We start from the raw sequence: 137398 nt of genomic DNA, 5'->3' as shown, positions 1-137398 counted from the left end.
ACACCCTCACAAGAGCAGTGAGGGGCTTGTCCAAGAGTGTTTTCACATTACAACCCGGGTTTCCCTGGGCAGAAATGTAAAATCCAGCTGTGCCACAACTTGGGTACAGGCCATGGTGACATGAATTGATGCGTTTTCATCAGCAGAGATACCAGATTTCTGAAAGGCATCCCTGTATTTGTGCACTGACCCCACAATAAACGTGTCTGTGTGTTGCTCACAATTGCCCTTTCATGCTTAAGACCCATTTCTCACGAGCGGTTCGCTGCTCACTTGCCCAGTTTTGCTCACCTTGCTCATTTTTCCTCCACATAACTCTTTCTCCTGCGATTATGTGATTGCAGATATTCCCTCCCTTAACACCCCACTGAGTTCCAAATGTGTGCTGAGGGGATGGCTGACATTTAATGTGGACACAAGTTAATTGTGTAAAGTTCTCAGATTCAGTGTGCCATCATTGTGCGGGTGTTACAATCTGGTATGAGAAAACTAGCAGGGGAAACAGAATAGTATAGGGACCAAATACAATGTCCTGGTTCACCTGCAAATACAGATGTATCACTAATGGCTAGTAGTAACAGGCCAATAGTGTTTTATACTTTCCGCTCATGGGTGGGAGCATGACTTATCCAGTATTAAATTATAGGAGTTACACAAGTCATCACTCTTGGATATAGTTTTGGCATCACATATGCAAGATATTTTCTATTAAGTTAATAACGATTTAATAATAAGGATGTAAATCTTTCAAACTTTCAAATGTAATCTAATAAGGAATGAGAACGTACATCTGCTGCATGTGACTGGCATGGGTCCTGTGTTCATAACCTCACAATGAAGCATTAATTATACCAAAATATTAGCAATTTGAAACAATGCTCTCTACATATTTGTATACAATAGTCTATCTACAATGAATGAATGAATAATTATAGTCTGGGCACGGAGGTCTTGAGGCAAAATACCAGGGTTGGTTAACAAGTGTGTGTAACAAAAAAAACATGGGAATCATTTCAAACCAGGAAAGGAGGCACAGTAAAATGCGTAACTTGTCCCTACAATCTCCAAAGCGTGGAATGGGTCAAATATGAGATGAAATATGAGATAAAAGAGGGTGTATGAGGGAGCATCTCTGACAAAGCTTTCCCCAATTCCCTAAACAATGATGCTGGACTGATCCCTGATGTCCTCCTCCAAACACTCTTTCTCCACAGGTCTCAACACTCCCTTCTCCACTGTCCAAACGCAGGCCTCTGTCTGTCCCAGTCATAGAGACAGAGTAATATTTAAGAATGTAATCTCATTTCACAAATGCCTTCCACACATTAGGGATGCAGGCAAACCTGGCCCATCCAGCAGCTCTCAGAAACCCCAGCAGCATTTGGAGAGCTTTGTCTGAGGGGGTGGGGTATTAAACACTGTGTAACTGGAGCCATGAAGCCCATCTGCAGACAGCCTGCACTGAGAGAGATATCCACCCACGTATTGCAATGTACAATGGGGCATTATTGCACTGACGATATGCTCTCCACGGAGCAATGCAAAGCCACATCCTTCTCTTCAATAAATAATTTCACACGTGAGGGTATGATCAAAAGACAAATGATGTCAGGAAAAAAAAAAAAGAACAGTGCGTCACCTCCACCAATTGTTAAAAACATGTCTCAGCAATATTAGTGCACAAAACCTGTCTAGTTATTTAGATTCAGTGTTAAAAACCTTTTCATATATCAGTAAAATATACAGAGGTTCACATCAGGAAGAGATGGAACTGGATGCTTTTGAGATCTATACAAAACAATATTTTTTGTGTTTGGCATCACTAAGGCTTTTAATGGATCTCAACTCTGCAAAAAGAAACATTAAAGTAAAATTTTCTTAGGCTTGATTTCAGTCTCTCCCCAAGAGACTCAGCCTTGCTATCTGGTCTTTTTCAATGCTAAATGTGCTTGCCAGACAGAGGAGAACACTTCCATGCACTCAGCATGGCGACATGTGGTACATGCTGATCAAATTTAGCCCCAGACAAATGAATGACAATACAAATCATATTACCGGCGGCGCTGCAGTGCATGGCATGGATTTGCGTGAAAGCAGATAAAGTGGTATTAATCCACAGATCCTCTTCTCACCTACATTAACGGCGCCCGGGTCCTCTTTTGCAGAGAGTGGCTCCCTCACTGGTGGGCGCTTATGGAAATCAAACTCTTCATTCAGGCAAATGAAGGCACCTGTGAGCTCTACCATCTCCAGGCAGTTTCAAAACATCAGCATGTTCAGAGAAGAACGGAAGATGGCATGATTGGCTAACAGCAGCATGGAGCATTAGAACAGCCTCCCCTATTGGTTGTAATATTCTTGTGAGCAAATTTCTTTTATTTCTTACTGAGGAGGCAACATATAGAAGAGGGACATCTTATAATTTCAGGCAGCTTTATTGTTTAAAGAGGAGTGCAATCCAGACTTGAAAAATATTTATGACTGCATGTTCATTAATTAACCATCTGGAATATCATCATTTTATATGTTATCGTCAGTAATAAATACAGATATTGCAAGTAAAGATGCATTTAATTTTCCAGAGCATTTACTTATAATACATAGCTCTATTCCACACACTGCAGCAGATTCCCCCAGCAGACAAAAATACAGCAGAGCTAAAGTAAATATTTACCCCTCGACACTTGATGGGATCATGTCAGCCCGTGCCAATGAAGCCATAATGACTTGCTGCAGAGAGAAATGTTATCACTCAATTACAAAATCCCAGGCAGCGTCATTCGTCATGTGATGAGCTGAACTTGCCGAGGACCTCTTGTCCCCCGGTGTGGATTTTTTGGTGGGAGCCGAAACTGGCGCTAGGAGCTATGAGGCCGGAGGTGTGCGGGGGACTTCCTGTCTCGGCCCGCTCCGCAGCACCCACGGCCACTCACTCAGTGATTCGCCACAGGCTCCGCCCACAGTCCTCGCCGTTCAGCTCTCGCGCCCTCTAGGGCTCTGTTCTCCACCAAAAGTCCTCAAACGGGGGAATGCACAGGAGGACCGTTCCATAGAAGCACATGCCGGTGGTCCACAGGAAAAATAAAAAAATGCCCCCCACACAGAGAGAGGGAGGAAGGTCACATCCCGGGACACCCCCCGATGGCAAAAGATGCTAGGAGTCTGGGGATTGGCTAATGCTCTCCAGCAGTAGTTGGCAAGTCTAGAACCACCGGATCCATCTACCTCACCAGTGTGAGTTCTACCATTGCCAAACACCGCAAGGGAGCAGACAGTTTGTCCGCAAACCTCCAAACAACCTAGCCTCCAGGGAAAGGCCAGCAAAGAAAATACGCCTCACTCCTGACGGAATTGCTAAAATGTGAAGCACATGGAAAAAGTGTAAATCAATATATTAAACATAAAAACAATATACACAGCTGGGAAAGAAGAATGGTGGCAAACGGGATAAGTCTGACTTTTTAATTTGGTGCAGCTGTATTCAATTATGCTTAATCATTTGTTCAATCTCTTGTCCCAGGCCCCACTGAACCATTAATTACTCAGTCAATAAAGGTGAATATAATTAGCTCAGATGAACAGAACTAACTCAGATGCACCCTTACTTATATATATACACATTTTTTTAGTCAAAAAAAAAAAACATTTCCAACATCTGATATTTGCACAAAGAACTGCAAGCTAATGCTTAAGCAATATCAAAATTAAATCAGTATCTAATTAACTCTTTATCATTAATTATCTCAATATAATGTAACTGAGAAACAGTATTACAGAATATGCAGACCATACTTTCATTCGAACACAACTGAACAACCGCAATGAGATGGAGGGAAAAACATTTTAGATGCTCTCTCAACAACCTAAAATGGATGACTGCTTGAGCCATAAAGATGCAAGCATTTGCTCTTGAAAGCAAAGAGCACAGCAGACAGATGTCACGCTGTCTCCTTTTCCTGTCTGGAGTACGTACAATTGCACAGACCTCACCTGTCTGGCTGTCAAGGTTAAGTACAAAAATAAGTGTAAAGGACTGTCCTCTCTCGCTGTCATCCAAGATGGGATGTTTTCTTGAAATCTAACAATGTGCCACCCGGGCGTTTTTTACAGGGTCATACATTCATCACTTTCACTTTCCACAATGGAGTCTGGTTACACCAGACAGAGCTCCAAAAATAGAAAATGACCTATGCAGCAAATGAAGGAGGTAAGAGAGGATGAGAAGACCAATCAGGTTGACCCTCTATCGTCTGCATGGTTTATAAATGTGTAGCAAAATAAAGGTGATTGATTATACACTTAGAGGGGAATGAGACAGGCTGAAAGCTTGTTGATGAGCGCTGAAAAATCTGCAGTTCCTGAACCAGTTTATAAACTGATAAGGACTCGCTGCTCACTTCAGCAACATCACTCTGACTCCTTGCTATCATTTAAAGTTGCAGCTCTCTGTGCTGTATCAGAGAATGCAGGTACAGTTTGATCCTTTTACTAGATCTCCCGGTTATGGAAAAAAGTAAGATTTCAGCACACATGCATGTTTTCATATTTCCTTTTGCACATTACATGCTAAATTACTTAATGTCAGTCTTCACAAAACACTGCACTTGTTTATGAATGCTTTACGAATGAGTTATGCTATGCTGTTATGTATGGTCTATGAAGTTACACTACAATATAAAGAATGACTGCCACCACATTATATCTTTCATACAAATAGTGATAATGCAGGGCCCTTACATGAGGCAAAGGGGCAAAGTGCCATTCTTCTACTATGAAAACAATGCACCAAATGGTTATTTCTCTACAGCAAGACTTTCTCTCAATTTAAATCAAACTAAGAAACATGCCTCCAGGAGGATTCACTGCCAGTCTGTCCCCATTGGACATGCAGAGATTTACACTGTTTTTAAAAACTCCCATTCAAAGTCAGAAAAACTCATTTATGGATGAATGCATTCAAAAAGTTGAAGACCTTTGGCTAATTAAGAATCATCTCATTGACTGTGGCTTTGGCAGCAAGAAGTGTACACACAACAAGCCACACTGCAAAAGATGAGTGTCTGTTCTACACGCCCAATTATGTGTCAATATTGGCAAGTTACTCAGTGGCTGGCTGTGGATATCCAAATGTGTGAGAGTGTAAGTCCACCATATCTAGAGGATGCCTGACCTTCAGCACGATTATCCTCTTAGTGCCTATGAAGTTTTCCAATGGCCATGTAATTCCCCAATACAAGCAACGCCAGGCAAACATTAGCACTGTGGTGGAGCAAAGGGTTACAAAACACTATAGATGACCAATGACCGCTGCACATCTGTCTTTTCCTATATTGGCACTACACATAATTGCTCAACGGATATATACAGAAGCAAAAATGTGCTAGTGCCAAAATGGGCAAAGAAGAAAGGGTGAGGCATCCAAAATCAAGCACAGCAGAGCTGTTAGGACACAGCTAGTGCAGGTAAACAAACAGAGGTGGCTTTCTGAGAACCCAGGAACCCAGCGTTATAGGACATTCTCCTTCATAAGAAGCTACTGTACGTTAGTGAAGTCACATGCACACGTTGAAGAGAGGAGAGAGAGAAGGAGAGAAAGAGAGAGAGAGAGAGAGAGAAATGGAACGGGCATCTCCATGTGGTTCTTTCTCTGCTCTGTTTATGGCCCTATGGTAATTCACTGATGGTGTGCTTTCACAGTGAATTCTACCAGTGCCATACACAGAACAGGAGTCGTTATCACCCCAGACAGCCTATTCAGCACAGTCAGACCCCGCAGGAAAAGAAAGAGGAAAAAAAAAAAAAAGCGGACAGGGACGGCACTGCGGCAGGAAGACAGAGAGAGAGAGAGCGCATCTCGATTTGTTACGTTTCCATCTGACACCGGTGACGCAGCTCAGAGGAGAGAGGTGCAGAGCAAGAGACCACTGTTGAGAAGGAGAGGAGAATCAATGGGAGGAAAGCTTTGAAATGTGTGAGTGACGGTAAGTTGACGTCCCCCCCACACAAGTAGGGCCATGTTCTGTTAACAGCTACCCTACAACTGCAGAGAAAATCTCGTCACTTCACTCTGCCGTGATTGAGGAGTGCATTGTTTATCAGCCACATAACACCCATTTGCACTAACTGCTCTTCCAATATGATAGTTTTCTTTGTCTTCCCTTTGGGTTCTGTAATAAAATCAAAGACGTGTTGTATGTCACAATCTGTTTTGCACCAATGACACTGACATCCTTCACATAATTTACATTCGGTAGTTTTATTAGAATCATTTCCATCATTTTGGGAAGCTAACAATGGGTGGTCATTACTTCTTTTTTGTACTCCTCGTTTCCCCAAATCAGCCCGTCGTTAGCCCTTAGCTCAAAGTGACGTCTCATTCAGATGTCACTCTGATTGCTTGGCAGATGAACTACATGTTATGCTTATTTTTTCTATGAAGAGGTATTGTGCTTCCACCCTTAACAAAATGTCATCTTTTGAATGACATGTTCTTTCAGAGTGGTTACAACAGGAAACCATTTTGTCTCTCACAAAAGGCCACCAGAACCACAAATAGAGGCAGACGCACCACATTACAATGCTAACCTGGGGGTAGTAGACTAAAGGGCCACAAGTCAAAAGTCATTCATTATTTCACACTGGCCATTTTCTACTGTGAACTATAGCAACACTGGCTCTTGTATACAGTCTGTTAAGACATACCCCCAAGCCTTTCAGGACTTACTACTGAGGTCCACTATGTGATCAACCTACAGCAAGGATGCTTAATTCCTACTCAGAAGGGCTGGGTCCTGCTTACCTTTAAATAAGCAACTATTTTATACATGAAGTCCAAGGTGGGCTGAATTCCAGTCCAGGTAATGGCTTCAGTTAAAGATTTGTGAGCAAAGGTATAATGACATCCAGTACACTCTGTGGTTCTCATTGTCTGGAATTGCCAGCCCCTGATCAAGCTAAAATGGAGGACGCTGATATTCAGGTACTGGTATCTTTCCTGAGATTCTATAGAGATTTGACACGTGCTCCAGCGTTCCCCTGTACGGCCTCAATTGTGACAGGTGAGGCTGGAAATAACAAGATAACTGAAAAACCCGAAGTCGATGACCGTGCCCCTCCAGACACTCTTCCCACCTGCTTTAAAGACACTGACGTTGGCCAGACGTGTCCTTAGTTTGACGTTTTAATCACCCCTTGATCAAATTACCCATTGTTATTTTGACACGTTCGTTTCTTATAAAGGCTACAAGGGGAGGGAGGTAGCTGTACTATCCTGAGGGTTTAGCCCTCCTTAGAACTGACTGTTCTCCAGCAGCCAAGATTTTCTTCATTTAATCCTCTCAGATTAAAGAATCGTCCTGGACGAACAGCACATAAGAGAAAGTTTCCCTCCATGAAGACAAAAACCTCGTCATCAGCCACGTCATCCTCCGACATACCGGCCATCACGCTCAGACCCGTCCCCCAGACAATCTGACTTCATTCACCGGAGAACATGGGGCACTGATCCAAAACGTCTGGCCCACCCTCCACGCAACCAGCCAGGCACTTGTAAACAATCTAATGATGCCACTGAGGAGGCAATGTAAACCTCTAGATAAATAATTCAGGATTTATGGAAAGTTCCAGCATAAGGCCCTGAATTTCAATATAAACTACAGACAGAATAAATACCAACAGTCACTCTAATTCTCCTAAAGCTGAAGAAATAAATACTAATAGCCTAGAAGAAGAATTACCATCCACACATGAGATGCTCTCTTCCCCAATGAGCTCAAGGTGCCCTTCAGCTGTATTTGGAGGCTGAATGTCTGAGCACCATTCTCTTCATCATCTTTATGGTAAACCTGATGCCCAAGACTGCAGTTCCTCCTCTTCTAAGATCAGAGATGACTGCTTCTTTTTGAACAGCAATGTAATTGGTTGTTTATTGACAACAAGCTGTCAGCTGTCAGGTGCTCCTAGAAGCACAGCGGCTGACAGCCTTACAGAGATGACCTGTTAGGAGTATATGGGGGTGAAGGGCACAGCGTGGCTGGAACAAGGACCTCGAATGGAATGTCCATCTCATGTTTTGGCTCCAGCGGGCCATGCTGTAGCACCAGCTACGTCAGCAGGAGGTCACTTCCTGGGCATACATGACTAGAGCCATACCCGAGAAAACAATCTCTCATTTCCTTTCACTGCGGCTAAAACTACACCTGAATCTCTATCTCACGCGGGCACACACAAGCAGAAACGTACATTCTTTCTGCGCATCCCCATCAGACAGCCATAGATTGTTTTTTTCCGCATTGCATTTGCAGCTTAATCTTTATTCTGCCATCTGCTCTCGGGTGTGCAGCAGCAGCAGCCTGTGTCGCTGCCCAGCCCAGCCCCTCCCTGGCAGACTGCAGGCAGCCATTAGCTCCGTCACCCTCGGCCCCGCAGCGGACTGAGCCCAGATTGATTCCAGCTCTGAAATGATGTTCTAAGTGATTTTTTAGATGGCCAAATGGCTCCCAGAGCAGGACTCATATTGCCATTTCCTGGAGAAATCAATACCACTAAAAAGCCAAGCAGAGAAGCCCACCATCAAGTCAAATTGTACCTCGTCCTTTTTTCCTCGGTGAAAGAGCAACAACTTCTTCACTGACAAAATTTCAGTATATGCATAGTTAAAAACAACTGAAAAGTGTCAAATCCCCCCCCCCAAAAAAAAAACGTTATGAATATACGTCCCTTCTAATTAATCCATCACGCCTATTCTGAACATCTGGATAAATATTCACAAACAAACAATGTAACTGCAGAAGGTTCAATAAACCTGTAAGAACATTAAAGCAACAGTTTTAATGCTGTTTAATGCTATTTTAAGTGCATTTAAATGCGGTCAATCACGCATATAGAGGCAGGACTTTCAATTTGTACATAAAGATACCCAACAAGCCCAACAGTATCTGAAAGAGAAATTTCTACAATGATTATATTACACATTAACAACAGTTTGGCGAACAAAACCGACAAAATGAATAGCCTATTCTCTGTGCAGATACAAGCGGATGGTGTCTGATATGGCAACGTATGGTAAGTCCTTTTCAAAGCGTGCTGAAATTATAATAATTATAAAGCTGTTGAAAATAATCTTTAAAGTTCGTAGATATTTGTCTAAGTTCAAAAAACGACATAAACATAGGTCTACAATAAAAATTTGAAATGAAAACTGGTGCCTGTTGGAATCTGTCCTAATAGGCTATGTATATATTCACGGTCAGGGGGATTGAGAAATTAATTAAACGCTGAACACAATTATTTCTGACATCATATCTGGACAAAGTATATTCCGACGACACTGTATGTTACAAGACATGTCTGTATGTCCTTACAGAGACGACAATGCAAATTTGAAGGAATCACAAAAAGAACCTAAGGTTTCCTTTCATGTTTAACATTTTTAAATATTTTAGTGTGATCTATTTCCCCGTGTCCACCATCTCTGAGAATGTACGAAGGTCTTGCGTGTCGAGACAGAAGTGGTCCGCTCTGGTCCCACATCTTTGAATTATCCTCAATGACAGTGGCAAAGCCCCTTCGGTTAATCGCATTTGTCCATGATTATGGAGTCTACACTCCTCCAACTTGAGTTATTTTAGGAACGATTTGGAAACACGAGCCTTCGGTCTCGCTCTAGATAAGGGCGCTGTAGGGTTCAAAAAGGTAATGCACATATATGCAAGGCCGAGATGATATTATCAGCTTTAATTCACACAGATATTAAAGATACTGAATGTAGCATTTGTACATATCAATACAAAAACACGCAAAATAGAATGCAATGTCAGAATGGAACAGGCAATTATTTTCAATAAAATCGTCAGGAAAAGTCCCTTTCCGTGGTTATACATGAATGAAGACGACTATACAAACCAAAGGACGAATTTAGATTAATATACCGAATTTAAATTTTCTTGGGGCAACCTTTCATAATCTACATAAATCTTAACCATAAAATGTTACAGAATTCATATTCGTTTCCTGTGAATATAACCCCAAATTTCCTAGTTCCCTTGAGATGTCCTTTTGTGATAACATTAAATAAAAGGTTAAAATGGACAAATGCTGGTCAAATATTTATGATCACTCAGTATACGATATATTTGAGTATACGAATATTAACGTAATAAAATCAAGCCGATAAAGAAATGGCGACTAAATAACTCTACCTGTACGTAATATAAGTCGTCGAATTACATCTTTCAAAGATCCTTCAGTCCATAAAACAATAAAGGTTACATAGTTACGGAAAAAAATGTGCAACTTCACGACGTTACCATAGGCAGACGTTATTACAAAAATTAGTTTGCTCTTTTTTGGTTAGAAGAGATTGCAACTAAATAGATTGGATTTTAATCTCTCAGCCTTGACAATATTCGAGAGTAAATTAAAACATTATTGTTGACATTACACATTATTTACAAGTTTCCAAAAGACTCTGAATTGTACCATTCTTTACCTCTGTCAATTTCAGCCCTCATGATGATAAACCGAGATACAACCTGTTAAGGGAATTTAACTGCATTTGGCTACGCACTGTACGTGTTTTGAATTTGTATAACGACCACTCGTTTACCGACGGCTGTCTCAAGAGGCTGTTTGCCCATTGTATATTATTACTGAAAAAAAATCTTACCTGCTCAAGGTGCTTTGAACCGCCAGGGCAAATGATTTGATAACGAAACGACTGACTACACGCAATAATAATTTAAGTAACGTATATTCAGAAATGATCCGTTCAAAAAACTTAAGTCAAAGCACACACTGTATTCATAATGGAGCAGCGAAACACTGTCCCTTAACGAGCGCTAAAACAGACTATGGCCTGCACAGTTCCGCATGCTTCTTCGCGTCTGAATGATCCAACCTCCTCTGTCTACGAAGAGCGCAGGTACAAAAAAATAACGAATTAAGTAGGTGCACAAAACCAACCACAAATCACCCCACATTCTCATAAAACAAATGCTGATCACGCCTCAGTCAGTTAATAAAACATAACTCTGGAATTCAGTAGTGCAAAGTGGAAATTTTCAAAGAAACAAAGAAAATCCAGCTTGCCCTGCTAACTTCCTGGGTATCGAATGACACTTTTCGCGCACTGATTGTGTACCCCCCTTTGCTCACTCCCTGCTTCTCTCTCCTGCTGCCGCATTTGCCTTTACCTGCGGAATGGTTCAATGTGAGCCGCGGAGGTCGCAACCAGGTGCTAGGCACCATGATAGAAGATGCCCCCGATTTCCCTCTCTCCCCTCATGGACAAACGGTTCTCCTTCTGCCAGCAAGCAGCTCTGCCTGTTTGGGTTGCGAAGGCAGGGATTTTCCAATGGAAAGATAATTAGTTTGTAAGCATCTTACCCCAGTGGCGAAAGAATAATCCAGCCCTCTTCTGTCTCTCGCATTTTGCAATGTCACTGGCTCAGGTGCTTTTGTGAGGTGGAGCTCGTAGGAGGCAGGGTCACCTTAAGAGCCCTGGCTCCCGGCTCCAGGCCGATTGATGGCTAAACAGACAGCTGGCAGCAGATTGGTTGCTCTTCGGATAAATTGATTTCACGCCGCAACTTTTGGTCCAGCCCTTTCGTGGCTCAATTGAGCAAGATGTGTCCACGTATCGTCATATCGCCGGGTTTTTTGTAGGCGTTTACGAAACGTTTTCTGAAAATTCCCTAGATTTAGATATGCACCTATATTTTTAAAATAGCGGGGTTGTGCCATGCTATATACTGTACTACAGTATTGTTATGTGAATGTTTTTTTATCCTGTGAGAATTTATGCTTAAGTTAGTTATGTACCAAGAGGAACATTAGCGTATATGCCAGACAAATCTTTTTTAAATTGTGATTTCCAACATACTACTACTACTACTACTACTACTACTACTACTAATAATAATAATAAGGAATATTCATCAATGTATATAAACAAGTTAGAAAATATTAACATAAATTTATATCAGTGTTGTTGTCACAACAAAATTATTACGTATATTGTGTTTAAAACATTGATGGAAATTGATGGAAAAATAATTGTGATTTGCCAGTGAAACTCAAAAATATTGTAACAGTCTGTTGTATTTTCTTCTTGCATATAACTGCTCTAATCATATTAAACATTTTACAGCCAACAATCCAAGTGTTACCACGATGCTTCGGCTCACCCTTTATCCGTCACTTCTTTACAAAAGGAAACCCTTAGTCTACATGTAGTGTCTGAAGGAGCGCTAGACAGGTGTTTACCTGCAGCGTGAGCAGACAAAGAGGCACTGTTTGCACCGAAAGACGACGGGGAAAGGGAGGGGAAACAGGCGCGCACGTTACACAAAGCCAGACGTGCTCAAAAGGGAGAAAAACAGCAGTGCTTCTAGTTTAATCTGAAGCAGTAATTCCAGCTGTATATGTTCGTAAATTTTGGAAATCACGTAGATTTTAATTAATGGGGAAAACGGTTCTTGTAATGCTGAAAAAGGGGGAAAAAATCAAAGCACTAGATCTTAATTTAAGGGGGAATTTGGTGTCCTTAAACATGTACAAATAAGACCATATTTCTTCCTCAACAAACTGGCAACATTATCAACCCACTACACTGCCTTGATTTGACCAAAATTATATCTAAGCACAGGAGAGTCACAGTCGTTTAATTAAAGAAATATTCAATGGAAAATAAAGCTTGTTATATTATAAATACCTATTATAATCTAGAATGGCGGTGTGGTGGTGATGATAGACTGCCTGATAATTCGAAAGGGGGGATGTATCAAAAAGCGTCCTGCTAAAAACATGGATGAAAAACGTGAGCACATTTAGGCAGTGAGTGATTATATCCTAATTTAAAAATCTTTCACAAATTAGTCAAAGCGGCATACAATGCTAACACTATGAGTATTACAAACAGTAGTAGTCGTAGTAGTAGCCGAAGCAATAATAATAATAATAAAATAATAATAATAATAATAATAATAATAATAATAATAAAATATACAGCTGTGTTAACAAGAATTAATACGATTCGTAGGAACAAAAGATTCACTCCCCACCCCGCCCCCATGGTTGGATTAGATTTTTGTAGGGCTGACATACTGTTGAGTCTGCAGTTCTTGTGCAGGATCAAATGTCCGTATCCAGATGGTCAGTAATGAACTAGCTTTACATTACTACATTGCACGTATGTGAGGGCCTGGATTTGACGATACGCGTGCTACTCATATATTTTTACGCTTGCCGTCAGGTAACATTCACTGTAACACACTGTCTAAAGACATCACAATTTACAGATGTGTATAGGAGCCAACAAACTTTTTGTTAGTTTTAAAGACCTACAGGCACATTAACTTTTGAATTTTGTCACGTAGGCCTACAATCAAGGCTCTCGGTTGCATTCTGGAGCCGAAATACACTTAATTTCCTCGTAGTGCTGGGGGTAGAACGTCGTCATAACCGTTAAGCTAAATCAGCGACACTGTCAACTTGCACAAAAGTTGCGTATAGTTAGAACATTTTGCTGTCAGATATCAATCATCCATGCACACACAAACTGCGAACATGTTAGAATTTAACGCATTCAAGGCGTTCAGCATTGCACCTTAACAGAAACCTCACCGTCAACACTCTTACAACCTGGGAACCATGAGTTGCAGTTTCCTCCTGTCTTGGCAGCACTCCTCGAAGAAGACGTCACTCATTCCACCTCGCTCAATCGCCCAGCGTCAAAGCATCAAACAAAACTAGCCGTAGAAAGGCTGAGCGAGGCGGACTTCAACATGGGCCGAAAGCGCACGGGAGAAATTCACTTCACAGCGAACCATGTCTAACATTCAATGGTCGTGCATTGCAAATATATGCAGGTATGAGCTACCCAGACTCCTCTCTGCTAGTTAACGTGAATCCATTTACCTGCTGTTGATAATTAGACAGACACCTTTGTGGAAAAGGACCCCATCTTTTCAAGTGATCCGAGCGCTGTTTGTCTGGGGGATCTGGTTACCCCCTTTTCAAACGAAGTGGTTACAGTGAAATCCATCCACGGGGAGTCATTGTTTCTGTTGTACATTTTAAAACAGGAGCAGCCAGCAATAAACCCGAGCCTCTCGTGCCTTCTCAAAGCTACCCAAATGGCCTCTGCCTGATTAACTTCTGGAAAAGTTGAAATCCTAGTAGTGCGTGCTGTCTGAATGAGGCAGAGGCGCAGGCCGAGAAAATCTTATGAATATTTAAAATATTCATTAAGTTCTGCCCGTCGTGTACGGGTGCAGATGACGTTTTGGTTTAGCTTTTCGTAAGAGGTTTCAGGTGTAACATAAGCACATCGGTGGCACGACGTCTCTTGTTCGAACGTTAGGTGATATGCCCCCACTGAACAAAGGGTGTCAACAGATGTAGCTGGAAACCATTGCATTAATAATAGGTTACCTGCGCATTTCAAAATTCGCCATAAGAAAAATCTGTCCTGGACAGACTCAATTCGAATAGCATTTTATTTATTTGTTTGTTAGTAACTACACTACACTAAACCTGCTGATGCCCTACCGCGCTGCTGTGACGCACGTTATGATAAACGTATTTCGCCGTCGACGCGTTCTTTTGTCGTCGCCGCACATGCTCAGATTCAATAGGCCTATGCTCATGAACTCCAACCCAGCTAAAATGTGACCTTACACCTCACCCCGTCTGGAGCTACAACTTCTTAGAAAGTGACGGGATACACAGCCTACGAGAAATTGGGGCCGGATGGTGGGGGTGGCGGCTTGAACCACCCAAATGTGGATATGGCGATGCCAAGAATGCGTGGTAAATAAAGTGATCCTTAGGTCAGTCAGTGTTCTAAGAACTGGCCCTTTACATAAACTAGACTTGTTCTCTTGTATAACCTGAGAGCCTGAAAGTAGCCTAAACCCTTCCTTGAAAGAAAAAAAAAAGTCATTATTAATCAAATCCTATGCACATTGTCCTTATCTCTGGGACAAAATTCAACATGTAGACATATTCAACATACAGACCAATAATACACAGGCACACACACACACATATATATATGTGTGTGTGTGTGTGATTCAGAATCACTTATGATCTCTTTTTAGGCTGGCTGAGTGGTTTCTTGTGCAGACATGGTGTGCTCTATATCCATTTTATGGAAATGACCACTTTACATTGATACAAATGCCGACATGCCGCAGAGTCTTGAGTTAGGACAAGTATATAGTAGGATCTGTCATCAAATGAGGGAGAGCTGAATGAATGGGTCCGATGACCATAATATGAGGCTTACTGTTCTTGTTCTGTTTATTCCCTGTCATTCTTGAATTGGCATGCACCATATGGAAAACGTACAATGTACTGGAATAAGTATATTCCATAACATAAATATATTATAAGAATATTTTACTTATTCCCATCACAAATTACAGATGTGTATATATACACATAGCGCACAACTACTAACTACATTTTGTTTGTTAGTTTTAAAGACCTACAGGCACATTAACTTTTGAATTTTGTCACGTACAATCAAGGCTCTCGGTTGCATTCTGGAGCCGAAATACACTTAATTTCCTCGTAATGCTGGGGGTAGGACGTCGTCATAACCGTTAGGATAAATCAACGACACTTGATATTCAATAACATAAATATATCATATGAATATTTTACTTATTCCCATATTTAAGTTAATCTTCTTTCATCACATTTTCCGTTATGATTTCTAGCCCATGCTGAGAACCTGAACCCCCACTTTTAACATTATCTGTGGGAACACAGCACTTAACTCACAACAGTCTAATTTTGAACGGCGACTCCAGGAATCCATCGCGTCATAAAGTGGGGACCGCACATATTCAGGTCGGTGTTTTCCCTTTAATTCGAAGTGAAAGGCGAATAATGGTCTACCAGGAATAGCATCGAAAAGAATGTTAGATAAGAAACTGAATAGATTTTTTTAGCAAGAATATATTGTATTACACAGGAATACGTAGGAATAAGAAAAAGTAATCAAACATAAAGGACCAAACATCATATGATCTAAATCCTTGTTTTACAAATGTGGGGAAGTTTTCCATTTTCCCATCGTGAATATACATAATCATTACATAACCTTTATTTGATTTTATATGTGAATGCATTCCTTTCGTTCTTCGGTTAAAATATTCCTTTGTGTGTGTGTTTAAATTAAGAGAAATGACTGGGTGATCAGATTCCACTGTAATTAAGGCAAAATAGAATACAGTGAATTTGAGAGGACGCGCTCAACATATGTAAAGTACAAACGAAAATCCTCATCCCCGTGTTCCCACAGATTACACCCGCGAGAGTAACCAATCGACGCACAGTTGATTGTATTTCTTTAGATTAATGTGTGACTGATTTCTCTTTCTCATAGATTTTAGTGAATAGGGGATTACCGTCATTTCTGTCATGCGGCGCTGTTTGCGCTGAAATCGGAAGGTCTAAAACATAAAGCCGAATGGCCGCAGATTAGACAGAATAGAATTAACCCCTGTGGGTGGGCAGGGATGCAAACGAGAAATACACTGTAAACACGAATCATGAAACATTTTGGATATCGAATATTTGGCACCGTTGAGCCATATTCCTGGATGAGGATAACCTGAGGTATAATTGCAATGGTGGTGATTATAGAGAATGAACATAATTCTGGTTATGTTCATTAATTAATCGAGGGATTAATTAATGTACTATACAGCATTAACCATTGATATCAAAACATAAGGTGTGGATTTGTTGTGGAAATTCCATTGATATGTATTAGATTTAAACTTTTTACCATCCTTGGGTGAAATAGTCCCAAATCTTTAACTGTGAAATAATTACTTACGACCTACGATTTGTTTTAGCAGAAAGGATTCTCTGTTGCCTATTTGTAAGGCAAAAGAGAACCCACACATTTAAAGGTTGATTCTGTTTTCACATGGTGTTTAGTGGTGTTTAATGACCTTTGGTGACAGCAGCCTGGATTGGTCATTTGATTCCATAATTGTGATGTTACGGGAAATTGTTTGTCAATATGTTCAAACATCGCAATGTTTCCTTATAATAACCACAGCCCTTTAAACGTACATTTGCCGAATTACCATTTCCGGGGTTAGGAGCTGTCCAAGGTACACCATTTACCGATCACTGCGCAAAAGCAAAAAGTAACTTTTGTTTTAAATCAAATTAAATGTAGTTTCTGTTTCTTCTTTCTGAAACTATTAGGCGACTGTAAAGATAGATTTGTATACAATAACCTAATTCAATTTTAGCAACGAACGAACAAGAGTATAATTGCTCTGTTGAAAAGTAAGTGAGAGTTGGCTTTGTGTGGCGTACCAGTTTTCAATTTAAATTCCAATTTAGAATCTTTAAAAATAGAAAATGCATTTATTACACGAGTCTATAGTGTGGCATGTATTAGTTCAATTAGTTTGAAAGTCAGTATGATTTTTTTTTATTCTGTTAAATATGTTTCCTTGTGATCGCTACGTGCAAGTTTGAGTTACACATTTGCTGTGAGTGTTGTAAAATGTAGCACAGGAGTTGGGAACGCGCACACCACGCAACGTGTTACGATGCAGTAGCCTTTGATACCAACAAAAATCAGTGGAAAACGTTGAATTACACGTCCTCGTTGTTCGCTCGGTCCTTCCACCGTGCAAACTATACCTCCAAACTGGGCCGGGTGTTTTCGCCGGGATCGGATGCTGACGATGATGCAATATTGATGCAGGCGGATTAGAAGGTTGCGCTACTGATGGGAATTAAGCAGGGCCAGTAATCCATCAGCGCGCCTCATCTCCGCGCTACCGCGCCGTCTGAAGCGGAACCCTCCCTTTCACATTGCAGGACAAAGCAGTGCAAAGCTGGACGTCTAATATTTCCGAGTACATGTAACCAAATTCAAAATGTTTCCGACATGATGCAGTGTTTATGGTATTCTTTATACGTGTTCATACATGATGTGCAAAGTTAAATTTGTATACCCAATATATTTTATTTTTCAATTAAAATAAATTAAAAAAATAAATAGCGTTAAAAAAATAAATAGCGTTTCCGTTGAGTAGCCTATATTCCGTGCCACAGGTACAAGAAAATGAATAAAATTAAATTAAACACACACACACAAACACACACACACGCACAAAATGAAAGTCCTGGAATATCAAGTCGATGCCATTAAACGCTGGACCCAGAGTATAGCCATTTCAATGTGCAGATGGTTGAGGGACAGCCTCACATGTCCGCAGCTCGGTTGTGAAAGCCGGGGACATTTCCTCATTTTGACAAATATATGTTTCTGGTTTTGTCTGCATAAACGCATGGTAGTTATAGTTAGCGCGAATAATTACTCAAAATTGCTTTTGTTTTCAAATCTGCTTTTGTACTTAAGTAATGTTTCTGTCCCTTATTTAGACTTTTTCGATTTTCATGCTTTGCGACATAACGTTGAGCATATAATTTCACTCATTCTTTTCTTTCATTACAGCCACTGCTGAACTAGAGCTGTTGTGTAAGGGAAGAACAAATACAGCAACACTTAGTTATTCACGGTTAAATACCAAAGGCAATGCAGAAGGAGCATCTCATGGACATGTTTCATGCCAAGACCTCTGCATCTTGTGCATAACCAAATGCTGAAACCGGAGGAGTTCTGTTAAACATAAAAAAACCCAAACGTCACCTATATTTGTTTTATTCTTGGCATGTTTTAAAGCCCCTCATTTACCTACCGTTCTCAGCGGGGCTGTTCATGGAGTGTGGCTCCCTGTGGCCCACGACCCCTTTCAAACAATAGAGATGGGTTCTTCCATTTCTCAAGGGAAGCCACATGTAGGAAGGACCTGCGTTTAAGAGAGCCTCCATTTCAAAAACAAAATGCCTCCAGCAAGGGCAGGATTAGCTATAAAACAACATGTAAACTTGTGTACCTTGCTTGAGCTTGGGGCCTCTGAACATCCTCTAAGGAAGGCACTTTGTCTTAGAACCCCATTACAAGACACTTAAAATAATGTATAGACATAATAAGAAGCCTTATCAACAGAAAAGGGTGATTAAATAGGTCATAAATAAGGTGTAAAGCTGGATTGCAGATGGGAAGACAGCAGAGGATATGTGTTTAGAGGAGATGGTAAAGATGTAAAAAACCTTTTTTACTCATATTGACAGTTGTATCTTTTATGCTACACCCCAATATGAAATCCTATTATTTTTGTAACCACAATTTTAGATGTTTCTGGTTATAATTGCTTGTTAAGGAGTTTACAGATTATCGGTAAAGTTAAATGATGTGCTGTTCCTCAAAATAAATTAGTTTCGGAACTTAAAACAGTTTTGTCACTAATGTTCAAAGGAACCGCCCTGTATCGTTGACAGGTTTATAGTGCAATCAACTGCTCCATGTATCATCTGTGAAGAGTGGAGCCTGTTAATGACTAAAGGCTTGTGACAAGTGACAAGAGGAACGTATGCCAGCCATTGCCATAGGTACGCTGCTTTCCTTCATGGCCTGATGTATTATATACTCCATTATGATATGAGCTTGTCCTTCTGCCCATTTCATAAATATACTGTCACTGCCACGAAATGACTGGAAGAGACACTTTTGGGAAGTGAAGATTACAGGAGCATTAGATGTTCTTTTGCAAGTATAGACAGGAAGGAAGAATTTCATTCAGTGAAAATAAAATGGCACATTGATAGAGACTGTGCCCTTTTTAATCGGAGGGTCATCCATTAATAAAGGCCACGGATCGCTCTGCATCGGCTCTCCTCTGTGCCTGTGAAACGGAGCTGGGAACTGGACTCGCTGCCACCCAGTCAAGCAATTACCCTGAAACAAAGAGCGGGGAGCTAGTGTATCACATGGGATGGTGTTTCATTGGCGGGGCCTGAAGTCCCAGCCCGTCTCCTGGCAAGCACATTTACTGGAGATTGGACGCCTGCATGGAAAAAAATGTTTCAAGAAGAAAGAGGCATCTCTAAAGAATTTCAATGACATGCGCATTGTCGTTTTTCCTAAATACAGCTGAGGCCCTCGTGGACTTGTTCTGACCTCATTGGGACCTGACTGGCTCCCTTAATCTGAGAAGTGTATCCTTTTGCAATATTTCACCTGGCCTTTCAAGATGTGCTGTCACTAACCATTAGAGACGTTAACCCTGTCAGTGAGGTATAGCTCCATCAACGGGGTAGGTGATGACATAGCACTGCTCTGTCCCTTTGGTTTTAGTGGGAATGTAGGGTTCAGGATTTTTCCACACAACCCAGCTGGCCTGAGTTGCAGAGCACAAACAAACTTCCACGCACTTAACGAAATTAAAACTTAGATTATTAATGTCTAAAACTTTTTTTTTTATGGAACAGACATAAATCACCTTGTCAAAAGAAGAGATACAGTGCACTAATGGTCTAGAAATAAAATGTAGCAATAAGTAAACGTAATTAATACCGAACAGTATGGTAATGGCTGTTATAATAGGAAGGTCTAATGGAAGAGGCAAAAATGGAAACTACTGAAATACTCATGTAAAAACATCCACATAAGATTGTGGCCACGCTGCACATTATAAATGTTTTTCATCCACCAGAATGATGATATTAACTCTTCCTGAAAGCAAATCATGATGCAGCATTTCCAGAAGTTCCTGAGATAAGAAAAGCCGAACAAAAGCTCTCAGTGGCGTTTCAAGCGGTTTTATCTACTCGGTACACCCACTGGGACAGGTCACGTGTCCACCGAGCGCTGTCTTGTCCAATCAGACAGGCCGTCCGTAGATTGACATTACATCATCAGGCCTGCAACCTCAGTGCTACCCACCTGACTGGCGCACTGCGGATAGATTGGCCCTAAATATTTCATTGAGGAGATCGGGTTTCCGTAACCCTGCAGGTCAGACCCTCAGACAGGCTGCTCCCTCCCCCTATTCCCTGGGCCTCTGGGCCAGGGAAGAGTGCGCCAGCTCCGGCTGCTGCCGCTGGGCCAGGAGCCTGGGGAAAGTTCTGGGTGTGTGCTGCTGTGATCCCGGGCCTGAGAGGCAGACAAAAGCGCGGCGGACTGCGCTCTCAGGCCCACCCCGTCAGCCGCACTGCAGAGAGTCCCTCCCCCACCAGCCCAGACAATCAGCGCCATTCTACTGGCTCCTCGGCGGAACAGCGCTGCACTGTGTGTGAAAGCCAACACCGGCTCGCAGGAGAGGCAGGGGGCACGAAGTACACCGCCGCACCTCTTCCTGTTCCTCTCCCGATGACTGACAGGGGTTCCATCCCGTCTCAGTCGTTTTACAGCTGGGAGCTTAAGTTCCAGCGCCGAGAAATGAATGAGAGAGCAAGAAGCACTTGAATGTATGTGCCTTTCTAATGTGGCTATATATGGCAATTTGCTTTTCAAATGATGGAGTCTTGTCTGCATCTGACCTGCTTCTAACCCTAGAACAGAACTAGAGTGAAACTTTTCTGGTACTACTTACCCCACACTGCTTTTGTTTTTGCATGAATGAACAGGGTTACATGCAAAATGTATGTCTGCATGCAAGCCTACGACAGCTGGAGAGAGACCTGATCCCTGTGCTTTTCATATACCTGTTTTTGAAAGAGCGTAACTATAACAAAACTGCAATGAATGATGGTGGCTGATCGAGTGTGATATTATCTGGGGTTGATCAATACTCTGTGGGCCCAGGTATAGCTGACATAGACCCATGGCAAGTCAGTGCCAATGTGGTTTTGAATTGGTTCTCAGTAACCCCAGCTTTGACCTTTGAGTAAAAATGTGATTTTCTCCAGGGAAACAAAGCATAGCAGTAAATTCCTGCTCCTGGGATTGAAATTAATTCTGAGTCAGAGAGGGCTGCCAGAGAAAAAAGATGGTTATCACTGGGCGGTGCACATTTGCAAGAAGAGAGCAGTTTCAGTGTAAAATTACTGAAATGCCTGAACTATCATTTCATTAATTTTCAGGTTTTACCGCTCCATTCATGCTTCTGCTTAAGAACAAACCCTGCAGGATTGGGATCCATCAGAGACATCACCCACACCCACACCAACCACATGCACACACAAAAGCCTGTAGGTAGGAGATTGCACACAAACGATGACCTGAGGTCTTCAACGGGTCACACTGAGTGACACTCTGGCATTGCCACTAAAATTTCCTTTAGAACCCACTTCTAAAAACCCCATAAAAGGAAAATACGCATTACATGCTGTAATTCCATACATCTCTGCCTCAGGAAACAAAAACAGGAACAGCACAAATTCATTTGTTATAAAACATTTTAGGGGAAGAGATTAAATTCCCTTATGTCACAGAAAAAAAATATATTTTTAGTTTCTGATGCGTTGAATGCTGCTGACATGAAATAGACTTAACCAAAACTGGAGCAGCTATACTCTAGCTCCCTCTTCTGGACAACATTGGAATTTCGAAAGCTCTTGATCTTCAGCTTGTGTCAAGTCAGCTCTAAGGACCTTACAAACACGGTCTGTTCCTTAAAATACTTTCGTAATGCGAGTGCTTTTCAATCCTGATGCATACAGTAGAATAATTAATAAATTATTCGCTAGACACATTTAACTGCAGACTTTAATACATTCGACCAACTTCAGGATTTTCCCATGGAATGCAACCACCATGGAAGAACTGTAGGAAGAACTCAGGTCTATGTAAAGTAACCAGTGTACAGTATATGGGACTGAAATCACCTTCTGGGAGAGACTGTCAGAGGACTCAAGTTTAAACGGGGATCATCTTAATTTCATAATGACAAGTGTTCATTTTTCTTTTCTTCTGCTGAGCTGCCCTCTAGTGGACAAAGTACTAGTACTTGCACCAATAGCTTGGTGAAATGGTTCAAGGTAGTTTGTGAACGGTTTGGCAATGCTGAACTCACGAAACAGTGCAAATGCACCAGCACAACAACATGAACCAGATGAAGATTTTATCGTTATAACCTCTGAGCATAAGCAAACCAAGATAAGAAAACCACTGTTTTATATTTATTGTCTTTTGCTTTTCATCACAGAAACCGGCATTCTGAGAACTTCCCACTGTCCAAAAAACCCACACCTGACTTCATGATTTGTACACATTTAATGCTTTTATTAAAAAAGAAGTTATTACAGTTTATTTGTACACAACTATTTAAGAGGTTATAATCCTATAGATAGAGGGCATTTGTCATTTGTGACTCGCATGCCCACTACATAATCACAATGCAAGAAAATGGGAGGAGAACTGAAAAAAAAAAGTATAAGAGACAGGGAAGAGAGGGAGGACGCGAGAATTAGCTAGACTCAGGACGGATCGAAACACCCCTTTTGACTCTTCAAGTAATCACACACTATGTACCAAACAAGAGTTGCTATCAAAACAACGACCACTTTCCCCATGCTGCACTTGGCCCTGATGGCGTGCAGGCGGCTTTCGCGGTCAAGAAGCAAACGAACAGGACAGAAAGGTGAAGGCAGCTCCGCCCCGGCCTCACCCCACATCGGACGCGAACGCGGTGAAGCCACGAACTGAGGGGGGCGCCAGAGCTGCTGCCGGAAGACGGTTTCTCTTCCCGATGCCAAAAGAGACAGAAACAACCAGCCACTGGGCTGAACTGTACAGTGCTGTGCATGTGTATGTGTGGGTGTGCATATATGTGTGTGTGTGTGTGTGTGCGTGTGTGTGTGGGGGAGGTGTTTTAATAGAGAGGTCACAGTTATTGTTGCACTCACCCCCTTGTAATACTTGGTGGACAGTAGCCATGTCAAACGTGTGTGTAAAACTGGGTCAACACCCTGATAGCAAACAGTCTCATTTACTTTTGTGGGGGATAAACAAAAATCCTGGAACAGCGTAATTTTCAGATTTTGAATTTCTTTATTAAAGTTACAAGGGAAGCACATGTATTTAAATTTCCTCCAGAATTTTTGGATGTGTGGTAGTTTAGTCCTTGACATGAGGGTTAAAAACAAACAAAAAAAGAAAAGGTTATAAATATCCCTCCAGTCGATTTTGGTTAGAAAAAAAAGGGGAGTGGAACAACGAAAAAAAAAAACACAAAATAAAACTGCTGACTTCATTTCGCTGATGGCCTAGACAGATTGTCCCACGTTGCTGTTGCTGTGTGCTGCCCAATGTTTACCATAGCAACAGAGCGCGGTTGAGAAGAGGCCGTTTTTTTCGTGGCCTGGTTCTGAGGGACACTGATGCTTCAGGTTGAAAACTACACCCACAGCCTGACAGCCCAGCACTTAATCGCCCCTTCTCAGGTTCCGAAATGAAACTCCGCTTCCCTGCGTAGCCATACGTGCCTCTAAATCCTGAACACAAGAGTGTTACAGCACGTTTTCGATTCTTTTAACTCATTTGACTGGCATACAATACTGCATAACTTTGAGGAAATAAAAACATAAAACCTGCCGAAATACTTAAAAAAAAAAAAAGTAATAATTCAAGCGTACTCTCCTCGTGTGGTGCAATATGGAACCGCGGATAACCTGTAAATGACAGTGGGGTCTGTTAGTGATCCGGTTTTAAAAAGCCCCTCTTCCTACCATGACTAAACAGACAGCTTCAGGGGGAAGTTTCAACCGATGGAAACCGGCTGACTGAAGAAAATTAAACAAAAGAGCAAGCAACATTATTCAGCTCTGTGTGCTCCATTTTTCAGGTGTTAAGCATGGGAAACCCAGGACCTGCCATTCAGCGGCGTGCAACAACAGGTTGACCTCTATCAGATCTAAATCAAGACCAGCCTGGAGTATCTACTCGCCTTTAATGATCGGGCCTTGGACAATACTGGGGGGAAAAAAAAAATCCAATCCTTTATCCCAGTGTGGCATTGATCTCATTGTACAGGTTCAACTTACAGCCTTTGCATGTGCACAAATACAATCTTACACACCTTGTGTTTATGCTATATTTCCAGTACAATTCTCTGTTAATCTATGTCCGAAAATAAAAAGCACTCTTTGTAGGCTGAAATCAAACATCAAGCTGACCTGCACAAGTCTGCTGAATTTGCATAAAGGGACAAGCAGGGATGTATAGATCTTTGGAATATCTTCTTAAACCACAGAATAGACTAACTTAAATCAAATATATTTTTTAAATTTCCTTTACAGGACATTAGCTCAAACAAGCTATTTCTATAAGTAATAAAACCATACATTTTTTTATTGAATTCACCACCCAGCAAACTAACTATCCCTACATAAGTCAAACACCTATTTATATAGTTTAGCACAAGCGATAGGCAAGTTGAGAAGTTCAACAAGTTAACAAGGACCTGCAAAGTTCCCCCCCGCAATTCCCACCTTCTAGTGAAGAGCAACCAAGTAAACCATTAAGCTTTACATAAGCAACTCTAGCCTCCAAACAGAAGCCACACAAGCTGGGTTTTTTCATTTTTATATCATATTAGCTCAACAAAGCCCTACACGACTTCACTTCTGTATCATGCCACAATGTACAAAAGGATGTTCTGAAGAAAGAAAAAGCCATTTTCCGAAAACTGACAGGGATTAAAAAAAAAAACTGAGGAGGTGGGGAGGGGGTTGTGGGTCAGGGGTAGGGACAGGCAGACTTCAGATTTCTACTCGTTTCAGTTCGGCGAAACATTAAAAAATAAAACTTTTTTTTTGTGCTTTATGGATAGCAGCGGGCGTGGCGTCCGTCCCCTCAGTGGGCTCTTTCCATGACGTCTTCGTTAAAGGGAAAAATTACGCGAGGCGCGTTCATGCGGGGGTGGCACTGCCCACCCTGCTCGCCATGTGACTCGTCCAGCGGTGGCTGAAGTAACAATAGAGTGGTCGGAGCGCTCGAACGCCGCGCGTGCGGAGGGAGGACCCTCCCTCGCTCGCTCGTTTTGCCTCAGAGAGACCTACGCCTTCGTCCCCCGCGGCGTAGCTAACGGCCCACCGAGCTCAGCAGTGAAAAAGTGAAATGCTCGCAGGAACCTTATCCAAAATATTTTGATGGCAACGTCTGTGTGCCATTTTATAGCAGGTATATCAGGTATACTACACTGACACTACTGTCTGTGGTGACAACATGTTTATAAAACTACTTCAATGAAGATGGTCTGTGATGAACATACTGGCCGCTACAGATTCGGAAACATTTTTGTTTTATGGAGGGGTTGATGGTTGCTTCTATTGATGTTTCCATGACCGTGTGTGGTTTGTAAGGCTCAAAGAAAAGTAGCTGACCCCATGCGCGTCGGTGAACGCACAAGGGAAAACATGGCAGCTTCCCAATCCCACGTGAAGGAAGGCGAAAACGTCGGTGTCAGAAAACGGTTCTCAAAGCTGCATTTCCCGTTTTTTTCTCCATAGCATTTAAAAAAAAAAAAAAAAAAAAAAGACAACCTCTGAGCGAATAAATTCAACACCAAAACAGCCACTAAACGACAGGAAAAAAATTTTGCAGAGTGCAAGGTAATAACGTGCAGCAAATCTGCCAAAACAGTGTTTTACATATCCAATCAACTTTTAACACTTTCTATAAAATAAAGAAAAAAAAATATTTGGAAAAAAAGGGGGGGGGGGGTCATAGCCATGATGTGACTACCAAGAACATCCTAGTGTTTCTTCGGTGCATTGGTCACAAAGAGAAGGGACGTGCTCCCCTTGGCCTTGCCAGCAGAAGCCTCCATTTTGTTCTAGAGGTTTAGTCACACGTGAGTAAGGTAGACCAGGGGACAGTGATCACATGCATTCGAGCTAATGCAGCTACCAAAGTGGAATGTGGGAATGCTATGCGCCTCGGGTAGAGAAATGAACATGAAGAGATGAAGAACATCTAAGAGGGTGAGATATACACCAACGCTATATCCATAAAAATCCTTGTTTAGTAATAAAAAAGAAAATTGCCTTGTTTAAATATGAATATTATAAGTCTGCTTCTCATGGTTAGGAAATCACATAGTCTCTGTGGTTAAGGGCGCCTCGTTTCACTACAACTCCATATCCTGTGCCTCGTCTTCCGAAAAATCCGACATGGAGCTCTCTGACGAGGAGTCCCCGGCGCCCTCCTCCTGCTCCTTCAGGGCCTCCTCTGTTGCATATTTCTGGATATACTCTGCGGGGGGGAGAGGAGGACATGCAGTCAGGCAGAGGCCCACACGGCAGCTGCACCGGGAACAGTTGCACCTGTTTCATAAGACACAGTGCATGCGCACACACACACTCACACACTCACACACACTCACACATACACTCTCACTCACTCACTCACACACACTCACACTCACACACACTCACACATACACTCTCACTCACTCACACACACACACACACACACACACACACACACACACACACAGACACACACAGACACACACAGACAAACACAGACAAACACAGACAAACACAGACACCCTCACACACACTCAGACAAACACAGACACACACCCTCACCCTCACACACACTCAGACAAACACAGACACACACCCTCACCCTCACCCTCACACTCACCCTCACCCTCACCCTCACACTCACACTCACCCTCACCCTCACCCTCACCCTCACACTCACACTCACACTCACACTCACACTCACACTCACACTCACACTCACACTCACACTCACACTCACACTCACACTCACACTCACACTCACACAGCTCAGATTATGTGTCAGCATAGGAGACGGATGCAGACATATGACTGAGGAAATAACACGGCACAGAAGCAGAGAAGCACAGGCTCAGCAATGGAGTACAGAGTTAGAAGAGACTTATTCCGCCTCACTCTGTGCTCTACTATACATCAGCTGAGGTCACAACATCAACATCAATGTTCAGTATTGCTCATGAATATGTACTTTCAAAAGTGGCTTTTGTGTAACTATGATACGACAGTACACTATGATACAACACCCAAATTAAAAAAATCCCTTACAACGACCAAAACCTTTGGGACAGAACCCATATAAACTGCTCTACTTACAGGAATCTATAATGAGAATCATCACAGAAACATGACTTCGCTGTGTCAAATTGTTTTCCGAGCAGTTAGAGATCAGATATTAAGTAAATCACTAGCTACTCCAAGTCTCACCTTTAATTTTCTGTTTATACTCCTCTGGTCGATGGAGATACATGGCTGCCGCGTCCCCGTTCAGGGGGTCTATGGGATTGGGGTACGCAAGCAGCTGAGGCAGGAACGATTCAAAAATATTGGTAAGATCTGCCATGGAAACAGGACAAAACATCCATTCAGTATCACAAAGCTAAAACAAATGCTATATGTTTCACTTCCTGTAAAAGATTGAGATTTAAGGAGAAAGAAACAGAATCTAATCCAAACCCTGCCTGTAGGCCTCAGGTTCTTTTCCTAGGCCTTGCACACAGTGATAAGCCTGGCTTCAGACAGCGCAGTACTACAGCTTTCTGCTGGGTGTCGCTGTTGAGCACATGCAGCCGATCCTACATTTCAGACAATAGAACTGCCATTCTTAATGGCAGAAAAGGCACTAATAACAGAGTCCAAGTAAATGTGCATCCTTCTGTCAGTTATGCGGTTGATGATTAATTTGCTAGACTGAGTCAATGGTACACAGATTTTTTTTTAACAACTCATTTACTGCCCATTCTACTCACATGTAGCTACATTTTCCAAAATGTAAAGTCTGATTTGCAACACACATTCTGCAAATAAACAATGTTTTTTTTCTGAGGGGGTGGGGGGTGGGGGGCAGGGTTCAGTATCCTCAGACATGTTCATCAGTAAACCAAAAATTGGGAAAACATTAATTCCACACTTTAGAGGTTTATACTGTCGTATGGTAACTACAAATTATAGGACAAATAAAAATAAAGAACTCGGGCAATGTCTGGTTTTACTCATGCAAAGACACACTCAAGTCACTGACCCAACAATGTAACCTAGCTCAAATTGTGAACGTGACATGATACAGGCCAAGAAAGGAAAGGGGGAGGAATAGACAGTACATGGCTCTCCATCACAGGGCCCAGGCAGCTGAGAGCTATAAATCATTACTGACCCGGCCCTGTGTCAAGGAAAACAAGGCTGTTTTCTGACCTTGATCACTCAAGGAATTACCTTGTTAGCGTTTGCAGAAAAGTAAGAGGATTAGATGCTCTGCCGGCACCGAGGGCCAGGAAAGCGCCACTCTCGTTCAGAACCGATCAGGCCCCGGTGCTGGGTCCACTGCCACCACCCCCGCCCCCCCCCCCCCCCCACCCCCCCCCCCACCGTCACAAGACCCCCTTGGTCAAATCAACCCAACTCACCGTACAGCGCCGTCCATGTCTGGTTGATTACATCTAGACACACGGTTCCCGACCTGGAAGGAAAGAGAGTGGGCCAGTGAGAGGAGCTCCCCCTGCACAGGCCAGAGCCTGCTCCTGTTCCAGAGCCCCTGCCCTCTCAATCTCATAGCTTTGAACCAATGAGGATTAAAGCCACAGAGCGATTCCACAGCGAAAACCTTATAAAGCCTCATCTGAGTGCTGAGCAAAACACTGCAGTATTTACAAACAGAGTTCACGCCTACAGGTGCATTTGGCACTCCGATGGCTTAGCATTACAGAACCTCCTACACTGGTTAGGAGAACACAGGAATAGATTTAGGGTCCTCAGGTACCATTCCCTTATCCTCAGATGGATTACGCAGAGCAAAGGCATCCTTGTTTACAGGCATGAAATGTGGTGATGATTCAAATGGTGCATTCAGACGCTGGAAAATATACACAGGATTTGCTAAACATAAGGACATTCCTTCTAATCATTTCTGAGGACAGCCGGCTGTCAATCAACTGAAACCTGGATGAAAAGTCAGTACATGGCTGATGCTTTTAACAATAAAAATGTAAACTTACGCTTCATCAATGTTCGGATGAAAAATTTTATTCATGAATCCTGAAAGAGATTTAAAACAAGGGTCATCATTACCCGATGTACAGTACACGCAACGATTGAAGGGTTTCAAGGTTTATTCAACTGTAAACAAGTAAAACAGTAAACAATTCCCTTTTGATAGAAATGAAACATTTAAGTTATTGCTTTATTTTCATTGATGGTTTCAATAATACACTGAAGGACTGACAACTGGAAAAATATGCAATTACAAAAAACTGACCAGCAACAACCTTTGTGACACTGCTGTCGTTATTCCTAACATTTGGGCACACGAAACAGGACTTCATTCCCTCCCACGACCGAGAGACTCTGGTAACAGGTGTTCCACGTCCACGCCCCCACCACTCAACCCCCGGCTTGTTCTTGAATTAGTTCACATGAACTAAGGGCCAGATTAAAGGAGCACTTTGACCTGCCCTCTAAGCAGATATTACAGGCCTCGTACAGAGGGCTTCAGTCCCGGCCTTTTCGAGTAGCACTGTACCAGGACACCTACACAAAATCGCCCTTGCTGTTGCAGGTTCATCAATGCGGGGTAGGCCAAAGGTTGCACTTAATCCCTACCCCTGCCTGAGGATTACTGACTTCAATGAGGGCTTGCTGAATTTATAATAACACTGTACTCCCACATGCATGGCCCACATATCAACTCTGAATGCCTTTCAAGATTACCGCTCACAACAGGCCGCATGAAGCATTGTCAAGTGTAAATGACTGTGGAGCGTGTACATTTTTTCAACCACACATACACACACAAAAAAACCATGAATCCATGCCAGTACCTATAGATGGAGATTTGAAAGGGTATTTGTCCGGTAGATCTACTCGCACCTTCCACACGCCCCCTTCATAGGGTGCTACAAAGACAAAAAGAGACAGGTGTGACAGGCTGACTGACAGGTGGCTGAAAGGCAGGTGGAGAGAGGAGAGAACATGGCGGAGGTATGGGCTGACTGAATGCTGCATTCTCCCAGGAGAGCCCGGCCCAGCACAGCGATTTTCTTTATCAGCACAGCTTAAACTGGTGATTGAAGCTGTAACAGTCCTGCACACAACATACTCTTTTGGTATTACAGTAGAACCAGTCATCCATAAGAGTCCATTGTGAGTGTTCTCACAAACATGCTGTTTACATAACTGTTCTATTTCTATTACTAATTCTACTATGAAACAAAATATCGATGGAGTATTCTACCCCTTTTTTGGAGTCTGCCAATTTGGAAAACTGTCTACTTCAGAGTATTTTAATCAGAATTATTAACATGGCCTTGGACCGCATTTTTTAAATGTTCAAGTAAGCTGACCTATAATGGAATATACAGACTGGTACATCTATACATGTACCGAGAGAATCACCCCCCATATGATTCACTACTATGACCAAAAATTTGTAATCACTGAGTAACCTGTGGGGAAAAAAATGTGTTAGCAACAAAGCATGAGTGTATTTTTTGTTGTTGCTTAACATGTAAATACTGACGTCGGTTTGGAAAAATGTGGTAGAAATGCTTCCTTTTCGTGGCTATAATTAGATCATTTTCAGCATCTGTTAAGGAAAAACAGCTTGAGTGCCATTTCCTTCGGCTGGACAGGCCGCGCTCCTCCTGAAGGCCGCGGAGTCTCGCCCCGCCCTGAACCACACCGCCCCGCGCGGCAGGGAGACGGCTGGGAGAGTGCTCACCTGTGCCGCTGCTCAGAGGCAGAGCTAGCGTATCAGACCCAAGCACGTTTAAAAGTGGGAATCAGCTCGCTAACGAGTGATCCTTATTCAAACCGGTGTGGCCCGACGCTTGCGGAAAGCATCGAAAAGAGGTCAAGGAGAAGCTCCCTGCCTCCCCCTGCAGCCACCCCGCGTTCTGCGCGGCCATCAGACTTCGCGTTTTGCGCGGTATGAATGGGGAAAGGAGAGGGAACACAAAAGCTGGCGGGTGGGCGGCATTTCCAAAAATAAAGAGCAGAACTAATTGTCTCCTTTTGTGTGTGGCTGATGAGCCAGCTGCCAGATTTAAGACAATTAACACAGTCATTTATGCTTTCATGTCCTGCCGCGCTCCAAGGCAGGCCGCTTTGTAACCCTCTGCGGAGAGGGACGTTAGCGGGATCAATGCGGAGGAGAAAGGGACGAGACAAAAGCGGCACTTACTTCCTTGTGGTCCATAAAACTTCACTACAAATTCGTTGAGTCCGCTCAGGATCGTGACTTCATGTTTGCTTTCGATACTGAGCAGGGGGTTAAGGACACTGCTTCTCGTCTGGGTTTGTTTGCTTCCATTTCACACACCGAAACTGGACGCAAACTGAGGAATTCCAGGAAAACATGTTAAAATCTACCGTCATCTGCCAGGCGCACTCCTTCGAATCACATGCTTTGCTGTTTGAAGGCATTACAATAACAGTTCGGCTGATTGTGTGAGGTTGGCGTTTTTTGAGAGACCGCATCAGTCAATAATGTTAAAAGGAACTGGCGGTACCAAGTCACATGAGCAGCACACATGAATGAGGGCAAGTCCTCAGTCGGATTGTAAACAAACGAAACATAACTCAACCCCATTTACCCCGTGGCAGAATGCCAGCACATTTCACACTGCACTAGAGCATCGTGGTCTATGTTACCCTCCTTCTCAGTCCGAGAGGTAGCAGCTGGTATGAGATACTGCTTCTCAGAGCACCTCAGAGCCTTTAAGCATTTACTGAAATTCTACAAGACAGGACTCATTCTTCAATCCATATTTTCTTCATCAGTGGCAACTAATCATAATTCAAAAGCTACCAGACCTTTCCAGAGGGTTACAGGTTAAAACAAGATGACAGTGCCAGATTCACTTACACTCCACTCTTCAGCCTTGCCAGAATGAAGGCAGCACCACCAGTCACCTTTACTTCATTTAGGCCACTAACCAGCTGACCCTTTCAGTTTACCAACTTAGGATAAGTACTTTCCATTAGGTCTGTCTGTTCACAGAGGGGAACTCCACGAGGGACAGAGAGGAGAACTCCACTGGCAGAGGAGGAGTCCAATCAATATCACAGATTAGCCCCAGAGGATCAGGACTGACCTTTAATCAATCAGTGGGTCTGTAAAGCCATGTCAGTGCAAATCATTAGCTTCATTTTACTCACATGTGAACACGAACACACACACACACACACACACACACACACACAAACATACGTTTATTTTCTTAGTACATTACTAAAAACCGCCATGAGCTGGTCCAGGGTTTGTGACTGTAGTTTGACCAAGTCCATCCAAAACAGAGAATAACAGACCAATTCAAAAGCAAGTGCGGGAGGCAGCTGTGTCTCTTCAGAGGTAAGTAACCCTAGATGGACAGCATACTTATGAACTGACTAATCATCAGTGTAGTGGCCCCTGGCTTTTCAGCTGTATATTGTACAAACCAGCACTCAACATACACAGGGAAAAAAAACAAAGACCAGCAATTTTTACCTATGTATTTTGATTTCTGTGCAAAAAAGCAAGCACAGATGCTTGCATTAGCTACAGCACTAAGGGTGAACACAAGCCATTTCTTCTGCAGTGATGATTCTCCTGTTTCTCCTGTACATCTACAAGAAATGAACTGACTCAGTAAAATGTGTGATCCAACATACTAGCAATAAACAACGTTTTGGCTTGAGACGTGTGAAATCTGTGACCCTGCTATAGTCAGATGGCTAAATCACTCCAACTCATTTTGGATCCAAGCATCTTCTGTGCTTATAATTAGGGCTGTGCACTTCTATTAATCTGATATTCACACATTCTCTGGCTCCCAACATCAAAAATGCAAATAACTGAAACCCTGTTTTTTATAGCTTGGAATATAAGCTGTGTGAATATGCAATATAAGCCTGTGTGATCGCTGCTGTCCCAGAAAAAAAAACAGCTTTGTAAAACACGAAGAGTTTTACACAGCACAATATGACGGAAAATGTTGGCTTGGCTGTGTGCTGGTGGTAAAAAGTGAGCTTCCTCTATCCAGCTGGACCAGCTCAATCATCTGTATATCCAAGAACTGATGATATTCTTGCGTTATCTGGGGACCAGATCTTGACAAATAGAGGCCCTTTAGCATCAACAGGGAGAAGACGGCATCTATCTGAAGAGGACACTGGCAGAGCTTCACATGTGTTGTGCATTAGCACACAGGAATCTAATAACAGCAACTGTGCAGTGCACTGGCAATAATAATCTGTTTGCTGAATAGGCTTGATAGCCTTGCTGTGCAAGTACACTAGTACACAGAACATCACACCAAAACGACGAAAATCAAATTCCGGATTCACAATATTTCCAGCAATTTCAAAACTGTGCACTCGTCGATTCTTAACCAAACAAAGTGCAAATGCACGAGGGCGCACTAAGAGCTCTACACGACGTCGATATTACGACTGCATCTTACGTAGATCAAAAATTACAACATGCTGAAGTAGGTATGGACAGGGATAAAAATCACAAAAATGCTATTTCCATTAACCACATCTCAATTAGTTAGGCTACAGTCTAAATCAGATATTGTGCATATGTTAGAATCCCCACATTCCTAAATGTATGTGCCAACTTTCAATGAAATCTGAGAGGGTTTTGCCAGTCACACAGAATGACCCAGATATAAAACTATTTTTTGTTAATAAACAAGTATTAAAATACTGATCCAAGCAATACATTAATGGACTCATGGCCATTTGCTGGATCTGACTCCTAGTTGTGAAACCTGGAAATGGGAGTCTCGGGTTTATTCTGGTTCACAGGGCTGGCAGTGCCAGGGCCGTGTGTGCGAAGCTGCTTTCAGAAGAGACAGAAGTGAGAGCCGGGTTGGGAAAAGGCCCTCGCTGTTGGTAAGGGGTCTGTAGCTGATCAGAATTCCAGCAGGCGGGCGACAGGGGAGACTCTCATTCATTCAGGCCCGGTCTTATTTGCATTTCCAGGGCCTAGGAAGCCAAAGTGCAGTCCCCGCTGGTATCAAAAGCACCCGACCACTGCTCGCTCGGGCTCCAGGCCAACACATCAAAAGATCAGATTCCCGGGGCCGTACCCCGCCCCCCCCCCCCAACCCCTCTTTCTGAAAGGCTGACGACCACCAGCGTGACCTGCAACTGTTAGCCTATCATTAGCCATGGCTGTCAAGCTGTCATTTCTCCCTCCGCTGAGAGAAATGTAAAGATCCACAGTGAGACACGACATGCTGGGTAAATGGAAACGGCAGAACCCTAATATTGCCACTCTCGCTCCACCACAGATGAAGGATGAAAGAGCTTATTTGGGGGAGCACTTTTGCACATCCAGCAGTGATGCTGGATATCAGCTGAGATTAAAATGAGAATTCACTATGGCTGCTGCTACTTTCCTTCTCTGACTGGCATCAAGGCCCTGGATTTACACTTCACAAAATAAAGGGACTCCCACTAACTTCTTCAGGGACATAGTTATCTGACTCGTAAAAGACCTGAATACAGCGTTAAGATATTCAACAATGCCAGCATGTCAGAAAGAGGGAAAAAAACCAAAACAAAGAATACTTTTATAATGACAGATTCAGACTGGATGAAAAGAAACTGCTTCAGATAGGACTGGTTTAGAAAGCAGCAGTTATAATGATATGCCTATTTAAGGATGAACACCGCTTGCTTGTTTGTTTTACTCCCGGGCTGAAAATATTGTAGGATTGCAGGCTTTTTCACTCTGTACTTGTTGGAGACATCTGGTATGTGAGATTATGCACTTCCCATGAGAACCTTGTAATCTGCTGTGTTCCTTTGCATCTCAGATTTACAGGCTAAATGTTATGCCTTCTAATGCTTGAGATTCAAGTTGTTTATCCATAATTAGACAGCAGTACATTCCTACACACATATACTTTAAGCGGAGTATTCATTTTAAACCTAAAAAGTTGAAAAGCATGCATTATTCCAGCGAAATCTGTACAAAATATCCCAACAATGCAGAATGAGAGAGCAATGGTGCTTACTGACAAACCACAGCAGCTGGCATTTAGTGAAAGGATCTTCAGGGCAGTGGCAGTTCCTTTCAAAGGGTTAAAATGAAACTGGAGATTATTTTTAGCTACCGAGACCCGGCAGCACCAGTTTAAGCAAGAACTACACACAGGAAGCACAGTGCTCATTGGTTGCTCTCTTTCAAAAGTCTGGATCTGTGTCTGATAACTTTTTTGACAGTTGTCACGCTGAACTCCACCTCAGATTTGAATATCACTATCGGCAATAATTAACAGTCTGGATGTATTGTGAAACTCTCCCTACCAACCATTCCCCACAGCAAAAGACGTTAATGTCAAAAGGTGAACTAATGCAAAGGGAGCTTGAAAACAAAAACAAACTGTAACTTGTGGAAGGCAGACACAAGTAATTCTAGTAAGTAGACAGCTAACATGAAACCTGAACTCTGCCACACTCCTGACCTCCTGACTGTGGCCAAAATCGACGGTGCTTCCAGACATGCGTGTCTAATGCTTGATATTTCACGTCTTAAAACCACCCTGGGAGAATGACAGGGGGGAAAGCCACTCTGAAGACGAGTGTTCTAGCGTTTACCGTGTGGAATTAACCGAGCCCGGCAGGCACACGGACGCTCTGCACACCACGCCTGCTGTTTTTACAGCTTTCACTTCCAGTGGCCCCACCGACCCACCAACCCCCAAGCCGCATCCGCCCCATACCCCCCCCAGCCAACCAGCCCTGATATTTCCATCAGCCGGCCTATGCGTTTACCTCCGCCTTCACCCACCACAACAGCAACATCTAAGATAGCACCTTAATGTTTGCGGGCTGAAGATCTGTTTGTTATTTTCCTTCAGCTTGCACTTGTTGTAGATGTGAAGAAATGTTAGACTGGAACAGAAATCAGAGCACACGCCTATGTGCTGGTGGCCAAGAATTGATATGGCATGTGCATGTTAAATTTCAGTATTTACCAATTCACTATGTTCCTCTGAAATTTTGAATGTGTATGTCCCAAGGTATTTAAATTGTCCTGCAGCTCAACGTCGAAGTGTTCTTTTCACTGCTGTTTTCATTTAGAAATGTTGTTTTTATTCTCATATTGGTTCTTGTATTTAGAAATGTTTTTTTATTCTCATATTGGTTCTTATATTTAATGGTATAGGAATTTTATGAATGTTCTAACTACATAAAAAAAAAACTGGATGATGGAATAAAAGAATGTTCCGGTAGGTTTGAAATGGCTCCCAGCACTCTGTCCACTGAATCACGCAGGGTGATTTGACTGGAGATGTGGTGAATTTCACACTCACACACTAGGACCACACTGTGGCCATCCGCTAATCAATTCAAGCCAGAGGGCTTTGGCATTAGTCATGACGTAAGGACAGCTTTATGGTCAGATGCACTGTTTTTATTGAGATTTCACAGGAGAGAGTACACGTAGCCTTCCTGCACTGCACATAAACACATGTCAAATGACACTGGTTTCCCCAGTACCCATCAGGGGGGGACAGCAGGTCTTGTGAGCAAGCTGGCTCTTAGGCGTGCCTTATAAAATGCCAACTGTTTTACTGACTGACACAAGAAAGCCCTGTGGAGACTGTAAAAGCCGGTTAGTGGAAGAGCCATGTGGAGAAACATGGGGAGAGGCCCCAGTTAAAGCCCTAGCTATTTGTAAGAGAACAATGCACTTTTTCCACAGCCAACCGCCGTGCTAAGGCCAGCGCTTCACTTCAGTCCAAGGCCTATGGAATGAGATCAGTCAGAATGCAGACTTCACCGAAGAAGAAATGCCCAAGACTCTGACCCACTGTCCCCTCTTAAGAGGGAGATTTGCCTGTACTACCAATGCGCAGTGCGGTGCTCACCCATCACGCCACAATAATCGGCCCACATCCCCCATCATGGATTTGTATGGATCAAGTTATAATCTACACAGGACCGTCAGCTCAAGATCCACTTACACATGCACACTGATCTGCAAGGGCAGACCTTATCAATCGACAATAAGACATGAACTTCATCGTGATATAATGGTAGGAAAAGGCTTAGGGGGTCAGTGTCTTCTTGAGCGCTCAAATGGGTCGATTATGCCGAGAGTGTTGCGATATTTAACGTCGTACTGAAACTAGTTGCGTGGCTATTTACAGGACTTCATGGAGTCGCTATTCTGTGGCCTGAAGGCTGTCTATTGAACTAATACAGCTGCCCCTCTCAAACCCTAGCAAACACACCTTCAGCTAGAAGTAGAAAGAAATTGGTTCACTTTCAAAAATGTAAATCTGTTAAGTTATAGCACAAAAACGCCTTCCAACTTTAGGAAGGAGCTGTGGGAAAGTATAGCCCGGAGAAGACCGGACTGGCACGCAATGCGCGGGCTGGGCTGACTGGAGAGAAACCAGAGGAATTCAAGCGCCTCGCCATGGAAACCTCTCACACAAAGGACCAGACGACAAAACCAACAGTTTCTCGACATTTCATCATCTCACTAGCACTAATCGCCTTCCTCACCCTTGCGTTTCAAGCTGCTATTCTTATGTGTCAAAGCACAAAAAAAAAAAAAAAAAAATTACACACACATCTCCATCGCCAAATCAGATCCAACCATTTTACAGCGTAAGAAGATGTCAGTAAAGAGAGATGTGAACATTAAGAGATTAATATGATATATTGTACAGAGGCACATGGATCTGAGAACGAGGTAAATCAAAGTGAAATGTATTCACTCTGGCTCATCTCAGTGTGGGATAACACACTACAGACTGCATCATCTACAATACAATGGTACTTCCAATCACACTCTCTGCTTTCACACTGCTGCAGTTTGGTCTCTTAATAGTATGAGCTTATACACTTTGACATGTTTTTCTTGGGTAAACCGATTACGCCGAGTATCACAATCTGACTGAGGCATAACTGGGTCTCGTGATTACCCTCGATGATGTGAGGGGTCGGTCTCTGTGTGTGCCTCCGCCATCACAGTGCCGCAAGGTTGCCTTACAGCACACACCGATTCCCGCTTCCTCACATCCCTGTGACACCCAGCGCAGGAGCGTCACCACCGCTGGAAACGCTGGCACCGGGGTCTCTCTCTCTCACACACACACACACACACCTACACACACACACACGCACGCATGCACGCACACACACGCACAGGAGGGGAACAAAGTCGTCTTCCTCAGCAGCACAATGCAGCTTAATCGCTCCTCTTATGTCACAGGGCAAATATTTACCTGCCAGCAGCAGGGTAGAAAGGACCTGATCCTGCTTATCTCATTACAAACTGATTACCTGTAAGAGATTTCAGGTACAGCGTCTCTTCCTCACAGCAGTCTGTCCTGGCAGGCCCACTCAGTTTGTGGGTGAACTCAAATATTACACAAAAGTGCGAGAGCACGAAACTAAGGCACACAACTGATTCGGACTTCTCCTTCAAGGAAAGGACAATGAAAGGACACATACGGAACTCCTGCTTACTTCCTCAAACTTCTAAAATTGAACATGTATACATATATTCATCTGAAGACACTCACAGAGTGTCACGCAGACTGTCACCACAACTTACTTCAGCCCCTGTGAAGTCAAAGGACTTGTGGAAGAAAGGCAGGAAGTGAGACTGTCTTCAGTTTTTGGTTGTGGGGGGGGGGGGGGGGGGGGGGTGCATGTTTCCACTGCAGGCTCAAAGCACAAAGCCACTCAGCAGATGCTGCTACAAAGTATTACAGCTCTGCCACAATGAACATGCTTCATCTACTTGTTTTGCATGCAACGTCAAGCTTGTGCCTACTGACTAATGGCGGCTTAATGCATAGACCTTTGTGTTCATCATTTCCCTGTTCTTGCTGTTAAAAAATAACAACACTGAAACCCTTCTTCGGGTAACTTAACTGAAGAATCTTTTGGGGGTGAAACATTTATTTTCGTGCTAGCTGCCACAGCGCGGCCATATTGAAGACTGAGGATAGTCACTCTGTTGTATGAGCCATCATCTCCCCTGTTAACAGGTTCTGTGAGCACACAAGCACGGCTCTCTATTACCTCAGCCACAACAGGGAAAAAAAAAAGATGACAATGTTGTTCGCTCTGTTAAAACAGCCATTTTAATCTCCACATCCGACAGAGTCTTTACCGAGAACTCAGCACCGTGCCACCCAGGCTTGCGTTACCTCAACACTGAACAGCATCCGCAAAGGGCCGCAGCAGCGGCACCCGTAACACTGCAAACGTTCAAACAGCAGCCACCGTGCAAGACAGCACGACTAAATATAAGCGGCCTTTCCCCTCCACAGCAAACGCCACCCTGCGTATGTACTGCCGCCCCTGCGACCACACTTCCACCATAACTGTCCTCCACGCTCCCATTTACAGGCCAATAATTTACGCGCTTATTTGACCGGGAGCACACTGTAACGCATTACTGACCGCGGTGGAGTGTGCTGAGGAGGGGGGGGGTTATACGAGTCCTAGATTCACGAAACACACACACGCTCACGCCCGAGCACCGCGGCTCCGCAGGTCAGGCCGGCCGCAGAAGGAATACGGGAGCTGACCGCGCTATTGTGCTCCTTACTTACAGGGCCTTAAGGGTTTTAGCCCGTGTTTACCCGGAGGATTTACAGCCAGAGTACATTCCTGCATGCAATTAAGATGCACTCATGCAGCATGTCCCGTATCACCTGTGACAGGGCTTTGTTCTGTGTGCGGAGCAGAATGGGCCGTGTGTGACCTGACTCCGACCGCAGACGCGGTCTCTTTGCATCGCGTGCGCGGAGTACGTATTACACGCTACACTGCCATTTCAAAAAAAACGTGGAAAACTACTGCCTTTCACGTATAATTTTAGCAACCATAATACTTAGCAAAACTAGCAATAAACAACACTAAGCAAATAATCACGCAATAATGGGCATACTTGAGCACTGTATGCAAGAATACCGTACAATGACAGAATGAGAAAAAGACCTTTTTCTTAGAGGAAAAATTTTAAGAAGAATCTCACTTTGTTATAAGTAGGTAGGTATTTACTTAGAGACCTTTTGGCATTACAATCTGCACAAACTCCTGATAAACAGCACAGGGCTCAAAGCATGCAACAAGCTCTGTCCTTAGAGTGCCCAGGTCTGTTGTGGTACAATAAAAATGATTAGTGGTTTACCTTACAACGCTAATCTACACGTTTATCCAATTACTGCCTGAAATTAATTTTTTTTTTTCTGGAAAAAGCCTGTAAGTAACCTAACCTCATTAAGGTGTTTATAGCCCTTGTAGCCTGGTAAATACTTGTATCTATGCCTAACCACATATAATGATTTTCTCTCTGAGCTGCCATAAAAACCTTTTCCAATGGAGCCTCAAACAGTGTAAAAAATACAAAAATACAGCCACCTGACCTCATTTTGCCTATAGTTTAAAGATTTTTTGTATATATTTTTTTTTAATCAGAAGACATTTAAATGGCAAGAATTGCTGAACACGATCAGGCTCAGACTTACTTGCATCTAATTATCTATCCATGGTAGCATGCATTTGATTTTTTCCCATACTGACAAAGCAAAGCGAAGTTCTATTCTAAATAATGCGTGACAGTGTTTATGTAATATACCCTCTCAATTCACCTTACTCACTGGAATGGCTACACAAAGGTTTTCTCTTTATCTAGAGGGCCGCTGCTGAGAACTGAATGTGTGCAGACTGGAACCGGAGCTGGGGAAGTGGGGAGACTCCCTCCTTCACCAGCTGTTTGGCATTCTGTCTCCTCCCCCAGCCTCAGGCCAGACGTGTCCGGACTGACCTCTCCCTGCTCTGCACTGCCCCCCCCCCCCCCCCCCCCCCATTCTGAGACACATGGAGAAGGGGGGGGGGAGCGCCTGGAGGAAATGGCCACATTCTAAATTATGTACAGCGCGGGAACGCTCACGTCCCGACCTTCCACAGCACCAGACTTTGGCTCAGCATCAAAACCCAGTCCAGTCCCCCCACGGGACCAATTGCTAAAAGGGCCTTTGCAGGAAGATACGAGAAGATCTCGGTAATAAAATATACAACTTCACATGCAGTGCTCACTCAGAGGGCTTGGAAGACAGCAACTATATGCTAACACTTCACTGCTTTCTCTACAAAAGAGGCCTTGTTGCCAATTTGCCAGCAGTCTTTCGGTTCCATTCAGACTACACAATGCAGGATACAGAACTTGATGAGTCAACGTGAAAGAAACATAACAGTAAACATTTGAAATTCACTGAAAGAATTTTGACACAATGTACAAAAGACACATGATTAACAGCTACCATTCTACAAACACCACAAATCACTACAATGAAAAGACTGACACTAAAGTGGGATGTGATCATTCATAGATTAAAACCATGTAACTATGTAGCAGTACATGCTTGTATGTAAAGTGAAAGACAGAACATCACATCAATTCTGACATGCCTGTGTCAGCTGCAATTTCTGGAACATAGATGATGTCCATGTTCATTAGAATATTCCTCATCCGCAACACGAGACTTTCGGTTTAATCACAAGAAGGCGAATGACTTTATTACTGCCGGATTAATGTGATAATGCAACACTTTTCATACTCAAGAGAATCCGGTCAATAAAAATTGAGTTTGGCTGGGTCAGAGCTGCTCGGCTGGCCTTGCTGTCTTTGGGCGTAGAGTGCACAGTGCAGTGAGAGCATTCTCCTGCCAACAGGTCCAGATTTATGCAGATCTGTATCTTACTAAATTTATTTGTCACTGATGTGGGGTCTCCTGATCTCATCAAATTTTCCACTCCCCGGGATTAAGAATCCTTGAGCAGGAATGTTGTGAAGGCATAAAACATTTTAATAATCGCGAAATGCGCTTTGAAGGAGCTGTGTCCCTCTGTGCACCGTGACACTTTCACCTCGGTTAAAAACATTCCACCGCTGATACTGTATTTATAGTGCAGATCTGTTTAATTTGCTCCGTTCTGGAGGTCCTTGGGCATCTGTCCTTTTCTGTTCTCGTCCAACATCAACTGAGGTCTGTTTTTCCTGAAGGGACCTTTTGATCTGTTGAGTGAAACTATATTTCATTATTTCCCAGCCTCCTTAGACTAATCCCTCATACTTATCCCTGCTGTTCCAGCTCTCCTTCTGGACGGTGGCTGAACAAGCAGCGAGACCAAAGCGACACGGCTGCTCCATTCCTCTAAAACCTCCACCTGCTTTACATATCAACAGATGTCAGACCCAGGGTCAAAAGCATTTAAATGGAAATGGAAATGACTTCCTCTCTTCCAAAACTAAGGCCCCAACAAACAACAGGTTGCTCAGGTCACCTGTGGTAAAGTTCCTTGAAATTTGTGATAAGCATTAAGCACATTAGGGGAAAGCAAGGGCAGGTCAGTGCTGTCAGCCCTGGCCACAATGTATATTGATAGCTGTGCCACACCAATAATCCTCCCCTGCACACTTCCTAGAACTCCACCAAAAGAGACCTCCAAAGAGGTCTTTTCAACATTCCGTGTCACAGGTTACCCAAAACACAAAAACATACAAAAAAAAAAGAAAAAAAAGATGCCCAAAGAAGCCATACAACAAAAATCTATATATGGACACTCTCTAACACTCATTCACTTACACTGACCTTTGAAACCTGAGGAAAAATGCAGGCAAAGGCAAGGCACTGTATACAATGCATTGAGAAACTGGAACCAATAGTCTCCATGCTCTGCAACCTGAATCCTGCCCTTAATCAGATAGTTCTTTCCATCTCCTGCTGACAAGTCCCCATTTCAGTGGTAAGCTCTGCAGGAGTTCACCGGCCTGCACTCACACAAGGACCTGCCACTTCCCTCATACCAGCCCAGAAACAGCCTGCAACACCTGTTCCAGTTCTGGGAAATAGCAGGCAAACTTGCTTTTCATACTGTATGAGGGACGACTGTGGAATCATTGAAGTATGGGTGGACACATGCCAAATGATTTCTGAAACCAGCAAGTCATGGATTGAGCCACCAGTTGTGGGTGTGACACTGGCTCTCATGTGTACTGCCAAGCTAGTGATTGTCTCTCTATTTTGAAAAGGATCTATTAACTATCGTAACTGCATTTAACATGTTAGCAATTTCAGTTATCTGTATCTTTTCAATTTACAATAAACTGGAGCATCGCTACATCCTGACTATTTTTCGGAATGAAGTTTGGCGGCTGCAAAGTTTAAGATAGAAAACACCTAAATGGCTGAATCATAAGTAAAATGCTGCCACACTGGATTTTCCTGATGGCATCCCATCTACAACAGAAAACCTAAAATAAATTACAATATCAGAATAACTTGGGGTAGGCTACTGGTTGCAGGTAACATAATTAGCTACTTATCTGTAAATTGTCCAAGCTAGCTACGCAAGGTGTACGGATTTCAGCCATCGAATAGCCTACTACTGCGTAGGCCAGCTAACTAGCTAGCTAATGTTTCTAAGCTATATTCGTTATGGTTCATTAGCAAGAGCGCGCATTGAATGAAGTGAACTCTAAAATACAAAAATGTTTAGCCGATACATTTGACAAATGTTTTATAGGTCTATATTACATGGAACGAAAAAATAACGTTATTAACCGGTAATAGAGATTTCAGAATAACGTTTCGGTTCTGGAACAATAAATACAATAGCGTTTCTGTTTCTGTTCCTCATAAAATAATGTTCGTTTTCTTTCCTCGAACCGGTTCAAAGCTCTGGTTTCTAGCAAGCCACCCAGCAATTTATTTCCACCTATCTTGCTTCCCTTGTCTGTTGTGGTACAGTGTAAAGCTGCAGGTCTCTGCAGAAACATGTGCTTTTTTTTTTGCTGTGGCTCCGCTGGCTCCTCCTGTCTTTGTCTCAGTGTTCACCTCTTGCCGCCACTGCCTTTCTCTTCCTCCGCAGCTCCCACTCCTCCTTGTTAACATGGTTCAACAGGAAAACAGCCTGCCCGAGGTTGCATCTGAGGCCACCATGCCACTGATAATTCTGTCAAGATCCAGTGATCTTTATGGCGTGCGGACTGGCTGATATGACTGGGACAGCGAGCGGGATGAGCCATCCAGACGATTTAAAGATCAGTGAATGCGCACAGTGTGACACTTTGAAAACACAATCTCAAACGGCTGCAGCTGGAGCATAATGTTGCTGAACAGGTATTTTTTCCATGTTCGTAGTCCTTCTTGCAATCTCAGCCTGTGATACATGTATCAAACAGTGTAGATGCTCGCACGAGAAAGTGCTTGTAAGCAGCAGACACAATACAAAACCTATAGTGTTATATCAAGCCGCCATTTCAGGGTAAGCCTGCCGAGTTTCAACGAAAAAAGCAGTAAAATAGCAACAGCTACTACTGGGGCTAAAGCTATACTGTGTGATCCAAGCCGAACGCATGCAGTTACTGCAGCGCTGGATAACCACATTGCTTCGACTCCGCAGAGCCACCGCTGAGAATATTGCAGGTTGGCTGCAACTCTAACAGGGCCCACCCTGGGGGGCCTCCCTCGACACCCGCATCCTTCCCCCACCTTCTCCGCTGCGCCCTGCAGGTGAACAGACCCACGTTCTCTACCAAAGACACAGCACCGAGGACCCGATGGCAAACTCCTGGCAGGCGGCTCCGGTGGGTAGCGCGTGTGTAACCGTCTACCACTGTGCTTCGTAGATATGCTGCTCTTAAAGGTAATTGCTAGGGACTAAGTGCAATGCAATTAATGCTATACACTTAGCAATGCTAAGTGTTTTTCAAAGTGTGTTTCAGTTTTTCATCTGAAAACTAATTTACCATGTTACTAGTTGTTTTGTAACTAACTGCATTACTGTTGCATCAGCGCCATTCATTTCACATATCTTGCCATAGCAGCCTAGGAAAATACACAAAAGACAGAAGAGGTTACTCTTAAAAATTACCTACAATATGAATTTAAAAATTATGTCAGTTTGAATAGAAAACAAAAGACGAAAGTACTGGCCAACTTTCATGAAAATCTGAGAGGGTCATATCAAAGTCTGTCCCATTTCACAAGGAATAACTTGTGACACTCAAGAGAGAGGGAGATTAAATGTTCCTCTTACTGTGTAGCTTTTATTGTTCTGCACTGTTATGAATGAAGCTCACATTTTATTAAAAAGAGAAGGAAGTCCCTTGAATTTTGAGGGAATTATCAGGTTTTTCTAATACCCTGCAATTACCCCAATTCATTTTCAGCACTCAATGGAGCCCTGGAAAATTCCCCTGCATAATCCACAATGCAACCATATAATGGCCTGAAACAGCATTTCAAACCATTCTGACACTGAACCCTGCTACCGAGGCATGAAATAACAACAGCCCTAACATTATCTGAACAGTGAAAGGAACTTCAAGTCCATCTGTTTTTCAGAGGGAAATCAGCCATGCGTGCTGGAAGCCACAATGTTACTGAACTGCTGTGGAGGCCTTACAACACATGGCCTTAAAGAGTCTGGCCCAAAGAGCACCGTCCAGTAATTTAACTTTGCCCCCTCTAACATACTGCTTACCCCCAACGAGGGGTTAGAAGTAAAGACAAGGGGATGATTTCCGTAAAGTAGGTAAACATAAATGAGAATCTTTCATGGGGCTTTTTTCGTATGTGGGAAAGGCTTTGGATAGAATCCTGAGGATCAGTTTTCACGGACGCAAGTTCAGCGTAACATAGAAACGCCAGAGCAGAAGAGGACAAACAGAGAATACACAGCCAGTTCTGAGAACTGCGCCCAGAACCTTCCCACTGGTGTCATGGCAGCCCCTCTCTTCCAGAGCCCGACGGAGAGAGGGGGCTTATGGGATAGCCTTTCAATACGCTGGCGATCTGGTTATTTCAGTCCGAACAAAAAGGAATGCGCCTCTCGCTGCTGACATGAATTGACACGGCGGTGGGAGGTGTCAGGCGACCGGCAGAATGGGAGGTCAGGCAGTGCGGGGACACAAAGCCGCGCTGATGCGGGGTGTGATGTCAGATGAGGCCGCTGCGCTACGGTGCGCGGCGTGGGACAGAAAGGCCTGGCGCTGGTATTCTTGGCAGGCTCTGCCCTGGCTTGGACCGCGGGGCACTCTAATGAGTGGAGAACACCCTGGGGTCCGCGTGATGAGCCTATGATAAAAACAGCCCTCCGAGTAACTGGCCTCAGCCACTCGGCTCACACGCAGTGTCTAAACTTGACACCTCATTCCGCTTCGGATATCACACCGACAGAATTAAAGCCCGCCGTAGCCATATCCAGATCAAAAGGGGCATTTATTACTGACGGCTGAATCAATTCCCCAACCTTTTAAGGGAGAAGATAACAGAGGGTGAAGACAATCAACTGAAGGGTAAAACAGTGGAAATATAATCACGACCTTGAGTGCCTGTCAACATTACAATGCACTAGTCTTTCAAAGGCAGCTCTCTAAACTAATCCACAAGCGATGTCTGGCACCTGATTAGATCCATCTCCATGTGTCAACACACAAAAAAAACAGGTACAGAACAATTTGCTGCATGAAGAACAGTCCCCTATAGCAGAGGGAAAGCTGCCCCCAGACCTGGACTGTTGCTAGAGCATGACAAACCTTGGGGCTGATAGCTGCTGGAATTATGATAGATTCTGGGATGCAAGAAGCATGCCATTTTCAGCAGAAAAGCTGTACAAAATGGCACACTTTTACCGGTTTTGCCTCCTGTGGGACTTACAGAAAGACATGCTTCAGTACACTGGCTTCCGTGCCCTTACAGAGTTTCTCATGTGAATAGAAGCTATCTTCAGCTGCTCCTAAACCAGTGATGGCCAGGCAGGAGGTGTTTCAAGGATATCTTTGCTTCAATCAAAGAGCTATTCCATGTATGACAGTTCTTTTCATGCATCTGACCCTTGGATTGTACACAAGTGTCAAATGATTCTGTTCTCAGAGGATTTGTGGAAAAAATATATATTTTTTTGTGGTTACTTTCCCTTTGAGTTAATAATCCTATACCAGTGCTTTGGCTCTTTTGAACTGCAAATTAACTCTGTTGTGTGCCCCCGTTGTCAAAACACACAAGACTATGAAAATAAATATGACAGAAACAAATCTCATTTCAAAAGATGAAAACTACATACATCCTTGAAGGACGATGGGATTTTTGTTGTTTATTCAGCAAGCGGGAGGAGCAAGAGGATTTTCCCTTTTCTTAACAGTCATTAATGATATGATCGGGGGGGTCAACTCTGCTTTAAAACAGACTTCTGCGTGCTTTCATGTGCACAATCAGTGCTCCACTCCCTAGTGCTCACAGTTCAACACTCAAGGCAGGGAGTGAATAAAGAGCACATTCATCCCAAGGCAGACCTGCTTTCTATAAAACTTAAAAAAGAGGGCTTTAACATAATGCAAACCTCCGCACACTGCATGCAATGAGACCCCTCTCCCACTTTAGGCTTATTGAGCTATCCCTGGACTGAAACGTTTCAGGAAGAGCCATGGTCTCACCACACAAGGGATACAGGATCACGTGAAAGAGGAGAACTGGTTGTTCAACAATGACTTGTCAACTATTTGAGCACAGCTGTAATTTTGGCAATGCGATTCTCTGCATTTTATCAAATTTGCCCACCAAAAGAGTAACACCACAAATGACTGAACAAGACATTTTTAACCAAAATGTAAGATTCCCACTGACACCGAAATTCTCAGAGTTAACCTTGCTTTCAATTCAAGGCATGAACAAGACAAATGCTATCAGTTTTATATTTTTCTATGAACCACAAAGCAAGAGGCATTGACTTGCCTTCCTACTCATGAAGCAGTAGTGGAAAACATAAATAAATTTTTGACTACAATAAAACTTTATTGAATCCACTGTCAAATAATCATAAATGACCAAACAATATTTACAAACTTATGAACAAAATTCACATCTATTGTTATGAAGTAAGTCTTCATAATACTCATATGCAAATGTGTCAGAAGCAAATCTTTCTTAAAATATGAATAATGAGTAAATATTCCACAGTTCACAGCACCTCATCATTTTACTGCTCTGACCTATCCTCTACAATGCACCACAATGAAGAAACACCTGGGAATGTCAACCGCAGGTCACCATGTCTTTCCCTGGCTTAGAATGAGCTTAAGCCATTGTTCCACACAGAGGTCATCTTGACATTCATTACATGCATTCCCCTTGAACATATTCCATAAATCACCTTTCTTCTGCTCACAGCCAATTACATGTAGCTCTCAGTATCACCTCACCAGAGGAGCAGTGTCTAAAGTTGAGTATGAGTATGAGTTTCCAGTTACAGTGAAAAGTAGAGTTCTGGAGCACAGGGAAGAGAGCTCCCAGCTCAGGCGCGTGCGCGCGCACGCACACACACACACACACACACACACAGACACATGCAAGCATACACGTGATCAATGAGGAGGTATTCTAAAAACCTGCTTCCAGACATCACTGACAATAGAAACTCAGGGAATTACAGCTGACTGGAGCATCTCTGCAAGCACAAATGGCAAAAGGGATTTACTAGTTTTCAGCACCATGCCACAGCTATCATGGCCTTAGCACAATATCCCAGAGTGAGAGCTGAAACAGTGCTGTAGCTAGCAAAGGACTCAATTATACCCCACCCTAGAGAGAGGACACAAAAAATACATGATTCTGCAGTGAAAGGGTTCTTGAAGTTGGATGACTTATCTCTGTGTGTGTTTCTTTCATCAGAGATACCTGAGATGTTCAGGAGCCGATGGCAAGACAATGCAATATTTCTCAATCTCCTGGAACACTTCATTTCACATCAACAGAAATACTCATGCGGACATAAACATACTCATAAGGAAATCAAAAAGATTACTGTAATTCAGAAATGACATTAACTACTAAAATGTTTGTGAGAGAAAAAGATGAATAACGACCAAGTATTGACCCATATTTACTAGATAATAAATATTTAACGAACAATAAAATGTTAAATCTTAAAATTTAAAACTATAAACATTAAGATTGTAACCACAAAATGAGAGCCGCTTTCAACTCTCAAAAGTAAAGTCTAAATCCTTATTACAAGTACAACGTAATGTAGTGAAGTGTCCATTGTGAACCCATTTTTACAAACGCGTATTTATACAAACACCTACCATTACTTTTTGTACTTAACAGATCGCAAACTAACTCTGTACATCAAATGGGCTACAGTTTATAGTTCAATAAAGCTAACCGTCGACACCCCATTAGCTGCATATATATGCATGTTTTATTGTCGCTCCATCAGCTGTTCGTTTAGTCCCACCCTCTACCAGTTTCCGGGTAGTAACAGAGTGGCCAATCGTTAAGCTAGTTCTCACTGCAAGAAGACAAAAACAAAACAACTTGTTATGAACCTTGCAGAGAAGTTAAGTAACTGGGTTAAACTTTTTTTTGTACTGATGTCTGCAATAAACAACACGTTGACAGACTGTACAACCTAAATTATCGATGTCATTTAAGAAATAACATGGGGTCCGGTTTGCGGTCGATTGTTCTAGCTCAAGAAGTTGGCTATTCCAAGACTTGCAGTCATTACAACATACTCTGAGAACATTTGGCTAAGTGCGGAAGTTTCTGAATGGCCAGAGAAACAACGCGACAGGTAGCCTACAGATCAGCATCTGTGGAAATCCTCGAGTGGTCGTCAGCCCTATAATGAAAGGGACACCGAGTTCCTGCTCATTATCAAAAATAAACCTCAGTGGTTACGTTAACGTTCGCTATCTTTACTGTCATCGCACATCTGGCTACAAGGAATCTTCACAGCGAATTTATAAATCCAAATAAGAAAGATGATCATGTACTGCATGCTATGATTACGAAAATGGCTTACAATACACTGTAAAACAGGTTTATGAAATGCTTTGACTATTTAATTCCAAAACAAATTATATTTGACACATTGCATCAAATGGGCTAGCTACACAGAAATGTAACTTAAAGCAGCACTTCAGCACATGAAGAAGTTGTCTAGATAGACTAAATTAACTGGCCACATAAAGTACCAGCTATTATAGACAAGAGTTAGCTAGCGAGCTACACGTATTTCTGCAATGGAACACATAGAGATATTCATGGCCTGGTGGTTACAGGGCTGAAAATCAATGCTGTAAACGGTGTTACACAGACAACCCCACACCAGAAAAACAACTTCAGAAAGTTGGCTGTTTCAAACCATACTTTGTCCTCAAGAGAAAGATGAAAGGGTAGTCAACAAACCAAAACGGTATTGTGATTTGCATAACTGTGTGACACCCTGTAGGCCTTTTAACAAATCAAAAAATAACCTAGTTAGCTGGTCACCTCGTGTCGAACCGTATTGTGAGCAACGACTCGTTGTAGTTAGTATTTCTCATTATTGATTATTAGAAAATAAAACATTGGGTTATTGTAAACTCGCATCATTTCTTCACCTGAATTGGCACAAATGTACTGTTGTCGTAATCTTAGCAGCAAAATGTTAGCTAATGTAGCTACCAAAACAAACACTGATATTTCGTCTTAACATTAGCTAGCTTAGACAGTTAAAATAAAACATGCCTTACACAGCAATACAAACCCTACATAAAGGCAACGAACTGTTTTAGGGAGCAGCAAACAAGATCTCAGATCTCATGTAAGATGTCCTAACGTCAGTAAGGCTTAAATTAAATGTTTTATTTGTGACTGTAACCAGCCAAATAAACGATATTGTGTACAGTCAACAGTTGAAATGTTCAAAATACGGCCCGCAGCTAGCCAGCAATTACGCGCCGTGGTTTTATCGGAAATAAATATTACAAGTTAGCCAGTAAGCTAGTTTTCTTCACCAAGTGAGTAACCAGATATTGCCGTTACCTTGCCCTTTTCCTAAACAGCTAGGTAACTAGTTACCTTAATAAGAACATAGTGGTTATCTAGCTAGGTCGCTGTCGAGCTAACTGCTAGCTGTATCCAAAATGGTATGTCCACATCGCTCTTTGATTCATAGCTAGCTAGCTATTCAGCTGTAGTTTATTTATTTAATTATTCCACCATTAACAATGTAGCTAGCTAACATCAGCTAGTTAGCCTTGCTTGTAATGTTCCAAATCGCTAAAATAAACATGACTGAAACACACAGCTTGCTAGCTTTGCGACATGCTACAAAAAATGAAGTTAATTGTTACTACAAACTAAAGGTGGCAAGCTATGGTTAAAGCACTTATCGACAACGGCTTAATGTGTTGCAACAATACCTGTAATATCCTGTCTCGCTAGCTAGCAGGCTATCCAGCAAACAAATGTCTGACAAAAGCTTTCGCTTGAAGACATTTGACGTTTTCCCACATAACAGTGATTTAGCGAGGAAGCTTGTTAGCTGGTAAACGATAATAGCTAGCTATACATCTGTCAGCAAAGCAATGTGGGGAACCACTGGCGATCATGAAAACAGCATTTTCACAGTTTTGTCATAAAAACCTAATCATCAGCCTCACTGACGTTGTTATTTACTCAAACAGCACATTCAGAACAAATAAATACCATACAACGATTACAAATGTTGGAAACATTATTTAAAAACAACTGTCATTGCTATTTGTTGTATAACACGACAAGATCTTTTCTTCTGTTTCTGTTGTTGTTTATGTTCTAAAAAGGATACAGTTTCACCACGTCGGTATCCATTCGCCTTTTACCCGGACTTGGAGACGACATTTTTATATTCCTCTGCAGAATAACAATGCAATAATCTCCTCTGTCGATCGCTCGAACACTTGACTTTTATACTACTTGGTATTTTTCATTGGCCTGCACAAATTGCAGACTATATTGACTCTTTCCACGTCCCCCACTTTCTCTCCGCTGAAATTTCTCTCTATTTCGGTAGCAACCCCCTGTCTCTCTCTCTCCCTCTCTCTGTGTCCTGAAGCTTCTATCCCTCCGCCGAATACGTCATATTTCATCGACACCGCTGAGAGGAGGGTTTACGCGTCAAAACAAATCGCATGCTTTGAATTGTAGTCTGAATACGTTTTAGCGTTGTTCTGTTTCGAACATAGGTTTTGAACATGGTGATATATTTCGATGACTATCTAACCACAGGAAAGTCCCACTCCTCTCGTCAGACAGGATTACAGGAATTTTATTGATGAGTGCTCAACAAAGCCAGCATTTTGACAAAAAATTATTTAAAAATTTAGTTCTTTCCAGCGCGAGAACTGAATATTATGCGTCAACGTAATTGTTATTCTTTGTTTATTCAAATGTATATTCCATGGGCATTTTACCTAATCAATAAAAAAAGAACAGGGAAAAACAAAAATTGAATTTGAAATAGTAAAATACAACAGAAAACACCACTTTGACACTGAATTGTTATTTTTTTTTAAAGTGATGTTAACATTTTACTATATTGTCCTTCAGATCATCAAAATCTTGCACTATCAGTAAAAACACTCGCTGAAAGGAAGACAGCTCAATATTGCTGGCTATGTGTGACAACCAAGGCAAAACAGCTGAACATCGTTCTTGGTAAAGTTAGTGTTTCTTGAATATGGTTTATTCAGTAACAATTCTATTTGTGTTGTTCAACATATCACTGAAAGTCTGCTAATCGTCCTTCAATGAATTCATGTCTATGGGTCTCCTCTACAAAACAAGAAGCTCACTTAGACAAATAAAAACTAACAAAAAACCACACACACACACTCAGTAACTTGCAGTTTGCTGAATAAAGTGTTTGGGGTTTTTGAAAGGAATATCTAAGGGAATCCAGGTACACATTCATCACACCTTTCCAGAGAAGTCTCATGTGTCACAGTGCAAAGGTCTGGTCCCAGTCAGTCACATGGTAGGTATTAAAGTCTGTCCCACATGAACTGCTCACTCTGCCACCTCATCCACCATGTTGGCTTTTGTTCTGTAATTATCCTACATCATCACTGACTGATGAATATTAAATCACCTCTAGTAGTCTTCATATAAATCTTTGTATGGAATTTACACACAAGATGAAGCCCAGCTTAAAGTAGAAACAGAATCCCTGCTGATTGAGTGAGTAGTGCTGGTTACATCTGAATGGCCTAATTTCACAGTCGTGAAGAGCTGTGTGATGCAAACAACGCAAAGATTTCCACCGGTTATATTATAAAGATAATCATTTTGTGAACAAAAATAATTCCAAATGAAGTGTACTACAACAATCTGAAATACAATTCATGGAATATACCAAATGATTAAAATCTGAAAGCATCTGTCAGATATGCTTCAAACATTTTTAACTGATTAAAGTACAGATTCTAAACAAACAAAAGCTCTAAGCAGAAGTACTGATTAATCCCGTGAACGTGTTACAGTGCCAACTATACCAAGTGTGTGCAAACTTCACCACAATCTTTGAAAACATATGATTAGATAAGCATTGAGCACGCTGTATTAACATACCTTTGAATTAGGTTTATTGCATTGTCTGTTTTGAAGAAAAAAAGAGAATATGATGCAACATTTAAAAGACAAGCTTGTTCTAACAGGAATTGAACACTGTTTACAAATTTAGTTCTTTAGCAACGGCATGCCGTGTGTGTACTGTTAATCAAAATGTGTTGCGTTTTAGTTACTTAAGCCAATCATTTGGCTTTATTTACTTAGCTAATCATCATCTTTGGTGTACTAATAAAAATCTTTCAAATCTTTCATTGTACAATCAGTCACTGGGCACCAATTGTTTTAGGCAAAATGTACTTTGCACTGAAAACACAAACTCAACCCTTGCCTCACAATTACTCAGCTTTTATCTTTGAAACCCATTGTTGTGATCAAACAAATTAGTTTTAAAAATCAACACCACTGAGTGAAAAACCTTTAATTGTGTAATAGCACAGACGAAAGGGAATGGTATATATTTGATAATATTCAACTATTGCAATTAAGATTATAAAAATTCATCTCAACTTTTGGGAAATCAAGCAAACTAGTAAATAGATGCTGCTGGTTCCTCAGCCAGGAGAAACACTGTGTGCTTTTGCACTGAGTGATTCACCTGTAAGTCTACCCTGTGTTAACAGCCAAAAGATACTATGGGGATATCAACACAGAACTTAAACACAGAACTGACTTACTTTCATTTTTTAATATTTTCTCTTCAAACATCATCAGCTATGTCTTTACATTTGTCATGTTTCCATTGCTTTCAGTTGTATATGTTTGCAGATATGAAATAAACCCCCATGGTCTAGTCAAAGCTCAGCAAATTCTTTTTCATTCCCAAAAGCTTGGCACTTGCATCTTTTGGATGTCATCTTTCTTGTTTCATGTCTTTTCATTTTTTCTAAGGTTCTACGGGAAATGGGAAGAGTTTGCAGAATACCACTGTTTTTTTGTTGACAATGTTACTTAATGCTTATTTTTCATTGGTTGTTGGCAGTCTCTTACTAAAACAAATCACTTCAGAAAAAGATTTAAGCATCCTTGACATCCATGATCATGTAAGCTGGGTGAGTGAACAGGAATGTTGGGGGCCTTCCACAGTGACTACATCTTTCTCCTTTTCAGTCTCAGTACAGTGTGTTGTGCGTTGTTCGATATCCCCAGCGTAGCAGAGCTGAAGTGAGTAGCTTGTGTGAGCCCTGCGTAAAACCTTAGGTAGCGGGTAGCAGGTACCCGAGCGGTTGCAGCGGTTAAGTCACTCCCTGAGACCTGGTTAACTAGAGTTGTTGCCGACAGGCTAGGGGCAATTTGCCTTTAGCTCAACTGGCAGCGACGCTGGCCGTGAGGGGTTGGCAGGGAGCAGTGAGAACCCCGGTGTGAAACTCGCTCGCTCGCTGACGCCGTAACGTCTAATCGAACACAACGCAAGATCCCATCAGTAACACCAGTCAGCCAACAGGGCCTCTCACTTTATCATTCTCTTCTGCTGCTCAGACGTGCACATTCAGCACACCTTTCACCGCTCACCACCCCCACCTCTCCGGCCTGCTCGGCACTTAGGAAGGTCATAGTCTCTGCAGAGGCTTAAACACTGACTGCTATTGCCCTAATGCATCATTCTGTGACATTACACATGTACCAGACTGCACCAGTCCGACTAGTGGCAGGGGGATAGGGCCAGAAAGGCATGCTCAAGCGCTCTTCTTTTCTCCCCTCAAGACCGCTCAAGGCACCCTCCGAGAACCTATTACACGACCTTCATTCACTGGTTTCTGCCGGGGAGTTTGCAGTTAGATGCACAGGTTTGTATGAATTGCTCACCATCATCCCCACTGAGGAGAGCAAGCTGAGTCGACAGGTAACCTTTAGTTAGATCCCCAGTAAGACACCCAGCTAAAAACAGTGGGATCTTTTCAGCGTTGGAATCCGGACTGTGAGTGCTCTAGTTAGTAAGTAAGCTTGGTTAACTCACCTGGCACCCCCAAGCATAGCGATAGCCTGAAGGCCACTGAAGCAGTTTGGTGGAATGTGATATCTTGACTTCCCTCCTGTCTCTGAAGGGAGACAGGACAGAAGCTTGTTGCTGGGCAGACCCCAAACTGCCTTCATCAGTAGCCCACAGGAAACAGCCTCTCTTTCTCTGGCAGACATGGAAGGGCAAGCCACATGGCCGCTCGCTGCGCAGGCCATGCACTGAACGCATTCCTGCATTTAGAGATGAGAGATAGCTAGAGGATCTCTCCTCCCTCACTGTCACATTGAAGCAAAGAAGAAAAACAGCCCGATGAAGGCTTGTAGCCATGAGCAACAAGATACAGTACAGAATGGCTTATAAAAGGGAATGTTTTTACTTAAACTATAAGCTCTATCATAGCCACACTCACACATAAATATCTCTGTACATCCACATTTGCTGTCAAGGTCATCTTAAAGAAATGGATGCTGTAATTAGCCTGTTTGTATGTTCTTCCCTTTCAAGAACTGCAATTTTATACAGTGCTTTTTTGGTAAGAGGATGAAACACTCATTTACACCACTGATCTCCTAATGATAGTGTCCAACGATAGGCTAATTAGTCTTACGAGGCCGTATATATTTTATACGTCTCTGTGATTGCTTTCCTGTGTCTAGTACGGCCTGTCTCCTCAGTGTGTAAGAGATCCTGAGGCTTACTGCTCGTCAGTCTACTACTCAGTCATTCGTCACCCTCTCCACAGTCCCCTGACCAGACTAACCTGATTCTGACAGTCAGGAGCACAGTAGGCGCTATCTAATTTATAAATGTAATTACACAACATGGCCGTCCGGCAGGTCCCTGAAAGGAAACACACCGCTGCCACTGTGATGAATAGTTTACAGCCTGACCTTGAGTAATCTGCAACACTGAGCCGCCTGGAGTTGGGGACACTGCGGATGTCCTTACATGCAACCCTCTTTCTCCGACCAAAATCCCTTGCCTTTGAAGACCCCTGTAAAATCATGAGTAACATCTTAAAAAATATTTTAACACGCAAGATAGAACATTTATGCTTTTTTTCTTCAGAAATGACAGATGTCTAATCTGTGATTTTTATACACACACACCAAACAGGTGAGATAAAGATCTGTGCAGCAACTGTGCAAATATTTAATTTCATGCTCGATTATGTCAAAGAAATTATACTTAAAAAATTGAAAATAAACCAACAATGCTTTAAAAGGGCATGCTTTCCTTGTTTGTTTTCATATCATTACATTTTTGTCAACAAGGAGCATGTGCAACTGCATACAAGGTAGGGGAGCAGTTCCATGAACTAAATGAGTCCTTTACAGTATCTCTCACTGGTTTACCCACTACTTATCTCATGTCAATAGAACAACTCAGGCCCTGAGAAAAACACTATTTAACGCAACAGATCAGCCAAGGTCATTTCCACAGCCAGTATCTCCAGGGTTTGCTCCATCTACGCAGGTATTCATTAACAAGCGGAGAGAGACTGCCACCAAGTTCGTCAGCCATGCTCATATTCAGGTGCATAGGTGTATTTGAAGAGGACTGGTATGTTGTTTTGGTTCTTATGATCTGCTCATCTTCAAACCCAGATTTATGAGGCCCCGCAGGGCTTGATCTGTTCCTGAGAAATGTGGCGAAAGGTCTGTATTTGATAAGGACTCTTTTTTTTCCTCTGAACTCAAAGCTATTTGAGTAAATGTTCTAGTAAAATCCATGTACATAACATGTGACCTGATGCCACCGTTTCTGCTCAGCCCTGTCCTCATATGACCATCTATGATCTTCTAATTTCATAAATGTTTTAGTGAAGTTGTATGGGCGTTATGGCAAAATAACAGCACGGAACATAGCCAGAAGAGTTAGGGTTGGAAGCATCTTCATTGTTTGGACCCCCAAGGCCGATTGTTTACTATGAGGTAAATTCATCCATTAGGTTGTTACTGACTGTAAAAATACAGGAAATCCTCACCACTGCTCAGCAGTGAGCACTGTACTGCATTGTGCCATAATAAAGGCTTATGCACACATAGAATGTAAAAAATAAAGCAACGAATATGCATATCGGTGACTTTAAGTATTAATACAATATACAGTACAGTCATGTACATAGTTACGTAACAATGGGCCAGGTGGAGAAAAGGCCATCTGATGCAAATACTCAAAAATAGCAAATCACACATCCACAATTCGCAAGGGTCTCTTGCACTCTGCAAGAATGAGAATAAATGCAAGAACAACTTTAGTTAATCACCTGTCTCATTAAAGGTTTATTAAAAGCAAAGGTTTTAAAATGCATGCATTTTACTGAAAGCTACATTTACTACAAAACAGCAGTCACAGAGAAATTAGCGAAAAAGTTTACAGCTTTTCACCCAAAACATTTTCTTATTTCGATGGCACAGAAATTTCTTCCTAATTCACAATCACTACCCCAAATCTGACATTCTTGAGCACTTAAAATCTCCAAAAGAACATTTCTCCCTTTGTTGAAACAGCAGTAAAACGTCTCAATATTCTGGAGGAAAAAAAATAGTTCAGAGTATGTCTGAAGTCAATGTGCGCATTCCCCGACTTTGCCATGTACCAAGTTGTCTTTCAAAGATTGCAGTTCTTATTATGTCACTGTAAGTCACATATCAGCCAAAACCTTTCGTTCAGTGTAAGTCCGTGGTTGTTTTCTTGTAAGTATTGTTAAAGTCTTTGTCCTCCAGACCGGACTGCTTCTTGGCAGACAAGCTGTCTGCCCCAGGCACAGGACAGAACTCGTATACAGGACAATCAAGCTGCCCCGCATGCGAGGTAACGGTGATGGGCTGCACCACATCCGCCGTTCCCGTACCGCGCCTGCGGTGGCTCTGCGTGTAGCAGGCTGTACCGACAGCAACAAATCTCTTAGGCAGTGAGTGAGTGTCCATTCAGAGCTTCTGCTCCGACACGCCGGTAATGAGATAATGACACCGCTCTCCTCTTCTTCCGGAAACACCCACCTCCACAGGCTGCTCCGGGTCGATTTTCACCTCCGTCTCCCCCCCCACCCCCACCCCACAGTAAACAAGGCTCTCCCCCGTGCACAAACACACTACGAATCCACCGTCAGAGGCGGAGCTCCAACTCCAAGTAAAAACACCAAAAGGATTACATCAACGGCAGACGCGGTGACACTGAATCACAGGGGGAGATCTACTGAGAGGAAGACACTTGCCACTGTCGAAATATCTTAAACACCCTCTTTGACTTATCATGAAGACCCTGTAGGACACAAGAGAGATTTTAAAGTACTATTAATGAGCTTAAAAGATGAGTTAGGTGTAATCAAAACCAAATTAAATCAAATCAAACTCTTGTTGTACAAAACCTTAAAAGACCAAACTTTCTTTCTAAAACATTTTGACATTTTCAGTACACATATCTGCCTGCATGTATGCATTTATAACTGTTGCTCTGACATGCCAGATGAAAACAGTATCAAGTGTTACATTAATTGGGATGCAGCCAGTTTGATTAAGTAACTAATGCTTTTGTTGATTTCTTTGAAATTAATCAAATTAAACTCTTTAATGAGTATGCTCTGGGACAATAACTCTGGGATTGAGGGAGGGTTTTACTTTCTTTGCACACACAAAGGAATGTTCTGTTAAGCAATTCACCAGCAAGACCTTTTGCTGTTTACTGCAGTTGTCAGCATGTCGTCCCTTAGGTTAGGCATACCTATAAAACACGGGCCCTTTCTCGGGTTTCCCACAGAAATGATCATATTGATGCTGAGGTCTGACACATTCACAGTATTTAATTCTGTACCATCTAAGCTCATTTAAACACACAGGGTTAGAATAATTCATTGTCAACATACAAATGACTTTCTCCATTTCGGTTTTTGTTCCAAGAGAGCAACTTGCATCAGCAGAGCAACCGAGTGCAGATGTCTGTTGCGAATACTGGATCATGAGCCAACAGCAGCAACAAGGAAAATCTGCATTCCAGTTTTAGCTTCCCATTGGTCAGTAAGGGAGAACCGGTCAATACAACCACAGTTTAATGTTTACATTGAAGTCTTTTTTATACAGGAGTCGTGCGACTAGTCTACAGTATCATTTATGCACAAAGCATCCTTTCGCTAGTTGCTCTCTGCAGGAAAAGGAGGTGGTGCCTGTTATGGAAGGCACCATCACTGTTCTGGCATGGAAGCAAACAACGCTTACATTCATGTGCTGCGCAATACTGCTTATCACTAACCCCGGGCTCACACATTTCAAATGTTTTTATGAGGTAAAGGCTTTAGTCCTCCAGCAGCAAATTCCCTGGTGGAAAGTAACGACATGGTTGCATTTTCACGGAGGCCCTCGCCACTGTTGGTTTTTGCTCTTGGATAAAGTGGCTCCTGACCCACTGATGTGAGGGGGGGGGGGGTGCACAGATGTGTGCGGTGCAGCGGTGAGCGTACCTGAGAGGGGCTGGCCCCTGTTGGGCTGAGACACTTCTTCATGGACAGGAAGAGATTGAGCGCGGCCTTCCAGCCTGGCTGGGGGCTGTCTGTGTCGGGAGGCGGACTCTGGGGTTCAGCAGGCATGTTGAGAGCGCCCTCCTTCCCCACACTGACCCAGGGGCACCAGTCTCTGTGCTGGGCCACGGGGTCAAACACATTCCTGTGCATGGGGGCTTCCTGTAACCGGAGGAGACCGGTCAGACTGTTTGTGAAACAGGTTTTCCTCCAGCCCTAACACTGATACAATACAAACCCAGCCTTTCATACAGATCATACAGACTTTACAGTACGGTCAACCCCCATTATTTGCCACTGTGGGAGAGTTTGACATTTTTACATTTACATTACTGACATTTAGCAGATGCTCTTATCCAGAGCGACTTGCATAGGTTACAATCTTTACATGTTACCCATTAAGACAGCTGGGTATTTACTGAGGCAGTTGTAGGTTAAGTACCTCACCCAAGGGTACAACAGCAGTGCCCCAGCGGGGGAGTTGAACCAGCAACCTTTTGGTTACAAGTCCTGCTCCTTACCACCAAGCTACAATGCCTGGCGTGGCCTTACCTGGCTGCCAGTGGAGGAGAGGCGAGGGCGCTTGGCCTTCCGCTGGGGGCTGGAGGGCACCTCCCCACCCGTCGCCTCCCCCTGCCCTCGGCTGCGGGTCACAGGGCGCTTTCCCCTCTGGAGGGGGCTGGGTGACTCCTCGATGGGGCTGGGGGAGTCCCTGCTGCGGGTGCGGACCACCACAGGGGACGGACTGGGCTCGGTCTGCGGACGCATTCACACAGGGCAGGCGTCACCAGGGTTGCAAAGGGTGAGAAGTGCTACCCGGCCCATGCTGGGTCAGACAGCCTGACTGTCAACCAAATCTGACGTCGCTAGCTGGCTCAACATGGGAAGCAACTACATGTCTGGCAAGCAAGGCTAGCTACCAGCTGCTAGCAGCAATAAGGAGTATTGCGAGCTACTGCATTTGTTAGCTTGCTTCCCAAACTGGCATCACTGGGAAACCACGGTTACACCAGGTTGTTTTCAGCTAAAAAAAAAATACAGCTCTGGGTTGATAGTCAGGACAGAGCAATGAGAAGCACATGGGCAACATCAAGAAGGCTTATAAAAATAATTATGTGCAGCGAAGTTCTTAAGTATTCGTGCTAGGGGATAAACCACTCACCAGTTCACTCAACCAGTTCACCAGTGAACAAGCAGAGCACAGCGTGACCACGGCCTACCTGTTCGGAGCGTGTGGCATCCTGACTGCGGAGTTTCATGCGGCACGGCGAGGGCGAGGCGGGCGTCAGCCTGTCCGCTCGCCCCTCCTGCCCGGACACCGGGGTGGACGGTGCGCTGAGAGCACACTCTACATCCCCAGCCATACCCTCAATTTGGTGGAAGCTCCAAAGTCCCACCTTGCGCTGGCAGTAGGAGCAGGTGAGGACAGGGAGGTGCAGGGAGTTCAGGGTGGGGCTGCGGGGTGGGGGTGGGGACAGAGAGGACCATCTCAGCTACGCTCAGAGGAAGGACACACTCCTTTCTGGCTTTGGAAAATTACCCTACCTGGCAGCCCAGCCACAGAGGGCCACAATGCAGGCGGCCACCTGTACAGACAAGGGCTCAGACATCATCTTGGCAGGTGACCGACTCTCCTTCCTCAGCTCTTCCTCAATGAGCTGCAGGAGCACGCCAATGACTTCCTCCGTCACACACTAGAGAGGGAAAAATCAGAGAATACACTTTACAAGAATAATAATACAAGGATAATAGTTATCATAAATGAGACACATTGCTCAAAATACAGAGACAATTTGCTGTTTTCCATCAAAACAGAGGGACTATGCTCAACGTGTCTTGGTTTCTGGGGCCACCATCCTGTTAGTTTAAATCACAAAACATCTTCTGAAGTTAACGATGCACTCAAGAAGTTTAACTCTGCTGTTCAGAGTTCATCCTAAATGCTTCTATGTAGGTTTTGCCCCTTAAATCACCTCCTTTACAGCTCTTCTACCATTTATTTTCAGCTAACTACATGTAGTTGTGTGTCATCTTGCATCTAGATCTACAAAACTGCAACCAATTTGTATGTGTGCACAGCAGCCTCTCACCATGTCTTTTAGATGTTCTGGCTTCATGGCTGGAAGCTGAAGCTCCAGCTGGCAGGAGCTCTTGAAGCGCTCCAGAAAGGCACTTAAAAGCACTCCTGGCTCATTGACTGGAACCATCCAGAACCGGTCTGCAATAAAACCATCACACATGTAGCACGTTCACTAAAAAATGAAGGTATGACTGCCAAATAAAATGCTGACAAGTGAAACAGTCTCTTACCTGGACATGGAAAATCTGGCCAGAAGCAAAACTTTTCATGTTGCGTCTGTAGTAGTTTTGTCAACTCCAGTATGCGTCCTTCATCTTACAGAAAGAAAATGCATTCAGTATCCAAAACTTCACTTTCTCAGGCTAAACACTTGTTCGATCATACTATACACACTCTTCTCAACAACCGAACCGGTCCAGCCAGTGAGAATAGCAATGATGCACTGATGTGACAGACAGAACACTTACATTTCTGGATGTCCTGAGAAGCCTGGAGAGATGCACAGAGGAAGGCCTGGCAACATGAGCACTTTAACATGTCACAATCTATGTTGATCCAGCCATACCTTGCACATCTCAAGGGGGAGAGAACAGATGGCTTTCCAGCCCATTTTAAACAGTACACACAGTAAAGGAAAACATCTTTCACACATTCAGCACAGGTTGTTTAAAATGAAATGTATTGTCTGGAACAGTATAAAACATGTTTCATAAGGGGGACATTACCAACATTTTTACTCCCAGGAGAACATTTCTAAAAGTAGCATCTTGGAAGGATATTGAATATGACTCCACTCGTGAGAAAAATGCTTCTTTGCTCACAGCTTCACAGGGAACATCGACAAGGCCGTTGGGAGCCACTTGTTCGGCTTCCTGCTCCACACTGGAAAACAAAGGCAGCATCCTCTTATTCTTAACTTCTTAACAGCATAAAACCCATACCATCACGAATAGGCTTATTTATTTCACAGGGCATTTTTAATCCATTCAGTTGGTACGTATTAACATGCATAATGGCGCCCTTATAATTGTACACCATAAAAAGCAGGCTAGGCTACATTAAAGTACATAGAAATTAAGGCAACTGAAAAGTACGTCAGAGTCAGTGTATCCTCAGGTTGTAGTGTTATGTTTTTCTCTTCCCCCAGTGTTTTCCATATATGAGCCCTTGAATATTTTCCAAAGTACGACTGAAATGCACATGAGTAAAATTTCAGAGACAAAACGTGAATGAACAGTGCTACTCCACGAAGCAGACATGAAGTTAATAAAATAAAAATGACAAAAAACGTGTAGCTGCACACAAAACGGCCACCCTGCTGTGCTGACTAGCTAATTGGTTGCCCAGACATACCCATTTGAAGACATATGTGAATGTAAACGAGCAAGGAAATATAAAAGAACAAAACCAATGGTCAATATCATTCGAGCTAGCCACACTCACTTAGCTTGCCGAAACGGGGAACATTGCTGGAATTTGCAATATTACACCAGTAAGCTGAGTTACACCAATTTGCTGGTCAATAAACTGCACAACTTTAAATTAGTTATATGTGTGTACAATATAAATGTGACTAAACCACTGCATTTAACTAGTTGGGTGGAACCGTCTAACCAGCCACCTATTTTAAGTACTAAATGCACCTTTGCATGCATGTGTATTTGAGCACGTTATATAACAAACATGCGGCCATCTAACTATAGCCTAATAATGAATTAGCCGTGGGCCGGTAGGACTCAGCTAGTTAGCTGGGTAATTTATTGACTAGCCGCGTTAAATGTCGCCTGCTTTCATCAATGTGCGAGCAAGCTAAATCGCTACAGGCAATATTAGCAAGTTAGCTACTTAGCTAGCCAACACGCCCCTTCCATTACAGGACATTACCAAATGTAGCTAGCTTGTCAAGCTACGCATCAATAAATTTAAAAAGAGCTCACCAATTCCGTCTCTTGTCCTCGGACACGACTACTTCATTCAGAAGCTGACGAACTTTCTGTGGTGTAACGAGAGGAGACTTATTTTTTCCATCGAAGTTATCAACACGATTTCCACTGCCGCCAAACGTCGCCATGTTCAGTCCTTCAGATAATTCCTTCCCCCCTGTTTATATCACCCAGTGTGAAAGTCTTTGCAATTTGAGTTCCGCTTTAGGTCATTTTGGTCTTTCGTAACTTGAACGCGTAGCTATTCGGCTAGAAAACGAAGTTATAAATGTTATTTAAACATCTAAGTGGTCAAATACCTAAGTTGCATTGCAGCAAACAGCCAGGGCAACCATTTGAGAATAGGGGCAACTTGGTAGATAAGTACGATAACTAGCTGGTTACCTCCAAATGTGAGGTAGCATTATTTGGAATTTCAACCTCGTATACTAAATGAAGTTACCCACAAACGTATAGCAAAGTGCGAGTTTGTGGAAACACACTGAGACCAGTTTATAGGATCCAATTATTATTATCGTCATCACTAACGTGACATCAGATCATTTCTGTAGAACAGTTTAATGCTGTAAAAGATCTGGAAGAGGTGCATTCCCCCTTTCGGGCATTTTCCTCTTCGGACTGTGTGTTGTTCCTGATTTCAAAACAGCTGTATTTTTCCTGCTAGAGTTTGCTATAACATTAAACTCGCGCACGTAATTGGTTATCATTTACTGAGCACGGCATGAATTTCTACAGACATCGGATCTGACCCGCCCCTTCACACCCAAATGTGCAGCAAAATAAGGGACTTATCAGAAAAACCACCCGCAGCGAGAAACGGGAGAAAAATGTCTGGTTAATGAAATCAAGTATAAAAATAATTATCTTAAACCTAAATACATAGAAAAAAAAGAGCGAAAAACTCTTGTAACAAGAAAATCAAGTAATTACTCATTTACATAAAATCTGTCAAGGAAGCGGGGCGCAAGGTCTTCACAGTGGAACGATTTGTACAACATATGATTGTGCATTTATAATCTCCACAAAATGTCTTCAGCAGACAAAACGCTCAGTGATATGCCATAGTAGATATTCTGTATAAGACTGTATAAACACATTTGCAAAAGCAACTTGCAAGAAAGGTCTGCCATTACAATTACTGATGTGAAATGAGGTTACACTGAATAGTTTGGGACAAATTAGACAACTTCACACAAACAAAATAAGCACTGTTCCAAAATGAATAATCTCAACTCAGAGTGTGATGTTTCAGCTTTTATGTGTCATATTCACATCTCAGATCCTCAACAGTGTCAGGAAAAGACACCATCTTCATGAATATCATATAGCCTACTATCTTCATAACATGCGTTTTCTGCTAATTTCTCCTACTAGTGTGTCAAATTCCTTTATAATTCATCCAAAGGCAATACCCTGAGCTGAAATACCAAACAATTACAAGAAAACTCGGACAGGAGTAGAATTAAATCTATTATCTGCAGCAGGGAAAACAAGCATTTGTAGACTTTAGCATTCTACATTCATTGGTTGTCAAAAACTGCCTACTTTGTGACGACATACTTAACAGGCAAGGACAACACCTGGCATCCCGTCATTTTGTCATGTGTGGTACAATGCTGAGACATCCCAGAAATCCCATTATTCTTATAAAGACACGTTAACAAAACAATTACTTATATAATGTGTTGTGAAAACTGCAAAAAAATGTTGACCACTTCCCCACAAATGAAAACAAAAGTATCTTAAAATAACACAGCGAGGTTATTGCTCCTTTTTTCATCATTTAAAAATGCTGTGCAGTTACCTAGTTACATCTTGACACCTTGTTAACTCAATATCTCAATATCCATGGGAGCTCATCAATGTTGCTGTTTTTTTGTTGGATAAGCAGCCTAAAATTTATGTTACTGAAAATCCATTTTGGTTAAAGCCATTTTGATTACATTCTCACTCTGCAGAAAGGCATTCCTCCTTTTTAACATGCAGTTAAAATTGTTTGTAGGATTTACACATTATGTGCTGTAAATCTAAGTCTCACAGATTGGGATGTATTGCACAGTCTACTGTATAAATTCATTAAATACAAAATTAACAGTCCAGCAAAAAAAAAAAAAAAAAAAAAAAAGTTTCATACATTTAAAAAGTTAACCTACAACCAGTGTCCTGTGATGGTCTTAATTAACTGACCCAATCATCATGTCAGGTCCTGGTACACTGATACAACTTAATATTGCACGTACAGTATTACAACACACGCGTGGTCCAATTAAAAATGGGCAATTTGGTCAGAATTGTCTGTCAATCATTGCTTTTTCAATGATGAGGGGTCTCTTATTCACACTGTTTTTGAGTGTGAGCGTTTGTGTGTGTTGGGGATGGGGGGTGTGCACAATGATACAGGTTTAGTTTATCTTTCAGACCTAAAATCCAGGTTTAGCTCAGGGCAATAAGCTTGTGGTGGACTGGCCACACCATTCTCCAAATATTAATCCAATCTCAACAGAGCATGAACCCAACAGATGCTCTGGAACAGTGTGTACATTGTCAGAATCCTTGGCACATACGGCTGCAGAGCTGCATGCAGCACGTCTGGCTGGATGGAATATGATTCATCAGAGAGAAATACTTGCTTTTTATGGCGATGGTGTGCTGGATGCAAGCACTGCAAGCAGCAGCGAGGGGACACATGAGACATTGAACTTACTCATTGACAACATGGACCCCTTGGTATTTCATCTTGTGCAGTCTTCCCTCAGAAGTGCCCCAGCATTATGTGAAATCTAATTTTTCTGCCTCAGAAATGTCACTGTGTATTCTTCTTGTTCTAGCAAAAATTGTAACATTGATCCTTTGTTGCAATGAGAAATCACCCCTACCATTTATCTTTCTTTGTAAATAATTATTTAATAATAATAAATCCATTTGTTTCAGTGTCTCGTGTTATTAAGATGAAGAGAACAAAAAGACAATATATCTTTACATCTGCAACATTTGCGTCACCGGTAGATTACCTAACGAAAGTGCTATCATACGTTTTCCCTTTTCCTTTTTAAAAATTCGTTTGTCAGGATAACTACGCCACTCAGTGTTTAACTTTTGTACGGAGCCCATTAGGAGATGTGATATAAAAATAAAAATTCATGCCCTCAATTTACCAATCTACCTACGATTTAGCAATTCATACCTTCAGTTTACTTGTACTCGTATTTAGGATTTAATAATTCGCACCCTCAAATTAACAGAAATTCTAGGTAAGGCGGAGTCTGTGCATGATAGTTGCCAACTGACGTTCCCCTTAGTAGTGATCTAGAACCAGATTCCTAAACTACAGTTCTAACCTTCACTACTTTAAACTAAACAGCAGAACTCGTCCCAGATCAGCATTTACTGACAACTTCTGTAGCGGTTCTCGACATAGTCCGTGTTTTTAAAACAACGAAACATGTCATTCGCTCCCAAACACCTATGAACCCAAGCTATACCCACAGATTAATAAACCGTGCCCTCTGTTAATCAGTTCAAACCCACATGCTGGATCGTTCTATGAAATGCGTTTATAAAGATGCTGGTCAGGAGCAGGAGTCTTTTCTTGGTAGACATACAGAAAATTTATTCTCGACTCAGTGTGCGCGTCAAACCTCATTTGTTCGTGATGAAACCGGGATTTCGTTAGACCTGAACAATATTTAAATTATCACCTTGAGCTGGAAGCATCAACGAATACTGAGTGGAGTTCCCCTCATTAGTTTTATTTTCATTCTTAAAGGGAAATCCTCACAACATCAGAACTTGTCACCTTGTCCCTTAATTTATGCGCAGCTCTCTAATTCCAGGCTTGTTTCAAGTCTTGAGCTCAGAGAAGTCACAGAACAGGAGATGAGATAAAAAAAGAGAAAGAAATCTATAAATTTGAATGTCTTTGTCTGGGAATCAAACACGTATTGAGCACATGCCTCCTTCCAGTTTCAGATTTGAAAATAGAGTTAAAAGAACAGCTCTAGGGGACACCGTATCAAATATAGATTTTTTAGAAGTGTTCACAATAAAGAAAGGAGAGGTGGTAAGACAGGTTGTGTAACTACGCCCTCTGCTGGGTGAAAGTAGGCTGTTCAGTCATACTGAATTTGTTCTGTAAGTCGGAGTCTGGTCATTCATGAATAATTAACATAATTACGAATGTTTAAAATAATGGAGAAAATTCTGCAAATTGTTAAATGCTTCATTTCTCCTCTGGGTTTAACATTTTAAGTCCTTTTTGGAAATTTCAGAGAAGTATCATGGAAATTTCAGGGAACGTGTCATTTATCCTATTTATTTATTGTATTTATTTTTGTTTTTAGTGCAAGTGGTTTTTAGTGATGATTGGGATTTGGAGCAATTTTATCATATTTACTATGCTGTCTACTGTCTATGTTGTTTGAAAAAAGTGTGTCAAGATGTATGAACTCGTCCACTGCAAATTAAATCTACCTACGAGTACAAATAAAGTAACCTTGACCTTGGATATTGACACGTTGTGAAGAAAACAACTAGAGCTACAACCAAGACACTTCCTGTAACCATCTTGGTTGTAGTGGCATTAGCTTCACTTTGGGAGTGTGAGAATGTAACAGCGAATACATATCTAAGCTTGTGCTTGCTTCTTTACCTTCCTCCCTTCCAGCCCCTCTGAAGGTTCAGGTGTACAGCTGGAATCCTGGGAAGTTTGAGGAAGCCAACAGGCTGATCTGCCATGTCAGTGGGTCCACCCCCCGGACATCAGCATCACCCTGCTGAAGGATGGGGTGGAGATCAAGGACACCCACCAGACCGATCTGGCCTTTGAGCAGACCTGGCAGTTCCACCTGACAAAGAGCGGGCCCTTCACCCCCGAGAAGGGCCAGCAATACACCTGCAGAGTCAGGCATGTGAAGGATATCAAAGACTACAACTGGGGTGAGACTTTAGTAACTGTCTTATCATCCCCATGGTGACTGCTGCTATGTTTTTGTTTGCAGGCCAAGATGATAGTGACTCAACAAAATATCCTGATACAATCAGGAACAGGAAGTACATTTTTTTTTAAACACAGTTTTCCAAATTCAGAAAAAAACAACATGAATGATTATGAATTGTATGGCCACTTCAGTCTTTCTTAAAGGATCTTAAAGCACTTTAAGGAGGAGGGGATGGCAGGGGGTGACCTCTCTGAACTACCAACAATATTAAGGATCCAACTTGGTGATGCACAGCAGTGATTATGCACCAGTATACTTATCACACTTATTAGCTGAGGTGTAGAGGATTATTTAACCAATAAAACTGTGGGCCAGAAAAGCCAAGTTTAGAATTTTAACCAGACTGGGAACTTGGCCAGGACACCGAGGACCCTCTAGTTGGTGCAGTGAGTGCTATGCGATCTATAATGACTACACTGAGTCAAAACGACAGTTTAATGGGGGGAGCAGGGCTTGTAACTGAAGGGTTGCCAGTTTGACTCCCCGCTGCTGTTGTACTCTTGGCCAAGGTACTTAACCTACAATTGTCTCATTAAATATCCAGCTGTAAAAATGGATAACATGTAAAAACTGTAACCTATGTATGTTGCTCTGGATAAGAGCATCTGCTAAATGCCAATAATGTAATGTAACCCCAATAGTGTTACATATGTGTCAAATTTTGCAGATGCACATGGTTTACATGGGAAAACAGTGGTTATTTTTGATAGTTTCCTGCTTTCAGAGCCAGACATGTAAGACTGGAGAGGCAACTGCTGGTAAGTATGGTACTCATGTGTGTCCGTGGCTTTGTTTTAGGGTGCTATGCTGCTTTGATGTGTTGGAGATTCTGTCAAGATCCACTAATCTCCATCGTGTGTGGATAGGCTGATAAATAGGCCATAAGCAGGTGCATGTCATCCAGATAATTACAGGATTGATGAATCTGCACAGCACATGTGTAACACAATGCTCTAAAAGCAGCGGCCGTTTCCTCTTCTCTCTTTACATACAATCTCTCGGCTCTGTCGTCTCCTCCCAGTTTTTCATATCATTTTTATGCTGACAACACGCAACTCTTCCTATCATTTCTGCCATTTGACACACAGGTTTCTGCACGCATTTCAGCTTGCTTGAAAGTCATTTCACAGTGGATGGTGGACCACTGCCTAAAGCTGAACCTGTGTAAAACTGAGACGCTTTTCTTACCATCCAAGTCCTCCCCATTTCAAGACCTCTCCCTCAGCCTGGAATCTACAAGCCTTTCTACCAATAGCACTGTCAAAAGCGTTGGTGTAATGCTTGATAGCCAACTGTCCTGCTCCACAGAGGTGGCAGCGGTGAATCGGTCCTGCATCTTCTTCTTGTACAACTTCCGAAGGATCCGCCCCTATCTCACTACATATTCAACACAGCTCCAAGTTTGGGCCCTGGTCCTCACACACCTGGACTACTGTAACTTGCTCATCCAGAATGCAGCTGCACGACTTGTCTACAATCTCCCTAAACATAGTCAAGTTACTCCCCTCCTCACCTCGCTTCACTGGCTTCCTAGAGAAAGGGAAGCTGCTATCCAGGCAACATATCAGATTTGTAATACATGGAATGTAATATTCTGTTTTTTTTTTATTTATTTTTTAAAATTTATTTCCAACTATAATAACTAACTATAATAAAATGAATGACAGATGAACTGTCTTTTTCTTCACAAAATATTGATGTAAAAAGAGTTTGATAGTGCTATCATAAGTAGATGTTTTTATTGAATGTTGTAATCTTGCCAGCTTTGTTGCCATTTTGTGCTTATTAGTAACAAAATGGTGTAAACTAATTGCATGTAATTGCATGAAGTAATTTTTTGTGTTTATACTTTCTGGTAGTGACAATCTGATTTTCCTTTTGAAAATTAACAATCTGTTGCATGTTTGCGTCACCATTCTAAATTTAATTTTTCTGTATTTTCAACACCAGAACAACGAAGGTCTAGGTCAGCTGTCACAGAAGTGGGAAATGGCTTTTCAAATTAAATGATGAATTTAACTTATGATCATCAGTATCTACACAATAATCTTGAAGAGAGGAAGGGATGCATCTTGTGCATCTTGTGACATCCACATTATCTGATTCCATCCTCCTGTGTAGGCTCTGCAAAGAGCATAGATTAGCATGTATGCAGTGACTCTTTATCATTCTCCAACACTTCTGAGTCTCAGCTCACAGACTCAGACTCAGTTTAGACAGTTCAGATTCTGTCAGATTGCAAAAGTGAACTTGTGGTAGGGCTCCAATAGTGTGATGCTCACGCTCACAAGTCTGGGTATGGTATTAGCCTTGTCTGTCACTGTGAAAGACACACTTATGTTATATTGTTCTTGAAGTCGCTCTGGATAAGGGAAACTGCTAAAGGCATGCAATTCAATGTAATGCTTGCTTATGTTTTTGTTTGTATCTTCATATTAAACCCTTTACAAGTCCTAATGGTGTATAACACAAGATCCTGTACTTACATTGCTACAGAACCATTTAACACTCCCAAAATCTGTGGTCTCTCTCACACTGAAGTCTCAAATCCAGAACGGTGCCAGGGAATACTATATATTTTATTCATAAAATACAGAGTGAGTGAAAACCTTAGCCTGCAGAGGAGAAAAATGTGTGCCTGCCAGTCCTACAACATTACACACAATGAGGATCAGTAGGTAATTTACAGCAATGCCAATACACATACAGGCCACATTTCCAAAGTATGTTGGAGGTCCTACAAAACCTAACAACAATAAAATCTATTTCATTGTGATGCTGTGAGGGGTGGTATGGATGCAGAGAGGGCTGTTTCTGCCCTTTAGTAGGTATCAGATGGTCTTGCTGTTTCCCCACAGACTGTGAACTTTTCAGCCCTTGGACAGTGGTAGTGGTACAGTCATACACTCATAATGGGTCCTTAAGGATGAACTAAGCTGTTGCCTGTTACAAAGATAGAGCCTGCTGTGGCCCTCAGGAGGGATCTGCACTGACATCTGCTGCATGTCTGGTCTCATCACAAAAATGGCCAAAAACCTATTACAAATCCTTCTGGGTTAATCATGTTCTTTCCCAGTGACTTCACAGCCCGACCTGTCACTGCCCCACTCATGATGGCGAATGCATGCATTGTGCCCTTGCTGTCCTGGAATTGACTGGCTTTAGATACAAAACATTATAGTTTACTATTAGCACAAGATCCATATCGGCAACAACCAAAACCTTTATGTGACAATATAACAGAGCAGATATAGCATGTGACATGTGGTTGATGAACTGCACAGATCCCTGTATCAAATGGTGGAAGATGCAGAATTAGATTACCATGACCAAAAGTCTTATCTAAAGGTTGTGCATCCTGTGATATTCAATATCTGCAGGGGGAACATATTTGAGACAGTGCTTCAGCACAAATTACTCAGAGTGAGAAACAGACAGAGACAGAGGGACAGAATGGCCATCCTCAGGGAGACTGGACTTCTACTGGCACTCTTTCTCAGCACTGCTCACATCAGCACAGAATCTGACTTTAAGTTCTACCAGGAAGGAGAAAACCATGTATTTGAAACAACATCGGCAACTGCGGACTACTGTGTGCTGTACAGATCCAGTCCAGAGGGTGACCTGCTGTTGGGAAACACATCTTACAATTCTTCATTGCCTGAAGATCTGAAGCTTCGACTCGACATCAGGAAAAGATCTATAGAGTTCCTCTCTCTCAACCAGTCTGACTCTGGGGATTACAGATTGGAATGCTGGGAATCTGGGGATATCTCACAGCAGCTAAATGTCAGTTTAGTGGTTTATCACAGAGACTTTGACATGCAATTATGGATCATTTCATGGGGAAGTGATACTGATTTACAATTAAACTGTAGTAAGACCAAATCTGAACACGGTAGAAGAATCCGATGGTATCGGGAACGTGACAGAATAGGTTTGTTCCTGGACACAGAAATGTCCTTGGAGCTCCTCATGGAAGATCTGAGAGGTAGAATACAGGTATTGGACAATGGCTGGTCTCTAATCCTTACCCATTTCACAGAGTCTGATGCTGGTATTTACTACTGTCAAGTGTCAGACGGGGCGGAGAGTCACAAGGTCAAAATTATATTCATATTCCTGAAACCCAAAGTTGTAGTACGTTTGGCAGGACAGAGTGCTGTTCTTCCCTGCTGTGGAACATACCTGAAAGAAACAGATGTATTGTGGACAACTCCTGCTGGGAGTCTCCTGTCACCAGTGACATTACAGAACAGCTCTGAGTTTCTCAGGAATCCCACTGATGAGCACATGTATGTGGTTGATGGCAGCGAGTCTGGCAATTACTCCCTGGTTATTCCCTCTGTCTCAGTAGCTCACTCTGGGTTTTTTTACTGCCAGAATCGCTCTAATTCTGAAATATATGAATCTCATTTCTTTACAGTTTGCCCTGTGCTGGAGTCTTATACTGTGACATTCACACTAGGCGATAGTATTGTTCTTAGCTGTAATGCAAACCTCACAGATCCCTTCAGAGTCTGGTACCGATGGAATGGACAACAGGAAGATATAATACTGAATACTGAGGATCCATCAGTTCCAGTCCCCAAGGAGCTGAGAGGTCGAGTGAATGTATCCCACCCTCAGTTCTCTCTGGTAATCTCTAACCTCTCAATGGAAGACAGTGGGGAGTACTGTTGTGCAGCGCTGGACAGAGAGGATAAGTGCCTCTCTGGAAGTCAGATTCACCTGATGTATGAGGCTCAGAAGGACCCCATTGGCGTTGACTCCACTTTGTATGCGGTGTTGGCTTCACTGATGGGCTGTGGGCTGCTAGGGATTACATGTGCTGTGGTAACTCTGACTCTGAAGACCTGGAGCAGGGACCGAGCCTTCCAGAGGGTCCTGAGGAGTTCAGCCGGGACATCAGAGCCATGAGGCGGAGAAGAGTGAAGATGCAGCCCTGCCTGAGAGTCTGTTCTTTCTCCATAGATTCTTTCACTATCCCTCGTTCTATCACTTCCTCTGTCTTTTATGAAGATACTTCAGCTCTGCCACCTGCTCTTTTCTCTCACTATAGCCTGGTTTCCATTGGTCTGCTGTAGCTGTATGTGCCATTCCATTCCATTTGATTCAATTCCATTCCAATGCTGGACAAGTTGGCGATTGACTGTACATTTCAGCTGGACCAATGAGATTCTTATGAGGAAAGTACACTTTATAGGCCTTGAACAATATTCATATCCCGCACAATTACTTAATGTTTTTGTCATCTTGTCTTGTGTGGTAATGGCTTGAGCTGAAGGTGGATATAACAGAGGAGGCCGAACCAAGAGTAGATTTTTATAATAGGCACTATAGGAGCAACATTCATATTTCCTATAGAAGAAAAATCTTGAATTAGATGTGCGAGTACCAACAGTTAAATAAATTGTGTAAATTATGTTTCCTCATCTGAAAAGTGGATTCTTCTGGTCATGCATTCCAGTCTGTAAACCACCTTACAGTGGTGTAATGCATTTTAGCATTTAAAGATTATATTATGGAACTATCTATTTTAACACCTATAGATTGATCTATGCTTATGCAATGATGTTAGCGATTTTCAATTCATATTCTGTGGACTTCTTTGTAATTAAACCTTGTGTTGTTGTTTTTTCAAGTATGTTCTTCTTTTGTAATGTTGTTCTTTGGAACAGTATATTTTATTGTTTTATTCTGTGTACATAAAATGTAATCCTTTTTCAAGGAAAATAAATCTAAACCTAGAGCTACAATGAATTTTCTTCAGCATTATTCTCTATCTGAATCTACAAGCATGGCTAAGCAAAGCAGCGTCAAAACTGTAAAATAAGTCCAGATTGCTCCTTTGTGACATTATTCACAGAATATTAAACATAATTACTTACTTTTAACCTCTGATAGCATGGACTGTTTCAAATTTATTTTTGATGCTGGCAAAGCTGCAGTTCTTGTGACATCATGCAGTGCGCAATGAGCACCATTTAACATTCAATATTAATTGTCAACAAACGTAAGCAAGGGGCTCTTATATCATACTGCTTTCATGTGTCAGACAGTTCTGCAACTAATAACTAATAAGAATTAATGTATTAAATGCTGGACACATACTACCAAAGCATTGAAACTGGTGTTGTGTTCTGTACAGTATACACAACTAATTAGAGGGTTGCAACCTATATACATAGATTCACATAAATATGCACTGTCACATTGTGGCACAAAATCACTATCCAGAACTTTTTCTGCCATTGTTCCCTGATGGTGGAACATACTTCCACACCTCATACATTCTGCTGAGTCCTTCACTGTCTTCAAGAAACATCTGAAGACACAGCTCTTCCGTGCTCACTTGATCACCTGAGACACCACCACCTAAAGTAATTTCTGCAATGTAATGTCTTAAACATTGTTTTCCATTTTTAAAAAATAAAAAATATATGATATTTCATTTCATGGTTTAATGCACTGATATCTCTACCAGACAGTTTGTACCTTGTCTGGCCAACTATTGAAACTTGGTCATACAGTGCTTCTAATATTGTTGACATTGTTGATATATACGATGAATTACGATGAATTGTTGATGAATACTGTTGAAAAAGCCATGTAAGGGCTTTTTGCTTATGTTGTATGTTGTATCACTTTTAAGTTGCTTTGCATAAAAGTGTCTTTCAAATGAATAAATATAAATGTAAATGTAAATATAAATGGATGCATCAGAGTGAATTTCAGTGGCGAGCAGTTTTCAACAAAATAAATCAGTTTAGAAAAAAAAATCTTCTCAATGTACTGCATGCTTTGGGCTACCAGTCTAAATGATTCATTCCCAAGTCATGAGTCAGGTAGCCTCAAATTATTTACTGAATTTTAAACAGCCTACATAGAAACATAAAGAGATAAATATGTTTTAAAAATGATGTGGTGACATTTGGAAAAAGGGGGGCTGCTATCCAGGCAACATATCAGATGCTTGGAATGTAATATTCTGTGATGCCATTTTTAATTATTCCAAATTATATTAAAATGAAGTCAAGAAATGACAGATGAACGATCTTTTTCTTCACAAAATATTGATATACAAAGAGTTTGATAGTGCTGTGATAAGTTGTTGTTATTATGGAATGCTGACATCTTTGTCAGGCCAGCTTTGTTGCCATTTTAAGGTTATTAGTAACAAAATGGTGTAAATTATCATTGCATGAAGTAATTTTTTGTTTTTTATATTTTTGTGTGGTGACAATATGGTTTTCCTGTTGAAAATTAACAATCTGTTGCATGTTTGCGTCACCATTCTAAATTTAATTTTTCTGTATTTTCAACACCAGAACAACGAAGGTCTAGGTCAGCTGTCACAGAAGTGGGAAATGGCTTTTCAAATTAAATGATGAATTTAACTTATGATCATCAGTATCTACACAATAATCTTGAAGAGAGGAAGGGATGCATCTTGTGCATCTTGTGACATCCACATTATCTGATTCCATCCTCCTGTGTAGGCTCTGCAAAGATCATAGATTAGCATGTATGCAGTGACTCTTTATCATTCTCCAACACTTCTGAGTCTCACCTCACAGACATTGAAACGTGTCCTTACAATTAATACTTCACAAATCCCTTTTCAGAATTCCTTTCAGAATACCTTTGGCCCTTTTGAATATGGTTTAGTGCTCTAATGATGAACACAGAATTAGCAGTCAAATTTTGAATCTGTCAAACAAAATATTATTAGATACAATTTGTTTTGAACTAAAATGACAGAAAAATGTGTAGTAAGCTAACAGAAACGTGAAGTCCATACATTGTCAGTGTTTTTCATTATAGAGATTTATGGAATTTGATTCCCAGTTTTCTTCTACATGTATTAGATAGTTGTTGGTAATTTTTTTTTGTTTGTTTCATGTTTTCTCGAGAAACTAGTTATGAAACAAGATACATCTTCATTATTACATCTGTTGCAATTTCTCCTAGCAGCTGAGCTGAGTGGACCTGAGCTGAAGGCTGACCTCCAGTGTCACAGTGTCACAAATAATGACAAATAATGACAACATCCCATGAAGGCCGTTCCATTCAGGGCATACTTCAAAAACCTATTCAGGTGTTTAAAAAAATAAAAAATGAATAAATATGCTCCTTAATTTGTAAAGGTTTCGCTCTCTATATATTGTTGTAGAAGTGAGATTCCCTGATATCTAACACTCCCACCTATTTTGCCCCGAGACAGTCAGTCTGAGAGGGGTGAAGTCTGCAAAGTGTGCTGTGATGTTGAGTCAATCCTTCAGCTCGGAAGGCAGAGAGAGATGATGCTGAGATGATGAGGAACAGTCAGATATGTTTGCTAAGAGCAAGTCCCTCTCTGAACTGGATCTGTACAGCACACTATTGGTTCTGGAAAAGAAAACATTGGATGTCATAATTACCAACTTCAGTATAAAACTGGATTTCAGGTTCTTCACTGAAGTGCACAGTAAGAGTGAGGAAGAGATCTGATGGACCTTAACTGCATAGAGTCTGTATGATGGCAGCTTACTGCATCAGCGTGGAGTCCAGGGTGATGTAAGATGAATGAGAAACACTGCCATCCTGTGGATAACAGAGATATCTCTGATTTGTACCCAATACTTGTGTTACACATCAGTATCCTATTTGGCTTTTTTATTGCTTTTAACACAATACCTAGATCCTAGGTCTGTTATTTCACATAGTTATTACATATCTTTTTTTAAAAATGACCATGGTGTTTTAGAGCATTCATAAAATATTCCAGCCTAAAACATTCATTGCTCACAGGTTTGTATTTGGTGGTCTTTACTTTCATTTAATTTTACTTTCATTCCTCATGTGTCCGCCTGAAAGGTCATTTATGTAAATAAGTAATGGCACATTTCCAGGGACAAATCTCAGGTGGTCTTCCCACACCTTTTGTGTAACTTTCCTTTTTCTACAGTAATACTAAGTGAATGAGTATTTAGAATTACCTCTTGCATTTAAATTATCCAAAACATCCTGTTTATGGTCAATGTCTCATCATTTGCCTCCAAAATCGTAGTGAGTTTAGGGACAGCAGCCCCTGTTCATAAATCTTTCCTTTTATTTTAATGCATGTTTTCAATCTAATGGCCAAACCAACAAGCATGAGAATCATACAATTTATTGGTGCATTCTGCACTGGCTAATAATTCAGTGACCTATCTATACCACGTTGCTTTAAAGCTTCTATTGTATTGGTGTAGCTAGAAAAACTAGCTCCACATTTTCTCTTGAGAAAGTATTAATTATAAGTAAAGTTTCCTATTAAATACCTTTATATGAGACAGAGAAACCTTCCATACTCCTAATATAGTAATGCATTGGTCAGGTAAATTACTCCACAGCTCCTCAGATGAACAGATAAAAAGCTTGCCTTAACTGTGGACCTCATGTCACCTACGTGGCTGCCGATTACTGGATCCTGGTGGCATCCAGCGCACTCCCAGAAGCCTACTCACACTGACCCTACCAACCGATAATCTGGCTGTGATGTAGCGTCACAGAACCTCACAAGACTCCTACATTTGACAATTCTTACATTACTTTCCGAAAAGTGTTTTATGCATTGTGTAATGGAGCGCACAGTGATCTGAGTGTGACCCACTGTGCACACATTTAAAAAGAAAACATTTCATAATGCTACACTTCCCAGACACCTGTGCATTTGACCTCTGACCTTATGAGGAGAAAGGGTTCATCAAGGAAGATAGGCACCAGAGCCCAAAGATGCCAACCTCCCCAGTCAAGGGTTCAAAGATGGGCGCAAGGGCGAGCGGGAGGACAGAGGAACTAGGGGCCTGCTAGTACAGAAGCTGCATGGAGTTCACCTGCAGCTTGGCTGCTTTGCACCCATGCACTGAGCAAGGGGAAGGAATGGGGAAGCAAAACAGTGAGGAGAAGAGAGAGGAACATAACATTTACTAAGTTAAAGAGTAAAGAAGAAAAGTGAAAAGAGATAGGGGTGACATGGGGAGATAAAATTCAGTGAAATTCCACGGGTTTTCCATTTAATCTATTGCGTGACTGCTCTTTGGAGATCTGAAATATAGAGACCAAACGGTTCTCTGGAACGCAGCCCTTCATGTTTGTGACTACTCTTTCTCAGACAGCATTTATAACAGCTGACCACATTGCAAACAACAGTTAGCTAAGTAACTGATGATCACATATCTATATCAATAAAGTGAGGGCCACTTGGTAGAGGGAGGTCATAAAAAGCAGACAGAATGACAAAGATGATTCCCAGTAGGTTAAACCTCACATCATGACAGAGTTCAATATTACACTGAGAGGGATGAGGATCTACTACACTAACATAACCGTCAGGATGGTGTCAATATACATTAAGCAATCACTATACTCCTTCTCAGTCACCGTTTCCAAGGGATAATCACTATCTTCATTACAAGACACTTCAAAACGACTGTGATCTTTTCATTGGCAAAAAATGATGACATGCCACTACCTACTACTAGCACCAAAATCAGTTTTACCTTGGAGGAAAATGTTTTTTTATAATATACTGTCTGAATAATAACTATAATGGCTGTCATCATTACCGTTTTGAAGGGAAAGGTTCGTTAAAGCGACAAGCCCGCAGAAGCATAAAGCGAGCAGGACGATTTTGGCGAGTCGTACGCTCTTTGGGGAAAACATGTCCATCTTTTCCCCCCTTCAGAGTCCGAGCCGTGTCACCGCGAAATGAATGAACGTTAATGCCATGTTTGGAAAAGATAACGCACGTAAATGTATTTGTTGATAAATACAATGCATATCGACGAAAGAAAATTCACCAATAACCCGACTACGACGCGATCGTTTCCAAACAGGACGCGCAACAGAGTAGCCATGGTTAGCTCATCTGGTTTAGAAACCTAATTTAGCTAGCAAGCGAACACCATCCAGAAAAAAAAGCCTCTGCCGTGCGTTGGAGTTGAAACAGCTCTCGGTGCACGATATATGCTTTTTTTCTGTGATCTTCTAAGCACAACTGTTTTGAACATACGGTAACGTTACAATGTTTGCTCGCATATACCGCAAAAACAGCTGTTTGCTAGTTTCACCTACCACGGAAATGACAACACAAAATGCGCCAGGCATACGACGGCCGTCGAGGGGATGTCGTCTTATAAATTCCTCCATTGCGCCCACCAACGGTGGATTTATTTGTCTTCAAATGGAATAAGAAAATGCAGCAACTTCTACCACTAAAATACTTCCACTACCACTGTGCCTCTGACCTAAGGAATGGAATAGCTTGCCAGCGGTTTTGATTAACAACTGACGCACTTGTTAGTTATTACTCTTCTGTGTAATTATTTTAAGAGTAAACTTCACGCTGACGTTAATTCAATACATTTTAACTTCTGCAAAACACTGTAATTAAGCGTCATTATCAACAAGAATGAAATTACATGTTTGTAAGCATTGCCAGAACTGACCACACTGTTGAGAAAGCATTTACCAGTATTACTAGACTGAGAAAGCACTTATTTACTGTTAATACATTGTTACAGATATGGAACAAAAGCTACAAAAACAAGGATGAATCAAACAAGGTTTACTCATTTTTAATGTACTTCTAGCCTTTAAAAATATAGGTTCATATGCTAATATTTAAGACCTGATAAGTATACAGTTTGATCAATATCAGTGACATCATACAGTGTTATGAGTCAGGTGAAAAGGATGCAAATTCTCTACAAAAAGGATGGATACAGTTCACATTAGCTGTGCTCTGACATTTCACTTCCCCAGCTATGATGTAACATTGTCCCAGTGTTGCAGAGATACTGTGCCAGTGCACTGAAAATGCAGTTTGTGGGTGAAACAAGCTTCACCTTTGCTGCTTTTCTTCCAAGGTCAACCTGCCCGTCACAAGACCGTAAAAGGGGAACATTTCTTAATAGGTTTAACCACCTTTGCTAAAAAGTAATACACAAAACATTCAAGTGGCAGATCATCTTAACGACGAGCCCTTGCATGGCAATCCAATTTATTGAACTACAGATGCGAGGTTATACAAAATTGCACCACTTTAATTAAGGCGTTTAGTTTACATTTGGCCACCCCCAAACGATGTTGCATTTACACTGTGGCCTGGTTCTGGGACATTTACATACAATCTTTACATCCAGAAGTTGTTTTTTTTTTGTTTGTTTGATGCACACAAAGCAACAAGGCATTCTTTTTAAACATGTCAGCAGAATCACAGGAAAAAAAAAAAAACTCAAAACTTTCCATTCCCCAGTTGAACTTGAATTTCCATTTTAGGAGCTTCCTGATACTCACTACTAACAAACCCACAGTTACTCGTCCACCATCAAACATCTCAACTCAAATGTTACAGGTGACCCAATACATCGACAGGCAATTTTGTTTCATATATCTTCAATTCACAACATGTGCATGATCAGGGAAGGCCTGGGGTGAGGATAAGGAGGGGGATACAGTGAGAATCTACAGCAACAGAAGCATGGAGAATGACTTCTTCAATGACATTTTATTCATTTTTTTTTAAAAACCCTCATTTTAAAATATATACTTCCTGTTGTAGATCAGGGACTCTTTAAAGAGGAACAGGATGGTGTACAAGTTGACCCAAACCATGACTGCTCAAACTGAATTGTTGCAATATAGCTGAAGAAATGTAATAAGTTACAGACGTTGGGCTCTCACTGGCTGGGCCTCTTAGTAAACCTGATCCATCTTCCTCCCAACAGAGCCCCTGTTGTAAACCCCCATTGTACAAACATCGAGGTGACAAAAATGAAATAAAAAAAATAGGCTGAAATGAAAATCCTTTTGGACTTTCCTGAAAATAAAAAGAAAATAAAACATATTTGAAGGCAGTATTATAGGCTAAAGACAACATAATAGTGAAAGAAAACCATTATACTCATATTCTTTTTTACACAGATATCGCTGTATCCACAGGTTTTACTAACATAAAATTAAGAGCAATTGCAATAAAGCATCTTGGTACAACAAAATCTAGTAACTTAAAAAAGGAAGAAAAAAAGTCAAAGATAAAAAAGGGAAAAAAAACAGTATAAAATACCCAAGGAGCAAAGTTAGCTGTATGAAATAGGCTATATAGGCGCTCTTTGGACTTCCTCTTCTCTTGCTAGAAAAGTGGTGCTTATACATGTTACTGTACTCGCCAACATAAACACCTGGCAACTTACAGTCTGGTCAGAAATATGAATCTTACATGTACCACGGAGGTGGAAGGAAGGCGTGTTCTCCATTAGCAGTAATACTGTGTGTAGGCTGTGGGTCTTTATTCATACAGTTGCATATGATTTGAATATATATCTATACATAAGTAAAAATCTCTTTCTTGCGACACTGTAGGGCCATTGCAGTTATCTATGTGCAAAAAAAATTGACGTGGTAGCTTTGAATTCATCGGTCGGTTGGTTGGTTGGTTTCGCTTGTTAAAGGGAATCACCACACAGGAAAGTCCACCGGATGTTGGTTTAGTAAAGTCGAGATGCTGGCACTGCCGAGAGGGACAGCAGTTTATCAGACCTGGAAGAGAAGTGGGAATCGACTGCTTACGGGTGATCCTTACTTAAATGTGTAAACAATCATAACCCCGCTGGGGACAATTAGACATAATGGTTTGATATTAACTTTTTAGACTCCTGTAACTCAAGATCACAAGCCTTCTCTAGTGCTGACAACCAAACATTTATGTGAGGACTCGGAGGTGGAGAAGTTGACCTTGGCAAATGTATGTCAATGGTGATTATAGTAAGAGGTAACTGCAAGCAACCGAAAAAGGAATGACCTCCAGGCCAGTTATTCAGGTGCTATGATGCATTTAGTTATCATACTAATACTAGTGTAATATGAATTAGGTGCATTCAGATCTTATATTAGCAATCTGGAAGGGCAAACTCTTTACACATACTTCAGTACCTCAGAGCATTTTGATGATGTATCATCTGTTATTGATATTCATTATCTACTGTATCGGGTACAAAGCATGGTATGGTAAGACATACAAAAATTGCAAAATTATAAACCTTAACATTACAGAAATGTTTTATGTGCATAGGCTATGCAAAGTGACAAGTACTGGTAGGGACTTGTAACCATGGTAGATTATTAAACCAGGAGACCCAGATATTTTTTTTTCCCCCAGATGAATCCACTTCAAACTCAGAGCGGATTCTTTAGACTGGGATGCAAATACAAACCTGAAATAAACACAGGTGACAGATAATTGATATGATTGTTAATCAGCATGTAAAATGATTAATCACTGAAACATATCACTGAAACATCATATCTTGTAACACCCCTGAGGGTCCTGAAATTAGTGGATCACGGCATGGGCAGTCACATGCTGGTGCGCTAGTGTCATCATTACCGCTCCTGCTTCCAAATCTGAACTGTGCCACAGTGCTTTCTCTCCTCTGCACATGCCTTGCCTTCACATCACCTCCTGACTGCCAGCTCCACTGCTCGGGCTTATGCCGGTCTGGTTTGCAATTGCTTGTGGGTGAAACCTCTGAAAAATCACTGCTGCTTTGCAAGTATGAAAAGACATTTATAGTAATCACAGATAAGCCATTATCTGTGTCGTGATCCAAGGCCAGCTTGTCGAGTGGTGCTCTGCCTTGCTGTGTGGTGGCACCTGGCCTTTCGCATGTGTGTGTGGGGACACCTGTGTAAGGAAGAGAGGCTGAGCAGAGGCACTCTCAGGGGGGTGGTCCTTGGGAAACGACCCCTGCATCAGTGGAGGTATTGAAGGCCTGAAGGCCAAATGCAATCTCTTTCAAGCTCTTGAGTCAAAACGGAAAAGGGAACACAATTTTACAACAAAGGAAAGTAATTGCAGTTTTAGTTTTGGAGTGATTCTGAGTGCACTGGCTTGAACATGAGATACTCAAAAAGGTACACAACAGTAAACGCTGTCCTCTGGAAAATGGTATCGTTTACAAATCTATTTTGTCACAATGCCACTGCAATGGAAGCAGCCATTTTGTGGTGGTCAGCAGGATCATCTTTTGCTCCTTTAGCCAAACTGACCATGGTTGGATTGGAACAGCCTTTAACCTTGGAGGTGTTTCTTTTTTTTTTGACTTCCACAATGATGACTTGCAGGCGAATTTTGGAATCGGCTACCTGACTCCTCCACGTCTGACCCATACACTCTCCCTTAAGGCCAACTCTGACTCCTCCCCTTCATCCGTGACTCCTCCCCCACTCACCTGGCTCAGAGCAACAGTGCAGATGTGTATTAGAGCAGCTGGCAGGTGGACTTTTTGCCTGTTTTACCAGGTACTGGAGTTTTCTTGTTGATTTGCCGAACCAGGTCATAGAAGATCTTACAAACAAGAACAAGCAAGCAAACAAAAAATCCCAGTCAGACAGATACAGAAGAGCCTGAAAGCATTTAAAAACAAACAGGAATAATACATGACAATGGATTTCCTGGTTGCGTTTCTGTGTGGGGCCAAAAAAAAGCATACCTGCTTATAAATGGATAATGCATTCTAACTGTCAAGGCAGCAAGGGCATTCATAAAGCATTCTGGGCTGAAAGTGCGCTCGGACAAAAATGATGAGCAGTGCTGTGGTTCCCAATCCCATCCCAAGAGCATTTAAACATTCATAAAAAAAACAACAACACAAATTGCTTCACGTTCTAAATCAAATCCAGTCACAGTCAACCCTTTCTCCAATCTCCAATGACCATTTGAGTGACATCTTTCACTGCATGACTTGACAGGACTTATGGCTTGAGGGCATGGTGAGAACACAAAATACAAATAAGATGTCTGTTTTTTGAGGCAAAAAGATACTTTGTGGGTATACAGATACTCGCGTGAATGTGTCCCTCTGAGGCAGTACCCTGGTACACTGTCTGTAATATTCAAACAGAGCCATCATCACTGTGACCAACAAGGCTTCTTCTCTGAGCCAGAGCTACGGCATCCCTTTCACTGCTCATAGAAAAAGAATGAAACAGGACATAATGGTAAAGCACTCTGAGCGAACACTATGTTCTAACAGATGTGACCAATACAGAACTGCAGTCACTTTCATCTCTCTTGTCCTAACCCTGTCTCTATCCAGCATAGTGAATCTCCCCAAGACTGGTCTGGGATCAGATATTAGGGGGAAAGTTTAATCTCACAGCCTATGCAACAGTGCCTGATGAGAGTGCTTCATTGTTACAAACACTGCTTGCTTTGATACTGGCAAGTGCTGTAAACTGGGCACCAGTTTCCTGCTAGTTGCAGAAGTCCATTTTCTATTAGACATCTTCCTGAAAGGAAAGTGCTCACTTGCCTTAAAGCTTTAAAATGGGTTGCCTTGAAACATCTTTCTATGCTCCATGCTTTCAGCTCCATTTGGTAGCTACCACAGATTAAAAAAAATCTGCCTGTGGGGACTGATGATGTTGTACAGAATACCTTATAAAGAGGGTAACTGGATCCATACTTGGATAATACATCAATCAGTACTTGGATTATACATCTATCAGGTTGAGAGAAAGAAGTGAAAGTAACCAGTCAGACCAGCACCCCAGAGCCTGGCACAGCCTATCTCCTGGCTACAGCCCTCCCCTGGTGCAAGCCATCTGTGGCTTAATGATCAAAATAGCCTGCATCGTGAAACACAACCTACACATTGCACAGCTCAACTCGTATTGATTCAACCACCCATCAAAGTCCTATAATTCTAGCCTCTCCCTGCTGTCCAGAGCATAGAACGCACAGAACATTTATAAAACAACCACTAGATATACTGCAGTGGATGTTCTATAAATGATTTTCACTGGGTTGGCTGCTTACATTTTACTATGACAAGCACACCTATGGGATTTCTCTAACAAATAATTGCTGTCTCTATTCTGTCAGGGCTGGGGAGGTTAAATTGGCCAGGGTTCCTTCATTGCATCACCTAACTGTCATGACTCATCAGGCGCCTACAAGTGCTTCAGATGAAGCAGTGGGGGCTGTGTCTATCCTCCATTCAAAATTTACCCTCCTGTGGTGGGAAAAATGGCCCTTGACCGAATGCATTACATTACATTCATTTAGCAGACGCTCTTATCCAGAGCGACTTCCAGCACAAAAGAACGGAAGTGTTTCCATTCACGCTGAATGAGAAACAGTGTCAGACAAGGCTAAAACACTCCCAGACCAGGGAGTGTAAGCATAGCAATTTTCAAGCCCTATCACAAGTTAACTTGTGCAACCTGATGAGACAAGGGAAGTCAAGTATACCACCATACATCAGTCACTAGATGCAGGTGTACCTGAAGATTACATTGTCCTTTAGGCCTCATCATGCTATATCATTATCACTATTGTTTTTCTGAACAGTTGGGTTCATGGTAAGCCAGCCTGACTGTGTCCACAATCCCCCCCCCCCCCCCCCCCCCCCACCCACCCCTTACAAAAACATGACCACTCCTGGTGTGAATTTATTCCCTTTAAACCTATTTGTTCATTATCTTTTTGGAATAAGTGCAGTGGCTACTTTATGGAGTAACTGTCAGGCCTTTACTGAAATGAGAAGTTCTCTTCTGAGAGTCCTCTTCTGAACTGACAGGCGGAAACCTTCAGTAACTTGCCATTCTTTGTTCAATCAAGAGGCACCTGAGGTTGTTATTGAAAATCAAATATAGGGAAAGTGTCATGTCGAAAAGCCAAAATTTAAAATACTAGGCCCACTAATTTAGCACAAGCTTAGAAAGTCCAAGCAAGCTGTTACCTACCTACATTTTTTAACACTCAAGGGGCGTTTTCCAGAAAATTAGATATATAAGCTCCAATTAGATATTTATGTTAGATGACAAGTATGGGGTCAGAAGATAACATTTCAGACTGTCGCTCTAGCTTTGCTTTTAGGGAATGAGTCACACTGCTATCCAGGAACAAACTGGCACCTACATAATGCCAATGGGACTCTGTGCTGAGCTGTGCTAAGGCTGGACAAAGCCATACCCTGCAAATTCACTGCTGCTGTGCTGCCCTATATATCATTTTAATGAAAGTGGTGCCTTTCTGTAATTTTATTGCTTAGGTTCTGGCTTACTTATTTGCTAAGCTGTCATCCTTGCCAAGGGCGACTTAAATATTTTACATTCTTGCACATTCTTTTACTGAAAATAATCAGGCTAAGAACCTTGGTACAACAGCAGTACCCTGACAATCACTGGAACTTAATGCATTCTGTAGTCTAGTTCCCTTCAACAATGCCTTATATTTTTGAATACTTATTTACGCATATTTGTTGAGTAATCATGTCCACGACACCACTAATACCAGTTTACTTGTCACTGGGGTGTGACACTCAGTCCAGTTACAGCTCATTAAACAGGAGTCAGGAATGGAGGTAAAGGACACAGGGTCGACCTAATGTCTACCCACAACAGGTCTGCAGCCAGCTCTCCAGAGCAAATCTATCGACACCTTAAGTCTAATGATGACTATGGGCAGTGAATCCTGGAAATATTGAGTAAATTGGCTGTATGAATTTTAAATGCCATGCTAATATTATGATAGCTCTTTGCGATCTTACTCAACAAGCTAAGATGGCAAACGGCTCGTAAAAAAAAATCACAAACTAGCAACATTTCAGGTTAAACCAAGCATATCTGAGGGACGGTGAAAATAACACTGTGCAACTGGCCCAGTGGCCATTCAGTGACAATCTGAGCCCATTAAACGAGGGGGGAAAAATGGCATTATCTTTGAACAACAGGTCATGTTGATCCAGTGATGGATTATACACTGACATAAAGTCATTAACAGAAAACAGAACATTATAGTATTTTTCCAACTGGCCTGCAGCTACCGAGTGTGTGTTTAATTACATGATAAAAGCATTTCACATCCATCCATCTGTATTAGTTACATCAGTTAGTAATTAGTTTATAACATTTAAAAATATTTTATTGAAAAACACTGAAATTCAAAACTAACTATTTTAAGGTGACATTGGTTTCATGGTAGAAAATATTTAAAAAAAAAAAAATAAAAAAAACTGAAACATTCCGCTTGCATAAACGAAAGGCAGGGGTGTGAATTTACCTCATTTACGTTAATCTTCGACTTCGCTGAGGACTCTAGAAAGGCGCAGCTGTTCCACTGTCTGGCCAGGTTCTGGCCCTGCTCCTTGCCCACCACCCGCTCATCCTCCAGGTCACACTTGTTCCCCACCAGGATCATGGGCACCTGAGAGGGCGGGAACACACACGAGGGCTGAGCTGCCATTGGCCAAACAGACTCAGAATAAAGGGGTGCAGGTGGAGTTCCGCTGTTCTAGTACTGACCGAGCTCACTGTTAAGTTCAACAGCACCAACTGACACACAAATCAATTATTTAAACAAACTGAAAGTTTTTTTTATTGAGGAGAAATAAGGAGCACGGTTCTTTTTTTGGTTTCAAATCACAATCATTCTAGCTATATGTGTGTGTAGGTGTGTGGGCTACATTAGCCTCTCACTGACAGCCTGTCAGTAAATTGTGCAATTATAACTGCTATCTCTGTTAAGGGTGGACATGTTGTGTTTTTCTTCACTGAAGAGTTTTCCAAGCTGTATCTTAGCAACATCACAACTTCAAATTGCCTGGGAGTAAATTTTGTCATCATTCTATGAAACAAAGGTATATATTTATAATTTACATTTACATTTATTTAGCAGACGCTTTTATCCAAAGCGACTTACATAGGTTACAGTGTTACAGTCTTTACAGTCTTTACAATGTTATCCATTTATACAGCTGGATATTTACTGAGGCAATTGTGGGTTAAGTACCTTGGCCAAGGGTACAGCAGCAGTGTCCCAGCGGGGATCGAACCGGCAACCTTTCGGTTACGAGTCCTGCTCCTTAACCACTATGCTACACTGCTGCCCTCATGGGGGAATAATTCATGGGGGAATAATTCTGATTGTTACATCACCATACCGTTAAGCAAAGGAACAATGGCATGTGTTCATGTTCTCTGTGGTGTCAATTTTCCACTTTGTTACTGTTAGGAGAAGTTCTGTGGAGTGGCATGGCGTTTGATCCGGAGGCAAGTGATGCATGTTAGAATACAAAGGGATGCCGCTACATCCGATCGGAGCCAAAAGGTGCTCTTGATGATAACAGTCTGAGGAACACGGGGTTCCCCGTGACCATATATGGACCTCACCGCTGAAGTTTGAACCCTACGGCGCCAATTAGGTAACGAGGTTCAGGAGAGACCCAATTAGAGAGGGAGCTGTTTAGCAATGCACAACTCCACAGAACCAATCAGAAACAGCACCCCCTCTGGTCATTGTAAGTCATATGTAAATGTAGCTACTGTAACTGTATAAGAAAGAACTACATCCTATATCTGTTGAACTTCTGCTCCATGCTGTTGTTCCCACGGCGGCTGTGCATATAAACCTTCCTGACTTTGCTACGAATGTTGCTACGTTCTTGATCGGAATAAAACTCGTTTTGGTATCTGGGACATCTACCAACAATACATATGGTGGTGGCCGAGGTGACTGTTCGTAAAGAAGTTCACATTCCCTTTTACCGTCTGCTGCATGAGCATACAAATGCTCCATGAGAGCAATCAAGAAGTGTACTACAATGACCTACTGTAAATCCCCCTACAATTCATGAATTATGGCAACAACCTTTCAGTGTGTTGTGAGGTGTGCAGGCAGACAGGTTGTCTGGTTTGAAGAGACCACCCCACTCAGACCAGGGCACAGGGCTGACATGGGTCACAAAGCATGGAAGGCAAGCACTTTCCAGCATGTCACAAAGAGGCAGGAACACAAGTGGCCAGATGACAATGCTTGGCAATCATCGGCAGAAACCAGTGCTTGCACTGGTTCCTCAGTGAGGCAGGGGACAAAAATAAAGTGGGTCTATGAGCAATGGAACCCTGTTCCTTCTCCCTTTCATCTGACAGCCTCTGTATTTCACCACTGTAGGACCCAGTGCAACAAACACACAGCCCTGCCAACAGTGTGGGAGGAAAAGCATGCCTGTGTCTACTGGGCAAGAGTGGGTTTATCTTCTGCTCATATTATGTAGGAATAATATTACAGTTGGACTAATTATTGTTTGTGGTATTTATAATTCATTTAACTGTTAATGTCAAAAACTGAACTGTGAGTCAGTGCGGATAAACTGAAAATTTAATAAATAGCCCAACAATAACACAGTGAAAGTCTACTTGTATGGGAAAATAATGAAATGGTGGCTCTGCTGAACTGTTTGGCATGGAGCTCAGAGCAGCAGGCTCAGAAAACAGAAAGGTGACAGGAATTTAACCGCTTCGGCTCTGGATAAAATGCACTGAGGACGAGGACTCACGTCGTCGGTGTCTTTCACTCGGAGGATCTGTTCTCTCAAGTCTTGCAGGTCGTTGAACGTGGACTGCGCCGTTATGGAGTATACTAACGCAAAGCCCTGGCCGTTCTTCATGTAGAGGTCCCTCATGGCTGTGAATTGTTCCTGGTGGAGGAGTGAGAGGAGGCAGAGACATGTTGTGGATCTGGGGATAGCTGGACAGATTTATCTCTGCTCTGTGCCTCTAATGGCCATTCCAGGACTTCCTTACCCAGCAATAATCCTGACTCAAAACGTTATGAAGAAAAGACACAAAAAGTTAAACTAGCCTTCTTGAGTCACATTAATGAAGTAGAGGGTGATAATACATTTCACAGGTCATCGCACAACCCCTGACCCAGGAAGCAGTACAGAAGCCCCTCTGTGCTAAAAATGAAGCCTTCCTCAATGGGGCAGATCACCACGTATTACCGTACTTTAACTGAAAAGTGGAGACCTTAACCTGCCAAGGGGCAGCCATCATCAGAGGGTTTTGGTCGCAATTGAAAGCGCAATTCCCAGAGTGTAAGGAGCAATTAATTGATCTGTATCCAGAATTAGCCATTATTCTGTGATGATCTGTCTACTGTGGCTACATCATGACCAAAATAGATGTTCCTGCCGTGGAAGAGCAAATATCTGATATTCACTCAAGGACCTGCTAATCAGTCATGTGTACTGGGTGTATGTTATTCACTATTCTGTCCAGTGTGGGGCAGCAGTAAGTAATTTTGCACCCTCTAACAGAGGATCTTTATGTGGTTCCACAACGTGAGGGACAAAGCCTAAACAGCAGAAATTCTAAATAATTTACACTTGATGTTGCCTATTCATAGATTGGGGCCTGTATGTCCCAGAGGACGTTGTGGCTATTCAGAAGGTTAATGTTTTGGCATAGAGCTGATTACATCCGCCCCCAATAACTTAGAATTTAATTCCAATAAGTAACTAGTATCATGTTCAATTTCTCACGTTTATAACAAACCAAATTTCATGAAAATCGGTTCAGAATTAAGCTAGTTACAGTCGATTTTGAAGAGAAGTCTGCATCTCTCAATACACATTGTATTTGTTTACCAGCGGATCTTGACTGCTCCAATATGGCGACCATGCAGACACATGTCAAATCGCAAACGCGACATCTATGTTTTGATATCTATGGTTTTACCCTAGTATGTCAGATATAAGCGACATGACAGAAATCAAACTAAGCTTGCTGACTGTGCAGCATGGAAAAGGCTGTTTGGTAGCAGTGGGACAGTGTTGAAGACACCACTGAACGTGAAGGAGTGTTTTTTTTAAAAGACTGAAGGCTTTGTACATCCAACTGAAAATACGTTTAATAGTTAATCCTGGTTTGACATCCTACCAGACACAATCTGATTGGTCTCCTTTTTAAACCACTAGCGATGTGAAGAGGACAGACCTTAAAAAGCAGTGTCCCTCAGTATTTACAGGGCTCTACTAGTCTTTCTAAAACAAAACTTCCCAAACCTTTCAAGTTTGTGTCTGCCATCAGATTTTTCCTGGACACCTAACTATGCTAGCTGCTACAGCTGATGCACTGCTAGGATAGCACTGGGAATCTGAGCCGTTTGTCTAGCCTCCCTTATTTGACCTCCCAGGAAGGAAATGGGAGAGCTTCCTCTGCTGATGGGAGACCAACGCTGGCCCGTTTCCTCCTTCCTCCCACATCTGAGCTAAAACCCCACGGGCCCGTGTGTGCTGCCGCCCATCTGCCAGTGCGGGTCCCCTCTCTTACCGTCCCGGCCGTGTCCAGGATCTCCAGCATGCACTGCTGCCCGTCCACCTCCACTTGCTGCGGGGGAAACACAGTGAATCGCAGCACGTGAAGAGGGATGCGTTTGTTCTTTTTCCAACATCCAAAACATCAACCTTCACGGGATCAAGGTCTCTCTTCCCCTGGGTTAATTACAATTCCCAATCCCTCCCAGCAGGATTCTCCTCTTCTCTCTACTGCAGCTCACCTCCCGCCAGCCACCTAATTAGGGCAGCAGTGAGGGCCCTGTGGTATTTATCCAGGGAGCTGCCACTGAAGCACCATTAACACACATACTCAGAGTGGACTCGGTGTAGCTATTCCATCTCTGACACATTTGGAGAAAGGTGTGTCTGACTTCCTCTGTGGTTGACCCTGCCTGTATGACCCAAGGAGGCAGGGTGGGGGGGTACAGAGAAGGGAATGACAGGAAGTGAAGTCATAGACTCAGTGAACAGGACAGAACTGGTATGGAGCCACATGTTTGTTTCTATCGCAGAGTGGTTACGTACTCTTTTCTTCTAGACAAGGTGCAGTTTAAAAAGGCTCATATTAGTATAATAAACATTTTTTACTTATTAGACGTTCAATCTGTAAATATTTTCTGTTCAATCTATTACAAGAGCAGAGACTCTTTGAGCCCAGTAGATCATCAACATTTTTTGTAACAGTTAAAAGAAAGCAACAATGGAAATATGTAAAAATCCAGGTTACAATGGGTTTTAAGGTTACAATAATGTGTATAGCATGTACCACAAAGGCAGCTCTGCCTAATGCAATGTGACTGCTACCACAGCAGCAATTTACTAGCAGTTAGGCAGCATCAATCTCTGGTGTGAGAGGTTACCAGAGGGAAATGCCAGTTTTCTAACCCCAGCAAATTACTTGGGGGTTCTGTAACCATGGTGGTCATACAGGCTGTAACTGAATGGCCTGGAGATGTCATTAGAATGACACCAGAGAGCAGTGCCCTGATTGATTGAATGTCAACACTCCAAATGAGGGGGCAAAAAAAACTGATCACTGACACTTCCACTCCAGAGAATTTAGGAAATACAACAGGAGGAAATGGCACTTGCCTTTCTGTACGAGTCTTCTATTGTGGGGTCATATTTCTCCACAAATATTCCTTGGACAAACTGTACAGTCTGTGAAGAGAGGAAAGAATGAAGCATCAGTGGCCATTCCAAAGAGAACGGTTAAATCACCAACTTTCAAATACTGGCCTCATCTTAGCCGCTGGGAAAACAAATCTTCACTGATTAAAAGTGAACTGTGCTAAATGTTTTGTCTAGAAGGAGCTATCAATACTTTAAATTCCTACCATTCCTTGCATTTTTCAAAGTAATATGAAAATATAAAAATATCTGCTTTAGAGAAGGATTTCAAGACACAGCAGTGTTAACCTTGGGTTCACGACAACTGGGTATCAAAAGGAACGAGTAGCACTGAAAGCCCGAGACACAAGGCAAAAAAAAACAGAAATCCGAAAGTTTTGATCATCATTCATGTTACAGTGGCTACTCTGAGAGCGAAATGATACAGACAGTGGACTGGGCAGTAATGGACACTAATGATGCAGCACTGTGGTGTGCCTCTGGGCAAACACAGATACAGCCTTTCACTACAGAAAATAACCAAGGGCAGCGCAAAAGAATGGCATGGGAAGGCATGGGAACAGACAACTGAGACAGAATAAACAAAGTACTCGGCTCCTTGAAATAACAGCCACCACTGAGCTGCGGGGCTACAAGAACAGTCTGATCTTTCCCCAATTAAGAGGAAAAAAAGATGTTCAAGAAGTGGCTACTAAAACAAGGTCCTCCATGGAAATGCCAAATTCTTACTTCGGGGTTACTTCTCTTCCACTTCTGTCTTGCCTCATCACCACCTCACCAAGACCTCACCACTGAGCTTCAATGCGCCACATTATTGGGGAACGAGAAACAAATAAGCAACCTGTAATTTGCAATGGAGGGAACTTTGGCAACATTGGCCAACCCTGGATTATTACAAAATGACAGCACAGTGGCAGGGGTCATTGCATAAGGAATGCAGGTGGCAGGGCAAGTCTGGAGAACACACAGCAGCAGATGTCAATGTGCAGGCGTCAGGACGGTCTTAACACAGTGTGAACCCGGAGGGAAGCACTACTTTCAGCTGCAAAATACAAGGCTGAGTACAGACTAGTAATTCAGAGAGGGATCTCACGTAATAACAGCTAGATCCACTCTATTAGCAAGCAGCCCAAAAAGGTTTGTGAACAGAGATAAGCAATCTCCTATTCTTATGAAACACCTGATCTTGAAAATAACAGATCTATCAGTATCAATGCCTGGTAGGGATGAGAGTACTGGAAACCTGTGGGTCATGGCTTGAACCTTACTGCCACTGAGCAAGGTAGTTTTGTTACTACAAGCTACAAACTGCTCCTGAATCTCCTGAAGGCCATGGTGTGTGTGTTTTCCACTACACATGAGGACTTCAGTACAGGTAGGGTCACCTGTCTTGCAGGTCCTGAACCAATCCCATGCCTAAGGATTGACAGTGTTTTTTTTTTTTTTTTTTAAATACTGAGGCTGGTTCTCATTATGAGCATTACTATTAATAATAATAATAATAAATAATAATAATAATACTACTACTACTACTACTACTACTAATAATAATAATAATAATAATAATAATAATAATAATAAAGACAGAGGGCTGCATTACAGACTGCTAGGATCCTACATTTAGACTTTACTGAAGCACAGGCCCTCTTGGGTGAGCTCTTGAGTGAGCTGCAAAACACTACTGTTTCTGCCTTTTCACTCAGTCCCTTTAAAGCCCTCTATTTTTACATCCAGTTCCACTGATCTCATTTTCACAGTCGTGTCTTCAAGTTGGTTTAACCGTAGTGGAAATGGAAAGTGGAAATACTGATGAGAGTTCACTGTGTCTGAAAGCACACCAAAAATACCATCCTGGACAGATTCCAGCACTGGCCGGTCCATCTCGGTCAACAACAAGATGGTCTGCAAAGCAAGAGTCCGTGTCGATTAACTCACTGCTCGGACTGAGAAATCAATCCTTACCATCACACACTATGGAGGAAAAAAAAAAAAACAAAAAAAAAAAAAGAGAGACCGATGGAGCCACTCCAGACAGACACAACAGTCTACTCATCAATGGTGGAATCACTCCACCGCTGGGTCAGACACTATTTATCAAAAGTCAAAGTAAGTACTTTGTGTTCCTTCCTGGTCCGGCTCACGACTGCACCACACCAGGCATGTCTGTTTCACAGACAAAAAAAGGGGATTATATTACAGATAGAGGCTTGGCATAAATACGGCTCAGGCGCACATCTATATAAAGCTATCCTCTTTTCCTGTCCCTGCAGGCCCACCCGGCACACTGATGAAAGGGGTGAGCGTGTCTCCATTTTGTACAGACACGATGGGCGTGCTATTTGGCTAACCTCATCGGTGACATATTTCACTTCCTCTTTCCTGCGTGGTACATCTTGAGCCAGCAGAGCAGCTACCACAATGCTGTGAGCATGTGAGAGACTCCAGACACTCAACGGAAAGTCACCGTTTTCTACGGGAGAACACCACAAAGGACATCAGGAGATGAGCACTCACCGGGGCTCATTCCAGAGCAGGGCATTTGTGACAGGGAAAAAGTGAGGGCCCGTCTCAGACTGTAGACGGGAGTGTACAGCTATATCATAGGCTGCCATTTTCCTCAGGAGTGACTGTCTACTTGAACCCACTTACTTCTGTCCCTCATTAGCAGATGCACCGCTAGAAACTCACTGCAGAAGTACAGGTCTGCCCTTTGATTAATTAATGACTTTTATCATAAAAATGATAAAGAAGCACAAGGTTGAGAAGCTGCCTTTTTCTGAGAGGCAAATTTTCTAATGAACCTGATGACTAACTGACTAACTGGGCATTGGCAGTTTCAAGGGGTATACTTATGCTATCTTATATCAGCCTCTGCTTTTGGGCCTCTTATTGATGCAGAAGGAAAAGCATGTTGGGACAGAAAACATATCATGTATGTGAAGTGGCAGAATGCAAACAGACTGATACGTCTCTCTCTGATGTCCCGTCATTTTCAGTGTGTCAGTTTTGACTTTTCTTCTACACTTCTGAATTAGGATTGAGTACAGAAAGCTGATCCTGGATCAGTTGTTGAGGGCAGAGTCCCAAGGAGCCGCACACTGCACACACAATCTTCTTCGCATCACAAGTCCTTTTGCACTTAAAAAATGGCCTCTCCTTTTCTTACCGGAGCGCTAAAGCAGGGAAATTCATGAGCGAGCAAAACAGACGCTGAATCAAATGTGCTAAACTGCACCTCTCACACACCCAGACAGAGAGGGTCAGGCTGCCAGCTCCTACAAAGCCAGCTGCTGCTGGCTCTGCCTATTTTGTGCAAGATTTCAACAAACATGTTGTAACTAGAACTTAAGTATAACAAACCATTTCCCAATCCCCCATATCACTAGTCACTGAGGAGCATGTTCAGGCATTCTAAGGGAAGGTTAGGTGTGGTTACATCTCCAGACCTGAGGGAGGCTGGAATATGAATGTAAAATCTCTCTTTTCACTGCTTATGTGGGAGCTACCTGCACTGACATTCTGCTCTTATTCTGACACCATCATTTTAGTTCCAAGCTGCACGCATTCAGAAAATCAGTGACTTTGTTTTTTAAAGAATAACATTTACTCAGTAAATGTGCAGGAGTGCACGCACACACACACACACACACACACAAACACACACACAGCTACCTTCTTCCTGAGTATACAGCCACCTACTACAGTGTCTATGCATGTGCATGCTTGACTATTCAGGGGTAACTATGTCTAGGCCAGTAGGCATAGGCATGTCCCCTGGACCTGTACACAACTTGGCTAGCCTGCACATGGGAGTGGCTGGGGGGTAGGGACTCAAGTCTCAAGTCTAATTTGCAATGGTGTGGTACTACCACTCAAGTGCTTGTCCCTCATATTGCCCAAGAGAAAAACAACTGCACCCCCTTGATCCAGCACGCCGCCCGCCTTCATCAGGAAAACAATGCAGGATGCAAAAAGCAGGGGACCCTCTGCCAGGAGGGCACTCAGGCGCTAATGTGGACGGCTGCGCGCGAGAGAGCCTCTGAACCCCAGCCAGCCGGCGAATCCGGCGCACTGCCCTCCTGTCCTTTAGAGGCAGGGCAGACAACCCAGGGCCTGGGTGCCATGGCGGGTGGGACGGAGATGGCCCATGAGTTGGATGGCGTCAGTGAAGGAGCCCCAAACGGCAGTAAAACATTAACATTCCAGCTGTTGAGAAGCGCACTATGGCAGTGCCCTTTCTCACCCTGCTGCAGTGCGGCGGTTAGATTAAACTGGGCTGCACTGGGGAGCTGATCACATGACGCATGTTCCACGGCCTCTTCGCCCAACAGGGCCTGGGATACAGTTTATCATAATCCTGGAAAAGTAACAAGTGGTTTTCTTCAGAAAAAGGTAGGCCAGTTTTTTGGACTGAGGCTTGCAAAATGTGAAGGAAAAAAAAAAAAATGCCACGTTTCACTCAAATTCTACGCTCCTTCAAAAATGTCCTGCCCAAAACAGCAATGAGTAATTGCACCAAATGGTTGCGATTGCAGATATAATCAATTATTGCCAACAGCTGCCTTTTCCAGCGTGGTGGGAAATGAAATGTTCTCAATCACTACATCTCAATGTTTGTGAACAGATTTTGGGAGAGACGGCTTTCCTTCGTATTTGCTTTGATTACGGCACTCATTTTTGTAGTCACGCTCTAGGCTTAGTTACACAATCGCTTGATACAGCATTGCTCCGATCTGGGTCTGACATCCCCCTGCCGCACCCCACACATGCCTCTCCAAGTCACGTTCAGCAATTAAAACAAATCAATTTGATTACCTCCAGTCCGAGGCATTCTCTTCTGTTCACTGATAGCTCAATTTCAATTTATGATTGCAGCCATTAAAGCTGTGAGGTACTAAAGTTTGAGCCAGGGAGAGAGGCAGGCGGCAAAATGATTTCATCTAAACTGATAATCGCCTTTTTCTCAGATCTTTCACAGTCCTCTCTACATCTGAATCTCATAGATACCAGAGTGGGAAGAAATTACAGACCCTGAGACGGGTAACATTATGCTTTCAGGTGAGTTCCCAGGTTTCTGTATGAAATACTGATTGGTAGCAAAAACTTGGTTTTCAGTAAGGGGAGAAACCACTTTAGCCTCAAAACTGTCTGTGCATAAGAGCAAATCCTTGTATCATGGCCAAGAATAAAGGAACAAGAATAAGGGGGACAGGAGAAAACATGTCTGAATTACTCCTGATCCTTAAAGCAGAGAGCTCCTGCCTATAGGTGTACCCTGTTCATGGAGGGTACTTGGCATTAATGTTAATTTTGATCCTTTTGGAGTCAGACAACAAGTACATTCATAGAGTGCTTGTGCTTTTGTGAAATGTTTAAGCAGAACATCAGTACACATGTGCTTTGAGTGATTAGAGGATCAGTGGAACATTGGCACACACTGCATTTAAAACAAGGCATATTATACAGGACAATTCTGACTGCAAGGTTTTAAACAGCCGTGATGCAGCGACGCCCCGCTCCCTGGGCTAAGTTTAAGGCTTGCATCCTAAAGGTGTTAACATACAAGCCAAAAAACGAAAATCAAAAATGCCTCCAGCCATGATGAATCAGGCCGGCCATTTCTTACACATTTACTAGCATGCTCTGATCTCAACACTCTGCAGTCACACATCTGAATTTCCAGTAATACACAGACATCAAAGCTTACCTGGAAAAAGCAGCAACCCCCACTTTTCCCACAGGCAAGTGACAGTGTGGCAAGTTATCAAATATATTGAAGTGTTGTGCGAAGTCATGCTTTTGCAGGTATTAAACCGTCCACGAGCATTTGGTCAAAGAGGCCCTGAGAACGCTGGCCACACTTTACATTGGGAGCATCAGTGTCCTCTCTGAGCTGCACTGGCTGAGCCCGAACCCTGCCAGGTTATAAATCCCATGTGCCGGGATTCAGCATGTGCTCTGCTCAGACCAGCATGCCTTCCCATAACTGGAACCGTTTCCCCTGTTGCCTAGTGACCGGGAGGAGTTATCTGCGCTGAGCACAGAGAAGACAGATGGAGGCAAAATCCACTGGATTCTTTTTGTGACACACTCTCTGTTTGACTCCATGGAGGAGCTGTAACCACAAGAGCTACAGTGACCTCACCCCTGCTATCAAACATTGCACAGAGATGGATCCTGCACTATACATGTTTACCAGAAGCGGACATTCCATTATTTAGCAGACGCTCTCATCCAGAGCAGCTTACATTTGCTTACATTTTTTGACATCTGGATATTCTACTGAGGCAATTGTGGGTTAAGTACCTTGCCCAAGGGTACACTGACAGTGCTGCTGCACAGAATCAAGCCAGCAACCTGTCAGTTACAAGCCCTGCTCCTTACCTGCTATGCTACACTGCCTCCCAACATGCTAACAATTATGTTAGATCGATATGTGTAGTAGAGCATACTCCCAGATTGACCATGCACATTTAAAATTGCATAATAACAGCTCCTGTTAGAAGTTACGCATGCAAGTCTATGCGACGTACATTTAAAGGCTTGCATTCCGGGCATGTACTAGCAGAGGTCAAGCGGACAGCTCACTGCCTCAGTGTTACAGACAGCCAATGGCTTCTTTGTTTCTCCAGGCAGTGGTGCTCTGGCTTTTTTTCCACACATTATTTCCCTACTTATATTCAATACAATTGTATTAACAAGTTGGGAGGACATGAACAAGCTTACCACATGCAATTACATGGAATGTGTTGGAAGCTGTAAATTTAACAGCAAAAGTGAAAAATCATTTAAGCATTCATTAATATCAGGTGTGATGATATACACTGGCATGATATTCAGACTGTAACTATTTACATAAACTGAGTTAAGCCACAATATTTCTCCTGACAAAATAATTTATTTATTCATTTTTGCATTTCTTGTTTGATTCAAATTCAGATTGATTCTACAATTTGTTTGCATGTTTGCATTCAGTTTTCAATCTGGTTGAGAAACCCCAGACACAAACCATTGGCTGAACAGTGACAGTGGGGCAAATTTAAGCAGCAGTAGCACTGTTGTGAAATACTGGTGTCCTAATCAACAGTGAAAGGGCAATGCTAGTGTAGTACTAATGATGGATACGTCACCTTTCCAAGATTCAACTGAAAATTTAAATATGTATGGACTTACTGGTAATATGCCACTGATCATTTCAGAGAAAAGCTCTGTGCGGGATTGAAGGTGAGACAATAAAGAGATAGTTAAAAGGAACTTACCAGAGCAGATTTTCCAACGCCCCCTGAACCCAGGACTACTAATTTGTATTCACGCATTCTGCAGTGTGTCCGGTATCAACCTGTATAGAAACAAATTTAGAGAGATAGTTACTGTAACAGAAACTTCCACCTTTATTCATAACCTAAACACTTCCAACAACAGGCCAGAAGAAAATTTCTACCGTGACATACGACTGTGACCAATGCCTTAGACCTGTAGTGTCAACCCTAGTTTCTGAGGGGTTGTGTTTATGTCTTTGCTCCAAGCTCCGCTTTTTATTACTTACAGTAATTACCTTACTTATTTATTCAGCTGGACTTTTTTCATGTTACGGTAAAAAATAAACTCCAGCTGCAGGGTTGCCATGTATTTGCATAAAATTATACAGTGCAGTTTTTTGGGAGGAATGTATCGGTGTAAATTCATACGACTGATTAAGTTGTTGTTGTTCGTGTCATTTATTGATAGCTCTGCGGCTGGGTGTTTTCATAACACCCAGTAGGGTGTTGACTTCCTCTCAACGAAGCAGCAGGCTCTATTACCACATTAGCACAAACTCATCATGTCATTTCTTGCCACTTCAAGTAGACCTGAATGTGTTTTTGGGCTTTGCTGGTTCAAAATTTAGCATGACATTACCACAGATAAAAAATACTGTGATGTATAAAAAAAATATTTGGTGTTATTACCTTTGGTGCCAAATGCTAAGTCTAGCTAATCACATGAGGTGGAAAAACACCAACTAACCCCAACACCAACCAGTGCTTAAATTGCTATCATGCTTATGCTTGTGAACGTGGGGTAAGCTGACACATCAGCGAAACGTGCCTTTTTGTTCACCACTGATTGTGACCCAACGACAAAAATATCAGAGACGTGAACCAGAGAAATCTGGGGTGGCAGTGTGGCATAGTGGTAAGCAGCAGGCCTTGTAGCCGAAATGTTGCTGGTTCAATTCCTGACTGGAGCATTCCTGCTGTACCCTTGGGCAAGGTAATGAACTAGGTAAAAACTGACTCAGTAATACATTCAGCTGTATTAATGGATAACATAAAAAAACTGTAACTTACGTAAGTAGCTCTGGTTAAGAGCGTCTGTTAAATGACAAGAATCTAATGTAATGAATCGAGATTGGAAAGCTGTGCTCACAGCGAGGCAATTGTCATTCACAACCTACTGGCAACTAGAGAGGGAGGCAAACTTTAATTTCCTTCAAAGTTTCTCAGCTACAGCAGAAATCCCGTGTTGAGAGAGGTGTTATCGTTGTATGTTCATAAACATCTGACCGGTTCTTCAAAAGGCGCTACATACCAATGTATCATAAACAAACACCAAGATTCCTATCAGCAACACATCTCTCATGCTGACTCAGCTGTATGCGGGTGACTGGGAGGGTTCTCACAGCATTGTCACTGTGGCAACCTCCTTGCCACGCCCTCTCTGAAGAGTATAAATCAAAGTGGCAGTGAGCGCAAACTAAAATAGCACTGTCTGAAAGTGAGGGGAAGATGTGCACGGTTCACGCTTTCTCTCTCGCTCCCTCTCTCAACGGCCGGCTCTACACTCAACAAACACTGGCTACGCTTTGCCTCAAGTCAGATCTGTAGTAATGACACTCAATATTACCACAGACTTTATATCTGAAATACATTCCAGCAAAACCCTGCAGCCACCACCACCATCACCACCACCGAGATGTGAAGAGGGGCCTGTTTACTGCCCAAACAGCTGGCGTACATCACAAGACCCAGCTCTCCACTGTCAATCCCCGCATTGTCTCTGCCTCATTACAAACAAACAAGAAAAGTGAGCTTTCATTGTTCCGTGTGCTACTGTTTGCATAACACAAGGGGACCGACTGTAGGAAACTTTTCGGACAGACTAACATAGGTAAACTATCCGCTAAAGTGCGCCGTTGACCTGTCAAAACCAGCAAACACTAAAGAGACATACTGTAGTCCTATTTCAAAAGTTTGGCGAGAATATGAAGTGAATTTTTAACTAACACATGTGTGTGGCTATGCTCTGACGACCATAAAAAAAAGAAATGAAATCAAAGGTTCATTAATCAGGTGTTCACACCACACACATCTATTCTGAGTTTGTTTCATGTACACTATTCATGTGCAACTCTTTGCCTATTGGTCCTTTTCAGTTCAAAAAGAGGAACGCAGAACCGAACAACCTCCAAAGCGGATCGGCCTTTCTGTCAAACCAGTCCCACCCTGCCGTCACCTCGGTTACATGCATGAGAAAGAAAGTAACAAACAAATCATCCAATGTCAAGACTTAAGCTAACCCCAAAGGAGAAAACAGTGAGGGAAACTTCATGAAGAGCTAGACCTACTCTATTCTGGCCAATCTACTCATATTTGCTGAAATTCTCACCTCTCCAAGACCTGGAATATACTGTAGTTTATCTGATAACCCAGAAAGTGAATAAATACAGAGACAACCTTTAAGAAAAACACTTTTTAGGAAATTTCTCCTTATTACAGAGGGAGAGAGTGTTTTATGGCCTCATTTTTAAAACAATTTTCCCCCCATATATCAACATTTTATCCTGAAGAAATATGGGGGCCATGTAAGGTTTCTCTTAAATTACTAAAATACTTCAGAAAATTCATCTCGAAATGCAAAAACAAAATCTTGAAGGAAGGCCTCCATGTCAGCTTGTGCATTAATTACAGGGCAGCTCCATGTTTGCATGTTCTCCTGGCAGCCAGAACCCCGGCTCATCCTCACTAAAAGGTCAGACACAAACAGCAACTCAAGGAATGAGATTCTTCCATGTTCCCACATTGAGATGATGTCATCCGGCTCCCCCCATACAAACAGAACCTGATGTACTTGAGACTGATTTTTGTTGGCGAGGACGACTGGGAGGCGGTTCTCAAATGGTGAGAAGGCGCAGAGACCATCCAAATCGAGCAGCACAGAAACCGCTGCAAGGACCAGACCCTTGTTCTACAAGCGGACCACTTACACAAAGGTGTGCAAAAGTGCAAATATGGCCTGACTGTTTTAGAGGGGTCACAGTGGAAATGGAAAAGTACGTCATTCTAGGATAGGGATGTGCATCGGAAGCGATACTCATCTCGATGCATTGCCAACTGTCCTACACATTAAAGATACATATTAAGCAACTACTAATGCAATACGATATGATTCACCCCTATTGCGATGCAGTACAATTCGACACGATTTGATTCAACAAAATGCGATTCAACGCGATTTGATGCGATGCAAAAGAATACGGTGCTGTGCAATTCAATATGGTACAGATAGTTTGATTTTATTTCTTTGGTTCTTCTTGAGCAGACAGCAAATCATAAACTAACTAAAAAAGTGCAATTTTTACTTCATATTAGAGAGGAGGAATTTATATCTAAATATAAAATTATTGGTCACATTTCTAAATAATAAAGGCATAGGGCCTCTACTGATAATTATATATAAATTAATTGGATTTTACCGATGCAAAGATGTTAGAACCGATGCATCCCAAGTTCATCCCAAATTGTATCTGGTGCACACTTTTTTAAATCGGGGCAATCACATCGTGGACTTTTATGCCGGTGCACCGATGCAAATCGGTGAATCTTACCATCCCTACTCTAGGAAAAGCCTGGAGTTGTCAGGTTATTCCATTTGGAATGTAATCTTGTTTGGAGTTCCAAGGGGGATTCATTCTAGTTCCTCCTGAGGAAGCTCCAGCTGTGCACCTGAGGTGAAGAGAGCTGTAGATCTCTTTACGTATGAAAATCCGAGGCCGTGTCTGGATTCTGAAGTTAACCCCAAAGTGTGAATTCACATCTTGTCCTATTCCTCAGTACCACACAAAATTACAGCGCTATTCAAATGTTGTCAGTGCGATGGGTGACATTTCCCTGGCATCAGACTGTCCAATGGAAGAGGTTCTCTTGAGAGATGACAAACCAGATTTACAATATGTCCTAAAGTAACTGTATTCCAGGATAATAAAGTAATAAAGTAATGCCAGTGTATCAAATGACTGAATTGCATACAGATCTAATCTTTTTCCTCATGATGCTTCAATCTATATATGCACCAAATGGCAACTCACCACTTCCTGCAAACTAAAATGGTCTCACGATGATTCACTTAATCCTGGTATTACGTTACGAAATGTTAACAGCTGACACAAATGTAACAAATTATACACTCCACTGACAGAACAAACAGGATTTATTTGATTTTTGAGGACTGACTCATACCCAGCACCTTCAAACCGAATGTTTATACTATACACATCTACATTTGTATGTTGATTCATCTTTAACGTCAACATACAAATATAAATACTTCTTGTCAAATGTAAAATTCAAATGCAACACAAATGCAAGGGTAAGACTACATACCAACCACAGGGTACTTGAGAGGGTGACAGCTAACAAGAACCCAGAGGAAAGCAGATGGGACTTGCGACTGGCTGGGCTGAGAGGGCCAGGGGAGGACACATTATGAGGGCTTCCTCCGCAGCAGGGATTACAGACAGGCGAGTGGAAGTGCTCCCTTAGATTCAAAACCCTCCAGGGAGAAAGTGCTGCAGAGTGTCCTGCTGACAGTGTCCATCAGTTCATACGCATGCCATTTGGCCTGAACACAGCGCCTGGTGCAGTTTACTGGCACTGGTCCAAGACTGTAAAACAGACCCCCACGGCGCTGGGAGGCTATACTATGACCCTACAGCTGAGCAGCATTGACGGTCCCCACTGAAATGCAGATGACGAACAGGACAAGGAGGTACAGTACATTAAAACTAACTCATGTGCATTTAAATGATCTCAGTATTAAAAATTCTGTTGCAGAGATAAAGGTATTCATTTATGCATCATGAAAGAGAGACAATGCTGCCATCTCACTCAAGTGTCTTCATGCATTTTTTCCAAACTTAAGCAGAGATGCATGTTATAAAATACTGCCAAGAACAATATGTAGCCATGCACAAAAAGCTGGGGGGCGCTGGAGATACGAGGTAAATTACAATACCTTATTCAAAGCGCTGAATCTGCAGAGTAAAACAAAGAGGTAATCTCACTGTGAAAGAATGTGCAGCTGTTACGGTTTGGCCTGGAGGATGTAATGAACTGTTCAGGAGTGAATATGACAACTTTCTGTGTGGTGCTGTAGAAATGTAAAGGCCTTTGTATTGTGTACGACTGAGTGTAGCTTTCAAGTACTGCCAATTAATTAACCTTAAGACTCGTACATTCTTAAGGACAATCACAGCTTGTGATCAGCTAGTGAACCCTCATCCAAACTAAAACTATAATGTGGAATAGGAAAAAGAAAAAAAAAATCAAACTGTTTCAGGATCAGTGCTTGGGGCGTAATCCATCTGCATCCACCATCAGCCTTCAACCACTTGGGCTCCAATCAATATCAGTCAGCTGCATTTACTACACTGCTGCAGCAACAACAATTCTATTTTTATCATCCTCAAAGCCATCATGCTCAATTTTACCCTCCCCCAGCCTCTCTCTCTCTCTCTCTCTAGATCGGAACTACCAATTAGACCACAGCCTCCCGACAGGGGAGAGGGGCTCCACGCCAGCGGATATGAGAACCGCCCCGCTGTCAGGAAGTCAGCCGTGGCCAAGTCATGGGGAGCCTCCGAGACCCCTCATCATCCTACATCCCGAGCGATTAACACTCTCCCTTGATCTAAAAAGGGTTAAATATGGCGCTGTTTATTATGGTTGGGGGGTGGGGTGGGTGGGGAGGGCAGCTGTATGAACACATCACAGCGGTTTCAGTAAAGGTGTAATAGCTATAATGCTTTCCTTACAGAAACAGTGTCACTAGGCTACAGTGGGATTTCCAGGCTGGATACAGTGGAATACTGAAGTTGATGGTTTGTAACGCTAACCCATAGCGAGCATGAGAGGACCTGTACCGATCAAAAGTTTGGACACACCTACTCATGACTATTAGGCTACTCATACTGTTGTCACTATCAGGCCAGGAGAAGACACGTGGTGGTGGTCACCGGAGACATCGGAGTGGGAGCAAGAAGGGAGGAACTTGGTCTGGCTGAAGGTACAATGCTACATCTGCTGCAGTGTTTTACAGCGCTGTACACAGCTCCTGGACATGTGTTACCATGTTCAAGCTGTGCTGCCCACCTAGCACATGTGTTGCGTCACACACATTAAAAGCGCACTGAAATATGCCTTCACAACAGGCTGTCTGGAGCTGCCAGGGACTCTGGGCAGGCTTGGCCTGCGATCACATGGGCCCAATTGGGAGCTGTAGTGTAATCTCCATCCCACTGCTGACCTCATTATCCAACTTTCATCTCTGCACTTTGCTTTGGCTCTCCCCTTCATGTGCCTTAGTTTGTGTGGAGCTCTGTGGTGGAAAGTGACATCCAGACATGAGAGGAATGTATAGTGTTACCAAAGGACATACAGTGACTTAAAATGCAGTTAAAGCTAATGTGAAGTGAATAAGATGAACAAATGCAGCAAGTACATGTGTCTGAGGCTTAATACTTTGTCTGCAGCTTCAGTAGAGTTTCAGATCTTAGCCAAATAGGCTTAGGTCATATTCATACAAGAATGCCAGCCTCAGGGCTTTTGAGAAGATGCTGCAGGGACACTCTTCCTACCTCCCCAGTGCAGTGGTTACTGGCTACAGGCGGTTACTGCCCCAGCCACCTCGTTATACCTACCCCAAGATGCCTGTAAGAGACAGAAACTCACCTGCACTGAGCGGGCTCTGTACAGCCTACATGACCTATGGGTTCATTTCCACAGAAAGGAAATGCATTTTTCCATGTGTGCAAAGGAGAGTGGCTCCACAGAGCGGCCTTCACCTCCCTCATGGGACCAGAAGGTGGAGGGTACTGAAAATGACATTGCGCACTATGACTCAAGGGACGAGTGAGGAAAAGAATTCAGCAAGGAAAATGACTTACTGTAGCATATATTCGGAGGCAATGTGAGTTTTACAAAACACAGTTATCCAGGCTGTGTATGCCTGTACGGGTCAACAGGCCTCTAACCATCACGTGTAGCGTATTTTAGCAAGTGCTATGTCTTTCTTCCCTTACTCAACATACATAACATCCTTCATGAATTTCAGCGACCGCCTATCACGTTGAGTAAGACATGAAAAAAAGCAACACATACTTAAATCTGTTACTGGAACTCAGTTACAAAGTGCAATGTGGGTAGATTGCACAAAGCACCAACTGGCAGCACACATCTGTTTCAATACTGAAGAGAATGCAAAAAAGGTGATAAGAAATACTTTATTAATCCCGAAGGAAATTTGAGTGTTTGAAGTGTGAATTTGAATTTGAAATTTGAAGTGTCAATCAGAGGTCTTAATTAGGTCATAAAATCCGTATCACTCACTATGGTGGCCTACATCAATTTCAGAATTTCAAATTGAAATGTAGAAAGAGAAAATACTCAAACCAATTTTGCACTTGTCAAGACCGTCAAACAAGCGGCCCTAATAAATGATTTTTCTACTTGTAAAATGTTGGAGCAGTATAGTGGTCAGTGAACAAGCCATTTAACTAAATGGTGGCAGATTCAAATCCTGGTCGGGGCACCAATGTTGTATCATTTAGCAAGGTACTTAAGTTGAATTCCTTTAGTAAGTATCAAGTTCAGTGAATATGTAAAATAAATTATGTTAGTGGCCCTATTAAGGGGCCTCAGGAAAGCCATTGAAACATAGACTTTAATGGGCAATGCACAGGTCTGGGTGATTATACCAAATGAGTTCACTCCAGCACCATTACAACATCTGGTGGCCTTCAAAGGTCACAGAAGATGAGGCCTATGACCAATTAGAAGGATTTGCAACACAGTGATGTCAGAGTGCACAGGTATGACTGAGGTATGACCCATTACAGTGGAAACCAACTTACACAATCGACTTACTGTTAACTTACATATTACAATGATTCATATCTCACAAAGTATTACTAAACAAGGCAGGTCAACCCAGGCGAAACCTGAGACTATAATAAGAATACAGCCCTGCTGGAAAATGAATGAAAGCTTAGGAAAGAAGCAGGATGAACCTGAGCCCTATGAGCTACTGTGCATGTTACATACAGACGTTTTTGGATGATCAAAAACCGTATGATCAAACCGCAAACACTATCAGCCACAAAAACTTAAAGAGCTAAAACTCTGCAGAGGTATCCTCTACACTATTCCAGCGTCACTGACAGAGAAATTTCCAGGAGGGCTTCAAAATCACGCTACATTACAAATTGCACATTTCTTAGCAGATTCCCTTCTCCAGAGCAACTTGTAGAGCATATGTTTACATATGTTATCAATTTACTCCGGCTATTTGCTGAAGCAATTCATGTTAAGCACCTTTCAAAATTACAACAGCAGTGCTCCATGGAATTATACCCACAATCTCTGGGCTACAAGCAGAACTCCTTAGCCACTACAGCACACTGCTGCTTCAACAGATGACCGCCTCGATCAAGGAGTACCCACACTTACCAAGCTCTCAGTGATCTTGGTGAGAAGGTGAAAATTATTCCCCAAAAGCTGTAGCTGACACTTCACACCACCATGACTGTCCTAAGGTCTCCATCACATGTGTCACTGTCATACACCACAGACACACTGGGGACACCACCTTTTAGGCCACACACATCTGAGCCAGCTGGGACTTCCTACTGCCCACACATTTGCCCTATATGTGAGTAGCAGAAGGCTTAATGGGACTGTACAGGTGACAGCATAAAATGGAAACTGGGCACCACTGGGTAATGAGGGACCCTCTTTGTAGCTTTCAACACATTTTAATTAAATGGCTCCAATATCACTTTCAGCATGCTGTCTATTCAAATTTCCAGTCACGACCAATGTCAATCAATCCAACTAATCATGTCAGACAGTTTGTTGTGAAACAATGTTGTCAGTTCCATAGTTTACGTGCGTCTTCCAAAGAGATTTTAACACTGTTTGAAAGCTAAAAAGTTCAAAGACCTATTTTCAGGCAATTTCTTTGAATCAAATGTTTCGTATTAGTCATTTATACATTCCTCTTTTGCTACCACTTCTTGTCACGACAAGCTGCCACCTGAACATACATTTCTCTGTTGGTTCTTTATTTAACAAAAATGTGTGCCAAGTTCCAAAATAATGCTTAGACTACACACCATAGCCACCAAAGAATCCACTGATACATTTATCAAGCAAGGAGTTTAGGCAATGTTTTTACTCAAGGGGATATGATGCCAAACATCTTCACAAGGACATAAATTCATACTCCATAAATGCTCAACTGTCATATGAAACAATTCTACCCTATCACATCAGACAATTCAAAAGTCACGGACTTTTGAATAAGAAGCACAATGAAGCTGTCTGTCTGTTTCTTCAGACCAATAAAAACTGAATTTGAATTTGAAACTGAATCAAACCAGGCTCAGCTCTGCGCTGGAGGCTAGGCGTAAGAGTACCTCTGTAGCTTCACAGAAGCACCCACTGCATATGCGATGCCGTATAAACAGCCTCGCTGCCGCACTCTTGCCCCTGACGTTCTCCGCCCAGATGCAGCCAGCAGGGATGGAATTCCGCAGCTCTGTGGAATTGTAACCCTGCACGTGGTCGAGTTCAAATTACGACTGTTTGAAAGTCTGTGGTTTTGCACAAGAAAAATGGAGCGCTTGGTTTACGTATGCAGGCCTCAGACATTAGACACGCTACTTTCACTTGTCCTAATGTGTTAATTTAGCTCAGAGGCGAAAAGCGCTGATCAGACCAAGCTTGTGTTCTTGTCGTGCCAGGGAGGAAGACAGTAACTGCTCCACCAACAAATGTTAAGATTTTCACCACTGAATTTCAGTACCAGAATAGCGATTTAAGTCTACCCTCCCCGAAGGAGGAGTGATCCCGTTACCTATGAGGTCAACAGACAAAGTTCTGCAACAGTGCTAATTAGGTGTGGACTACTGTTACACCCGCTTTGGAGTGAAACTACGCATGATGACTGCCTTGAGACTCCTCTCCATTGACATCAGGCCTCACACAGATCAGAATGTGCTTTTGGTCTGGCCCTCAGAGAACCAGGAGCTTCTACCTGCCATTAAATATTCATGCCGCAGGCTCTTCACCAGGCGATAAGATCAAAGCACAAGGACAGTTTAAAGCAATCAACACTGGCAGAGTGACACAGCTCTGCGCTGGATTATCTCAGCCCTCGGACTGCACTTTAAGAAGATAAGCTGTCGTCTTCTACCATCGCGAAAAAAAAAAGCACAGAATTTAGTCTCACAAGAAATCAAAATCACTCGGCAGAGATCGAAAAGGAGGCTGGAGCAAAGTGACAAGGCGCATCAGATGCCTTCATACTTGGCTTGAGCTTCAAGAAAAAATTCCAGCAGATGATTCCGTGTACAAGTGGGGGTTGGGGAATGGGTGTGGATACAGTGTCAAGCAAAAGTGAGGCAATGACTGTTCTGACTTTACACTGAAGAATCAGTAATGAAGAACTTTGGACATGGTGTTTGCCAGCAGCTGTACCCCACAACCCTGAAGAGTGACAAGGGCAACCACTTTAAAAAAAAAAAAAAAAAAATGCACCTTCGTGTGGGTGAATTTGTGAGTTTTCAAATGCAGGAAGCTCTAAAGAGCTGGTCAGATCCTGTTTTTGGGGTTGACCCTGTAATGGCCGTTTGTGGTTTTGCTCTGGGATCAGGGCTGGGGAAGAGAGGAGATGATGGGCAGCTTAAGTGACAGTTTCCAGAGCTCACGCTGGTCTCCTTCCAGGACCACAGCAGAGGAGGAGAAGCTGTGGTCTTGTGAGGCCATCCTGCTAAACACTGCCTTTCATAAAGACCCTGGAGTTTCTGATCTCAATGGCAAGTTTTTTTGTTGTTGTTGCTGTCAACTGATTTACACCTGAAAATCCAGGTGACGCTACTTCAACAAAGAAGGCCTCATCAAAAATATGCCCTGAGGCAAAATGAAAATTAATGAACACAATGACCAGAATCTATGTTCCACAGGCCCTTAGGTCAACACCACAGCCACCAGTGACCTCTTCTTCCATCTCTCATTCATTTTAAATGTATACATGACAGCTGATTGTTGACATGGCTTGTTTAACATCTGACCAGCTTCATCTGACCCACCCTTAAACATTAATTCCCTGCTGACCTCTGTGGCATTGCACTTAATTACCACAAAGCTGGAATAGCCAACAACATCCCATAAGGCCACCTTCCTCTATGTTTTAAAGGCCTTTCCATTACTGACTGACTGACTTAAGTGCTCAACACACCTCAAGTATGTGTCTGAAGTAGTCACATTCATTTTTAGTATTCATTTGATATAGATGATACTACTCAAGAGGACCTGGCTCGGGCAGCATTCCACTAAAGCAAATCTGAATCTGTCTTTTCTTTAGTGCAGAAAGCAGATCCTAGCAATTAATCTCTGACAGAAAATCTATGACAGATAACATTTGCACCACACATACACAGAGGAAACATGGATGCCGAATATCCACTATATCAGCTATACAATGCTGCATAATGACACAGTCAGGGAATACCACGGGAATACCATGACAAGTCAAGGTTGGGCAATGTAGTGAAAAAGACACTGCCACTGTCCTTGGAGAGAATGACGGATATTTATGCTGCATGTAACTGACAGGAGATTTGGATTTTTCAGCCTTGTTGTAGTGCATGTTTGCTAACCTGGCAAGCTAGTTTATGATTGCATTTGGTATCCCACATTAGCTGTAACTACACATAGGCTACATATTAATGTCGATATTTAAGAAATGTCAAATAATTGTAAAGGCTTGTAAGATGTTGCCTGATATTTAGCTACTCAATTTGTGACATACCCTGTAAAAATTTTGTAGACAACTTTGCAGACAACAATTCAGACACAGAACATGTTTTCACTCATGCTCAAACCTCTGCTTCCCACCTGAGAATGGTTCCAACCACACACATCATCTTCAAGACCTTCAAAATTCCGACATCTTGTCCTGTGACTGAGGCAATCAATAAATTTGGGGGGTGGCAAACACATGAAACTAAGAGAGAAATACCTGCTGTTAAGCCTGATAAAGAAAAAATCCAAAGACAGAACACAGCTTTACCAGTTCAGGAACATGTGCCTGCCACCAGATGTCCGGGCCAGATGTGAGGACTGGTCCCTCACTCCCCCCCCCCCCCCCCCCCCCCCAACACTAGGCTAATGCTGATAGCCACATGCAGCAGGAAGTAACAGAGCTCAGGCTACAGGAGAAATAAACACACGCCACCCAAATTAAAATCAGAAGGCCACAACCGGCAACTCATCTTCGTCTGCAGTTCTCAGGGGAAGGTGGGGGGGTTCTGTATCTTTTTGGGGGCAGAATGAGGAGCAGAGAGGGCCTTCTGGTTGTGGTTAGACCTCAGCACAACAACCAAGTTTCACAGGCACGGTGGAACACCATACCTGTTGCAACAGGTCAGCCCATTTACTACAGATGACTTGGATCTTTGTTGTTTTAGGCCAGGGGGAGAGACAACTGGATATGCATGTATATCTCTCCTTACATTCGCTTTCCACTCCTTCAGAAATCCCTTCAGTCTGGCTATGATGAAACACCACATGTGCGATTATTATCCTGGCTCTAATGAGCAGAGATGAGGACCTCTGCTCGTTTCCTCTCTCAGTTTCATCTCAGCAGAAACACGAGTTTGAAATGGCTGGGGAGTGGCATGAGCACCAGATTCCCTTCAGAAAAACACCACTCTGCTCATTACGCTGCTCAAATACCAGGCAAAGCTGGAGTGCATAGTGTACATACTGTACAACTCTGGTCCTGGAGGGCCACAGTGTCTGTCGGCCCACTCAGTCCCGGTCCTGGTTCCAGGCAGAAACTTAACCAACTGATTCACCTAATCAGTGTCTTCACTGAACCAATTTAGCTCCCTTACCAGTTCTGACAGCATTCGTTTAAGGGAGCTTGAGCACCAGCTGGAATCTGGACTTCCATGACTGGCATTTCCCCTTACATGGAACGGTTCGTGCTATGCTTTTCAGTCACAGTGGACTTTTCTCCCCCCACTACCAAAGGAGAGACACGAACAAAATACCCAGACATACAAACTCAACTGTGAATATTTGGTTTTCCCATTCCAGTCTCCTTCCGATCTTACCTCACTGCCGCTTTCTGGCCAGGAGCCAGCCAACTCTAACACACTAACCTCCAGGCCGGGGCAGGGAAGGCAGAGCGAGCAGCACACAGGGGGTAGCAGCAGCTCTGTCTGGCTGAGCCTCATTGGCTCTCCTGCCGCAGGACACACTGTAGCACTAGCCTGCTGTTACTTTGGGGACCAGGGTGTGCCTGCAATACTCCTGCAAACATTGCTGATGAAGGCAGGATGTACACAGCCATTCATTCCACAGCCTGTTACACATCTCACTAACTCACACACTGAAGGTGACATTACTGGCTTAGCAGATACCCACAGCCAGGCCGACTTTCACAGCTCTGCAGCTTATGATGTTACATATTATTTATCGACACATATTATCTATCAATATACTTAAAAGCAATGCAGGTTCATCGCACTGTTGAAAGACTGACCAGGAGTGCCCACCAAGGACTCCAACCTGCTTTTTACAAAGCAAGTTCCATTACTACAATGAATACACAGACAACACAAGCTACTTGTGACTCCACTTATGACTACTTTTTAGGGTCCTCCACCCTTATTAGAATTTTGACTGGTCACATGATGCATACCATGTGATTGCTGGGTACCTACCGAGCCATGAGTGGGTGCAACAGAAAGGTAAATGGGGGAAAAAAAAGCATTAATGGAATTTTTTGTCAAGACTGTAAAAAACACCATTTTAAATTACACTTTATATGCCTGCTGGTAATGAGTTCTCATTCATTAGCAAGCAAGCTGCGACTGTGTTTGTCCATTGCCTCCCTGTGCTGCTGCTGTGTGTGTGTGTGTGTGTTTATGAATGCGTGAGAGCGAGTGACATTTCTTTCCAGTCTGCTGTTTCTCAGGGGCCACTGCACCGAGGGAAGGTGTACGGGTCACTGGTGAAGGCCATACAGCTATCCCTCTCCAACTAGCTGTCATCACAAAAAGGGTGGGACAATCCATTTGGTCACATATTGCAATTTTGCTTTCTCCCCCCCCAGCAGTGACACTGGAAGAGAGAAATCAGAATTCATTGTGAACATAAAAAAAACATTCTTTTGGAGCACACCCCACTGTATGTTTAAGGCATGGGAATTTAATACTTAAATGTGATTGATACTGACAATAAACCTGACATATACTCCAGCATTTAAATCAAGATGGCCAAGAAACTGACAGTGAACAGTGAAATTCTTCTGCATGGCTGTTGTCTGTAAAACATCAGATGCAAAGATTTGCTTCTTATTTAAAATAAACTTCAAAATATTTCACGGCCATTCCCCTCAAAACAGGTAATACATGTATGACTGTCCACTGGTTTTCCATGAGGGAACATTATCTGAGACAACAGCAAAAAGTAGACGGTTTATTGGCATGTTACCAAGAAACAAAGTATCATCTGCTTTAATGGGAGGGAAAAAAAGCACTACAGGCATGGACTGAGGTCATTGATATATGCTCTGTAGGGTCAGATGAATTCTCCTAACCCACTAGTGACCTCTGCTATTGCCTCCTTGACTGTGCTGTGGCGCCAGGAGTCCGTGGAAATATCAGTTTGTAAAAAGTTTTGGCCTGGAGAGCGAGTTTCCATTACTGCTGCACGCTTGCTCCAACCACACAGTGCCTACTTCCCAGAATCTGGGGCTGAGAGTTAACCATGCTCGCACTGCAGTGTTCCAAAGAAGTCGAGAGTGTGACGCAAAGAGGGTGCCGATTCGCTGGGGTGTTGATGAAGCTTTATATGGGCAGGCCCCGACATCCTTCACCGTAGCTTCCCTGCAGGGAGTCTTGAGGGTCCTGCAATGCATTTCGCCTTCTTAGAAAGGCAGGATCCAGTGCACACAAGTTGTAGCTTTGAGGCACACAGGATACTGAACCCCGTGACACTGCAGTAGGGACTGAGACGTGTAAAAGAGTTAGAAAGATCTGCAGTGGAGCGAATGTCAGGGTTTACCACCCGTGCGGTCTGAGGGTTCTAATGGGGCTCCCTGCTGCTGCCCCTTCGCACTCGGAGTTAACTGAGGGGGAGAAGCTTAGAGATGCTGCCCTCTTTCACAAACATGCATGCGCACAGATGCAGACACATTTACATTACATTTATTCACTTGGCAAATGCTTTTATCCAAAGCGGCTTACAGTGAGGCAGAGTAAAACACAAACACACACACGCAACCCACACACACACACACACACACACACACACACACACACACACACAGTTTCCCCACTCGAAAATAAAATGCAAGGGAAAGTGTATGGTTGGACTCACCACGCACTTTTCAATCAGTTACTGGATTAGTATGTGCTTGGTACACGCAACTAGGGTCAATTTTAAAATACGTTTTCTGGATGTAGTCAGAAAGTAACATTAATTCCAAGCTCATTTCTGAGAGCACTGGCAGGAAAAGCTAATTGCACAATTTCCTGTGGATTTATTTTTGCACAAAATAACCCTATATGAGTTTTAGGACAGGATGGGCATGTTTAAGGTTCCCTGGGAGCGAGTGACATTTTCCCACCTGTGACATTTTCTATAGAAAACTAAGCACAACAGATGAACGTCATTGTGCACTAACACAAAGCATGCCATTTTTAGATCACCAAACTTCTATCAACAGGAAAATGAATAAAGGTGGTGCTTTTCAACAGCAGTTCACCAAATGCATTCAAAGCACCAGTAATGATACTAAACTATCAAAGAAATTATATGTGAACAGGACAGCTTACTTTTACTAGTTGAGGCTGGTAGATGATTAAAGAATGTGCTATACTAACCAAAAGAACTCCCATTTTCTTTGCTTCAAATTAGGCCATTTTGTGCCATTTAGGATTTTAAAACAAACACAAAGACCTAAACCCTGGTCTGTGGTCAAAAGCAGCTCTTAGCATTTGTTTATATAATCAATAAACCATCAGGAACAAAGGCCGAAGCCCAGTGCAGGGAAAAGCAAAAAAATGTTCTGCTGGGATGACCCTCTCCCGGGAGTGCCTTTTAAGAGATTCTCCCTCTCTATCAGAGGAAAGAGAGAAGCCAGGCCTGAGGAAATGTGGCCAAGACAAGAATACTGGTACCACTCCGATAAAAAAAGAAGTAGACAGACAGAAGGAGACAGACTGAGAAGTGAGGGCAGGGCCCACTCAAAGACCCGTAACCACTTGGAGGGGAGTGGAGAAAGATAAAGCAAAAGAAGGAAAGAAAATGAGGGGAAAAAGGGGGAGAGAAAGTTATCTTGCATGGCATCCTCTACAGAGATCCTGCCTACATAAGTTTAACTAATATATGACTGACAACCTACTCCCGTGTGGTGCTGGGACTTGTCTTAATATGAAATTTGTTCAACAGCCATTCGGGTTAATGCAAGTGTGGGCATTTTTATATTATTTGCGTTTTCAGTATAGAGGCTTCCTCCAAATAATTCCTCATAATGAGTGTGAAAAAACAGATCCAGAAAACCTTTAGAAAGCCTAGCATCAAATGTTGCAACACTGTGTTGACCTCAGTGGCTTTTTTCTGGTGTGCCTGAAGCTACTTCTGTGACAGAGCTTAATAGGGACATCTGCAATGACTTAATCAACTCAAACTCAACCATGACACATTGGTTACAAATAATCAAGAGTTCATCCAGTGTAACAGCACTACCAGGCATGCTAATGGCAAACCAAATTAATGGTCTTTTCGCCATTAAAATACATTCCAAGGGTTCCAGTTGACTCCTAATTAGCTGCTCTTCTTCTAAGCTGTCTCTTCTTAACAAGCAGCTCCTTCCGACCCCCTTCGCCACACGCACGCAAAAGCAACAAAGAGAAAGACTTCAGGCCAAAAGCAGAGTTCACCTCAACAAAGCCAGTGACAGAAGCTAATGAATAGCCATTCCAAAGCGACACAGCTGGGCCCAGGACTCGGATGCATACTTAATCAAAAACACATGTTCAATCAGGGAACGCCGAATCGCTTCTGCACACAGGCAGGCAGGCAGAATGCACACGCTGCATAGCTACTTCAACATGTTAAATGGCTGTGTGCTGGGTTGCATTGTGATAGCAATTCCATTTGATGAATCTATTCAGCATGTGAAGCTTATACAACACAGATTAATATATACGCAAAAGGTTATTTTACCATTAAGAAGAACGAACGATGGCAGTGTAGCAGAGTGGTAAGGAGCAGCACTCATAATCGAAAGGTTGCTGGTTTGATTCCCTGGTGGGACACTGCTGCTGTACCCTTTGGCAAGATGCTTAACCCAGAAATGCCTCATTAAATATCCAGCCGTACAAATGGGTAACATGTAAAGACCTATGCAAGTCACTCTGGATAACAGTGTTTGCCAAGTGACAACAATGTACATGTAATGTAATTAACTGCTGTCACATGATTAATGTATGGATCCATTCACCATCTCATTAACCATTGTAGTTTCAACAGTCACCTTTGTCTGTGCACTGGTGCAACTGGTCATTGTTAAGGCTGGCATATACTTGATTGATTATTGGAATAATTTAAATTATGAGGGGTATGTGAAACCAAACCATATCACTGAGTGATGAATCCTCAAGCACTTGACTGAGGTGATGCAGAATCAAGCTGACCCATATACATGAGCTAAGTCCCATGAGTTGGACATGTAAAGGATGGCTGGTCTGTTGTGGTTACTGATGAGTGCTACTTTAGTCTTTGCCTGTGATGAGTGAATTGGAGCAAAAAGACATCTCGTCAAACCTGTCTCCAAATTGTAGCTATGAAGGATTTTTTACACTCTGATAGCAAACCACTGAAAGTCATGGCACAGTACCAGAAACTAGAATACAATGTGAAAGCATCTTCAGAGACAACAGGATAACAGTACTGCTGGTGAGTTCAAAACATCTGCCCCTCAAGCTGGTGACACACATGCTCTCATTGCCACCTGGCACTTATCCAAGGGCAATTACTCTCAGATTGTCACGAAGGACACGTGACTCACTGTGTCTTTAGCATGTAAGCTTGAATAAACCTACTTCCTGGAACAAAGTATGTCATTAATGACTAAATACATGGTACTTTTTCCCTCTTTCTCAGATTGAAGCAGGGCACAGAAAAGCTGCTCCCTCCACATGTACACAGCCCTCTCCCCCAGCTCATTTCCAAGTGCTCATAATCAAGACTGGATTATCATGCGAATAAACAAGCACCAGAAAAGCCACAGCAAGTCCCTGACATCTTCTGAAGAAAACTGCTGAAAGTCAGGGACTAAGAAACAAAACTCTTTCACTTCTCTCTGCAAAAGCGTTTCATGAAACTGTCAGTTCCCTATTCGCCAATCAGGGCCATTTACTGCGATATTAGAATAGCTGTGGTCTACTGGATGTCTCTCTGCATTATACTGCTCTTGGCTAGCTCATCTTTCTTTCACGATCTCCAAAGTCAGTCCTTTGTCAAGCAAAGCAACATCACAAAATTACAGACTCATAAAAGAAAGCAACTGAAAATGAACCCCAGAGACTATTTAGTTTTACAAACAAATCACATATTAAACCAGCAAAGACACATCCTCCAAGTTTCATTTTCTCATAGAACCTGCCCAGGAAACTTCTTCAGTGCACAGGACAACAATATGCATTCTGTAAATTTGGCCCACCTGAATTATTGAGAAGGTAGACAACACAACAGCCTGAAGAGAACTCTGCAGTTTGAAAAGAAAAGCATTTCTGGAAAGAGCCGTGACCTTCCTAACCACTGTTTAAAACAAACAAAGCAAATACAGTGGTGGGTTCAATGTATTAACACAGCATATTTTAAATATATTTGATACATCTTCTAAAAAAAAAAAAAAAAAAAAAAAAAAGGCCCACAGTGAAAGTAACACACGGAAATGTGTGGTTATCGTTTCTAGTCAACCCCACCAGACTTCTTCTTAGGCTTCAGAAGGGACGTCCAGGAAGCCATTTACGCAATTCTCCCAACACGGACCCCACCCACCCTCTCACACTCTGTGGGCCTGTTTGGACAGCAGTCTTTATGGCAGCGATGACATGGTGACCCGTTCTAGCTCATGTGTAGTTCAATGGCTTGAAAAGCAGACACCGACTGAGGAGACTCAGGGAGTCAGAGTCAAAAAAGCAAACAACAAAAAAAATATTACAGGTAAGTTATTTGCTTGGTTCATCCAATGAAATACTTTGTTTTGGATTAACCTTGAAAACTTTACAACCAAAAAACATTCAGGACTTAAATACTCAGAACAATCACATGTGCCTTTTGAAACGCATAAGGTCTTCAACAGAAAACAAGGGGCCATCACCAGCACAGCTTCAGACTGGGTTTTATCATGTTCATGATTCAGTAATATGATAAAAAATAATAACCGTGTACAAAGGTGTAAAATCATAAATCAGAGAAAATGTCTTTCTGGTGCCACAAAAGGCACACCAATTAAGTTCAAGAACAACCAAAAACCATCTGTGATACAATGTGAAAACTGCAGAGTAATCTGGTAGAAAGAAGGACTACAGGAAGCTTCACCTCCCTGCCTCCTGAAAAGTCCTCTCTCTGCAAAGATCTACTAGGTGTATTCTGGGAGTTGCGCATGGTGGCAGACATGTTCAGCAAAAAAAAACAAATTTCCACACCCTTTGTGATATCAAAGCTCTGAGCTGGTGCTGAGAAAATGCATTTCATAAAAGGTCAGGAACTCTTTCTAGACAGAATTAGTTAAATCTCCCCCACTGTGCCGTAGTGCAGCAATGCTTTTCAAATTCATGTTCATGGGACAGACACATGAACATACACCCACCCCAGAGTTATGACACTTTACTGATTCAGTTTTACTGGAATGAGAATATATTTCCAGTTTTACACTCATGGACAACACCACCATATAAAATAATAGTAAATTTTACTCACTCAAATTGTTGAGCATGTTTACATTATTTGACATATCCTCTATCCACTGCCACTATGGACATTTCCATGAAAGAGAGCTGTTCTATAGCACTGTCCTATCACCACCCATGGGCTGACATCACGTGACCCAGTTCTGGGTCCTGACCTTGAAAATCCCTGTTGTACAGTATCAGTGACTCAGTTTGGGGAAGCGGTCTTTATAAAGCAAACACCCTCTCGCTTTGCTTCATTAGTCTCTCATTAGATCTGACAGTCTGTAACAACACTGAAAGACAGCCGGCAGCATCAAAGAACACGAGAGTTCATGAAGCAGTGAGCCCTGCTAGCTGTAACTAGAAATGTCATCTCTCTGTGGCTGTAGTTTCGCGACGTGTCAATTCCGTCAAAGCCACCAGTTTGTGCAGAGCCTGTACCCCTTCAAGCTTTGCAGTAAAATGACACCTTATCACCTACCGTGCACAGTAACCATATCATCTTCAGAAATAGCTGGAAAAGTAAAAGCTAATTATCTGTCTCTTCTCAAGCAAAACAAAAAAAAAAAAAAAGTTGACGAGATTGTGGAAAACTGACTATGAATACCCTCTGCGAGAACTGGGATTGATTATTTGATATGTTAAATTAAGCAACTCTGTGCATAAATATGACAGCACAACTATCAAGTTTGCACAACATTTGGGAAAAAAATGGCATGCCTCTTGCTACCCGTTCCCCTATAACTGAAAACCTGAGGACGTGACAAATATCTTTACAAAATATCTTTACATGACAACCTCATTTAGTCCTTTCTCAAAGAACACAGGGCTGGTATACTGTATGACAAATTATCAGAATTTTCCAAGTACAGTTTCTTTTCAATGTCTGATTGGAGCTTTAGATCAATTTTATACTTCCAGGGAAAAAAGTAATTTGTAAATGCACCCCAATGAGTGCTTATTTTGATGCATCAGACCCATGGCAAGTCAATGGACTGCACAAGGCAGATTTATAACATGTGGTATATCCAACAACACACCTTTCCTGGGTTTCATTTTATGACAGAACCACCTCAGGTGCTTTGTAAGAGCACTGGCAAATACTGTAAATATGTCTTGCGAGAGCAAAATAAAATTGGGACACCTGAATTATTGAGGAGATAGAAAACACAAGGGTCTGCAGAGAGCCCTATGCATTTGGAGGCAATACAAGGAGAGTGTTTTGGGGCAAAAGAACCATAATTCCCCAATCTTGATTTAAAAGGAACACAAAGCTATGGAGTCCTGTTGTACTCAAGGCCACCTTAAAGATATATCTGATTGTTATGCCTAATGGATAAACAAGATAAAAACTGCAGGTAAGAATAAAACACAGCTATGGGTTCAGTGCAGCACTGGCTGAATATAAAGAACAAACAAGAGCATAAATATCCATTTGTATGAATGCATAAAAGATAAAAATGCAAGCCGTTTAAGTCAGCGTGACTAAAATCATTTTTTTTTCAAGAACACACCGAGTTTTGTGTACCTCTGGGTGTACCCTGCTGGTGTTAACCACAAATTGCTTTGGTAGTCATGCGTCATCAATATTCTTGCGAAGAAGTGCAGGCCGATCACCTCCTGGTTTTGAGCCGTGCAGCGGGTACAGTCAGACAATGCCTGAAACCGACCCACTGTGAGAAAGCCCAGACAGCCCCCTGCACTCATCAGACCTGGCTTACACGCATGAATGAAAATAATGATGAACAATAACGGTTTGGAGAATTGGTCCCGGGCATTCGAAGTGGGGGGGGGGGGGGGGGTTGACTAGCTGGAACACCTAGTCCAGTGCTGTCCAATCAGAGCATTCCACAACCACTTGCCAAACTCAGAAAGGGGGGGGGGGGGGGGCTACAACTGCAGAGGGAAGGAAGTACCCATGTTTCACAAGGCTCTTCCTGCCTAAGGAGGAAGTGCACCGTGGCCTCAAATTTCAAACCTCCACCCCCCAGCAAACAGGCTTTGAAAGAAGGAGGATTTGAAAGTTTGGAGAATAAACAAATATGTACAGAAATAGAGATAGTACCTCTTCTGCTACAGAAAACCACAGGCCGGTTACACACTGCACCCATCATTAAACTGCACCTGCTCCTCGACAGTGGAAACCTACGAAAAGCTGTTAACACAGTCAACAGTGGACTATGATATGAATGATATGAATTCCAGTTCATTCTAATTAAGTTACCAGCCATACATACATATCACAGTTATAGCATTCAAGTGTAGTTCAGACATTAATACCTCAAATGGGTTTAATGCTTCTCATTTGAACACATGAAGGGTTTCATGTTATGTAATTAGTTAAATCAATACTTTAATGAGTTTCTTTCCTTAATCTAGTTCTTAGGGAGCTGTGTTCATTCTCACACCATTGAGAAAATAACAGTATAACAGTATAATTGTCAAAAACCAAAAGTAACACATCAAATCAATTTCCTATACCTTTTCACCTATTTGTGCCATTAAATGCAACGGTGTCACCTAACAAAAAAAGGCAGAGAGGTCTCTTTGCTGCACTATTCATTTACGGAATGAAAAAACGATTCCTGATTCTTCACTCCACACATGAAGTTTATTTGGCCTGCTTTTGCCCACAGCTAAAAAAGACCAGGCTGAGCCAACGCCAGGGCACACCAGCGTATGTGACAAAACAGCAAACAAAAATGGCATAATGGACCTGGGCCTGAAGTGCAAAATAAGGCAGAGAGACACAATACAGCCAGACCTTAAACTGAAAAAGGTGTAATGTACGACCATCGACGTCATTTTCCTGGTCAAACAACAGGAAGCTCACGAATACAGAAACAAATATCCAACTAAACCTACTGCAGGTGTGAAGAAAATTATACGTTTCCTTTTATATTCAAAGGATGACAGCATGATTTTCAGACAAAGTCATACAAATATTGAAAATCAGAGCAATGACAATAATTAAATAAGCATAGCTCTAGTTAAGCTAACATGAGTTCTCTGTTTTCATCCATTTTAAGAGAGTAACAGCCTTTTTACTGTCACTAATAGAAACGCATTGAGAAGAGCCTGAAGATGTTGGATCATACAATTTGTATCACAGAGGGCTAAAAATAAAACTTCAGTGATAAAGCTATAGGTGATCAACTAAAAATGGAAGAACAGTGAGATTTAACTGTGTCACTACCATATCAGTTTCGTTACGGGGTAGGCTATACACCCTAGATTACACCATTGTTCGTGTCTTCTTAAGCACTGCCACCGAACTGCCGCTTAAGCAATACTCCGTGACTGTCATACGATACTTTAACTGTTACGCACAAATGCTTACACGGATGCATATAAGCACACTGATAAAAAAATTAAAATGATTTCAATTCCCTTCCGTAGCAGGCGTCTGCTTTGTCAAAGAAGTATCAAACACCCGCGATCAGATGACTTGGAATCAATTAGCTAAGTTAACCTGAGCTAAACTTAACTGACAAGCAAGACCCATTATGGAACACCTAGCTAAGTGTCGCAATGGTTGAGTTTTTCATTAGCCGGTGGTAATTAACGTGGACTGTACCGAATGGGAACTGCTTGTCCCCCTGTCCTCTAAAGCAAGAAACAGTGGTAAACTAGGCGGGGCACGTTATCGGATAACTAAGTGCATCAACACCAAGTGACTGCTTTGGTTTCAATAAACGCAACGTTAAAAGGCACGCCGTTGCGGTCTCCAAATAGACGTAGCCCCTATTCTCACACAACCCAGGAACTAACAGTGCGTACACAGGCCTTTCGCAGCAATATCAATGTATCTGAAAGCGGATCACACCAAAAAATGAACGATTTAAATGGAAAACCTTACAACTTTTCCTTTTCCGCTCCAACTTCCAAACCACCACAAGGCTAAATGTGACAAAAACCCATTTCACAAAAATCTCGTACGGACCAGACAGGGGTCAACAGTTAAATATCAAACGTATGGAAGTTGCCCCCTGTTCTCTGAAACAGTGAAAGAGAATAATACCACAGTAAAATAGTGGAACTTGGGCTGTTTCACTCACGCTCCGCCATATTCTAGACATTTGACCTGCTCTTCCGCAAACCTTGCGGTAACATTATGCGCTTCACAACCGGTCCCACTCATTTGCAAAACTGCAACACACTGCGGTCCGGCCCGCGTCATGCATCGATATGAAACTGTAGCAAAAGTACAACTAGTAATCCCATGCGCCATATAGACTATGACAAAGTAGCATCAGAAAAAGAATAAGGCAAGATAGCTTACTTACAGTTTTTCCCTCCCCGTCTGTCCAATCTGTCTACGTCTCTGCCTCTCTGGGTGAGGTTTTGAGTTTTCGCATGACGTCGCAGCCTCGGTTTCAGCACCGCCACTCACAAACTGAAGTGGTACAGCGCAAAATGCGTATCCTTTTTTCACCGAACACTCAACACCCTGACTCTGATTGACGGAGACGGGTGGACTCAAACACATAAGCCAATCAGTGTAGTAAAAGTTGTGAATCCGTTGAATTAAACACGTATAAAACAGACCATGGTTGGACGCTTGAAAATTATCTGTATAACGAGCAGATTTTAACTTATTATTGGTATATGAGGCGTAAAGACTTCGGAAACTAAAAATGACGTTTACCTTACACTTTGTACTAGTACTGATATAAAATGACGTTAAATTATATTAATGTTTCACGACTAAATGCATAGCTGACCACGGCTTTCCCTCAGACGTCCGAAAATCGGCCCTGAATACCTTCTTTGCAGGACAGCTTCCATCCACAGCTGCGATTCCCTCATTAACCTTCACGTCCAGAATATAACGTCACGTATGTCGGATACAATTTTCATAAAAAAAAAATGAATAAAAAAAAAATCTTGAATTCAGGGTGTAGAGGGTTGAAGATACGCAGTGTGAGTTAACACTACCATTTGACAGAATGTCAGGAAACAATCTGACAGTCCCCCACAAAGACGACAAGAAATCGTCCAGGAATTGTCGTAGACTACACATTTTCATAAATGCTGAAGGGCTCGAGACTGTGTTGCCTTTGTGTGTTTTCGTCTATTATTGTATTACACTGGATACATTTGTGGAATTGAATTATGCAGTATTGACTTTGTAATCGATTTTGCTGTGTACTGAATCCTTGTGTGTTGGTTTCTGTCTGCGGGGAATGTTGAACTGACTGCTGAGAAGGACTGCTGTGCTTAAGGCCCTACTCCTGTCCATAGGTATGGCCTCTTCATTCTGCTCTGTTTTTATGTAAATCTATAACAGTCTGCAACTAAATCAGATGTTTTTGTAAGATTTGTAATATTTAATATTCTACTTCTGATGAAACAGACCTCAAAGTTTTTGTTTAAAAAGTTTTGAGGTCAAGGCAGGGAAATCAGAAAGCCAGATAGTCTATTTTAAGTTTGTTCAATTTTAAAGGACCAGAGTGTAGGCACCTTGTAATTTAGCTGTTGTTCCATTGTTTCTGTGTGTGAGTAACAATGTTAAGCTGTATAGCTCATGGGCCTGAGAGATGCAGGAGATTTGGAGGCTAGTCCCTGGTCATTTCTAGCTGTCATTTCCACCTGACCAGGATCCTGCAGCTGCACAAATGAGTGTCATAGACTTAATGTGAACCCATAAAAACTGAAAGATTTAATTGGAATTCCATCCTAAAAGTATGTAAAATTGAAAACAATTGAAAAGAAAACAAATTTTCCACATCTTAAATTTCATTGGAGTTGAGCTATCTTTCCAAATATGTATGGCAATTGAGGCCACTCTCTTTCTTACTATCAAAATATAAGGTGCTTCGTGATTGGATTAAATTTGGGTTTATGTATGTACAGTACGGTATTTGAAAACTCAGGTAATATCATTCACACTACTGAAGATACTGTATTGTAGCCAATCAATTCTATTATTTGCCAGGTTAATTTTAGACACGCCCTTATACAGTGATTCACACTGTCAGTGATTCATAATCGATTCGGTTCAGTAATCAAGACTTGACTTGGTTTCAAATCCAGCACAAAATTCTATATCTCAAAGGCATTCTGAGCCAAGCTCCGTTGTTAATGCTGGAAGCTTACATTTGGCTTTTAGCAGAGAAAACTGACTTTGTTTTTAAAAATCTCTCCATTCTGTTTTCCTCAGATCCTCATCAGTGATAAGAAATGACAAATAAGACATCTTATGGTGAATGTGTGGGTCAATGAAAACAGTCCTGGATGAAAAACTCCTCGTCACATCTGAAAGGTTAAAAATGATCAAATTCAAGACAGACGTTTTGTGTCTCCCTCCCCAGTACAGATAAAGGCTCAGGAAGTTGCTCAATAACAGCCACCTACAAGTGCCGGGGAACGTCAAACATGATGTGTGCCATGTGGAATGCAGGACCTCTCTGTTCTCTGTTTCAGCTTCCTGTTTGTGTGTGAACATGTGACCTCCCGAGTGGCCAAAATGTACGTGAAGCTTAGCGTTTCTTTGAGTTCACACTGTGACAGAAGGATACAACTGTTGGTAGATTTCTCAATATATAAGCAAAGTAATCTCTTATATTAAATGTAAATGCATGCAGTATGGTTTGTACATTATTAAATGCTGAGATTACTGTGGTTGATTTGGTGGAAATTTGGTCAAACAGTACAGGAGTTGGGCCAACAGCATTATTCTTATAAGAAATTATATTTTTTCCAAATATGACTTCACATAATACAGATATTAATTATCAATAAATAATTATAAATTGTGTATAATTATAATATATTTATATTATAAATATATATTTTTTTATACTCATGGCTTGAGGGTACTTCCCAAAAGTAACTCAAGGCACTCTGTGTACTTTCTGATGTGTGTTTGAAGGTTCTGAATAAACCCATTTACACTAAACACCTCATAGTAGGTGATTTCCATAAATCTGATGTTTCTAATCTTCCTGTTTATAAGAAAAAGGAAGAAGGAAGCATCTGTCTACTGCTCAACAAGCTGTTACAGGGGTTATAGTAACAATACCATTTTAGATTTTACTATTTATAGATTTTATTATAGATTCTAGATCTATAATAAAATACATAGTAGAATTATACATTTTACTATTACATTTGTTATTTTCACTGTTAACTTTCAAACTGTTTTACTGCCCTCTTGGCCAGGACTCCCTTGTGTAGGAGATTCTAATTCTCAGTGAGATTGTGGTAAAATAAAGGTTAAATTACAAAACTAGATAAATAAAATTTGTCTGAGGTCTGTTTGCCTAATGCCATGCCTCAATCTTTGTCAGCTCCATGGAGAATAGAATGGATCTTGACAGAATATTACAGTGGGTCCAACAAAAAAGCCAACAGACTGGACATGACAAGTCTTGTTTTGAAAATTAACAGGAAATTCACAAGACATTTCTTAATCATTTCTCCTTTCCTGTGTCCGTGTGTGTGTGTGCGTGTGTGTGTGTGTGTGTATGTGGGTGGGTGTGTTTCTTTGAGTGTCAGACCAAAGGCAAAAACGGAAAAGAATGTGTGATGAGCAACAAGAAGGATGATGATGACAATGATGATGATGACGAAGGGGACAGGCATACACCAGACTGAGTCATTTCTGTTAAAAAATTCTGTTAAAATCTGAACATTGTGTGTCTGAACAGGCACAGCATACCTCATAAAACATGTTTTGTCTTATGCACATTACTAGGCAGCAATGATGCTACTTTTCTACTGTAAATAGAAGCCAGGTCATGGTTGGTCCTCTAACCATGTAACACTACCAGGATCCATGTCATGTTAGCCAGTGCATCACCAGCAGGTTTTCCCACACCCAGAATTATGTAACATCCTCTCTGTAGCTCAGCATAAATGGACTTTGCTTAGATACTTGCCTATTTGAGAGAAATTAGCTACTGAGAATATTTAAATAATATTCCTTTGTTTTGCAGGGAAGGAGGGGCTAACCCATAGCATCATGGCATTCATTGTCTGGGGATGATGGTGTTGCTGTCTCAGGTGCCAGAGCGTACCTTTAAACAGCCTTCAGTTTGAGGAGGGAAGGGTATAAAGAAAAAGGCCTGGTTTTCCCCATTGCACCCTTTTTTAGTATGCTAAAGAACTGGAGCCCCAAACACACTTCTGTATCTGCAGGTCACTGAGTATGATGTCATGGTTGAGGATTTGGGTTTGTATCCGGAAGGTCTTTGGCTCACACGCTGAATATGACAACAATATGTCACCCTTGAGGGAAGTAGTTCACTTGAATTGCTTCAGTAAATATCCGTTTATGTAAGTGAATAATATGTAAAATTTATGCTTTGTAGGTTGCTCTGGATACAGGCTGGTGAAAGCATGAAATATAATTGGAGAAACAGGGAGTCATACTCAGCCCATTTACAGCGCTCCTCTGAACAACAGAGGAACACAGAATTCATAAGTAACATTTTCACAATGCTGTTCCATTGTTATGGTACTGTTGCTATACCACCTCAATGCAGCTGCGGGTACCCCTGAATACACAACTGTTCGTGCCTCAGTCGACCTACTTAATAACAGTACACATTATTGTTATTCTCATTGTTAACAATAATGTAGTTCTACGAATGCTCTTCATAGGTGCCGCACTAAAAATAAAAGCGTGGCGGTCATGAAAGGCTTGCATCCTAATACAATGAGAATACATCACCTCACACTGTTATGTTGGAAACTGTAGCACAAGTGGAGAGCCATTAGGTGGAATGTATTCTTGTCATCAAAAGTCAGTCTTATAAAATCCCCAAAAAAGCTCTCTCCCTCAACATCATCTTACTTTGCAGCCCTTGTTGAACCCAGCAAACACAATCCTAAATTCCTCTTTGTTGCTTGACTCAGTTGCTTGACTCGATATAAATCAGATCTACCCTTGTCAATATCTGTTACTAATTTATAATGACTTTGGGTTTTTATAAAATAAATAAAAATATGACGACATTAAAAGCCAAAACATTAATTTTTGCCAGTAAATGCAAACATGATAGGCAATACTGACACTTTCCATACCACATAAATTGAAAGAAACACTACCAGACTTGAGGAATATCTGTACAGTTAAAGAACCTTAATGTCTGCAAATTTTTTCTCTCTAAAAATCTGACAAAAAGAAAAAGTTTGCCTCTTCAACAAGGATGTCTTACCTCCAAAGCCAGACACTGGAAATTTTGTTAGATAATTAGTCTAAGACCATTAGACCATTATCTCTCTCCTGTAAACTCATGTAAAAATTTATCCAGAGTGGTCTTTTTGCAAAATGAAGACATCACTCATTGATGCAGAAAAAATGTCCATGCCTTAGACTCCTGAAAGCTACAGTATATTATTGCCATGCATGCCTGTCTCTCTGGCTGCCCAAATTGTATTTTATCCAGTCTCCAGAATGCTGCTGCAAGGATTTGACTGAAACAAATGAATGCTTTTCCTGGAGCACCACGGTCCTGTAAGGTTCCTAACTCTCTGACTCATCCACGACTGAGTCACTTGAGCACGGCGAGTTCGAAGAATTGATCCTAGTAATTGACTCAATTGCATAATTAAGGGGCTGTGATGGCATAAGGATAAGAGGCATTTGATGCAGTCTGGGACCGGGCCTGCTGGGAACTGCTGCACAGGCAGGAACAGCGATCCGGCATCTGAACTCACGAAATAACATTAAAACTGTTGCTCAATAGACAATGAGCAGCAAATAACAATGGAGCAGCTTCACCTGTGAAAAAAAATCATCTTGTTGACTGGTCTCTTAACAACCCGGAGAGGCATCTGTGTAAACCCTAACTAGTCTGACATATCTTCCTTTTGAATATCTTTTTAGAAGTACAGTACATCAATAACTGTTTGTACTTTTTTCCCTCAATGACTGATCCAGAATCAGTTTAACTCTGATTATTATGTAAGAAACAGATCAACACTTTAGCACTGTATCCAGTATTAGCATTACAAGATCATGACTGAGCATTACACCATATTTGGTGAATGCAGAGGTTTATTCTTGGCAGTCACCTAAGAAATACACAACATGGTACCAGTGATGTTCCTTCAGAAGCAGCAGCACAAATGGAAGAAAAATCACATTAAATCATGTACCATGTTTGCATTAATTTGCATTACATTATATTGCATTGCATTCATTTAGCAGACGGTCTTATCCAGGGCGGCTTCCAGCACAAAGGACAGAAGTGTATCCATTCAAATTGAATGAGCAACAGTGTCAGACCAGGCTAACAACACTCAAAGACCAATGAGTGTGAGCATAACACTATTCTAGCCCTACCATAAGTTAACTTGTGCTAACGTGACTAGACAAGGGAAGCCAATAATACTACCATGCATCAGTCACAAGATCAAAGAATCCAAAACACTTTGCGATATTACACATAGAATAAACAGCAAGTAATACAAGTAGCAGCAATACAAAGTAGTAGAAATCCAAAGTAGTAGTAATTTAACAGCATATTTCAACTGGAACAAAAAGTATAAGCACAAAAAGACACCAGTGGGAAACTGTTGAAACTAGTGATATATTTTGGGGGAAGGGGATGAAAAAGAGAGAGATATTTATTTTGTTTTGGTCTCCTGACATCGTCCTGATTAGTGCTAACCTGCCTGGGCATCTCCAAGGCCCATGGCTTACCTTTAGCATCACTGTGCCCTACACTTGCAAGCAGTGGCATGCCATTTCTGGCCACAGACAAAAAAAAGAGTTTGGGGAAATGAGGTCAAAATGTAGTGCTGTTACACTTCTACAGGTGAAGAATGACTGCACAAGAAAGAAAGGCTTGGGAGTCATTACAGGCACACCTGACATGCTACCTGTGAAACTAAAATCATCACCAATTTAATATCATTCTGAACAATAACACTATGCTAATGCAGACATAGGAGTAAAACTTTCTTCTCATGATTTTTTTGTATTGAATATTTACTATGAAATGGCAAAATATTCAGTAACACTTTACATTTACTTCCCATAGATAGAACAATAATTAACACAAACGTGTCAGTGTTGTTGTTATTACATAATCTTTTTTGCAGCCTTTAATCATGTAGACAATACTTATTTAAAATTAGTAAAAATCTACATCTTTTAGATCTTCCTCAGTAAGAAATAGCATCCCGAATTGTAATTTTGTGTTTGCAGCATGTGGAAAAGCAATTAAGTTAATTAATCCATCGTCTTTTCCCCATCTGCTTGTTCAAAACTGCCTTTGAGGAGCGTGATAAGAGAAAGCCGACATTAGCATAATAAACAATTTATCAGCAGAGCCGACAAAGATTCAATGAAAGCCACAAACAATAAGATATGTTCACAGTGGTCTAGAGAAGGGAAAGATATTGTTTTAAAAATTTAAAAAGGCTTAAACATTTTCAAAATAAGATATTACTACCCATACAGAAATTTACATTTCATGAGAGGGCCGGAATGGAAGCATTGTCTTTGTCATCTAAATCATTCCAGTTATAAAAATATGATCTGAAGGTAAAGCTGAAAGCTGATCTCTTTGGGTTGTGACATGTTAAAGCCTGGGTGCTATAATAGAAAACCAACCAAGCCTTGTTCCCGAAGTTCAGTCAAGTGCCAGCGTGTCTTGTTTTGGCATGGTCTCCTTAGTGAAAATGGCTTTAATTGATCAGTACCCTGGCCAACTCTGGAAACGGTTCCCTCCTTGCCTTTCAGATCCTTTAAACATAACAACACCCCCTCACACCCATGCATGGCAAGGCAAACCACGAGTAATCAAAAAGCCTCAAGGCTCTTTTTTCCCGGCAACACAGGAGTACCGAGCAGAGGTAAGCTATGCTCATACAGAGTTGCAGCACCTGGGGACCCACGGATACTGAATAGGTGCCTTACCTTGTAACTGTACCTGGTGTACATAAGAGCCTGAACAGGTCAGCGGCTTTCTGGCTGCATAATAAGCAGGTACAGAATGAGCCTCTGGCAATGACAGGAGGGCTGCTCTTCAGTTGCTATTAAGCACATACAGCTCATCCCTAGCTCCATGCAGTTGTTAATGAGGGAGTGTTTTACAGGCTGGCTGCCTGAGCATTTCTTCCCCTGTACAATTTTCAAGTGGAAATTCAATGCAGGCCCATTGTCCCTTCTGTATTAATGCAATCCTCGGTGGATCACACTCTTGACAAATTGTAATATCAATGACATCCTGTGATAGGCTTGTGTCTGGAACAGGGGATGAGTAAATTATTATTCATCTCTGAGAAGTAAAGGCTGGTGTACATGTAGATTTTGCTGCAAGACAAAGGGAGGGTCATGAACAGCAAGGACGATGTTAACATTGAGCTGGACATTTTAGAGGAGAGAAGACACCATGCTTTTCAGACTAGTTATATTACATTATTGTCATTTAGCAGACGCTCTTATCTAGAGCAGCTTACATATGTTATTTTTTTTTACACATTATACATTCATACAGCTGGATATTTACTGAGACAATAGTGGGTTATATACCTTGCCCAAGGGTACAGCAGCAGTGCCCCAGTGGGGAATTGAATTGGCAACCTTTTGGTTACAAGCCCTCCTCCTTACCACTATGTTACACTGCACAGTTATGCTAAATAAAGCTGTCTGAAACTGTAAAACTTACATTGGGCACTAGAGAGCTGCAGGTATTTAGTGTATATAAGTGAGCAATGTGTAAATCTGGGCAGTTCATCAGCTTTGATGAAAAGGGCCAATGAACTATGTTTCTTAAATGCAGGCATCATAAGATTTTTTTTAAAGGTACATCTTCTTCATAAATTGATTGTCTCTAGGTTTCAGACTCAGTCTAGGATAATCGGTATCTGCAATTTGCCATTCAAAGTCTCTCAGTGTTCAGTAACATACCCAAGATTCCGTTGCCAGGAGACTGGGCGCTCAGTATTAATAGTGTATTCTAACTATAAATACACCCTGTTAATTAAGAGAGTGATCATTCACAGCTGAATATGCAATGCGGTCCTACAATGATGAACTGAGGGCCACAGGTAACCTTTGACAGCAGCTGAATTAATGGAAAAGCTCAGAGCTAAAATATCCCATCATCGTGGAGGGCAAACCTGACAAAAGAATTGCAGCGCACGGTCGGAAATGTTTATTTAGTCATTGCCTGTGTGTACTTGGGTCAAGACAAAAAAGTAGGCTGATGTGGTCTGCTGCCATTCTGAAAACACAAAGACACAAATTAAAAAGTTGTTAAAATGATTTTTGATTCACATAGTGCATTAAAAATGCTCAGTGAAGAGTGAAAAATAAATGTCAGAGTCAGTAGTAACTATTCCAGTGCAGTCCTATCATCAGCACTGCGATTTTGGGTCTCAGAAGGCACCTTACTTAAAGCTGATAACAGAAAGGACCGGAGGTAGACATGAAAGACAATTACAATCAATGTTCAAATATTATACTTCTCTCATGTATATTCTCTTACAATGGTATTAGTTATCATTAGAGATCAGTTACTGTGAAAGGAAACAACTGGGCTGCAAAAACAAATTTAAACACAATTATTGAAAAATAATGGCAATCCTTCTCTATAAGATAAATCCTTGGAAATCTCACAGTGGACAAAACTGATTATGGATCAATTGTATGGAGGAAGTTGTAAAAATAAAGTTAAAGGGTACTATTTAGTCAGTAGTTTAAATAGTAGCAAGTGTAGTAATAAAAGCACATTGTCCTCACATGAAAAACACACCACAGCAGGGGCTGATCTTGCACAAACATCAGCGCTAACGGGCCAAAATATCCCACCCCCACCGAGGTCAAATGTTTGTGTGATGGTTCTCCAGGTTTGGGTTTCTTCCTTTCCGGCATTGCCTACAACTTTTAGTCAAGAATATACATAAAACTGCATAAAACAATTTCCATAATTTATGCAGAGTACCGTAAGACCTTCCACCTTCATGGATTTATTTATTAACCTGCATGAAACTCAGCTTTTTTTTTCCTTTTTCTTGACAGGATTATTTTATGTTAATCAAGCAGCATTTAAATCCTGAATTAAAGGATTTATGAGTGCGGTCTTGGTGCATGAGTTGAATAATTGCCCACTCGGCCTCACTCCCACACCTTGATAAGGCAAAGGAGAGAACTCGACTGTGTCTGTTAGCGCTGCTCAGAGAAGCTCCCAGTGAGCACACTTAGTGGAGGGTAGGCGTCGAGGTCAGTTTCTCCGGCACTGTGTGCTCAGTGTAACATGTGTCCACATAAGCTGTGCCCCCTGGAAAGCTTGGTGCAGATTAGCCCATCCTTATCACTCAGATGCTGTCTCCTTTGATAAAAGCAATTTTCCTGCCTTCACTGCCCTAAACCATCTGCCCCTCGCTAAAGCCAAAAAAATGCACCTGTGTGACACCACCAAGTCTCAAAATGGCCCATGTGCACATGAGAGAGGGGCTCATTATGTGCTTGTAGCCCACCCCTTTTTCAAAAGGTATAGATCATTAGTCACTCAACCACTGATCCTGGATCAGCTTCAGCTTTTGTCTAAAAGAGTCTTTCAGAAGGGTGAGAATTGTGTTAAAATAAACACTGCAACCAGGTTTTTCAAACTGATGTGAGCAGCAATCAGTAACAGGACATAGCACTGGGTACAGAAATAATACTGGAAACACATTTCCTGTCGAGCAATTATGACCCCATAAATTTGCAAGGATCTGTTAATTTCTGTACACACACACACACACACACCACAGACACACACATATATAGTGTATGTATATATATATATATATATATATATATATATATATATATATATATATATATATATACACACTATGGACAAAAGTATTTGGACACCTGACCATTACGCCAACAGAGACTGTAATGACATTGTATTCAGCTACATATACTTTAATATGGAGTTGGTCCCCCTTTTGCAGCTATAACAGCTTCCACTCTTCTTGGAAGGCTTTCCAAAAGAGTGTTTCTGTGGGAATTTGTGCCCATTCATTCTGTAAAGCATTTATGAGGTCAGGCACTGATGTTGGACGAGAAGGCCTGGCTCGCAATCTCCGTTCCAGTTCATCCCAAAGGTGCTCAATGGGGTTGAGGTCAGGGCTCTGTGCGGGCCAGTCAAGTTCTTCCACACCGAACTCATCAAACCATGTCTTTATAGTCCTTGCTTTGTGCACTGGGGCACAGTAATGTTGGAATAGAAAAGGGCCTTCCCCAAACTGTTGCCACCAAGTCGGAAGCGTAGCATTGTCCAAAATGTCTTGGTATGCTGGAGCATTAAGATTGCCCTTCACTGGAGATAAGGGGCTTAGCCCAAACCCTGAAAAACCGGTGTGGCAAAATACGTTTGTCCATATAGTGCATGTAATCATTTCTTGTATAAATACAGAATCTTATTGTGAAATGCGAGGACAACTGTGATGCACAGAAGCATCAGAGCCACTGAGTTCTTCACACCCTGGTCATTTTTGCACCCTCTTGTGGCAAAGCCAGGGGACAGCACTGGAAATACAGCTGCTGTGTAGAAATATCATGGTTTTAGGTGGGCCTTTATGAAAGCACTCAGATATACTGAATTTAATCTCATATTAGGTCCTCACCTGCTTCAAAATGTAGCCACAAAGCCCTGCTCTTTCCAATATAATTCCCAGTGTTAAAAAGACTGTTTCTGAAACATTAAAATAAAAGGTGGACAACAAAACCTCTGTCAACAAAACCATGTACAGAGCTATTATGTATTGATACTCAAAACTACTCATTATATATAGTTACAATAATCTAACTTTCAGACACAGGGACAGAATTTGTAGACTCTATCATCATATAAGTACTGAAGTACACTTGTTGGATATATACCTAGTGGATTCAATGTGTATGTGCAGACTGAGAGCAAAGGGAATGCAGCATTTTACACTGACACATATTTAAACCAAATTAATAATGTAGTTCTCTTTTCACATATTCACTGCAACTATACCACTGGCAAGACCTGTTGAACAGTCAAGTTTATAGCCAGATAGCCAGTAGATGGCGACAGAGTTTTACTAGGAATTACCTAGTGTTATAATGATTCCAGTTCCAGACTTA

General features: G+C 42.1%; 3 protein-coding genes and 1 pseudogene across 3 annotated transcripts; 1 reads left to right on the top strand and 3 right to left on the bottom strand.

The window, feature by feature from the left end:
- Positions 1-26536: 26536 nt before the first annotated feature.
- On the bottom strand, positions 26537-52732 carry ube2h (ubiquitin-conjugating enzyme E2H (UBC8 homolog, yeast)). Its single transcript, XM_036517921.1, has 7 exons — positions 52483-52732; positions 32030-32106; positions 30669-30743; positions 29847-29886; positions 29259-29311; positions 28063-28191; positions 26537-27082 (listed from the first exon to the last, which is right to left on the bottom strand). Exons 1-7 carry the CDS (start codon positions 52533-52535, stop codon positions 26958-26960), a joined length of 552 nt encoding a protein of 183 aa, XP_036373814.1. The 5' UTR covers positions 52536-52732; the 3' UTR covers positions 26537-26957.
- Positions 52733-58670: 5938 nt separating this feature from the next.
- On the bottom strand, positions 58671-64887 carry zc3hc1 (zinc finger, C3HC-type containing 1). Its single transcript, XM_036518099.1, has 10 exons — positions 64754-64887; positions 63596-63698; positions 63284-63434; positions 63047-63130; positions 62827-62954; positions 62282-62430; positions 61957-62191; positions 61289-61492; positions 60680-60898; positions 58671-59487 (listed from the first exon to the last, which is right to left on the bottom strand). The coding sequence occupies exons 1-10, from the start codon at positions 64885-64887 to the stop codon at positions 59419-59421; spliced, it is 1476 nt and encodes a 491-aa protein (XP_036373992.1). The 3' UTR covers positions 58671-59418.
- Positions 64888-67474: 2587 nt separating this feature from the next.
- Positions 67475-69732, top strand: LOC118770687 (annotated as a pseudogene).
- A 12200-nt stretch (positions 69733-81932) lies between these two features.
- Positions 81933-125669, bottom strand: LOC118770151 (ras-related protein Rap-1b-like). The gene is made up of 8 exons (XM_036517635.1): positions 125619-125669; positions 101297-101376; positions 93999-94067; positions 92902-92958; positions 91125-91265; positions 88850-88993; positions 85014-85129; positions 81933-83322 (listed from the first exon to the last, which is right to left on the bottom strand). Exons 2-7 carry the CDS (start codon positions 101351-101353, stop codon positions 85043-85045), a joined length of 555 nt encoding a protein of 184 aa, XP_036373528.1. The 5' UTR covers positions 101354-101376; positions 125619-125669; the 3' UTR covers positions 81933-83322; positions 85014-85042.
- Positions 125670-137398: the final 11729 nt, after the last annotated feature.

This window comes from Megalops cyprinoides, chromosome 23 (assembly GCF_013368585.1).
Source record: "Megalops cyprinoides isolate fMegCyp1 chromosome 23, fMegCyp1.pri, whole genome shotgun sequence".
NCBI classification, from domain to species: Eukaryota; Metazoa; Chordata; class Actinopteri; order Elopiformes; family Megalopidae; genus Megalops; species Megalops cyprinoides.
Note: the sequence above shows the minus strand (reverse complement) of the source record. Positions and strands in the feature narration are given on the sequence as shown.

Coding starts and splice junctions, on each gene's coding strand:
- ube2h (XM_036517921.1), bottom strand. CDS start 52,535: ATGTCGTCTCCAAGTCCGGGTAAAAGGCGAATGGATACCGACGTGGTG. Junction 30,744..32,029: donor GTTTTATGGACCACAAGGAA/GTAAGTGCCGCT, acceptor TTGTCTTTGTAG/CACCCTATGAAGGGGGCGTG. Junction 29,887..30,668: donor TTTCAAATCTCCATCTATAG/GTACTGGCATGG, acceptor AATCTCTTTCAG/GATTCATGAATAAAATTTTT.
- LOC118770151 (XM_036517635.1), bottom strand. CDS start 101,353: ATGCGTGAATACAAATTAGTAGTCCTGGGTTCAGGGGGCGTTGGAAAA. Junction 91,266..92,901: donor TCCTGGACACGGCCGGGACG/GTAAGAGAGGGG, acceptor CTCCTCCACCAG/GAACAATTCACAGCCATGAG. Junction 85,130..88,849: donor CGAAGATTAACGTAAATGAG/GTAAATTCACAC, acceptor CTTGTTTGTAAG/ATCTTCTATGACCTGGTTCG.
- zc3hc1 (XM_036518099.1), bottom strand. CDS start 64,887: ATGGCGACGTTTGGCGGCAGTGGAAATCGTGTTGATAACTTCGATGGA. Junction 60,899..61,288: donor TCTCCTCCACTGGCAGCCAG/GTAAGGCCACGC, acceptor CTCCGGTTACAG/GAAGCCCCCATGCACAGGAA. Junction 59,488..60,679: donor CAGGGGCCAGCCCCTCTCAG/GTACGCTCACCG, acceptor TGTGTCCTACAG/GGTCTTCATGATAAGTCAAA.